General features: G+C 40.7%; 3 protein-coding genes across 3 annotated transcripts in view; all 3 read right to left on the bottom strand.

Moving 5' to 3' along the window:
- DRGX (dorsal root ganglia homeobox) overlaps positions 1-3141 on the bottom strand; it is a 24149-nt gene extending 21008 nt beyond the window's left edge. The window contains exon 1 of the mRNA XM_067538897.1: positions 3108-3141. Within this exon, the coding sequence (XP_067394998.1) occupies positions 3108-3141 (34 nt within the window). The remainder of the gene's footprint in view (positions 1-3107) is intronic.
- Positions 3142-29490: 26349 nt separating this feature from the next.
- LOC137141718 (bone morphogenetic protein 2-like) lies at positions 29491-37765 on the bottom strand. The gene is made up of 5 exons (XM_067530816.1): positions 37474-37765; positions 36710-36849; positions 35651-35767; positions 33524-33725; positions 29491-30196 (listed from the first exon to the last, which is right to left on the bottom strand). Exons 1-5 carry the CDS (start codon positions 37763-37765, stop codon positions 29745-29747), a joined length of 1203 nt encoding a protein of 400 aa, XP_067386917.1. The 3' UTR covers positions 29491-29744.
- An 8123-nt stretch (positions 37766-45888) lies between these two features.
- ERCC6 (ERCC excision repair 6, chromatin remodeling factor) lies at positions 45889-118352 on the bottom strand. Its single transcript, XM_067538865.1, has 20 exons — positions 117783-118352; positions 109880-110000; positions 107841-107949; positions 104256-104991; positions 90880-91008; positions 84645-84803; positions 77012-77147; positions 68011-68181; positions 67247-67423; positions 65763-65879; positions 63913-64008; positions 60867-61085; positions 57732-57842; positions 55900-56019; positions 54468-54562; positions 51991-52136; positions 51167-51892; positions 50340-50541; positions 48940-49018; positions 45889-48457 (listed from the first exon to the last, which is right to left on the bottom strand). Exons 1-20 carry the CDS (start codon positions 118166-118168, stop codon positions 48026-48028), a joined length of 4467 nt encoding a protein of 1488 aa, XP_067394966.1. The 5' UTR covers positions 118169-118352; the 3' UTR covers positions 45889-48025.
- Positions 118353-144179: the final 25827 nt, after the last annotated feature.

Raw genomic sequence — 144179 nt, 5'->3', positions numbered from 1 at the left:
TCAGTTTAATTATGATTAAATTAACTTCTAACTTTATCAAATGCATATTATTTACCTCAAAGGCCAGCCTGGCATATAAATGTGCATTCATTTCCTGATTAACCACAATGGCTATGATCTATAGTGTAAATAGAAGTAACCACTTATAGTATGAATCTGAATTAACAAGTGAACTTTTCACCTGATGGGCTGAATTCATTTCCTTCGATAATTGATGCTAGTGATTCAGTGGTATGTGTTTCTAAAAGACCAGGGGAAACAGTTGCATACGTGCATAGCAACTACCTCGTAAATAATCACATTCTGTCCATTTACATTTTAAAAAGAAGAAAACAAGCGCCTGATCCAGACATTATGGATAAATGGATTCCACAGTTACCTTTTAAAAACAAACCGGGCATTTTTAAAAGTAGAATGGCATTTGAAAAGTCCCAAATCAGTGCATTTCTATGTCTGTAACAAGAAAATGTATTTTGTTTGAACGTTGACACCCACCTACCTACACGCACGCGAAGTAACACTAGCAAGTGCTAATGCTTTGCATGCTAACCTTTACCCTGAACGCCGAATGATGTGTCCTTGAACACAAGACTTTATGGTTGTACAGAGCCTAGCACAATACAGCCCTGGTCCACCATCTAGACTACTAGGTGCTACCGCACTAGAAATAAATGATAAGAATGGGAATCCCAGCAGTCTACAGAAAATCTGAAGAGCGTTAGAAGAAAATGCACCCTTTACTGACTGTGTGATACTGATCTTAGATATATTTTGTATTATGGCAATATGTATTACTGTAAAATCAACTCCTGTCCATTCTTGTACAAGGATTTTCTAACAGAAGCAGTGATGGCCCATAGCCCTTTCATGTTTCAGATCAAACCCGGGTGGTAAACTGAGGAAATGGAACACTTGAAATTCTCCTTTTGTTGAGGGCTGGAGGCAGGGAGACAAACAGTCTAGATTTAAAATAAAGCAGTCGCCTTCACTTAGAATATAACCTTTTTGGTTTGTACGGCCCACAGTCAGTATTATTTAAATCTAGCTTTTATACTTATTTGCCTTTCCCTTTAGTAGCAACAAAGGAATAATCAAAAGTTATTTGATCAGATGGCCCGTTTCCCAGCTCAATGCTTTTTTCTGCTCTTTTGTGCATATTCTACACTTGATAGTGTTCAGAATGGTCCCTGTTCAAAATTCAGTAAACAATTTTTTAAAAAACAACACGACTAATTAGTTGAATGTGCATGTTGGTATTATATGCGCTACATGCAATGTGTTATATGTTGAATACCTGTACCCGGTGTGCATTTAAGGTTCTGTTTTATATGTAATTTGGCACGTGTTAATTGAGAAGGAGCCGTTATAATCTGCCATAAAGAGGTGGTTTCATCTACAGTGGGCATATAGATTATCTTGCATGAGTGCTAATTTTGGAAATAAGAATTAATTCATATAAATTTAGTTACTTATAGAAAGTGGACTCTGACCCCTTGGAATGCTCTATTTAAAAAAAAATCCATAGATTAATAACCTGGGGCATCGCGTCAGTTTCTCTACTGCACATATGGACCGAATCTGCATGTCAGAAAATCACGATGAATCTTTCATGGAAAGTTTTTCACTCTGCATGCACCGTGGCTAATAATTTAGTATGTCAGCCAGTTTCCTAAGCACAGATACTAAGAAGAGAAAAGTGAGTTTATTCACTAATCGATTGTCATTTAAAACAAAACCAGTTATGCCACTTTTGCGTGGAGGGGGGGACACTAGAAGAGCATTTTGCACTTTAAAAACAAGAGTGTTGAACTTAAATTGCCAAGATATTTTTTTGGTTTAAAAAAAAATCATAACATGGGAAAACTCCGGAAGAAAGAATGTATTTTTGAGGCTGAGTTCTGCCGTGGAAGTGCTGAAAGCCTTCACCCCAGGAGCAGGAAGGAAGGCTGAGAGGCAGCCCATCTGCCAAGCTTCTGCTTCCTCGTCTCAAATGAAAACAACTTTCAGTAGGTAAGTGACATTTTCAGGAAGGGTATTTACAAAACCGGCGTCAGGCTGGTCTCTGAACACAGCAGGGCCGCCCGCTGTAAAAAAATTACAGCTGATCTGTTTTTGAGCTACCTGTACAAAATTGTCCGGCAATGGGAGTTTTGGGGAAGCCCTGCATAAAGCAGCTGGCTGACGCTGCTCCGGTTTAATAGCTGGGGATATCGGGGAGGCAGACTCAGGATTAACCGAAAATCCGGTGAAGAGATCAGGAATTTTCTGTCCTGATGCTCGGTGTATAGTTCGCAGCGGGCTACTTCTATGAGTAGTTGAAAGGGAGAAAAATCCCCTGGGCTGGGTGGAAATACTGCAGCTCCCCTCAGGAACACACTCAAAGGACAAGGGGGGAATCAGCCCCACACGGGTTTTCCGATCCCACAATGAACTTTAAATTAGTTGGACCTGTCCCCCCTCGACATCTGACCAGGCGCTCCTTCTGGGGTGACGGGCCAATCTGATACCGGGGTTACAGCGGAATCGCAATGGCTGCAAATACTGCTACTACCCAAAAATAAAACCCCGGAAAGTCCTTTCCTTTCTAGCCCCTCCGCAGAACGTTTGTAAAATAGCATCAAAGATTTATGCAGCCCCCTTCGGCTACAGCGGGGGAGGGGTCCTGAGAGTGTCCCGATTACAGCCGTGAAACCAACATCTGTGCTGGGGGGGAGGGAAGCATTTCCTTCGTAGCCTGGGGCTGATCTGTGGGCTCTCTATCCACAGAGGGGAGGCAGGTGGCAAAATGTCATGGGGGGGGGGGGGAACACAACAAAAACAAGGCACTTCCAACATAAATCAAATGAAAAAATATATCCCCCCCCACCAGCACCCCGCCCTCCGTGCTGAGACTGGAGGGGAAACACCGGGGGGCGCGACTCTACGTCCCCTTCGGAAAATGAGGCGCTTTTCTGCTGTTTCCTGATTAAAGGGGAAATAAAGGGAAAAATGGCAGGATCTGCCGGGCTAATGGGAGTGGAGACGCAGGGAACTGTCCAGCCACCAGACCCCCACCCCGCCCAAAGGCAAACCCCGGTACTTACACGGATTTGTGCGACAACACTCACCCTCTAACTGCGGGGGACAGTGGAAGTAAAACATGGCCAAGAACCAGGCAAAGGCCGGCTGCTGTCCAGAGCTGCGGAGCAAACACCAAAAGAGTTAATTCTCCTGAGCGAAATACGGAGGGACTTGTGTTTTGGTTTTAAATTCAGCTCACACCCTCTCAACCCCCCAGTCCCACAAAACAACAACAAACCCTCAGCGGCGAGAGTTCATCTGACGGCAAATAATTGTTAATGACTAGGTAATAAACGCAGAGCTATGGAAATTTAGTGAGGATGATTCCTCATCCCATCTGAACGTGAACCAGAACATAATCCTCTCTAATACTGCATGCAGCGATCTTAAAGAGGAACATAAAAGATCCCATTGCTCGTGGACAGCACTGAAAACCAACAAAAGTTTTTAAATACTGTCTATCTATCTATCCATCCACAGATCAAACACAGATTTAAAGGAGAAATACCTAGAGCAGCCGAATGGATTGATTTTTTAAAAGAAGTTATTTTCCCATCTAAAGTATTCGGACCCAAGTAATAGCAGCAAAACCTTTCATTGCTCTAAAGGCTGTCTTCATTTCAAAGGATCCAACTCACTGGCGGCTGCCTTCAGTTTGGGAACCAGTTTCCTTGCAAGCAAATAACTGTTAAAATGTATATAGCGGGACATCCAAAATCCAGAAGGTAAATAATAAGAATTAAAAAAAAAAAATCCATACCTAAACCAAAGAGAAGTCAAATTCACCAGTAAGAGTTGGGGTGTTTTTAATTGGAACAGGATGCTGTGAGTTGTTGGCTGCAGAGACAGAAGGGCTCTGTGGAGTTCTGGAAGTGGCCAGATGTCTTTATATCTGTCTACAGCATGCTCTGCCTCTCAGCACTTGCCTTTATAATCTCACGCATAATTGGCCTTAATCTGATTATTTCCAGCGCTGTCTACAGTGAGTAACTTGGATAGGTCTATTGGGCCCTACAAATGGCCCACGTGGTGTGTGGAGGAGGAAAAAAAAAAGCGTCATTTCTCAGCAAACATCAGGAATGTGAACAAAAAAAAAAATCCCATTATTTTATAAGCATTTCGCTTTCACAGAGCTCCCCAGCCCCTCTGTACATCCCCTCTGGGTTGCCACTTTATTGATGGGAGTGACTCTTAGTACTTGTGCAAGGCTCGATCACACCCGATCCCCGATGCGGAGTCTGACAAAGCGCTTGTTAATTGCCCGCCGGGTGGGTTGTTTTTGGGGCCCCGCTTTGCACACGTCTTGTCTTTCCAAGCGATCGTAGCAAAGCAAAGTTTGATTTTGTTCACAGCGAGGGGTCCCTGGATTTATGCTCGCTTTCCGTCTGCGGCGGGACCTTTCGCAATTACTTTTAAAATGCATCCGAGACGTAGGCTCAGCGGAGAGAGATAGCCCTTCCCTCAGCCCGGGTGAAAATTAGACTTTAAAGTACCCAGATGAAATTTTCAAGTCAGGGACGCGGGATTGGATCAAATCACATAAACTGCAAAAAAAAGCAAGTATAATGGCGCATAATTGGTTCTGTAATAGCATTACACAAGGATAATAGCCTGTTATGGCCCCCTGCACTATTAAGTGCTTCCCTGGCGTAAAGCCTTTATGATATTAAAGGGGGAATATAATGATATTTTGGTTATTAAATGCGTGTAATTAATTTATGCACCACTGAAAATAAAGTTGGTATTATGACCCACTCAAGATGCATCAGAAGATGCAAGTCAGACAACTGTTGATAAGTTCTGGTGTCTATGTTCCGTCTAGACTACTGATTTTATTTTGGAACAATTGCTTCTTGGGCAGACTACACGGATTTAATATTTTATAAACATTGTAATGTTCTGTGCAGGAACAGCAGTAAGGGCGAGCAACCCTACATAAGCTCTCTCAGACCCGATGGGAGCTTAAAGACACAGCACATTTAAAAACAGGCGAAGGAGAGGGCTGTAGATTGCACAGATGCAAAAGCAGATATAGATCTAAAACGAAGAGGTCTTTAGGTAGTTATTCCACATAATAATTCCATATAATTTCGTTAAATAAACACTAATAAGCCTTTGAAAATTGGTCTATATATATCTGCTTTAAACAAGACATGGATTTGGAAATTTTCCGAAAGTATAAACAAACTAAAAGTCTGTTACAGACTCCTAAACTTTTGTGTGTAAAGCAGAACTAAAACAGATTGGATATGGAATCTGTCTATCATGATCATGATATATTTAGAAGGTGCACGTGTTTTATATCCCAAATCACCCTCTGACAACAGATAACACTGTTGACTTACCATCCGGGCAAGTCTCTACAGAAAACTGTCTATGAATTCGAGCTGGTTATTACAGGACCATGCACCAACTCCTGCAATGTTTCCATTCCGGCCTGATCCTCAAAATAGCTGCAGAGGGTCATTTTTACCTTTACAAAAAAAAAAAAAAAAAAAAGAAGAAGAAGAAGAAGAAGACGACGAACAAAAGCCAGAAGTCAAAGGTGGATCTCCCATCTGTAGCCCCTACATCCACTGCTTTCAAATCCAAAGGCAGAACTGGCCTGGCAGATCCTTTTGTATGTAGACAGATGTGCCTTTTCCTTTCTCTCTGACGTCGTGGAGGGTGGGGGAGGCCGAGGAAGAAAGAGAGAGTGTTTTATCATAAGAACTCCTAATAAAATAATAATAACTTCATTCTGGCGCTTTCAGGCCTTGCTCTTGTCAAGGGATGTATTGCTGTTTTGGCTCCAAGTCTCACTTTCCCCAGCGGTTTAAAGTCTGCAAATTCAGCGTATTGCAGGAGGCAGAGCTGATCAAATGGAGCAAGGGTAAGTGCTCTAAGTTGTTTTCTTTTTTCAATAGAACCAGAAGGATCTCTCACTAAGCTCCCACTTCATAACCGGGGGGAGGCTGCATATTCTCCAAGAAGCAGCCGTTGCAAAAACAAGCAAGATGACTAAGCAGTATATAATTCTCCCACCCCTTGCCTGTTTAATTTTAATGCACAAAACGTATATTCGGCGTAATGAAAAGTTATCTGATTGGAGTCTTTTTCTCCAGGGGTCGAAGTCATAAAGCAGATTCAATTGGAACGATTTATTTCAGCACCTGGGACAGCGCCTTTGGTATCGCACACTCTGTATTGTCCTCCAACACAGCTCCAGTTGTAGCTCCAAACATTCCCTCTTCCTCTTCTTCATTAAGATCCCTTCACTGGTGCTTCGATTTAACACGATCAGGGATAACTGCTGGAAAGACTAAAACTCCGCATTATACTTTGATAGTTCTCGTGGTTTTCCTCCCACGCTGGAAAACATCTAGGAAGTGTCACCTTCTAAATATCAAAGACCAAATCTGAAAAAAAAAAAAAAAAAAATACAAAAATCTAACTTTGAACCAACATCTTACTGCCCTAAATATATTACAGCCCAGCTCACCTTTTCAGGAAAGTCGCTAAAACATAATATTTGTGGTTAGACTTTTTCTTTTGCCGCTTGTGTTTGAATCTTTTAGCAAAATTGTATTTGTGCTGCACACACACACACACGCACGCATGCACTCTCTTACTTAGTCTTTACAATAAATCCTAGCCACTGATTGAATGGAGAGAAAAAAATTGTGCGTGGAGAAAACGTTTCCTTTGGAGTTTCAAGCTTTGATTTGGCAAAACTTAAGAAACTCGGAGTGACCAAAGTTTGATGAAGCAAATGCTGGCCTCTTGCTTCACAAAGCTGTGTAGGTGATGCTGAATACCTGGCCACACACAAAAAAAGGCTAGTAACTAAAATTAATTCATGTGCAGTAAAATGTATTTTCCAATTATCCAAATTTGCCGATTTGTCCCGCTTGGACACTCTTATAATTTATAATGTAAAAGTGTTCTTTCTTTAGCTAAAGACCAAGGTGACTGCTTTTAATTTTCTGTAACCTCTTTACACTTGATGTTCACCAGACTCATCATGTTAATTGGCTTCATATACGGATCATCAGTTTAATGAAGGAATAAATCCTATGTTGCTTTATGTCCCTCTGTTTTAACAGTGATTGCTTTAATGAAGAATGTGACGTGTTCAACATCAAAGCTGCAGGAGACATTAGAGCCTTTTTTATTTTGACTGAAATGCTTATTTAGAGCTAAAACCAGGATGATGCTATATTTCTAAAGGTTTTATTTAAATCACTTCCCATGGAAAATCCCCTCGGGTTCTCCGACAAAGAAAAGTTTATGTTTCCTGCAGCAATCAGAGACTAAAAGTAACACAGGTTGATTACATATACACAGCCTAGTTAGGTTGTTAACAATATTTCTGGTCTGAATGTATACCGTTGCAGTCCTCACTCAGTGAGTTCAAAGGGAGTTTTGCTTGGGAAAGGGTTACTCACAGGTGGGAAATACCTCTCCAAGTCATCCTGTTACTATTTCATTGTTCAGATTTCCTCCAAGGAGAGGATCAAGGAACAGATATCTCAACTCCCATAAAAACTCTCCACATTGCTAGAGTCCCCTTCTCCCAGACAGGGATCTGAGAATTGGGGGAGGGAGGGATAAGTCTAATGAAACATGAGCTAATAAGGAAGACTGCAAATCAAAGGGAGAACCTGGGAAGCATCAATAAGGCCAAGCAGTATATCTGGATGACACACGTGATAGCAGGTTTAAAATGTACAGACTAAATGCACTCTGCTAATAGTATTTTTATGTCCACTGACTGTGGAAGGAAAGCGTGCTTTCACTAATGTAAGGAGCATCGTTTGGAGTGAAAATATTTGCCCCACAGCTAAGAGAGCAGGCAAAATACAAGGGAAAAGTTACTGTTTCCGACCCTGAGCCATAACACATCCCCAAGCAGACTCCCCTGCCTGCCCCCCACAGGTATTCAGAGAGCCCCAGATAGCTCCTGAGGAGCCTTGTGTCTGAGGGAGCTGTTTGCTTCCCCATGGAGTGAGCAGGAAGCATTGTTCCTAGATGCTCCTGGGAATGCTCAGTGCAGAGTCCACAGCCTTCCATTCCATGTTCTCAGATCCTCAGAGAAAGCAGGCACATGCTGTAGCATCTCTAGAGGGTTGGGACCCTAGGGAAGAGAGTTAGCTCCATCTCTCTGTGGCAACACTGGAACCCTGTCTTTACCCTTCTCTACCTAACCCCTCTGAGTAGGTGTGACAGCAGAGATCAAGGATCCACTGGAACTAATGGTGACAGAGTCAGCATAACTACCAGGGGGCATGTCTGTGTGGCTTTGCTATGGCTGACTACATACAAAGCACCTCTCTATTGGTCATGTTCTCAGCCCACCCAGCTATGTCCCAAAGCAGGGTTAATGAGGAATGGGTTCCATATGGTCAGTAAGGGTGAGAAGTATCCATGTATCCTCTGCTCTCCATTACCATAGTATCGGAGCACCTCAGAGGCTTTAATGTATTGCTTCTCAGAGCACTCCTATGAGGCTGGGAAGGGCTATTTTCCCCATTGTACAGATAGGGAATGGAGGCACAGAGTTGCTATGCAACCCAGCCAGGGTCACACAGAGACTCAGTGGCAGAGCACAGAACTGAACGCAGGTCTTCCTAGTTAGCACCCTAACTGCTGGGCCATCCTTCATCGAGGTGCTGCTAAGTAGGCTCCCCTGACACCAACAGATTAGTGGCAACTTTAGCTGGCTTCCCCCTATTTTACTCTCCTTTGCCCCTGATGGCAGAAGGTGTCATTGTTTGCTTTAGATGTATTTCAGCATTTCTCTGTAACCATTTATGGCCTAAACCCTAAAATATGCCCTGAGCAATTAGAAAACTGAGAGCTGCAGTGCTGACGGTGACAGATCACCAGAGGCTTGAGTATTGAAAGACTGGTCAGTTTTACAGATTCAGGGCCAGATGCTGCAACTCATTTCTCACATGAGTAGTCCTTATTCAGACATATAGTCCCATTAACTTCAGGGGAATCACTCTGCTGACTCTTCCCAACAATCAGGCATAGTGGCCAATCAAGGAGCCTCTTGCAGGCCATTTGAGCTCATTAGTTTGCTTGGAGACTGGATCTGCTACAGGTCCTGATTCCTGACACACTTGTGTAGCTAGAGTTTGCAGGGCGAGGGCCATAGAATTGACACCAGTTGTATTATAATTTGCTGTTTGACATATGTAGTACTTAGAGGGAGTGATCATTGAAGCAGATATTTTCAAACCTGAAGGCCTAATGTTAGCAGGTGCCTATTTCTATATTTAGGCTCCTAAATAAGTAGCGTGCTTTTCAGAGATGCTGAGTGTTCTCAGTGCCCACTGAAGTACTGGAGAGCTCTTATCAGCTCTGAAAAATAGGGTACTTATTTAGGCATCCAACTATCAGCAGCTGAATTTGGAAAAATTTAGCCTTGCTGTTTATTTTTAAATCTTACCAACACACAAAAATTAGACACCAGAAAGACAAAACTATTTTTTTAATTATGAGAAAGAAGTCCATGAATATTTTATAGTTCACAGAACCTCTCATGCTTTGTATTTGCATATGGGATCTAACACAGAGAATTCTTATGATTTATGGTTAGGATAATGTCTGTATTTCTCTTTTCTGTTACATTAGCAAAAATAATCAAAGTGGTCTCCAGAAGTATAAACCAAATAAGGCTGAAAACCAGAAAGTTAGATGCAGATATTTTTGTGTCATCAAGTTAGATCTCTGATTTAAGGATATTTTCTTTTTCCGGGTTGAAACATGGAACATAAGAATAAAAGAGAATTAACTGACAGGCTGGCAAAGTTTGCATGAAAAAACAAACCCTGTTAGCAGATGTTGATTCTGCTAGAAAAGGGTTAACCAGGATTTGCTGATCCACCAAAGCAAATGACTTATCACCCAGACGTAAGGAAGGTGGGAGTAAATCTCGAGTGAAGATCTAGGGTGTGAGCTGAGCAGCCCTGAAGGAGGGACCCTAGGAGCAGACAAGCATGGGGAAAAGATTTCCACTGAACTCTATATTGTATTGTTGTTAATTTCTGTGTTGATAAAGCCAAACTGCAGAAAAGTGATGAGTCTGGACACTACACAAAGAACACAGGCGCTGTATACTGTGAGCAGACTGAAAACTGCACCTGCTCACAAGAAATTAATCTGTGTACTGGAAAACCAATAAGATTAGAGAGCATATAATATGATCTCCTACATATACTAGGTCACCCCCTAGATGTGCCTGCAGATTCTCACTATTCCTCTGTGTTGTTTTACTTCATCTATAGCATGTTGTCTAAGGACAGTGTGCTGTGTACTTTTCATATAAATGTCTTTATCTGGATTTTCTTGGTGTGGCATACACAGAGTAGTAGCCTCTACTTTAAGATGTTCCATGTGTACGTATAAGGTTGTAGAAAAATAAGTATACTAAGTTGTGTTATTTTAAATATAGCACGTGCAACTGAAAACTGTGTCTGAAGCATGCAGATAAGAAGGCAGAGTTAGATTGCAAAGGCAGGCCTACTTTTGGCATCTACTTCTTTTTGAGTGTTTAACATTGCATCCTTAACTTTCTTTTAATGAAGGTTGGTGTATGAAATTTAGTTACAGTGCCAAATGATGCTCACTTTTACTCCTGCGCAACTCCAATGAAATTAATGGAGTTACATGGTTATCAGATTTGGCCCAAAAGGCTAAATGCTGCTCTCATATACACCAGTGTAAATAGTACAATTACTACTACTGGCTTACTCCAGATTGATAGCTGGCTAACAGAGAGAAGCATTTGGGCCACAGCATTCATTTTACAGTATGTTCAAGGCCAAAGCACAGTAGAGGAAATTTGAAAATAAAAGTGAATTGTAAATTACTGTCAACTACTGAAAAGGTGGGATAGGTAAAGATATGGCACAGAAAAGCAGAAATTTCACTAGATGCTTGGAAAAAGCAGATGAGTTTAACCAGATGTGCACAGGTGTGCTGCTGTCATGCATACGGCTAAGTAGGTAGCAAATGTGGCTGTTTAATAGAAGTCAGAATATCAAGTGCAAAAGGGGCACAGGGTCCTGTTAATGCACAAACTACATTGTAGGGTGCTCCTCCAAACAATGCACCATTCTCAAAGGTGTAAGGTAGTTTTAAAGTATGTGGATGTTTATGCACAGTACAGGCACCATACAGTTTAGCAGTGTTATCTGGTGTTCTTGTTCACCATTTCATTGGATTCCCCTGTTTACTGTATGCTAAGGTATTGTGGGGAGTTCCCATCATATGAATAAACAGCATGGGCTTGTCCTGCAGATCCTCTGTGCGTGATCCACATCTGAACAGTATGCACCTATCTGGGATAGTACTTTCTGCACTCTTTTGGGCTCCCGTACAAAGTTCTACGCTCACGTGAGCAAAAAACGCCAGCTAAGTCATTGCTGTCTCTCTTGTATTTACACATTGCCTTGTGGGAAAGGTCACAGGCAGTGGCCTATGGGATACTGTCTCCTTCACACCAGGTTGTGAACCTGTCCTTTGTGGTTCTTTGGTGTGTGTCACTGATCATCCCTCTGTTTGAGAAAATGCTACAACTGTGGGAGATATGCTGCAAGTTGTGACCCCACGAATGAAAAACAATATTTCCAACAGCAAGAGCCTATCATGGATGGAAAAGAAGATGGAAGAATTTAAATAGTGTTAGCAGTGCATGCAAGAGGGAAAGGAAGAAATTATTATACACCTCTTGGACTCAGAGGCAAGGGATGAAACCATGAGCTGTCATCTGACAAACAAAATGTGAAGAGGAATGGTGATGGTCTTGCTATTAATCTCTCTGTTTATGCTTTGTGATCCAGTGAGACTGAAATACTCAGTTAGCAGCTTCCAGGTTTGTGTCCATATTTGCAAAGCTGAGACCTTGTTACTTTTGTATTAAGGGGCATATTCTTAGTCAGGCAGATAACATTTGCACTCTCAAAATCTGTGCCCACATTTTACACCTGCATTTGAACAGGTGAACAGGTGATTCCCAGGTGAACAGGTGATTCCCAGGGCGATGCTCTTCTACTCCCCTGGATGGACGGCCTCAGAGATGCCTTTCCTCCCATCCCCCTGCTTCCACAAGTTCTACGAAGATCCATCATGACAGAGCCACCATCAGCCTCCTAGCACCCTTCTGACCCAGACAGTTTTGGTTCCTGGAACTCCTAATGATATCCGCACACCTTCCTATCAGAATCCGCTCATTCCAGGATCTCCTAATCCAGAATGGGGGCAAAAATCAAGCCCCCCAACCTGGGTGCACTCCACCTCACAGCCTGGTGTTTGGATGGGCGTTGGAAATAGAATGCTCATGCTCCGCCCCATCCAGAAAATCCTTAGCCAAAGTAGAAAGGATTCTACTAGACCCTGCTCCCAAGCAAAATGGTAGTCTTTTTTGGCCTGAATACAACACTACCAACATTCGCTTGATACTGTAGACCTTCTAAACATCCTAGACTACCTACTCCGCTTAAAGACTCCAGACCTCCCCCTTAGTTCGCTGCAGGTATACCTAGTAGTGATCAGTGCTTTCCTCCCTCTGGTGCAGGGACATTCTGTCTTTACACACCTGACTGCCGTGTGATTCATGAGGAGCTTGATCAGGATCTTCCCACTAGTTATTAAGCCTATGCTTCAGTGGGACCTTCACCTTGTCCTGTCAATACTCACAGGTCCACCCTTTGAACCTATGGCAACATGTGTCTTAATCCACCTCTCTTTGAAGGTGGCATTCTTAGTGGCCATCACTTTGGCCAGGAGGGCCAGTGAGCTAGGAACCCTGATGGCAGACCCCCCTACACGGTATTCCACATGAGAAGATCTGCCTTAGGTTACACCCCAAATTCCTCCCCAAGATTGTTTCTGAGTTCAACATTGACCGTTCGAGTCGCTTACTTGTATTTTTCCTGAATCCCCATGCTTCTCCGAGAGACAAGAGACTTCACTCCCTCATCATCAGGTGTGCTCTGGCGTTCTCCCTACAAAGAACACCCATTAGAAAATCTCCAAGGCTCTTTGTCACCAGAGAAGAAAGGATGCATGGACAGGCCATATCCTCACAGAGGATCTCAGTGAGTTTCGGAGAGATATGTTAGAATGCTACAAAGCAACTAAGCTCTGCCCTCCTGGGATGTTACAGCTCACTCTACGCAAGCACAAGCAGCCTCCATGGCATCCTTACAGAGTGGCCACGTAGAGCTCTGTCTGCACCTTTGCCTCACACTATGCTGTCACTCAAGCCACAGCCATGGATGCAGCTGTAGAAATGGCAGTACTACAGGCATCTTCATTACCAGCTTCCTCTCTCCCTCCTCCACACTGAGCACCGCTTGCTAATCACCACCTGTGGAAGACACACAGGGACCAGCACTCGAAGAAGTAGTGGAGGCTACTTAAGTAAGTGGAGATTCTTTGAGATGCATGGTCCCTCTCTGGATTCCACTACCCGCCCTTCTTCCCTTCTGCTTTGGATCCCGCTGGATTGTGGTAAGAGGGAACTGGAGAACTCTCAACCCACACCTCCCCTTACAACCTTAATCGGGAGCATGAGGGAAAAGACTGCACATGTGAAGGTCAACGGGCACAACTTTGAAGAATTTCAGGACTCGGGCGCATGGCGCGCATGCACACCCACATGTGGAATACAGATAGGAACCAGACATCTCGAGGAACTTCCAGTTACAGTAAGTAACCTCCTCTTAAGGTACTGTACATGGACTCAGATGATCAATTTCTGGGTTCAGGTACTGGTTCTATGACAGACTTTCTGTCTGACCATGGGCAAGTCACATAGGACCAGATCTTCAAAGTAGGTAGGTGCCTAACTCCCATAGTTAGGCAAGCTAAATACCTTTGATAATCTAGATCTTAGTCTCTGTGTGCCGCAGCTCCCCATCTATACAATGTCTCGTCTATTTAGATTGCAAACTCTTTGAGGCAGGAGCTGTGTCTTACTATGTGTATGTGCAGCATCTAGCACAATGAGGACCTGATCTGGGTAGGGGCCACTAGATATTATGGTAAAATAAACAACAAACTGGGCCTTTTAAAAAAAAAAAAAAAAAAAAAAAAAAACTTGGGCCTTAGCACAACTGGAAATTTACTGCTGAATGTGATTTTGTTTCCATATATGGAAATTGGGGATATGTCAAGTCCATTTTTTAAAATTATTTATTATTTTGAAAGAGGGTTAATAAAAAAACAAATTAAAAACACGATTAGAAAAGGGAGGAGAATATCATAGACTAGCGGAAATAAACCTGACATATTGTACAAGATCATGAAACATCTCAGGATTGATAAACACAACATGTTAATTAGACACTAACTCTTTTTTCCACCAGAAAACTACATAGCAACATCTGGTATAACAATACATAAGGCATATAAAAAGAAATCAACCACTTTCAGATCAGAATGTAGGCAATTACTGAGTCAATAAACTCTGAGGGTGCAACTCCCTTGTAGCCTTCAAAGATACTTTAGTAATTTTATGAGAATTTAACAATGCTTTCATATTGTCATAATTATAGAATAAACATGTGTTTTTCTTGTACCTTTAACAAGACCACGTTTTGTGGGCTAAATGGAAGCTAAATAGCCCAATGTGAAAAATTTAGATTTAGGAAATAGACATTTCTTCCTGCTCAGCTTTTGATAAATCAGGGAAGAGATGTATAGAGCCCCGCATGGATACAACATTTGTATCCATATCCAATCTGCAATCTGCAAACATAGTCCATGGATATAAAGCAGATATCTGCAGATTTGCAGGGCTCTAGATGTACTCTGGTATTCAGCTAAGTAATAATTTCCTCCTCTCATTAAATTTGCTGCGTAATCCTGCTGTGTCTATTGAGGATACAAAAATGCAAAGCAGATGAATAGAAAAATTTCCCAGGAGATTTATTAAGTAACCTGAATAATGTGGATAACCAGAGGGGAGAATCATACACATATAAAGGAATTTTTAAAAACGGAAATATTTTCACAGTTCCTTTCTAAAGTGACTGGAAAAATCCGAGATTGCAAAGTCATTACATGTTTTTCAAGTATCTCTAAATTTTCAAGAAAGTCTGCTTCTGCTCTCAGATTGACAAAATTAGTCATTTAGTTCAAGCAGTAGAAGCTTGTGAACCTATCCAGGTCTTTGCTTCAATCCTATAGGCAGCAGAACTGATCTACCTCAAATTTCTCCCTTTGCTTTTTTGAGTTCATCAACCTTTTTTTTTTTTTTTTCTGTTGATTCTTATTTTTCACCTCTGAAATCTTAACAAAGGACATAATTTAGACTCCAATGCACCAAAACAGAGTTCAAGTCGCTATACGACTAGTATTTATTTATTTATGTTTGGTGTTTGAACATTATCTGAACATCATCATACTGAATGCAAACTCTAATAACGAATAGAGGCATGGGATGCAGCTTCTATTAGCAACAGGAGCACCAGTATGTGAAACGGGCACCAATGGAGAGCTTGCAATTCACTGCAAAAGCTGAAGTCTCCTGTATCTTTGTGATAGCAACTTCATAGGCCTGCAGAGTCCCCCTATGACTTCTCGGTGGGCAGTAATATTTTCCCTTCACTGGGTTTGGATTTTTAATCTTGCTCTGGTGTTTCATCTAAAAAATTACCTATTGCGGGCAATGGGTGTCAGCAAAGGACACGCATGCCTGTGCTCAACTTGGTTTAACTGCAGATTCTGAAAGGGTGTTGAATGTGGTTTGAAAACGCTTGCAGGTAAATTGTATCCAGCTGCATCTGTTGGCAGTAAGAGGCCATTTTCCTAATGCCAACTAAGTGTTAAAGCCCAGATTTGCAGGTGACTTGCTGTTGTTTTTACAGTATAGAAACAGGCTGAGCAAAGGGCGTGACTCTGAAGAGTGCACTAGTTTCTCCATGCACCTGTATCCTCACATGTTCCTGTGGGTTCAGAATCTTCCCATTGTGGTCTTGCATCTTGTAGTAAGGCGAAGGCGGCCCTCCTATCCTGTGAATGGCTTTTAATAACAAGCCTAAGAGGAAGAAAGAAAGAAAACATCAGACAACTGTGGGAAGGCACAGTTGACTCGTTCACTAAACATCAGTTCACACCTGCTAAATACTCTCCCATGGTGGAGCAACAATAACACCAGCAGGGCACTTCAAATGGCCTAGGCGTGACATTTTTATACAGAGCCTTTGAAATGCATCCCACTGGATGCATCGATTGGTAATCTTCCCAATTAACTGTGAGAGCTCCTGTACATTTACACTGAATGGCACTGCCCTGTCAGGGGTGGGGGAGAACTGGATTCCCCATTGGGTCCTGCCAGCTGGGGAGAAGTGGAGGTTTTGAAATTTGGGAAAGGCGCCTGGGACATCTGTTAGGGACTGTGCTCTTCTCCCCGGCCTTCCAAGGAAAGGAGCTCCAGGGCTAGTTCAGTTCTCTCAGCCCTTTCCATAGCTCTATCCTCGGCAGCTGCTGCGGCAGCAGGGCTGTCACATAAGGTATGTGACACTGCAAAAAAAAACAAAAAACCAAGTGTGTTTTTAACTGGGACTAGCTAACCCACATTGACAAACGGGGGTTAACATATCCGGGAAGGCAGGCAGCTCGGATCAGCCCCTTCAACCTCAGGCTGCCCTGAAGGCTTACTCAAGCTGCTAACCTGAGTTTAAAGCCAAGTTGCTGTGTCTTCACTGCTATTGTAATCCGAGCTAAGAATACACCTTATTTTTAATCCAGTGTAGACATACCCGTAGGGAGGACGTCAGTACCCATCTCCTACAAAGAAGTAAATGCCATTCCCATGGTAACTATCCCAGGCAGCCAGACGCACAACTAGGGTTGACTAGGATAAAATGTGGGGGTTTGGGACCCTGTTAGCTAGGACGATCTAACTAGCATGCTATAATTCTCTGGTTTAGATAAGGCAAATTGTATTTCAGCATGTGTAAGCCAGTCAAGCTGAAGTGCAGGCTCTTGTTCTGATCCAACTCGACCAGTTTAGAATGGGTTAAAGGCATCCTACCTTCCCTCATCCACAATCCCAGCCTTCGGCTTGGGAAAAAGGAAATCACCCCTGACTGATTCCCACTGCACACATCCACCTAATCCTTTCCCCTCTCACACACGAACAAAATGGACCCAACCCTTCTCCCTGCAATATGTCCCATCCCCGGATGCACTGTTCTCTTCCCGCACTCTCAGACAGCAGCTCCACCAGGGAAACTCCCCGAACAAAAGAACAGCTGGGAAACATCAGGAGCTGGAGAAGTGGAACACCACCTCCTGCAAGGGACCCAAATGTTCCCCACCCCCACACAAGATCTGTATCCTGAGGGGCTCCCCCTTGCCTCAGGCCTCTGTGAGGTCACTCCCCCACCTTTCACACGCGCTCTCATGTGAGCACTGCACTCCGTCCCTCCTCAGATAATCTGTGTCTTTCCATTGGTCAAAGAGACATGCACTTTGGTCATCAGTTGTTTCAATCTATACAGCTTCTCTTTATCAAACTCAGACAATATTGAGCAGACAACAAAACCAGATTAAGATCCAGAAAGCAGTCTTCCTCAGCCCTGCGCGTCCCAAATGCACTGCTCAAACTATCTTGCTTCGCAGCAGATACTGGATCCCCTCTGCCTTCAACAGCCCATTTTTACTTTGGGGCTTTGCCTGCAAGCCAGAAGCCTCAGCCAAGGCCACAGATTCCATAGTAACAGGCTAAGCATCCATTTCACAGTGAGGCTTAGGCTGTGGTGCCATCTCCCCCTGGTTGTAAAGGGGGCATTAGCCCTCAGAACTAACATCCCCAGAGACAGGTGGACCCCATTGGGCCCCATTCTCTGCCACAGTCGCCTAACCTTGTGCTTCACTTTCAGAAACCCCCACATTTCCAGTCACAGGCTCACCATTCCCAAGGGCAGCTGCTGCTTCTTTGGCATGGATCAACCAAATGGGTCAGACCCCCACCATGAAAACAGGCCATGTTCTCAATGGCAACAAACACAATGTAGCCACGCTCCCCAAATCTGTACTTCAGGGAAACTGTAAACACTTGGGAAGCATTGTTTAGTATCGCATAAATCTGCCAATGAAAGGAGAAGTCATGCTGAACCTCTGGGGCTTTACAGCTCAAAGGAACCCATCTAATAGGGCTAGTGATCTCATCATAACTCGCCAGGTCTCTGGCCAGCTGCTCACTTTTTGAAAAAGGAGGAACGTTAGAGATAGCAACCTTAACAGCAGGCCACTACAAGGACAAACACATCCCACACAACAATCCCCTCCACAGCCACCTGCTCAACAAGGCTAAGCATAGCAACAAACACAACCGCAGCCTTGCTCATGCGGGAGGCATACCTCGCATTTTTAAACCCAGTCAACTTCCCCCCAGCTAGAATAAATGCCTCCACAGAGGCAGAGTCTGGAGGTACAATTTGCAAACCATGGCCATGGGTTAAACCCTCAGAATCCACAACAAGCTGAGGGCTCTGTCCCCGTTGGCTGGTCATGCCAGCCCAGTGGGTAGACAAAAAAAAAGAAATTCTAAAATTAAACCCACCACAACCATAAAATTAAACACACACTAACCATTTCCCCACAGAAAAAAACACACACCCATACCCAAACACTCCCACAATCCTCTGAGAGCGAGGTCCAGTTCCACTGCTCCACAATTTATATGATTTATTTTTATATATCTATTTATATGATAAATATATATAATATGATAATTTATATAATGCTCTTTCACAGTTTATCCACAGTGGAACAGCTTCCACAGGAGAAACGGAGGGAATCTCCGATCAGAATATTGCATATCTCAATGGTTGAAGGAGTCTTTTGAGGTGTGGGAGCCCCCTGTTTAAATACTTTGCTCTCCCCTCAGGCAGGGCAGATGGGGCATTGAATCTGGTCTCTCACATCTTAGGCAAGTGCTCCAAGTACCGGGCTAAAGCACATCAGCTAGATAGCACTGCCACTACCTCCTCTTTTGGCTGTTTCATGTGGATGAGGAAGAAGGCCTTAGTCATTCCCACAAAAACAGCCTAGGCTCCTAAGCCTCATAAAAGTTAGGCACTGTGACACTGAGCATCACACCACTAACTCCCTTTGCAGATCCCACCCTCAATCCCTCTGAATCTATTTAGAAAGTAAATGCTTCAAGGCCAGGACTGTCTCTAACAAGGTGTTTAAACAGAACCCCATTAAGAGTTGGGGCCTCTAGATACCACCGTAATAGAAATGAATCATAATAATAATAGCTATAGATAGTCTCCAAGTGAGTCACGGCCCTTTTCCATACTGTCCACTCTGGAAGAGATCCACATTCCTTTCAAATCTCCTGTCACTTCTTTGATTACATCACCTAACCACCTGCCTGCTTCAAATGTTGCAACTAAACCAATGCGCCAAAGTCCAGCATTTCTTATTCTGGAATTTGGACTTAGCACAGCTATTTCACAACAAGAAATTGCACCATGTTACTAAAAAAATAAAAGCCGACTTGTGTGTGATTGTTATTCTAATTACAAGTCCCGGAGTAGTCCTCATTTTTTCTCTCGGTGTTATTATGAACCTCATTTCCTTACAAAGTCCAGGATAAACAATTCTAATATATTTTATTTTAATTATCAGTGTTTAATAGACTATAATGAGACTATGTTGAGCGGTGCAGAAAAGAATAATTTAAAGTACTGAGTGGCGGTAACTTGACTGTGCATATATCACCTATTGTGGTGCAGAACTGTGTTATCTAGTATTCAGCAATGCCATCACTTACTTATTAATTGTATCTGCTCTTTAATAGAAAACTTTCTTCTTTCTGTCATCTGAATCAAGAGAGGCGCCATAAAAACATCCCAGAGAAAACAGGTGACTCTTTGACGTGTGCATTGAGGGATACTATTGAACTGAAAGTGATCGCATTGGGGGCACATTCAGTGTGTTTGTTGCCTATGTGTCATGGTGGCAATGGGATAATGCATGGACAGCTGTACTGTGCGGGGTGCAGATGTTGCTTTAACTTACGGCTTTCCAGGTTTTTAGTGCTAGCATTACAGTTGGAAGGATTTTCTCACCACAAAAAGCCTTTCTGCCATAAGACTGACACAACACAGCCACCCCCTTACACTGACACTACCCAATAACCCCTACAACTAAAAAAAAGAAGAGGATGTTACAGAGGAATCTCGATTTTACAAACCCCAGTTTTACCAACGACCAGTTATAAAAATCATTTTTTCCAACAGGAAAAAAAATATGTACATAACACAAGTAGTGATGACAAAGAACAAATCAACACCCCTTCACATTCTGATGGCTTTGGTGCATTAGAAATCACTTTGCAGTGGTTTGAAGGACAAGAAGAAAGTGATTCAGTGTACTGCACGGCAACGTATGCCCCAGACCTACTGTCATTTTGAGACGTTAAATTTTGTGAACTTTTTTATTTTTATGAACTCCTCAATCTGCAATTACTTCATACAATAGGGGTTCTATAGTGATAACATCTAGCTCGAAAAGAAAAACCCTACCCCAAACCACGTTTTTATCCAAAAAGGGAGAAGAGGCTGAGACTCCATGAGGTCCTCTAAGGCGGTCACTGTTGGTATTGTCTCTAAGTGGAAGGTGCTCAGATACTATGGTGACGGGCAGTGGTTTAAAACCCTATAAAAGAAATATAAAGAATACACTTCATCACTTTTAAGTTAACAGAGTTTATTGTGTGGGAATATATATATTAGCAGTTATGGTAGATCAATGTAGGTTAGGGAGCTTAACCATCTTGGCGGCTGTTGTCATGAGTCTCAACATTATGTGGTGATGCAGCATTGGACCATCTTGTGGTGATGGGGCACAGGAAGGGGAAGAGAACATTGGCAAGAGAAGAAATGTACAGCATCTAAAAGGAGTTTGGGTTCTCAAGCAGGCACACAACCAGCCAAATTAAATCTAAGCGTCATCAGCAGGGTTTGAAATCGAGACCTCCAGCACCAAACCACATAATTCTCTTAAAAAACGAGGATTCTGTAGCACTTTAAAGAATAACAAATTTAATTTCTGCAGGCATAAGCTTCCGTGGGCTGTAATCCACTTTGTCAGATGTAAGGAATAGAAAGCAGATTGGGGGTATATATACACATCTAAGGTTAAGGAACAACAATGGGGAAGTTAGGTATAAGCAAAGTCCATTCAGTTAGAGTAGTTGAGTCCTATTCACAACCATTGATTAGGAGGTGAGAATGTGTGAACAGTGACAATTACTTCTTGTAATGAGATAACCATTCCAAGTCCCTATTTAGACCCAGTTTGATTGTGTCAGGTTTGCAGATGTGTTCCAATTCTGCAGTTTCTCTTTGAAATCTGTTTTTGAAGTTTTTTTGTAGAAGTATAGCAACTTTCAAATCAGTTACAGAGTGTCCTGGGAGGTTGAAGTTCTCTCCGATTGGTTCATGGATGTTATCATTTTTTATGTCTGATTTGTGTCCCTTTATTGTTTTGCGTAGTGACAGTCCAGTTTGGCCAATGTACATGACAGAGGGGCATTGCTGGCACATGATGGCATATATAGCATTAGTAGATGTGCAGGGGAATGAGCTTCTTATGGTGTGGCTGATGTGGTTAGGACCTGTGATGGTGTCACTAGAGTCAGTGTGGGCAGAGCTGGCAACGGGGTTTGTTGCAGGGGTATGTTCCTGGGTTAGTGATCTTCTTGTAGGGTGTACAGTTGCTGATGAGTATTTGCTTCAGGTTGGGGGGCTGTCTGTAAGCAAGGATAGGTCTGCCTCCTACAGCTTGAGTGAGTGAGGGATCATCTGCTAGGATAGGTTGTAAATCCTTAATGATGTGTTGGAGAGATTTTAGATGGGGGCTGTAGGTGATACCCAGTGATGTTGTTTTCTTTGTTGGGTCTGTCCTGTAGTAGTTGACTTCTGGGTACCCGTCTGACTCTGTCAATTTGTTTCTTCATCTCTCCAGGTGGGTATTGTAGTTTTAAGAATGCTTTATGGAGATCCTGTAAGTGTTTGTCTCTGTCTGAGGGATCAGAGCAAATCCAGTTGTATTTTAAGGCTTGGCTGTAGACAATGCATCGTGTAATGTGTACAGGGTGGAAGCTGGAGGCATGAAGATATATATTGCGGTCAGTTGGTTTTCAGTATAGGGTGGTATTAATGTGACCATCCTTTATTGGTATTGTAGTGTCCAGGAAGTGGATTTCTTGTGTGGACTGGTCCAGGCTGAGGTTGATGGTGGGGTGGAAATCATTGAAATCCTGGTGGAATTCTTCGAGGGACTCTTTCCCATGGGTCCAGATGATGAAAATGTCATCAGTGTAGCATAGGTAAAGGAGAGGTGCTTGGCGACGCGTGTTGATGAAGTGTTGTGCTAAGTCAGCCATAAAAATGTTGGCATACTGTGGGGCCATGCAGGTGCCCATAGCTGTGCCACTGACTTAAAAGTATAGATTGGCTCCAAATCTGAAGTAGTTGTGGGTCAGGACAAAGTCCAGCTACCACGTGTTACTCTTGGTCAGTGGTGTCCAACCTCCACTTCCTTCCAACTCCATTCCTAGTCCCATCTCCACAAACTCCCATTCTCTCGTCTCAGTCCCTGTGAATTCAATCACTGCCCCCCACCATAGGGTGCCTGGAGAAGGACTGAAGTCAATTGGACCATTTTGTTGCCTTCAAAGGAGAAGGGGAACTAGTGGAGGAGTTCTGAGAGAGTGGGGGAACCAGCAAGGGGAAAGACCTTCCTTATGAGAGGTGGTAAACTGGGAACTCCTCGCTGGAACACCTCTTCTTCCCTTGTCAGGAGTATTGCTTCTCCCCCCACTGGCAGGAAGCCTTGAAGCCCTCAGAAACTGCCTACAAGGCACCAGCATCTGCTACGCCCTCTTCAGATTCCCAAGCCTGGTGAGCTGTCAAGTCAAGCGAGGAGGTGGAAGGAGGGAAAGCTCCAAGAGACCTCTGCCCACGCAGTCAGGGACTGGTACGGACGGGGGAGCTCATCCCCTATTTTAACCCCTGGGTACATTCTTTCTGTTTGTTCCTTTTAAACAAAATAAGAAAATAGTGTAATAACATATTTACATATTGAAGTTTATTCCAAGGGATCTCAAAGCACTTTCCAAAGGTTGTATTAATTTATTTAGCTAATTTTATTTAACCAATAAAAAGATGCCTATACAAAATTTTAGGTACTTTATCAAGTAATAATGATATGTACTGCAGTGGTGCTTAGGCGCTTCAGTCACGGCCCAGGCCCACATTGTGCTAGGTGATGTACAAACACAGAACAAACAGACAGCCCTTGCCCTCAAGAGCTTACAGTATAAATAATAAATATAGTTAGGTCCCAGCCATATAAAAAATAACATTCCAAACACTTACGAAAAAGCTTCTTTTTAGAATCATAGAATCATAGAATATTAGTGTTGGAAGGGACCTCAGGAGGTCATCTAGTCCAACCCCCTGCTCAAAGCAGGACTAACCTCAGCTATATCATCCCAACCAGGGCTTTGTCAAGCCTCAGCTTAAAAACCTCTAAGGATGGAGATTCCACCACCTCCCTAGGTAACCCATTCCAATGCTTCACCACCCTCCTAGTAAAAAACTTTTTCCTAATGTCCAACTTAGACCTCCCCCCTGCAACTTGAGACAGTTGCTCCTTGTTCGGTCATCTGCCACCACCGAGAACAGCCTAGCCCCATCCTCCCTGGAACCCCCTTTCAGGTAGTTAAAGGCCGCTATCAAATCCCCCTCACTCTTCTCTTTTGCAGACTAAACAAGCCCAGTTCCCTCAGCCTCTCCTCATAAGTCCTGTGCTCCAGCCCCCTAATCATTTTGGTTGCCCTCCGCTGCACTCTCTCCAACTTGTCCACATCCTTTTTGTAGTGGGGGGCCCAAAACTGGACACAATATTCTAAATGCGGCCTCACCAATGCCGAATAGAGGGGAATAATCACTTCCCGTGACCTGCTGGCAATGCCCCTCCTAATGCAGCCCAATATGCCATTAGCCTTCTTGACAACCAGGGCACACTGCTGACTCATATCCAGCTTTTTATCCACCGTTACCCCCAGGTCCTTTTCTGCAGAGCTGCTGCCCAGCTCGTCGGTCCCCAGTCTATAGCTGTGCATGGGATTCTTCCTTCCTAAGTGGAGGACTCTGCACTTGTCCTTGTTGAACCTCATTAGATTTCTTTTGGCCCAATCCTCCAGTTTGTTTAGGTCACTCTGTATCCTATCCCTACCCTCCAGGGTATCTACCACTCCCCCCAGCTTAGTGTCGTCCGCAAACTTGCTGAGGGTGCAATCTACCCCATCCTCCAGATCATTAATAAAGATGTTGAACAAAACCGGCCCCAGGACCGACCCCTGGGGCACTCCGCTTGTGACCGGTTGCCAGCTAGACATGGAGCCATTGATCACTACTCGTTGAGCCCTATGCTCTAGCCAGTTCTCTATCCATTTTATAGTCCATTCATCCAACCCATACTTCTTTAACTTGCTGATAAGAATACTGTGTGAGACAGTATCAAAAGCTTTGCTAAAGTCAAGGTATATCACATCCACCGCCTTCCCTACATCCACAGAGCCAGTCACCTCATCATAGAAAGCAATCAGGTTGGTCAGGCATGACTTTCCCTTAGTGAATCCATGTTGACTGTTCCTGATCACCTTCCTCTCCTCCAAGTGCCTTAAAATGGATTCCTTAAGGACCTGCTCCATGATTTTTCCAGGGATTGAGGTGAGGCTGACCGGTCTGTAGTTCCCTGGATCCTCTTTCCTCCCTTTTTTGAAGATGGGCACTATATTTGCTTTTTTCCAGTCGTCAGGGACCTCCCCCTGTTCCCACGAGCTTTCAAAGATAATAGCCAACGGCTCTGAAATCACCTCAGCCAACTCCCTCAGCACCCTCGGGTGCATTGCATCCGGCCCCATGGACTTGTGAATGTCCAATCCTTCTAAATAGTCTTGGACCCGTTCCTTCAGCACTGTGGGATGTTCGCCTCCTTCCCATTCTGTGCCACCCAGTGCAGCAGTCTGAGAGCTGATCTTGTCTGTGAAGACAGAGGCAAAAAAGACATTGAGTACCTCAGCTTTCTCCACATCCTCCGTCACTAGGTCGCCTCCCTCATTCTCTAAGGGGCCCACACTTTCTCTAATCTTCCTCTTGTTGGCAACATGCCTGTAGAAACCCTTCTTGTTCCCCTTCACGTCCCTTGCTAGTTGCAACTCCAATTGTGCTTTGGCCTTCCTGATTTCATTCCTGCACGTTCGAGCAGTGTTTATATAATCCTCCCTAGTCATCTGACCAAGCTTCCACTTCTTGTAAGCTTCTTTTTTGCGTTTAAGTTCGCCAAGGACATCTTTGTTAAGCCAAGCTGGACGCCTACCATATTTGCTATTCTTTCTGCACATCGGGATGGTTTGCTCTTGTGCCCTCAATAAGGTCTCTTTAAAATACAGCCAGCTCTCTTGGGTTCCTTTCCCCCTCATATTAGCCTCCCAGGGAATCCTGCCCATCAGTTCCCTGAGGGAGTCAAAGTCCGCTTTTCTGAAGTCCATGGTCCGTATCCTGCTGCTCTCCTTTCTTCCTTTTGTCAGGATCCTAAACTCGACCATCTCATGGTCACTGCTGCCTAGGTTGCCACCCACTTGTACTTCCCCTACCAAATCTTCCCTGTTTGTGAGCAGCAGGTCAAGAAAAGCACGGCCCCTCGTTGGTTGCTCCAGCACTTGCACCAGGAAATTGTCTGCAACACTCTCCAAAAACTTCCTGGATTGTTTGTGCTCTGCTGTATTGCTCTCCCAGCAGATGTCAGGGTGATTGAAGTCTCCCATGAGAATCAGGTCCTGTGAACTGGAAACTTTCCCTAGTTGAGTAAAGAAAGCCTCATCTACCTCGTCCTCCTGGTCTGGTGGTCTGTAACAGACACCCACCAGGACATCACTCTTATTGTTCTTGCTTCTAAGCTTAACCCAGAGACACTCAACTGACTTATCTCCAGCTTCATACTGGAGCACAGAGCAGTCATAGTGCTCTCTTACATACAGTGCAACTCCTCCCCCTTTCGCCCCTGCCTGTCCTTCCTGAACAGTTTATACCCATCCATGACCGCGCTCCAATCATGAGAGTTATTCCACCAAGTCTCAGTTATTCCAATCATGTCGTAGTTTCTTGACTGTGCCAGGACTTCCAGTTCTTCCTGCTTGTTTCCCAGGCTTCTTGCATTTGTGTACAGGCACTTGAGATAAGTAGCCGATTGGCCTACTTTCACAGTATGAATCGGGAGGCCTCCCCTCCTGCACCCTCCTCCTTCTGCTTCCTTGTGGTGTCCCTCTTCCCCACTAACCTTCGGGCTTAGGTCCCCGTCCCCCGTCGAAACTAGTTTAAAGCCCTCCTCACTAGGTTAGCCAGCCTGTCTGCGAAGATACTCTTCCCTGTCTTCGATAGATGAATCCCGTCCCTTCCTAGTAATCCTTCTTCCTGGAACAGCATTCCATGATCGAAGAATCCAAAGCCCTCCCTTCGACACCACCTGCGTAACCACGCATTTACTTCCCCTTTTTTTGCCCTTTTCATTCTGGGAAGCAATCTTCAGCCCTTTCCAAATTACATCTCAAACCGATGTCTTTTGCAGCAAAGGTATCAGGAACCATTTCACCCAACGCTGGAATGCAGCCACCTCTGCAGCCAAACAGAGTAATAGTTTTCTAAGGATGGAGACCTGGGAATGATAACCTTCTGCCTTTGAAAGTGGCCTGTGCCAGGTGCTTCAGAGAAAGGTATAAGATATTCAAAATCAAATTCACTCCTGGTGTAATTACATTTAGGGCCAGATTAGCACCTCTATTCGGCACTGGTGAGGCCACATCTGGAGTATTGTGTACAGTTTTGGACCCCTCACTACAGAAATGATGTGGATAAATTGGAGAGTCCAGCAGAGGGCAATTAAAATGATTAGGGGGCTGGAGCACATGACTTATGAGGAGAGGCTGAAGGAACTGGGCTTCTTTAGTCTGCAGAAGAGAAGAATAAGGGGGGATTTGATTGTAGCCTTTAACTACCTGAAAGGGGTTCCAGAGAGGATGGAGCTAGGCTGTTCTCAGTGGGGGCAGATGACAGAACAAGGAGCAAGGTCTCAAGTTGCAGTGGGGGAGGTCTAGGTTGGATATTAGGAAAACAATTTTCACTAGAAGGGGGGGTGAAGCACTGCAAATGGGTTCCCTAGGGAGGTGGTGGAATCTCCATCCTTAGAGGTTTTTAAGGCCCGACTTGACAAAGCCCTGACTGGGATGGTTTAGTTGGGGTTGGACCCGCTTTGAGCAGGGGTTGGACTAGATGACCTCCTGAGGTCCCTTCCAACCATCATCTTCTATGATTAGCAGAGATATTATTTTCAAAAGTAGCTTATGTGCCTAACTTCCATTGATTTCAATGAATTAGGCATCTCACCTTTGGTCTTTATTGAGGGCAGTGGAGTTACACCAGGGCTGAATTGGCCATCTAATCCACCTAATCATGTGGCACTATACCATATGAGCAGATTCCTTCCTGACCCTGATTGGTGTATGCACTAAAGCACGAGTCTTTGTAATTTTGATCTGTTAAGATAATTGCACTTGCTTCATACAATTCTCTATGTTCATGGGAGTGTGTAATCTAGTAACACAGCTGGTTTTTTGCATTTAGGAAGTTTATATGCCAACAAACGGAAATAGTCTTTATAAATGTGTAGGTTGGGACCCAAATTACTTAGGCACCGGCACAAAAAGTGATTAGGTTTAATCATAATGGATTTAATCTTGCTTTTGTTACTCAGGCAAAAGTCCTAGGAAGCTTCAATGTGAGTGGTATCTGAATAATGACTTCAGGATCAAGCCTGTGGGGATAGATCATTTATTTTGTTTAGTGATTAAATTTTGCCATGGGAGTTTAGGGCCTGATTCACCATCCATTGAAGTCAATGGGAATCTGTCCATTGTTTTCAATGAGCATTGGACCAAGTCTTTCAAGGGAAATGGACCAATAACAAATTGTAGATGCATTTCATTATTTTATTTGAACATGAAATGCACTATATCAAGATTAATTAAAAATAGTCCAAACATTCATTTAATACAGTAAAAAGAGGTGGCAATTTGCTAATTACAGAAGTTGCTATTTACAGAAACAGATATTTACCTACAGTATAAATATTTTCTCCAACTCCCTGCAGTACACAAGTCTCCAGAAAGTTATGGTTGAACTTGAAACTACATTTGCTTAAAAATGTGGTTTGTTATTTCTAATGCCTACATTGCATCGCTGACCTTTATCATATAGAGATCCAGAGCACGCGACTAAGTGGCAAAAGACATCAAGCATGCTTTTGTCATGTACACACAGCAGAAAGAGCCGCTTCTGCACCATGGCCTCCCTCTCGCTGCAGAAAGGGCAGGTGTTGGGGGAGTGTGTGGGCCGTGGTGGATGACTGCCTATCCAGGAGCTGGTGTCCCAGATGGGCATCAGATCAAGGCTAAGGAACGGCTCTGCCACTACATGCCCAGCAAAGTGCTGGGGTGGGACCTTCCCCTTAGCTTGAGGGCTGGCCTATGCAAGTGAACCAATGCCATATTTGATAAATAAAAATCTCTCTCTCCACACCCCCCCAAAGATTCCCTTGCCCCAGCTCCTCCCCTCTCCCTTCCCCCTCCAAGTTCCAGCCCCTTTTTTGACTCTGCCCACAGATGCCCTTGACCATAGAGCTCCTGCCTAGAGCACAATCCTCAATTCCTGCCAGATCTCCTGGCAGGGGGAGAGATGTGCTCTAGCTGGGGTCTTTATGGGTACTGTCCTGGAAGACTTTTGGGGTTCTCTATGGGTTAGTGTCCTAGAGTGGCTGTTGAGGACACTAACTATAGAACACAACCTCGAATGCCCCAGCATCCTGGGAAATGGGCACTAGACAAAGACGCAGGCTGGAAGTTGGCCTGGCTTGGGAACCAGCTGCAGAGGATGCCCCCACTCCAAGCAGGGAATAGAACCCAGGAGTCCTGACTCTCAGCCCCGCTGCTCTAACCAATAGATCCCACACTCTTCCCATAGCTGGGGATAGAACCAAGAGTCCTGGCTCCCCGCCCCCTGCCTCCCAGAGCCTGGATAGATCCCAGGAGCTCCAACAACTAGACTAACTGATCAGAGGTGTTTTCTAACAATCGTTCTGCCTAAAATGCTCAGGGTTGACATTATAGCCCTGATTAATCCAAGTTACGCTATGTCCCACTGGTTTGTATATAGAGAAACACCTCCCACACGTTCCCTGTATTGTCACAACACACCGAGCAGCATGGGACCCTTTGAAAAGTCAGGAGGTCTGTAGAATTGATCAGCATTCTCCTCTGCGCTGCAGTTCCATGGGTGGAACCTGGAGGGGCAGCCTTTTCAAAGCTGACTGGCTGGCTCCCCCATTATCTGACATTTTATTAATCGGAAAGTCTCAAGGGCTGTGCCGAGGTGCTGGAACTAGGGGTGCTGTCACACCCCCTGGCTGGAAGTTGTAATAACCCAAATACATGGTTTCCGGCTTTAGCGCTCTCACTATTAAAATTGTGCCCGCGCCACTGGAGCTGCGGATAACAGGTGAACTGAGTCCAGATGCGAGCCAGTTGCAGACAGAAAGGGCTTTTGTTAGTGACAACCACAGCTTGTGGCCACCATGTCTTTATAGTTCTTAAGGACAACATTCTCGTTGTCATCAAAGTACATAATACTGATGGAATTCAGTTTGTCTGGGACACAGCAGGGCGTACCAATGTCTTTGGACAGTTTAAGCGTATGCACGATGGACTGGACGGTAGCATGGTTGGTAGCTCTTAGACTTTCCCCTAAAGGGAACAGGCAGGCACCTTTGCAATAATAAGCCTTGTATCCACGTGGGAAAATGATCCACCCCGACCAACCAATTTCATGGAAGTCGACAAAGAGATCATTTAGCTGGCATGGCACAATTTGGTCCTTGGGGGAGAAGAATGAGGTATCCCGAATTCTTCTGCTTCTGTTCACTTTGATGCTTGCAAAGACCTCATTTTGGTAAGGTAAGTGTGATGAAGTAGCATCTTCAGCTGAGGATGGCTGGAATTCTGAAAGCAAGAGGACATTACAGGGGTAAGTAATCCTTTGCCATGAAGAACACTATATTTTTGTCTATACATTGGGATGAGTTTGTCACTCAAAAAGGAGATAGTCCCTATAAAACACATAGATTTAAACAAAAATCTCTTGCCTGTGTAACTAAAATGACACTTATGCAACATCTACACTATGAGTTAGTGATGTGATTGCCCCTGTTCGAGTACACACACTAATGCTAGCTTTCATTGAGCTAACACAAATATAAATAGCATCTACCATGAATATAAACTTGCTATTATTTATATTACCTGCAATAGTGCAGGTAGTGGCTGCAGACGCCTGGCTTAGCTGCTGCTGCTCCCCATGGCTTAATCATGCCTCCACTGCACTACCGGAGCTTCTGTAGCTGTGCTATTTATACTTATGCTAACTCAAAGATAGCTCGTGCGAATACACGTACACAAGCAAGGGAATCACACTCCTAGCTTGTAGCATAGACAAAGCCTTAGACAACGACAGTATTATACATCTTAAATGTTCATTCAGCATTTAGGCTGCACCAAATCCTGAGATCCCCTTCACAGAGTCATACATTCCAAGGCCAGAAGAGTCAGTTGTGATCACCTAGTCTGATCTCCTATATAATACTGCCTAAAGAACTCCTCCAAAATAATTCCTTTTGAACTGCAGCCTAAATTAAAAAAAAAAATAAAAAATCCAATATTGATTTAAAAATTGCCAGTGATGGATACTCCATCATTGCTATTGGTAAATTGTTCCAGTGGCTATTTATCCTCACTGTTAAAAATGTATGCCTTATTTCCAGTCTGAATTTGTCTAGCTTCAACTTGGCATACAAGGCCCAAAAAGCAGAGAAAAAAGAAAGCAAAGGGTCAAGAAATAGTGAAACTGTTGGAGACTGCACAGCCCCGTGCACTATGGAGCCAAGTCTGGTTGTCTTTCTATAGGAAAGTGAAGGGGAAACTTAGGGAAACATGGACTGCCCAGATTTATTGACCACAAATAGTAGATGGGGGCAAAGGTTCCCTATGCTGAGAAGCAGGATTCTATCTCCAAGCCAACACAAAGTTCTTTTACTGGACAGGGAGCCAGAATTTCACTGTAAACTTGTAAATGACACCAGGCAGGTTGGTTTTACTTTTGTTTCTAGTCTGTTTCACTGTCTGGTTCTTATGAGCTAGCACAATGTTGTCTTGTTTGGGTCCTTTACAATGTACAAATAAGGCTGGAAAGTTTATTTTTAAGTTTTATTTTCTGCTTTTTTTTGTTTGTTTTGATATATCATGACTGTGAAGTCCGATCTTCATTAATTCCAGTGGAGGAGCAGTGGGAGATAGAGGTAAGGAATGTTTGTTGTAATTTAAGAGGTGAAGTGTTGAACATTCAGCAAAGACTTCCCTTATTCAAAATGCCAATTAGTCATTGAAGTTAAATTGGGTGTTTTAGAAAACAAACCAAAAGGACAAAAAGTCTTAAACTACTCGACTAAAAACCCCTTCCCCTCTGGACAGCTGAAATTTGACTCTGCATTTTGCGATGTCACTATTTGCATAAGCTCTCCAGTCATAATATTGTCTTCCAGCCTAGACAGGACCTGCAAGTCTAATGTAAATAAAGAAGAAGCAGAACCCTTTCCCCATTTTAAACAAACAAAACAAAACAAAACACCCTTTTGGCATTTTTATGTGTCATAAAGAAGCAAAAATAGGTATAAACACAATATTTTTTTCCTTGGCAGGTCACTTTTTTACCTTTTAAAACAAATAAATAACTAAAAGATTTCTACTTCTTTTCCACGCGGAGATAGATTTAAAACTTTAGCTCGGTCCTTAAGGGAAACTTGGTACTGAAAAAAAGAGGGTTTTTTTTTCCCCCATCTAAAGGCTTGCTAGAGGATTACCGAACTTCCTATGTGAGGGGCAGCAAGCCTCCTTAATCTCTCTAAGATTTGTTGCAGACCTCACAAGGTCCATAGGAATGAAGGGATTGCCTTCCTGGTCTTCTGTCCCCCAAACTTAGTGCTCACCAAGTCCCTCCTCTTTGTGGACCTCCTGAGATGATTTGTGTATTCCCCTCTGAGGAACCTCAGGAGGTTTGTCAAGTGGAGAAAACTGATTCTGCATATCTGCATTTGCTAACTGCTTATGGCCCTGTTATGATGTTAGATACATAAAAAGTGACAAATCATCACACTTAGTATCAGAGACATGATTGTAGGAAAAGAAAGACCAAAGCAACATTCTGCCAAGCATGCTTTCGATAGTCTACTAACAAAGAAGAGACGAGAATACCTCTACAGGGGCAGAGTAAAGGTGGTTTGAGTAGTGCAACCTTATCTCTGCATTTCCTAGGTTCTAATTTTTGTTTGTGTTACTATGTTTGTTGTTTACCTGCTTGAAAGGCAATATGCACTGAACCCCGTTATTTTCCTGCAACCTTAACTTTATGGTGACCACATTTTTTGTGGGAGATACACGACAAAGGTTTCCTGTTGATCAATGTAACCCCCCCCCCCCCTTTTTTTTTTTAAACTTACTAAAAAGGGGCACACACACAATCGGGGTGACATTTCCAGCCTGCCTTCACTTCTGGCTTCCTTCTCTCCTTCCTTCCAGTGTCTCCTTTCTCCCCTTCGGCTTGCTACCCTCCCTTTCATTTTGTCTCCTCTTTCCCAGCACTATCCTGCGTCCCTTGAAGTCCTGAACTCCACACATTGGTGGAGCTGACGTTGCACGCCCATAGACAGGGAGTCACTGGTTCTACACCCTTGACTAGAGTGGTGGGCATGAAGAGAAGACACACTGAGGCCAGGTCTGTAGACTGATGACTATAAACTTTTGCTGGCATAGCTGTTTTGGTCAGGGATGCCATGAGTTGTGTTTTGTGACTGACATAGCGGTGCTGGCAAAAGCCCTTAGTGTAGATGTAGTTATATTAGGCAAAACTCACACTTTTGCCAGTATAACTTGTTTCACTCATGGAAGGCTGGAATAAGCTATCCCAGCAAAAGTGCAGTTTTCTGCTCTAAACTGCCTCCAAACTAGGAGTATTTTTGCCGCTATAGTATACTAGTATAATATAGTATAGTATAGCTACACCAGCAAAGTGCTCCTAGTATAGACCTGGCTTAAAATGTCTGGTGACCCACTACAGGAGGCAAATAACAAAATGATTATCTCAAAGCAAACCAGAATCAGTTTCAGTGTCTGAAACTGCATGTGACTAATGAAACTATTGGGATAAAATGCACCAGGAAGTAACAGAGCAAGTTAGATGGAGCTCACATTCAAAGAGTTACTGTTGCATTGTCTTACCTGTAGAAGAGGGTAGGAAGCTGGAAGATCTCTGTCTGTCATTATTGGTGAAAAGGACCAAGAAAGCATTCCTACTGTCCCGCATATTGTGCCGGCTCTTGGCAAACTTGACAAAGTTGGATTCCATTTTGTTTTTATATAGATGAGTTGTAGTGATCAAAAAGCCATGGTTAGTGCTGCTGCTTCTGACCCATTTGGAAACCTTGTTAAACAGAAAGCAATTGGAAAAGAGCATTTGAATGAGCTTCTCGCTTTAGGATTAAGCAATGTTTATATAGGGGAGAAGGAGATAGCATATTGGGCTGCATTAGTAGGAGCATTGCCAGCAGATCGAGAGAAGTGATTATTCCCCTCTATTCAGCACTGGTGAGGCCACATTTGGAGTATTGTGTCCAGTTTTGGGCCCCCCACTGCAGGAAGGATATGGACAAATTGGAGAGAGTCCAGCGGAGGACAACAAACATGATTAGGCGACTGGAGCCCATGACTTATGAGGAGAGGCTGAGGGAACTAGGTTTGTTTAGTCTGCAAAAGAGAAGAATGAAGGAGGATTTGATAGAAGCCTTTAACTACCTGAAGGGAGGGTTCCAGGGAGGATGGAGCTAGGCTGTTCTCAATGGTAGTAGATGACAGAACAAGGAGCAATCGTCTCAAGTTGCAGTGCTGGGGGGGGGGGGGGGGGGGGGTCTAGTTTGGATATTAGGAAAAAGTTTTTCACTAGGAGGGTGGTGAAGCACTGGAATGGGTTATCTAGGGAGGTGGTGGAATCTCCATCTTTAGAGGTTTTTAAGCTGCGGCTTGACAAAGCCCTGGCAGGGGTGATTTAGCTGAGGTTAGTCCTGCTTTGAGCAGGAGGTTGGACTAGATGACCTCCTGAGCTCCCTTCCAACTCTAATGTTCTATCATTCTACGAATAGGCCAAAGGACTGTAAGAACATAGGTAAGTTATTATGAAGGCAATAGTTGTGACTGCTTATTTAAAGTTAAATTGAGTTTTGTACTTAAACCAGGGATTCAACGTCTTTGTTTTGTTTGAAGCATACTGTGCAACTTTCCCAAAACTACAGCACTTCAAAAAAAAAAAAAAAAAAAAAAAAAAAAAAAAAAAAATTCTGTACTCAAAGATTAAGAATTTACAAGTAAAGTCATTGATTAGTCCATGAATTAAAATTAATATCAAAATTGATCCTTGTCAGGAATTTAGAACCTCTTGTCAGACCTTTCTTTTCCCAAGTAATCTTAATAATGGAATAATACAGCCTCTCCAGACTTCCCATATTGTTAAAACTCAGTTTAAATCTCATGCAGAGACTACGCTTGAAGAAATTAGCATTCAAGGGAAGTTATTAACAAATGTCATTATTATGATCGCGGACTAATAGGCAAAGCTAGCTCACTCGCTCAGGCCACTCTCAGCTGAGGTCATTGTGATGTCAGAGGTAATTCAACATGCTTGTGAATCTGATCTTAAAGATAAAATATAATAAAATAATTATATAAGGCTGATATTACAGATTTTCAACTCATTACTGATATCAGATGATTAATTTTTTTACTTTTTTAAGTGAAATTCCCCACACCAAAACAACAGCTTCAGCTGTAGATAAGGTTGAGAACACATATCAATAATTTAACAGTATCTCCAAAACAAGTATTACAAACCAGTGAGATTTAGAGCGAAGGTTATAAGAAGCCAAAGATATTAAGGTATGAAAAATACAAAGTTAAAGCAGCCAAACAACCTTAACTCTGCCCTGTAGTCATGCCGTGAGCATTAAAAAATAAAAAAAAGAAAAAAAGAAAAACCAGTTTCTCCTAAGAAAATTACGCCCTCTACTCTGGGACCGCAAACATTAAAATGCTTTGATCATAATGATGTAGTTATTGCATGCTGTCGCTACAGGCAGAGTTAAGGTCATTTGGCTACCATAGGCTCTACACTGCTACTAGTTAATAAGAGATCCTCTGTTAGCTCAGATTATTGGGTTTGTGGCTTTGGAGCCAGAGAATTTAAGGTTCTCTCTGCGCTAGTGCCCTGAAGCACAGTGGCAACCGTGATGCATGGCCATGAATTTGTTACAATATCTTTAGCATAAAAAACAACAGAAATAAGAATTCTCTGCTTACTGCCTGTGTGACATTGAATACCTCCCAGCCTTCAGTATACAAAGACAATAGTCTTGATGAAATGAGTTTTCTTCTCTGGGGCTTACTTCTGCTGTCCAAAAGCTCATACACATCCACCTTGAATATGATAATACAACAAAACAAAATTAAATGGGGAACAATTGATTCTCTCTAGCGAAGTGGTCAGCATCAAAGAAACACACATTTCCTCCACTTCCAGGATGGATTCACCCTTTCTGTTGACCTGGACTGAAATTAAAAAGTTGCCTCTGGTCAGCTTCCTATAAAAGCAAGAAGTAATGTACATCTACTAGATATCTGTCTATACTCCTAAACCTATACATAGATATATATCCCTAATCCATAGTCATTTGTAGGGGTAAGTAATAAATAAGAACCTGTATATTTGGTAATCATAATGAAAATACACATAATAAAAAATTACAGTACATTGGATAGTATCCAAGTCCTGAGAGAGAATATTCATTATGAGCCACACAAAAAGAAATATCTGCACATGGAAAATCACCTGCCCATCTATTTTCTGTCTCTTTTCTCCACTTGATATAGTCCCAGGTTTCCTGTTGCCCCACATATTTGCCCATTGGGTTTGCAGGCCACCTGATTCTCTAGAGATGGACTCAAGCTGCAGAACTTGGATCTGGATTTCAAATATCTCAAAATCCGGGCTAGCTTGATTATGGTTTGAGCTCATCTTTAGGGATCACAGAACTGTCCTGCTTGCTTTTGCATAGATAAACCTGTAGATGGTTTGACAGCTTGGATGCTTCATTGTAAAAAGCTCAGGGGGGAAAAATGATAGCATAGCAACAAAACAAAAACTTGCTGTATTTCTTTGTTTGTTGAAGTCAGAGAAATAGATAAAACTTCTAAATTGCTGGCGGAAATCACCCACCATAAAACTGTTCCATATTTTATGTGATTTGGTTGCAATCTCATTTCTTTCATGCTTGGTTTTTGTAACTTTGTTATCTTACATACATTATATTATTAACAAAAACAAACAAATAATTAATCGACAGATAATACCCCACTTACTTTGAAAAAATGTTGCCAATAAGATTTTTGAGGCACACGGTTTTTATTTAGCTTGAAAACTCTGAGCTCAGCTTTTAGCATTTCTTCATTCTTCCCAACTGAAGAGATGTTGAAGTAGAAATAAGACTGATCAAAATAATCTGGAAAACAAACAGGAATATTAATATCAACTCCAATATGTAAGACACATTGTGTAATTACAGAAAGAATAATCTAATTTTTCCAGGAAATGGCAATATGAAAAAATTATTCAAATCTCTGTGTTAAAATAGTGGTAGACATAAGACAGAAGTGAAAACACAATTAAAAAATAGATCTTCACAGCAAACCAAAAGCATACATCCATGCAAGAGTCAGTCATCTAATGAAATGGAGCAAATTGCATTTTCTGTGCATGGGATATTTTAAAAGTATTTTATTTTTTAAAAAGATCACACCTGTGCTTATTCTGAATTCAGATTGCACCTTCCCTCCATTCACTAAGTAGCAATGAGCTTGTGTCACAGGGCTACATACAAAAAGTTTAATCTACAGGGGGTCAGGTACACACAAAACACTTTACATCACCCACACACCTTTCACATCCCCCACTTCCACACACGTATACACCTCCACGCGCCTCCCCCACACACAGAAGCCCTGCTCTCCCCCACACCCCCATTCGCTTCAGTGGAGTTACATCAGGATGAATTGACCTCACGAGCTGTACCTTGTCCCACTGATCCTAACCCAGCCTTTCCCCCATCTCCCTCCCTGTGGCTTACCTCGGTCTTCAAGGCTCCTCACCACGTTGCCTTCCAGCAGCCCTGGGGCCTTGGTGACCCCATTGGAATCTGCCACTTTATTGAAAAGATCTACCATGAACTGGGGTGGCTTCCTGTGAGGCAGAACATCATGGGGCAGCTCCTTAATGTCGAAGACCTCCTGCAGTCTCCTCATGGCTTCAGCAAGAATCCCTTTCGTCTGGGTCCAGCTGCGCACTCTGGACAAGTGAGCGGGATCACAGAGCAGCAAGAGCAGCAAGGCAAGATGCCTCCAGGCCTGGGATGCTACCATGTCAAATGGATCCTCTTAGGCTGTTACAGGAGGAAATGAGAAGTGCTGCTGCTGCTGCTGGGCAGATCAGGTATGCTCAGCCTCCCAAATGTGTTCTGAAATCCACCCCACCAGTGTGCAGCCCTCCAGGGAGTGCTGGGGTTTTGCATGACAAATCTGATCACCTGCTTGGTGGGGGTATGGTCAGGGGCGGAGTTCCGGGCAGTGACAAAGTGGACAAGCCGCACAACTAGCTTGATAAGCAGCCTGAATCAACACATCTGATGTACTGCCCTGAGATACTATCCTTCTTTTCAGTCCTTGGCCTTAAACCTGAGAACTGTGCAAAGCATGCACTGCTTTCCCTAATCAAACACCCTGGCCAGCTGGGTTATGCAGGGCTGGTCTTGTAATGAGACCAACACCCCTACCCCCATTATTGAGGCTTAAGGACTGTTAAAGACAAATACAGGGATTCAGCCTCAATTAGGGGCGTGTCATTTCCACTCTTGTAAGCATCAAATGGCCATTTGTTTATAGTTTCCTTCAGTTACACAGGAGAGACCAGTTTCTGTTCCTCCAACATGAGTGACCCCAAACACACACAGCCCATCACTGCAGCACAAACCCCTCACACAAATCAACACAATTCTCCCAGCACAACACAGCCAACCACACAACTGTCCCAGCACAACACACACATTCACCCAACCTCACTCATATTTACCATAAAATCATAAACTTGAGTGGCAGAGCTGTGGGTCCATTGCTAATATGTTATAGAAAATGGGAGAGCACTGTGACAGGGTTGCATCTGAGAAGGTTGCGTATTAATCCACGTTACAGAAACACTGTTCATTAATCCATCACTGCTAATTGTCAGTCACATTAAAACAAAGCAAACAAAGTGAAAATATTGATGAGAACAACATCATCTCACAGTCCCATAGCACCACTCAGGTTGACAGTTTTCAAGGGTGTAAGAAATCATACATGTACAACAGCTCTGAAATGCAGCCACTTCTGGGGTGGAGTTTGGCAGCCAGACAGAGAAGAGCACAGTGTATAACAGTGGTGTGAATAGGAATGATCTTTTTGGTCAAGGATGTAGCGGCAAATCCTTGCTTTTATGAGATAAATCATGGGATCATCAATGTCCATGCTGAAAGAATCTCATTTAAAAGCATGGGTTTTTGGGGGGGGGGGGGGGAGATCCTCCTTTGCATGGTATCACATGCGGTGTATCACTTAGCACATGCCAGCACAAAGTTAGCCCGTATGGTGTGTCCTGCCCAGGCGTCTAACCTCTCAGTCCTTTTGTGTTATTTCTTCACCCTCAATATTGTTTGCAATTTCTCCTGATGTAGTGTCACCTCATTAATCTGCTGCTTTTTGTAATAAACCTCCTGTTCATAGGTATGAAGGAGGTATCTGTGGGAAGAGAGCTCACCTGTAAATTAATACCTCCCTCCCTCAATTAGGGTGATGTGAGTTTTCACTAGGTGATGTAAGTCAAGTACTTTGAGAGTCAGATGAAAGGTGCAATTTAAGTGCATGGTATGATGGTGGGTGGGGTATTTGCCTAGGCATGGCAGGGTGGAGTTTGAGCAGGGAGCTCTATGGGGATTTACTGCCTTTTTTGGTAATTGGAGAATTTTGAGGCCACAAACATGGCTAAAAGCAACTACACATTAGGGAGGTGTAAACCAAATCCCTGGATCAGAAGAGCAGCAAACTACTGAACACAAATCCAGATCTGGTTCCAAATCTCACAGCAGGCTCCTTTTTGGTCTGAACCAACCCACGGGCTCTGAGCACCACTGAATATCGCAGGCTGTAGCATCTGGCTCCAGATCAAAATTTTGCAGCGGGGGCTGGTGTGAGTAAGAGCCAGCTGTGCCCAGTGTACAACCACTTGTGGGACTCCTGCTCCAGGGGAATGCCCAGCTGAAGAGCTCAAGCTGTTTTCTCCACCACTGGCTGGGCTGCAGCGGAGACTCTAGGACCTGGCTATTTAGCTCAACCCGTAGTGACGATTACTTGTTCAATCCCTGGTGTGGGCCAGGATGCTGCTGCCACACCCCTGTAAGAGGTAGTAGCCAAGAAGTTCATACAGGGCAGAGTTAAGGTTGTTTGGGGGCCTTCACTGTGCATTTCCATTCTCCGAGCATGTTTGGATTTCTTGAGTGGCCTGAGTATGCAGTGCTTGGTTTTGGGGGGTAATTGCAACATTTCTGTAATGATTTTTACCCTTGAGTTATTGTTACATACTTTCCACCTCTATTTCATTGTTGTGTGGTGTTTTGTCTAAGAACTAAGAAGGATGCAGTTTGCTGTCCTCTCTCTGGGCCTTCCAGCAGCTTTCTCCAGTCTCCCCTCCGTCTGTGGTCCATCCATAGCCTGGCTCTTAGTTAGCCCATGGTGTGTTCTCCTCTCACCAGGAAGGAGAACAACTGTCTGCTGAGCAGCTCACTTGGCCTCTACTATGGGGACAAGGGGCAGCTTCCCCTGTGGCAGGTGCAGCCAGGGCACGGTGCAAACACCATCACAACTTCCACACCCCAGCTTGACACCTCACCCCAGAGGGAGACAGGAGCTGGCATATGAGGGACTGTCCAAACTGCCTGTCAGGCTCTCTTCGGCCCAACAGCTCCCCCAGCCGGGAGGAGGTTAGACTAGCTCCTCCTCTCTGCTTAATAAAAGCCCCTTGGCTCAGCCAGAATCTTCTGTGACCACAAATCCACAAAGTCAAGGCTGGAGGGACAAGCCCACACGCACCACATCGGCAATTAAGAATGGGGCAGAAGTGCTGACATCACCCCAACCCTGAAGCGGGCAGTAGGTGGAGAGAAGTAGTGAGTTAAGAAGAGTAAATTCAGCATTTAGTTTGAACTAAAGAGAGTAAGAAGCCCTAAATGAGAGAGGGTTTCTACCATGTGTCTGTTACTTAAATGCCCTTCCCTGCGGAGTCTTACTCCCAGCTCTAGGTTTGCCAGCACATCCTGTTTTAACAATTTCATTTTGACAATCTATCAATCCCTTTCATAACTTTCCCCCAGAAGATGCAGCTTTTCTGGATATGTGATGGCTGCCAAGATGTTTTTCTCTCTGAAAGCTTCCTTAAGAGGCATCAGATGTCTCCTGAGAGTCCAATTGAGCAATATACAATATTCTTCTTATGGCAGGGTACTTTGCCTTTGTTTCTTGCAGCTTTCAGGCTCTGCATTTTAAGCCTGTTGGAAAATGTTCACAACATGGTGCTAGCAAGGATTCCTCTATGGCGTTTCCTCACAGATATTTGATAGCATCTCTCACTAAGGAATGGGATTCCTTTATGTTCACTCTCAAGTAAAAGCCAGAAAAAATCTCTCTCCATAAAAAACCTCCCTTACTATAACCCAGAACTGTGTCTTTTCTGATCCCGGCACTGCGGCATATGGGACCATATTTGCTCAATACCAAACTGAATTAGTTGGTAAATATGGAAAACTGATTCCATTGAGTTAATCCAGAATTACACCAGTGTAACTCAGAGCAGTTTCTGACTAAGTTATCTATATAATGCAAATATCAGAGATTGGGTATCAGAAGTAGCCAAAAACCAATGTGTAATAAATTGGACAGTAGAATGAGGATAGTGGTCAATTTCTCCTCTCTTCAAGGTTTCAGAAAGTACATCACAGAAGCTATATATGGAGTCCAGCTGACTAAAAAACCTGACCAGTTCATCCTCTGTATTTAAAAAAAAAAAGAAAAAAGAAAAAAAAAAGCATTTTAATCGACAAGAGAAAACCCGACCGGAAGCAGGCATAAAAGACATTTCCCAAATGCTTAATGAGCCAAAGGGGTCAGTAACACAACTGATTAATTATTTATTCTGTTGGGGGAAGAACCATTAGTCTCTCAGATCCAAAACACACCCATGGAAATTGTTGGACTTGACTGGGACCCTTGTACGTATCTGCGTAAAGAAAGTATCTTGCATGCTTTGGGAAGAGTGAATGCTAATAGCTGACATAGTGGACACCATGGTCCATATCCTCAGGTGGTGTAAACTGGCATAGCTCCATTAACGTCAATAGAACAGTGTTGATTTGCACCAGCTGAAGGTCTGGCCCATTGCATAACAAAATTTGTAGCTGTGATGATTTAGGGGAAGATTGTTCAAAGGTGCCAAAGGGCTTTAGGAGCACAAGTCTTGTTAGATGCTTTTGAAAACCTTCCCCTTTATGCAAGGAACTCCACTACTAAGAAGACTGGTCAAAATCAGTCAAGGCCAAGTAATCTTGGGATTATACCAGTCAAATGGAGATGACCTCTGAGTAAGGCTATGATTTTGTCATCCAAATTTTTAGTTAATTTCACAGCAGAGGTGCAGGGGCAGAAAAACTCACAGTCACTGAAAGTTCCCCCTGCAGCAGCAGCTCCTGACCGATGGGGCTGGGTCTGACATCCTGATCTGGGTGTTGCAACTGTGCACGAGGTCACTGTGCCAGTCAGGTTTGACACATCCACCCCTCCAGCTCCGAACCTGAGTGGTGCTTGTAGCCTTTTTTTTTTTAATTCAGTTTAAATTGAATTTAGTAATTTTGAATTAAACTACCTGGGTTCAGCTTCTGTTGCTACCGTTTCAAGATCAAGAGAGTGAAAATCACCTCTGGTGCTTTTCTCAAATTTGGAGACTCTAGGAACACACGAAGTCCAAGGATAGCGACCACAGATACAATCGTAAGTACAAAGTCTTATATGTATGACAAGTTTTATTAAAGCAGCAAGTAAAGCTACAATTACCCAAGCATACAGAAATCACACAAAAACCCATGCGATAACTAAGACTGTAGTCATACTCACATCCTAAAAGATATTCTAGGGTCTGATGGACCTCTCAATGGACCATCATCAACAGAGGGATGGTTCCTGCTGGGCTTTTCTGTGGGGTCCTCCCACTTTTAGCCAATCAGAAAGCCTCTTCTGACTACACCTAATACTTATGCGTATGCACGAGGGTTTCAACTTTCAACCCTCTTTTCCTCAACTGTAAATTCTACACCCCATCAATGCTGAAGTGCCCTATTTTTCATAGGTTGTTTCTTAGCTCCTCTTGTTCTCATTAGCATCTACTCATAACATATCCTGCGGTCAGGACAGGACATTCCATGATGCTACAATCAGGTGTCTCATGATCTTGGATAACACCTTGCGGTTTATTGCAATCCAATTTTTTTCTAAGATCATCTATTGGTACGTCTTTTACAGTAATCTTGTGATTTTACTGGCATAAGCTTATTCCTAGGTCACCCACTCATATCAAGCCTATGGCCTAGTCTGGCTAAGCTAAAGTTTTACAGACCTCAGCCTGTAGGCCTTGCATTCCAGCCAGGCTTTACTTATGCACAAAATACACACTCATCACCCCTAGATACTTGTCAATCTAATACTTCTACAATCCTGCAACTTAAATCTATTTAGCACACATTGATTATACCTGAAACAACACATGAATTGACCATAAGACAATGAGAAATGGATGATAAACTGAACTAATTGGTTACACGCTGTAACCACATGGTTACAACCAAGTTGTAACACCCAGAGCACAGAGCCTGGCCCAAAGGAGGTGCTGCTTCACAGGGGTCACAGTCTAAATTATTAATATGCACAACTACTGTGAACCTTGTGACCGCGACGTGAAAATCGTAGCCTTACCTGTGACCGTTAGGCCTTGTCTATAGGTCACAATGCCCCATGGATGAGTCATCTGCAAGTACTGAACTTGGATCTAGAAGCATGAAGCTCTCTACTGCTTGAGCTAAATGACACAATTAGTCCAGAGGCTGTCGCAGACTCAAACCTTCACATGGTCTAGCCACAAAGGGTACGTCTACAGAGCCCACAGAAGCAAGCCTCCAAGCCCGGTTCAATGGCAGGGCTCATGCTAGCACTCTAAAAATAATCGTGTAGACAGCACTTTGAAATTCTAGCTCAGGCTCTGAAGCCTGGGGAGAGGTGTGGGTGTCAGAGCCCTACCTTCAGCCTGAAATGCAACTGCAAAGCGCTGTCTACACAGGCTGGGAGGCTTGCTGCCTTGGGCTGTGTAGACACACCTTAAAGGAGACAGAGCTACACTTTATTAGGCTGGTGAACTACAGGTGTTTTCTAAAACTTATTCTCCGTTGTAACACCAACGTGTTAGGCCTGTCTCTGGCTATGTCTACATTGCTGGTGGCACAGCTGGCAGTGCAGGATCAATTTTGCAGGTTCGATTGAGCGACAGTAAAGACTCGCTCAATCGAACCCAGAAGTCAACTCTGTAAATCCACCCCGGCAAGTAGCATAGCACTGCATCAATGGGAGGGCATTTTCTGTTGGCGCAGCACAGTGGAGACGCCACAATAAGTAGACATTAGGAAGTCGACAGGAGATACGCAAGTTACTGTACGTAGCTCGTGTATCTCCTGTCGACTGCCGCCGAAATCTGCGGCCAGTGTAGACCAGGCCTATGTTAGCAACATTGCGCCCTAGTGCAGATGGATTGCTGGCATTTTTACCATCACATCAGGAAATCCTGTTCAGAACAGACCTAATCCCTGGTGTACACAAGACCTTAGATTGAGTCCTTTCTATTTCCAGAACAGAGGACATAAATATTACACGGAGAGTACAACTGAGCATATGCAAAAGCCAGATAGAGGGTGAGATAGCGGTGGGGATCAAAATATCTTATTTAAAAAAAAAAAAAAACAAAAAAACAAGTGGCAAAGCATGAGACTCCCTTTTAATGGAATCTAAGGCCAGAAGGGATCGTGATCATCTAATCTGGGAACTCCTGTGTAACACTAGACAGAATTTCACCCAGTAAATTCTTGCATCAAGCCCCTATTCACCTTCCCTACTTACAGAATAATCTGAATTTGTGCCTTTGTTTTCTGAAAGCCTGTGTTCACAGGGAGCTGTGTGGGTAGTCAGGTCACAAAATATGACTGTGCATGAGATTTGAGCGTAAAAGTTGGATTGGGCCCCTTTTAATATTTTTCTCCCAAGTGAGATTTTAGCAGTTCCTCTTTGTGCAAATGTTTCATATTTTTATTTACTGTTTCAGATTCAAATGGCTTTCACCAGCAAGATAATTGTATGTACCTATTCAGAATCTGAACTTGAAACTAGTCTAAACTTGTGCAATTCTTTATTCTCTTTGCTGGGAAAAAAAAGTGGGGATGACTTTCAGAACCATCGCAGTCTTTAAAAAGTAACGGCCACCATCTGCAGCAAGGAAACAGAAATGTAAATAGAAGCTATTCCGCTTCAAATTCACACCCTAAGAACATAAGAATGACCATCCTGAGTCAGACCAATGGTCCATCTAGCCCAGTATCCGGTCTTCTGACAGTGGCCAGTGTCAGGTGCTTCAGAGGGAATGAACAGAACAGGCAATCATCAAGTGATCCATCCCCCGTCATCCAATCCCAGCTTCTGGCAAACAGAGGCTAGGGACACTTCAGAGCATAGTTTTGCTCTGCCCATCCTGGCTAATAGCTATTGATGGACCTGTCCTCCATGAATGTATCTAGTTCTTTTTTGGACCATTATAGTCTTGGCCTTCACAACAACCTCTGGCAGAATTCCACAGGTTGACTGTGCATTGTGTGAAGAAATACTTCCTTTTGTTCATTTTAAACTTACTGCCTATTAATTTCATTTGGCGACCCCTAGTTTTTGTGTTACGAGGAGTAAATAACACTTCCTTATTTACTTTGTCCACTTCAGTCATGACTTTATAGACCTCTATCACTTCCCCCTAGTCATCTCTTTTCCAGGCTGAAAACTCCTAGTCTTATTTATCTTTCTTCATATGAAAGTTGCTCCATACCCCTAATCATTTTTGTTGCCTTTTTTCTGTACATTTTCCAATTCCAACTGGTGTTCCCATAACTGAAGGGCTTTATGTAATTTGAAAGCTTGTCTCTCTCACCAACAGAAGTTGGTCCAATAAAAGATATTACCTCCCCCCACCTTGTCTCTCTTATTTGAATATAAACACATTATTAACTGTGTGTGTTTTATTCATGAGGACAAACAAGACTTGAAAATATAACTTGACCCCCCAAAAACTGGAAGTAGAGCAGTCTCTTACAAAATGTTTTTCTTTTTACTACTGACATTTTATTAAGTTCATAAAAGTTGAGGAATTATAAAAGCATGTACAGCACCTTTTACATCATGAACAGATCAGAGGAGAGAGTGACAAATTTTCCTCCCTCTTATATAGGAAATATGCTTTTAAGACTGAAAGCAGTATGTGAAACAGGGCACTCTTTGCTAGGCACCAGAGGTAAACACTTAATTCCTGCAGTGTTTCAATCAAAATCTACGTCCAAACAACTTTAAAGTGAACTGCAAAAAATAAGTTTGGTTTTGCCCTTTTGCTGCCCTTTTATGGTGCATGAAGTCAGACTCAACATTTTCTAAACATTTCTGCATTAGGAATATCAGCTCTTTGGTTCCCTCTCTTCACTGGAAGTCCTTGACAAGTTTAAAGACCGTGAATAGTGGATGTCATAATAGGCTGCAATCTGAGCTGCAGCAATCCCTCCTCCAAATTGAGTGTGGAGGAGATGCCAGTTCTTGGCCAGTCGAACTCAGCAGCATTTTTGATTCCTCTGTGTGGGGAGGCATTGCTGTAACTCAAGTTACGGCACAGTGTGGCAGTCCCACTAAGGATCTTTCAGCAAAGACAGGGAAGCAAGAACCCAATATTTCTAGGCTAATTCACAAGCAGAGTTTGGAAAAAAACTCAAGAGCTGTCTTTCTACATCATACTGGAGCGGGAAAGTAAAACACTTTTTATTCCTGCTTCACCATTCACCTTTAAGTTTTGCATGTATTTGCATCTTAATAGTTAGTTAGTAGAAATTGCTTATTATCAATGAACTCAAAGAAAAACATGTAGTTATTCAACTTTGCCCTTCTCCACTGACTACATTTGGTTATTCCGAGTTTAAATTATACAGTAATGTTTTAGTTGTGCTGCAAAGGAATGCCAAGAACATCATTTTCTCATTGAGATGTATCAGTTTTCCATTAAAATCTCTCTATGTAGCATAGTGGCATCTTGCAGGGAGACTCAAGGCGGCAGTGGTGGGAATAAAAGTCAGGGTGACTTCAGTGAATCCAGTTCTTCCTTTAAAGGAAATTCATGTTCATGCAGTGCTGCTTCGGAAGCCATGTAGATTGAAGTTTTCTTTTTATCCACAGAATAGGCACAAAATGGTATGCTTTCCCACACACCACAAATGTGCCTCAATCCTGACCTGAAAGAATGTCTAGCAGTGTGAGGGAAATTCATTCTTCACGGCCAATTCAGTTCTTGATCAAGACTGAAAACACGTCACAACAGAATCAATTGTGGTGAGATTTTTTGTGATGTTCCAGAGGCCATAAAGGGCAACTACCAATCACCCACTACCAGACGTAACTGTTATTATCACATTGGTTTTGGTGGGGCTGTTCATGGTAGTAATCATTACACCAGACAAGTGCTCTGGGACCTGGGCTGGATTTGAATTGGTGATTTCAAGGTAAAAGAATTCTATAACCCATTACCAATTTCCTGAGTCATCCAGATGCTCTGCCTGCTTCTTTATTATTGCAATTAAACCTTCATGGCAGCAGAATTTTTTCCAAGAATTTAGTGACATACATCAATTGCTGGCAAAAAACAACATTAAGAGCAAATATTCAACACTGATGAAAGTATCTCACAATGATTCTTGATACTGTGTCGGTACAAGTTCCCTTTTTATATGCACCTAAATTGTTCATTATTAGCATTTCTGTTCAGTGGTGTAATGTGCATCCCTACCCCATGACCAGTCACGTAGCGTACAGAATATAGACAAAGACTGAACTTGACAGAAACTGGATAAAAATCTGACATGACTCGGCAAAATCCATGGCTCTTATTGCAATAAAACATTACTACACCTGTTCCTCAGCCTGTTTACATTACGTTTTTTTGTTTGGTTTTTTAAAGAAAAGGAGCTGCTATTTTGTATTGTTTCAATTGTGAGGTAGATGGCAGTTTTTATATAAATAGAGTAAATAGGACGTTGATCAGTTATGTCTCCAGTGACATTCACTTAAGTGCCGCACAATGTACAGTACAAGTCAGTAATTAAAATATTAACACAAAATAAAATAGAATTCCCCAGTTTAAAACATGAATAAAGTCTTTTGGAGCAGAATTTTGGCCAAGCGTACACAGATGTGATCCTAATCAAAGGGTCAACAGAATTCTGGCTTTAGTTTCCAGACACCTTCACCATTTGGGGTTCTATGGAAAGTACAAAGATTTCTCAGAAGTTCTCTAAACACACAAGACTGTGCTGCTGATAGCTTGGATTCAAACTTCTGCAGGATCTCCTGAGTACTAGCCTCTCCATCCACACGAGCCTGGAATGCTATAAAGTTTCGTACATCCACTAGCAATTCGTCATGCTCCGTTGAAGTTGGGAGCGGAGCAGAAGCCTGAAGATTGTCATCGCCCTCATTTTCCATCCTTTGCGGTAAAATAAGGTGGTTTCTAGCCCTCATCTTAGCTAACAAAGATGATGAATCTAGTGCACTGGATGATGATTCTGCTGCTTCGATTTTCCCATCAAAATGTACACTGCTAATATTTTTCTTTACTTTCTCTTTCCTTATTATCTCAGCATCCTGCAAATAAACATAGACAATATGGGAAATGTTGGAGTTTGAGATTCTTGGAACCTATTCTTAGTGAATTTGTCTGCCATTTAGGCTTACACAAAAACAAAACAAACCAATCTCAACAAACTGCAGGAGTTAACTATGTGAATTAAAACATGTAAGAGTCAACGTGCCCTCACAATTTGAATACATACTTCAGTAGTTGGGAAGCTAAAAAAAAATCTTTACTCTTGAACCAGAGAGAGCACAGCAAGATGAAATGAAAGACTGGTGCAGCTGATTAAACTTAGTTTGATGATACATCTTGAAAAAGAAAAATCAAATTTGTATGTAATTTAAGGCCTAAACATTTTGGAGTTCTACATACAGAGTACAGTAATTATTTATGAGACATATATCCTAACTAGCAAAAGTTAAGCCAGAATGTTTCAGTTAAATTAGATAATACTCATGGAAAAAATAAAGTAGTACCAGCTCTTGTGCTTTACCTTGCATTTCTTTCCAGAAGATGCAGAGGAGGAATGTGGGACAAGCAAAGTAGGGTTCCTTTTCTGACCAAACCTACTCCTAAAAAGCATGCAAAAAAAGTAACTCATTACAGTCTCTCTCCTAAATATGCATTGTGACACTTTGTAGGATACTTTGATTGTACTACTATTGTAAGAACCCTCTCCAAGTATTGTGAATCTTATCACCCCTTTAGTGATCAATGATAAGAATTTCTTAGAATTTACAGACCAAGGGGTTCTCAGATACAGGATGGAATTGTTGCCATCAGAGGCCCAAGAGCAGTAGGAAGCTGTATGCTAGTATACGAGATGATTTACATTTATATATGGCTTTCATTCCAAAATAGTCCACAAACTTCACCCACCTCTAGCCTAAAATGCAGCAGCAGTTTAACATGGCAACACCACACAACAGGTTGAGACAGGAAGTGAAGACTTACTGTATTCAACTGAAACTGCAAGGGGAATTTTAGATAGCACAATATAATTTGACATTCACACCTGACACCCAGGCTAACATGTGGAACATGACACAGAATCCTGAAGGCTATGAGTGCTCAGGACCTTGGTTTTATGTCCCATCGGAAGATGGTGGGGCAGATTCAGGCACCCTCTCCATGTCCTCTGTGCCATTCTAATGGTGCAAAGGGCACAGGAAACTGAGTTACAAAGTCAGCATCCCCTAAGTTACTTGTACCCGACCCCTCTCCCCACCCCAGTGCAATGAATGTTCTGGAGGCAGGGCATGGCCAGAGCGCACTGCCCCTCCCAGGAATCCCTGAATGGCAGAATGACCCCTAGAAGGCTGCTCCAACTTGCGTTGGTTGCTGAACGTGCTCCATCTATATCTAGGAAAGGTGTTGGAAAGCCACATATGTTCTCCTCAGGTGTGCAGATCTAGCCAAGTCTCACCTAGGGATTTCCTCCAGTAACTCTGATAGCACAGCATTTATTGCAAGTCTCCTTGCAAGTCTCCCATCCAAGTATTGATCCAGCCTGAAACTGGCTTAACTCGAACAATCACAACCCCAATCTGGTACTTGCATTAACATGGACCCCTAATTCATTCTAATTATATCTTCATCTCTTCTCAACTATCTGTGATGAGGGGTAACATTTTCAAAAGTGCCTAAGTGACTTAAGAGCCTAACTCCCATTTTCAAAAATGTTTTGGGCACCTCAGTAAGCTAATGCTGGAAAATGGGATTTAAGTGATTGGAAAATTTTTATCTGAGAGCTCATGTTTCAATACAATTCCTGTAATCAGCCCTGTATCTCATTTATAGTTTTTGAAGTAAATCCAGAGCTAATAACCACCACAAAAAGCAGAATATATTAAAGGCTCCCTCTCCGGAGAAGCCACATGGGTACTATCTTACTTTAGTCCAGATGGTGCACCAGTCAGCCCGCTGTTGCCTGTCCAGGTTGGCACACCAGAAGCTGCTCCTAAACATCGCTGTCGGGAGATCTTTAAGGCTCTCAAGGCATCCTGAGCCACTCGGTTTGCTTCTGCTTCCACTAGCACATAATCAGGGTTGGAAGCCTCCATAATAGCATCATGCTTCATAACACTGTGTACTCCTAGAAGAGTGAGCACAAGGGGGAGGCAGTGAAAAGAATTTGTAAGAATTTAAGCAGTGAACTTTAAAAAAAACCTGAATGTCTTTTTACACTGACAGTGTAAACATTCAGCATTTCAACCCATCCATTTGTAACAGAGATTCCTATTATATCAAGTGAACTGAAGTAATCTAACAATATAATAAACCACTTCTATTGCCATTAGGGTCAAAATTCATTCATTCATACTAGGTCTCCCAGCTGTTAGTGCAAATTAGTAAGGTTCCATTGTAATGCTGGATGTAGGCTAAATCTGGGCATTTCAGCGAAACTCTGTTACCTCCCTTGGCTTCAGTGCTCATCACTATACCGTTATTCTACTTATAATTAAAAAAAAAAAAAAATCCCTCCTTTCTCCAAAGGTTCTACATGTCTCTGAAACATTTGGCCAAACAGACCTGTAGTTGCTTTCATTATTATGAAAATCACAAATATTTTCAACAGATCATTTATATTAAAGAAAATGTTTAAAAGTCATCTGTTGTATCACAGTTGCTAGCAATTACAAGGACGGAAACCAATTTGTGTAGATTTTCTATACTTTCTCCTAGCCTGGCATGGTTGTGAAAATAAGTAAAAAGGTTACCTGATTTTTTGAAAAGTTTCTCCAAGACATAATCATCATTCTTCTTTTGTTCTTCCTCTTCCTCTCGGTTGTCCTTTCTGTATTGCTTTTGTTTCACCAGATATGGGATGCGCTCCCCTTCAAATCTGGCAGCTTTGTGAGATTTTGGCTTTTTAGCTTTACTTTTGCGCCCCTCAAGTGTCAGCATATCAATACTGTGTTTAGTTTTTGAGGTGCGTTTGTGAGGATTGTTACCTAATTGTTCATCTTTAAATTTACCATTCAGTTTCCCCTGGGAGTTGTCTGTCTCACGTCCAAGACTATGTCCGTTCTCAATACTCGCACTAGGCGTCCCATCCATTTCACCAGTTAATGCAGGGTTTGAACTTTCCACATTCTCTGAAGCCCATGTATTTCCTGGCAATGCTTGGAATACAGACCCGTTGGCTGTTTTCAAACTTCTCTCCTCACCTTCAATCAGTGAATCTATGCTGTGAGGAGTTTGTGTACCATCTTTCACAGAATCGTTTTTGCTGAAAGTTTCTGAGTTTCCTTTGGTTTTTCCAACTGGTTCTATCGCTTTAGAAGAATTCACTAAATGGCTCATTGAGCAGGAATTTGATGGCTTGTCATATTTAGCGGAGTTGTGCTCCTTAAGATGCAGACCACCTTTGGAAGCACAATCAGGTGGCTTTTCAAGTTTCCGTTTTAATTGGCGTTTCGGGGCTTGAACATCTGAACCAGTACCTGATATAGATATGACGTTAAATAATAATAAATAATTTGCAGTCTTTTTTACAAAAAAAAATTAGGTTTCACAGTTTAGGTAAAATGATGTCATGTACCTGCAAAAATAGCACTAGTTTCTGTCCCTTGCGACCCATCTGGGCTGGTCAGAGTGAAAAGTTCATAAAGATCATTGGATTTGAAAAAGCGCCTTTGTTTTGGGTCTTTCAACACTCTGTTTGTTAAAAACTGTTTGAAGATTTGTCTGGAAAAAATATAAAATACAACTGTACTGCTTACATGAAATAATGTCTAGCTATGTTTAAGTAATGAATACAGCGCTCAAGAAGAAAACTTTATCGTCATGAATTTTACCCTACAGAACAATTAAGTGGTGGGAAGAAGATGTTTGTTTTACAAAGACAATGTGAGTTAGTAACTTTTAAACAATCCACTAAATTGATAACCATAAGAAAGTATCACATTTCAGCAATTCCATAGCACACCAGGTACCCTCCATCCTGAAGTGTCCTATGAGACTTCATTTATCCTAAGTAGTAAATAACTTCACAGCTAGAGGGGGTTTTTGTACATTAAAACCAAAAACTCTGCATATGTTTACCACACAACCATCAAGAAGCTCTGTGAAAGAAGAGGGCGAGATTGTCAAAGTGATGAAGTTTAAATGGTATGATGTTGGTTAGAGAGGCCACAAATCACACAGGCAGTGCAGCAGCACAGAGCCTGTCTGTCTGCGGGTGTGGGCTGGAGGAAGACCAAGATCCCATTCAGAGAGACTGGAAAGAACAGAGTCTAGGGGAACTAAGCTGCCAGAACTGTCCATTCAGTATTGGCAGATACAGACTTCTGTTCAGCATTAGTCCACCCCTGCAGTTAGGCCCTATCAACACTGTGCAAGGAAACTGTGTTACAGCCCCACTAGTAAAATCGATGTTCAAAGACAGGTCTGACTAACATGGTTTTGAACTATAGCATAATGTAATAATAATAATTCTTCTCATCTATCAGAGGACCTCAAAGGAGTTTACATAAACAAAGCAGCTTCAGAACCCCCCCACGCCCAAAGTTGGTCAGTATTACCTCCATTTCACAGATGAGGAAACTGAGGCCCGAAGAAATAAAGTTGCTTGCTCAAGGTTCAGAGTGAGTCCGTCGCAGTGTTCTGAAAATAACTGAATTTCTGATGGCTATTCTAACCTTAGGTCAGATCCCACTTCCTCTGTGTGGTCAGAACTGTTCAAACTGTGAACCAATATTTGTCAGTGGGAAGTGAGCCAACTAGCAGCGGAAGCCTTGTGTCTATGTGGTGAAGCAAATACTCTCCATAAGTGCTGGTATTGGATTATTTAGAGCTTTTCATTTATCTGCCTTTTGAAAGAGGATGTTCCCACTGTAAAGAGAAACGTACATCCAAGTGACGTCAAAGTATCTAAGTACATTCATTTGGAGTTCATATTAATGGCGCTATTACAATAACTGAATGGCGAAGCAAACTAAAAAATAGGTTTGATTTGGCAGTGTATCCTTTTTAAGGGTTTTGGATGCATTTTAAACATACATCTGAATATTAACCAGTTCTTCATGGGGACTTACTCACTTTAATATTTGGAAAAATATTAATTTGGCGATAGAAGCAAAAGTCTGGTGAGTAACTATTCTGATTTTTTATACTATGTATCAAATACCATGCATAATACTAGAAATCTTGTTAATTTCAATCTATATACTTGCAACAAGACTCCCAAGTAAATATCAGGTTTTGGTAGGTAAGAGTAATGGAAAAGAAAATGATTTAAAATGCATTTATTTTATAACATTAAAACTGTGGTTCTATGCTGACACCTATGCAATGTTCCAGTGCGTTCTATAAACTTGCACTCACGCAATTAACTGACTGCCCTGCAATGGCTATGCACAGCTAAGAGGAATAAAAAAGCAGTAGTCTTTCTTTTGTAGTGAAAGTCATCAGATTTGACTGAATACACCTAGGGAGCAGATCTGTTACGAGATTATTTTTAGTAGCAGTGGGTTATGTTTAAGGTCCATTTCAATTTTTCGACAGCATTCTGCTTGTTAGAACAAGAAAATACTTGTTAAAGTCTTATTTAGAATACCAAATGGTGTAACTTGATATAATTTACTAATATACACAGGGGTTGCTAGAAGGGGCAAAAATTGAGAATAATTTAAGCATGTGCTTAATTTCGCTTACGTGGATAATCCTACATAAATTAATTGGGTAGGCGTGGCCCAGTGCAACATGTCCTGGACCAGGACTCCTGTGTTCTATTACTTGCTCTGCCACTGGTCTTTGGGTGACCCTGGGAAAGTTATTGATCTCTGTTCCTCAGTTTCCCTATCTGTAAAGTGGAGATAATCACACCAACCTCCTTCAAAGCGTTAAGATCTATAGATAAAAATGCTATGGAAAAGCTAGGTATTTTTATTACTATTATTGCTACTTGCTTTAGTAAGATTACAGACATGATTACGTTTTTGCAGGATATGGACAAGTCACTCCAACTTTCCCTTGTCCAGCACAGTTCAGTTGTCCATGAACTCTGATCCTACTGACCTGTGGTAAATCTTCTCTTCAATAGTACCTGCAGTAAGGAGCCTGTAAACCGTCACCTGTTTCTTCTGGCCTATTCTCCAAGCCCGCTCTCGAGCCTAGAACATAAAAATGTGTTTAGCAGACCCCATCCTCTGGAAGCAAAGGGTCGTATTCACAGGGAGCTACGGGCACCACTATATATTTTAGATCTACTCTGGAAATTTAACAAATAGTTCAAGAGATTATAATAATCACATTTCTACATGGATAGGAAATGAAAACAATTCCAAACAGGTCAGCTTCCTAGAAAGACAAGACACTAGTAACCAAATCTATGTAAAATTTCAACAAGAAAGGAACCAGGATGCTATCTAACCATGCTGTACCCAAGAAAAATCCATTTCAGAAATCAATTGTATTTTACACATGTACACCCCTGCAGTTTTTCCCTCCTCCTTGAGTTATCCTGAAACTGGAAGGTCTTACAAAATATTCCCTACCACCCAGAACGGATGTGCAGAGAGTTTCATAGTGCTGTGCTGATGGTCTAATGGAGCCACATTATTTTTTTTCCTTTTTCAGATTGGTAAATCCCTAACTTGCATTTAAAAATATCCACAGAGAAGCTGAATGTATTGCCCCCAAAACACATGAACATGCATGCATTTTGAGAACAAAAGGAGTGCCGAGTAATTTTATTTCGAAAAGTAGCTATTTTACACAAAGCCCAACTCTTTCAGAGGTTGCAGTGTATAAAATACTATCATCTTGGCATCTAATGGCTTTACATAGCTTAATTTACAATAAAATAGGTAACTACCATATTGACAGGGATGATTTTAATGCTGAATTTAGGGAATGCAGGTCACATCTAAACACATGAGAAAGCAGAGGAATTTCAAAATATTTTTGGAAGTGTGGGCTACTTTAATGTTTGGCCAAAAACACATTCAGATTAAAAACAAAAACTGAATTTACCTGTAAAACAATGCTAAAGTCCCTGCAGTTTCATGCATTGAAACAGGACCAGAATTCCCAAAGTCCTACTGCATATCATTAAATACAAGTACTTCATCAGATGTACTGGCAAAATGCCAATTTCCATTGAGAGACCACACCCAACAAGAGAGATTCAGACAACATTCGGTGCTGTTTTGAACATTTATCGTTCATTCATTTTGTTTATTAAATAAACTTCTAAGGTGTTCCAATTAAGTACTGCAGTTTACCTTTAAGGGGAAAAAAGGGACATAGCAGTTGCCCTGCCATGCGAGATTGTGAAAGCTCCAGAAAAAACACTGAAACCTTTCAAACACCAGCAACGCTGAAATAGAAGCAACATAATATTGATCTCTCCCTAGTTATTTAAAATAATTTAAGCAGATTACCTCTGTCAATCCTCATTTTTATTTTAAACCTAGCTATTAAATGACACATTCTGAGCCAAACATACCTGTGTGTCTGTACTGGGATTCCAATCAGGATCGTAGATGATAACTCTGTCAGCTCCTGTTAGGTTGACTCCAATCCCACCTACTCGAGTTGTAAGAAGAAAAACAAAGATGGATGTATCCTGTAACATATACAACACAAGATAGGATTTAGCCAAGACCCCAAACTAGAATTACTAAAGTGCAGTGATGCTCTTGTCACATTATTTTCTTGTATGTATTAAGCACTTTTTTTGTGTAAAGAAAAGGGAGTTAATTTAGTTTTAACAAGTACTGCAGAAGTGAAGACCACCATTAGCCTGCAGTGTAGGAATAATCCAGAGATCCACAATCCAATCACAACAGACAACTTATTCCATAATTGTCCACCACAGGGTTTCTTGCATATTCCTCTGAAGTGGCTAGTGACAGAATATTGGACTAAATTGCTCATGGAGCTGGTCCAGTCTGGCAATTCCTATGTTCCTAAATGAAAGGTGCAATGGAAGCACAAAGTATTCCCTCTCCATGACTTCTGGATCCAGTGTACATGTCAAATTATTATTTTTTCAAATGGTTACCTATCTGTCTTAGGGTGTTATAACATCGCTCATCACCACTGTACCTGAGCATCTTCCATTTAAAGTGGATGGGCAATAGTGAAGTTCCTAGTGGACTTTTCCCCTTTTAGGGTTAAAAATCACAACATCTACTTGCTTTTGTTGTCGGTTGGTTTGTTTCAGGCCTTTTAATTCATTTTTTCTGGTGGGAGGGCAGCTGGAAGGAGGTCTCAGTGTTATGAGTGCCATTCTTGCTAGTGGCAAGAAAAAAGTGGAGGTTTTTTTTTTTTGGAAGGGGAGAAAGGTTTTGCAATGTTTACTAAAGATGGTCATGCTTGGACTGACTGCATGCTCGTTAGTCACCTGACACATACTCAGGGCGGCTAGCTTGTGGTGCTGTGGCTATATTCTATTTTCAGTACGCTAACTCTAACTGAGGTAGTGTGAGTATGCCTCCTCAAGCTGGGAATCACACCTCCAAACTCAAAGTGAGGGATCAAACTGATGCAGAGGCTTCTTCTCACTCTGACAAATGGGAGCTATATGCCTTCAGTAGAATGTGCAGGAACAGTGTTATAGATAGTGAAACATTTCCCTCTTCTAACCAGGATCATTCAGTATTGCCTGGGTTGAGTTTGAGCCAGGTGCTCTTCATCCTGAAATTGATCTCTTGCAGGCATTCTGACAACACTGGTTGCTTCAGTGGAGAATGACATATGTTGGTGTTGCAAACTCCTGGGATCTTAAGACTGAGTTGTGTACTCTCTGCTTCTTCATCCCGAGTAACAGTGATTCTACAATAAGACCATAGCAACACCTTCTGCTGGCAATGCACGAGACAGAACAGAATTTAACTTGATCTTCCATGGCTGTATTGACTCTGCAGTGCTAACAAGAGTGAATGCTTGATTTTGTCAGGTAAATCGGCATATATGACAAAGATGTAGAGGGTGCAGATACTTGGAGTACACTGCCTTGCTTGCTTAGACACTTTTCTGATCATAATCACACTTTAAACTGCCTAAACTTCATTTGTTCTTTTACAATGAAGTGATTTTTCTTGTCCAGTCTTGGGCTCTGCTTTAACAGAGAATCAAACTTCAGTTTGGGAAAAATGGTGATTTCTTTCCCTTCACACCAAGACAAGCAGTTCTGAATCAACTCAAATGCCAAAAGCTTGCTTCCTGAAATGGGAGAGCTATTTTTAAATAGATCAGAGTGAATGCCTAAAATAGAATACTCTGAACTGAGCTCAGGCATCAATATGAATTTATGGACAGGTTGCAATTTCTCACCTCATTGTATCTTGTTATAAGTGGCTGTCTGGATGCAACTGTCGTGGTACCATCCATCTTGAGGTAGGAATAGTTTCTGTTTCTCAGAAACACTTCAAGGATCTTCAGCATCTATTGTGATGGAACAAATGTGAATGAAATCCAGATATGAAGATTAACTGACTATCTGAACAAGTCAAAACTATTTCTGGGATTAACAGCAATTTCAATTAAAGGGACAGATCTTGTTCTCCTGGGTGAGGGACTTCTGAAGGCTAAAGAACAGGAAATTCACAAATTATACTAAACTGCGAAACACATGTGAGGTATTATGCTGTTGGGAAGGAGGGTGTGTGCCCCGACAGAGTGGAGCAAGGGGCATGGCCTCAATAGACCAATTACCAGACAGGGTGTGGAACGCTCCAGGGAACCTGCAGAGGTAAAGTGAAGTCATACATGTGCCACGTATACACTTGCCACGTATACACTTTGAACCTGTGGGATGGAACAGTTTTGTGGGCTCTGCCTCCAGTAGATACTCCACACAGATTACCAAAGCTGCCAGGCAGCCACATAGTGGAGGACAGAAAACATCAACGTCAAATTGTGAGCATTAACGCACACAATTCTTTTCAGCCTATTTCCGCTGCTCTGCAAGGGGAGCATGCCAGAGAATGATTCTTCCCCTAGCTGGCCATATCACATGGAGAGGCTTCCAAGGGATTTTTTGGCCCAGGAGAGAAGATGCTGATAAGGCTCAACTCACCACCTCCCTTGGACAAACAGTTGGCCGACTGGGTGGTTTTGACCACCTCTTTTATCCCCCCTGCACTGAAGAAGGTAGTGACATGTACTGTACATGGCTGGACAAGATTTACAAATGTGTCACTAAAACAGCCATGCTCTACATGCTTTAGCACCCTTTACAATTCAAACATTACTCCTTCCTCCTAAGGAACCCAGTTTCTGCTAAGTATAAGAATAGCAGGCACCACAGCACTTGTTACCATCCAAAGTGAAGGCTAGAGTTTTTTTATTTTAAACTGTTTTCATTTCCACAATAACATACATCTAAAATGGACATATTAATACATTAACAGAGACAACAGGAGGCAGAGATGCCAATATGACATCACCCAAGAGAGAAGCAGGAAAGTAGCCTCTCTCTTTGGAACATTCAGTAAGGAGAACAGAACAAGAAAAATCACTCTGGTTATAACAATGCACCTATACAAGGCAATCTATAATCTTCTTTGCTATTGAGGATTTATAGATTTCAAGGCCAGAAGGAACCATTAAGATCATCTGGTATGATCTCCTAACCACAGCACACAGAACTTCTCCAAAATAATACCTAGAACAGATTTTTTAGAAAAACATCTGATCTTGATTTAAAAATTGTCAGTGATGGAGAATACACCGTGACTCTTGGTAAATTGTTCCAATGGTTAATTACACTCACTGTTATAAATTTATGCCTTATTTCCAGTCTGAATTTGTCTAACTTCAACTTCAAGCCACTGGATCATGTTATACCTTTCTCTAATGGACTGAATAATCCATTATTAAATATTGGCTCCCCAGTTATAGATTGTAATCAAGTCACCCCTTTGTTAAGATAAACAGATTGAGCTCTTTGAGTCTACTGCAATGAGGCATGTTTTCTAATCCTTTAATTATTCTCTTGGCTCTTCTCTGAACCGTCTTCAATTTCTCAACATCCTTTTTGAATTATGGACACCAAAACAGGCGACAGTGTTCCAGCAGCAAAATATAGAGGTAAAATAACCTCTCTACTCCTACTCGAGATTCCTGTTTATACATCCTAGGATTGCATTAGCTCTTTTGGCCATAGTGTCATACTGGAAGCTCATGTTCAGCTGATTATCCACCATGACCTCCAAATGTTTTTCAGAGTCACTACTTCCCAGGATAAAGTATCATCTACATTCTCTGTTCCTTGATGTCTACATTTATATTTAGCTGTATTAAAATGAATACTGTTTGCTTGCACCCACTTTACCAAGTGATCTAGATTGCTCTGAATCAGCGACCTGTCCTCCTTTTTTTATCACTCCCCCAATTTTTGCATCACCTGCAAACTTTATAAGTGATGATTTTATGTTTTCTTCCTGGTTATTGATAAAAATGTTAAATAGCCTAAGTCTAAGAACCAATCCCTAGAGTACTCCACTGGAAATACACTGTCCAGTGATGATTCCCCATTTACAGTTACATTTTGAGACTTATCACAGTTAGTCAGTTTTTTATCCAATTAATGTGTTCCATGTTAACGTTATACAGTTCTAGTTTTTTTAAATCAAAATGTCATGCATTACCAAGTCAAACACTTAATAGAAGTCTAAGTATATTATGTCAACACTATGACCCTTATCAATCAAATTTGTGATCTTGTAAATAAAAATAAGATAGCCTGACACTCTAAATAAGGAACAACTTTATAAAAGAAATGGAAGCTGAAATCTGCATTTACTCCTTTGACCAAAATATGAAGTGCAAAAAAGATATTACTTCAAACTTTCAAACGGAAAGAACTCCCATTGAACAGAAAAGAACTGAGGACAATTCTGAGAGAATTAAAGACATGGCAGGAATAGCCTCATGATGTGTAGCAAACTGTCATTAAATCAGAAATAGACTCATGGCACAGGACACTGTGAAGCCCTATCCTAGACAGTTACTTGTACTGCACTACTGGGCCAAATTCCATTCCCAGTTACACCAGTGTAAATCCAGAGTTACTGCACTGGTTTCAAAAGGACTTATTTTGATTTACACTGACATAAGTGACAGCAATATCTGGCTCTATATATTTTACTTGATATATCGTATCATGCCCACAGAGTTTATGTAACTGAAGTGTATAGAAGTCTGCCCTCCAGTTATTCAACATCTAAAAAACAAAGGAATCTCCCACTTTGACACTTTTCAGGATAATTGGAATTTTTTCCTGAAGAATCCTCAAAATAACCTCGATTCTAGCTATAGTTTTTTAGATCACACACACTCTGTGTGTGTGTGTGTGTGTGTGTGTGTGTGTGTGTGTGTGTGTGTGTGTGTGTGTGTGTGTGTGTGTGTGTGTGTTTTTAACTGCAGTTACTGCATAACTGTAATAAGTTTGTTAGATGTTCTTACCTGTCTCGACTGGGTAAATAGTAGCACTCTATGACACTGCTTGTGCCATATTTTCAGCAAGGACTCTACCACTATCATTTTTCCAGAACGTTTCCAGTATCCAAACTGATCTGCTTCTTCTAACTCATCATCTGGCACACCTTTCAAAATCTTGGGACCACCAGAAAAGAGGTCAGGGTGGTTGCATATTTTTCTCAAGGCTACAAGTCCAGAGAAAACCTACAGAATACAGGAGAGAATTGTCTTTTTCTTGCAAATTTTTCATTCTACCATGGGTAACATTTAAGAAGAAGAGACAATAATGGACTAAATTAATAGTCAAAAAGCAGGTGAATACCGGTGCTTCGGATTTTTACACCAGTAGACTTATGTTCCCATTTCAGTAAAAGGTATTGTACAGTTGACATAATACAGTGGCCAATGAAATACTGAGTTATTTGGGAACCCATTTTGGTGATCATGTTACAAAAATTCTAAAACAGTTTCTACATTCATGTAATCCATAATTAATCATAGTTTTACCAGGGCTTCAGAACCCAAGATGTTCCATCCAGCTGCACATTACATGGTCTTCTAATAAAGGTAATTAAAAATATATCACCTGCTAAAGGCTGCTATACATACAGTTTGACTTGTAAATCAAGTACAAACTGTTTCTGTGCACAGGTTGGATCTTAACTTATTTGTTTACACTAAATGATCCTGAAGTGGAAAAAAAAAAAAAAGAGTATCTCAGGGAGAAAAGTTAAACGTATTATTTTTCTTTAATGATAAAATGAATTTCTCTTCCCCAAAAGTGGTGCAAATTCCTAAATGATGTTATATTTTCAGTAAAAAGACTGTCACGATTTTCCTATTTACAGGAGAAAAATTAAACAAAATCATGAAAATCTGTTTGAGATATAAATGCAAAAGTGCTAGAAGATAATTTGAAGATGAGGAGAAAGTTTCCCATGTTGGCAAGTTCAATCTCTAAAATCCACACTTACTCAAGAGTGGGTTGACTCAACATGTTTGATCAGAACACGTGTATGGTTCTGATAATGATCACTGTTTACATCATTGCATTAGATGGATTCCTTTCAATTATTCATTAGACATTTTAAATACCGTATGTATCTCTCCACACTGAGAAAACTGTAGTTGCAAAAAACAACTACCCCAGCATTGTAGAGTTGAGTGAGTCAGCACACCAAATCGATCTGTTAAAGGCCCAATGCATTGTTAAACACTACATCAATGTGCAAACATTTAGAGAGTAAAGGACAATTTCTAGATAAATATTAATATATGATGTAGGTAAAAACCCACTTATGAATACTTCAGTCATACATATTCTTCTGCCTACTACTCAGTATAACAAAAGCTGCAATTTGAAATAGCTGCCCTCCAAAATAAGGCAATAAGTCAGAAGGAACATAAAGTAAGTAGAGCTGTGAGAAATTTTTCAGATTAAATAGTTTATTTGCAGAAAAACAGTTTCAGGTTGACTGAAACTATTAGTAAATTCACATTTGTCAAATACTTTCAACCAAGCTAAAGAAGTCTAAATGTTTCAGTAGTGTCAAAACAAAATGTTTTCTTTCTACTTAAAAAAATATCATTTAGATTTTCAGGCATTTTGACAAAAGTTATCAAAGAACTCACAAAATGGCCAGAAAAAGCAGAGGTGGTGGTACATCCCTTATAAATAGTGCTTCTGATTTTTAGTTTTAACTGATAAACACTGAAAAACACCCCTGCCACCCACACAAAAGGAGTTTATCAAATAAAACACTGGAAAAAACAGCAGAATTGGTTAATTGTACTTATGGGCTTGTCTACACTGAGCAGTAAGGCAGAGTATGGGAGTGTGATTTCTAAATAGCACTAATGTGTTGTGCATTAATTGGCCCATGTAGGCCCTGCTGGTGTGCACTAAAGCTTTCTCATGAGAAAGGAATTACTCATTACAATTTATACAAAGAGAAAGCCCTGAACCCCCCAAATTTTTGGATCTCTACAGAGAGCTCAGAAATTGTTAAAAATGGAATGAATACATCTCCAAAACCAGAAGCCCTGCATATGAGCTTTAGCCCACAGGTTAATTCACCTGGGATGTGGGAGATTTAGGGTCAACTCCACCAGATGCAGAGAAGCGATTTGGACTTGGATCTCCCCCATTTCAGGAGAGTGCCCTAGCCACTGGGCTATGGGATATTCTGGTGTGAGGCTCTCAATCGCTCCTCTTAAACTGTTTCACTTTTTATAAAATAATTAAAAGTCTTACTACAATAGGGATTTGAACCTGAGTCTCCCACGCCCTAAGTACGTGTACAAACTCCCAGACTGTAGAGTCACACTCACTCTGATTCCCTGGCCCAATAACTATCCATTGTCATTCATAGCAGATATTCATCATCATTCATCATTTTTTTTAATGTATGAAGTATAATCCATAGGCTACCTTCCTTCTGTAGCTACCACTATGCATTATGGGCAGCATTTTCACGTCTAGAATAAAGGGTCACGAGTTGAAAGCTGACAGCAGGACTTAGGCTGTTGACACTTCAACGCATATACTAGGGCAAAAGCTGCAAAGTGAAGAAGTCCGTTTGCCTATGATTGCTCATTGGTTGAAAGATGAAGCTCCTAGTGATTTCTAGAAACGGTAACCCATTGCCCTGGCAAACATTCCCTCTTGCAGTAAAATTGGTTCAAATATCCAGCTGTGTTCATACTATTGTTGAACACATAATGTCTTCCTCAGTCACTCTACTATTAGCCTCTAATTCATTACTATGTAAAGGGCCATGGGACATCTTGGATATAAAGATGCTATGCGAAACCAAACTCCATTCCACTCTATTATTGTCTACTAAGGAGTTTTAAGAAAAATGAGCTAATTTGACCACATGAATGGAACTAAGAACACCACATGGGAGTTTCCCCTTGGAGATCCTGCTCAGAGTCCAGCTAGAAAAAAGATGAAGGGCAGTCAGCACCTTAAACCAAATGGCTACCTTTAAACTCTTACATGTCATCATATATCTTAATTAATGCCAACCTGCATTTCTCCATTGAGAATCTGGTAAACTTCTTTGGAGTCAATGAAGTTTTGGTAGACTTGCCGTTGTTCATCTGTCAAACGGCAAAACAGAACCTAAAAAAAACAATATTGTACATTTATAGAGTTACCGTTCAACTTCATAAGTTATGAAATGTGCAACAAACAAAAAAGAATAAAGCTTCATTGATGAACTCTGAATCCATCAAAAGTGCAAAATTAAGAATAAGGGCCCATCAGAAATTAAAACATTTTTTTAAAAGTACAGTATTTGCAGGAGACAAATGCTATAGCTAAGGATGAGTTTCAGCATCCATTCTGCACCCTTTTTTCAGTTGCTCCTAATTTTCTCCAACTTCTTTTATTTATGCAATCCTCAGTTTCCTATTTCTTGATTTCACCGCTTAACTGTGCAATCTTAACATTCCTTTAATGCTCGGGCTTTTTAAAGTGGAATTTATAAAATGCTAAGTATTGGAAGCACTTTGTACAGTGTATCTGTTATGTCCCTTAAAATCTGCAATCCCTTTGTGACCTCCTGGGTAAACAATAGGTTAGCACATGTAATCTGGGTTGTCATTAATCTTTGAACGTGACCATATAATGATTTTTCAAAATAGCCTGATGGGCTAAAACGAAACAAAATCACTCACTCACATCCTGCAAGGCAACAAACATTATGCAGTAAGTCAAACTCATGTACAGCTCCATAACTGACAAGAAAAATCAAATAATTTTAATCCATTTAGGAATGTGTTCTTTAGGGGGAAGCAGCCTACATTCTTTAAAGTGCACTGAAACCATGTTCAAGAGTTTGACCGAACAGAGAGCATGAGACTTCACAGCAGACACAACTATCTCTCCTGTTAACTCACTGCCCACGCCGTGATACTCTCCCAGTGGGAATCACTAGCATGACTACTTGTCTTAGATGCCTAATGGTAATAGAAATTGAAGGGAAGACCATATCAAGGAGCAGTTGTGAGGGGAGCAAGAAGGGGAGAAGGAAAAAAAAAGGGGTGGGGCAGAGAAAAAAAAAGCCTGAAGCAGGGGAGGAAGTAAACTCTAAGGCAGACTGGAAACAGTGGCTCCTGGGAGTCACAGATGTCTTTTTTTTTTTTTTTAAAATAAACTCAAGAATGGCTGAAGGAATTTAGCTCAAGACCTTTCCAGAAACATTCACCTTCAAGCACAGAACAACCATGGAAAATTTCAGTCCAAAAAGTGAAAATTTTGTAAAGTTATTAGCACGGGCAAATAAGGGGTCAGAATGGAAGCAAGTTTCCAACCTGAACTACTAGTGTCATACTACATATTTCCCTGGTAATAATTTATTAGCCAAATGAGCCTCCTAACAGGAGGAATAACAATTTTAATGCTCCCTCTAATAACGACCATACCACAGGAAGCAGCCCGAAGGCACTGTTCTTACTCAGGGTGCACGTTTGGCCATTGGAGGGCTGCACTGATCACTCTCCAGGAGCCCAAAGGCTGAAACCAATTTGCATAAAATAGAACAGAATGCACCTTATATGTTCTTTGCTTTAACATGGATGCACCGCTGTGTGGAGAATACAAGTTCAAGGTGAAGCCTTGCATATGCTTGATTGTAGAGGAGGCTGTAAAATGTAGTATTTCTGGGGCTACAAAATAAAAAGTACCTCATTTTCCATCATTTTTTTGTGCTCAGATGATATGGTAATCAGATAATACACTCAGTAGATTCAAGCATTTGCTGTTTGGCCACAATGGCTCTCAACAAAGTCAACTGTTGCATTTGGATGTCTCAACAAAGTCAACTATGGATGTCAGGAGGCAAAGGATTAAATACTATATATATTTAAACAAACCTGTTCATTTTTATCTGGCAGTGACAGACTCATTTTCACATCAGCCTTCATTCTCCGCAGTAAATAGGGGTTTATGGTATCCCGTAAAACACATGCACACTTGTAGGCAGTTTTTACCTTTAGAAGGGGGAAAAAACAGCATTTCAGAGAATTCTAGTTTGTTTCTTAATGTAGGGTTTGGGTTTTTTTTATTTAAATGAGATTCATTAACTACAGTGGGAAAAAGTCAAAAAACTAGATGGTACAAACAGACATTATTTATATTTGCCACCCTTGAACGGATATATGAAGTTACAATGAATTTCTTTTAGTGTCCAACATAATGTGATTTTAATGAATCCACGTTAGCCAGCCATTCATTTATTTTGGCTTACTTGGATGGAATTTATTCCATTGAAAGGAGACCAGAAATTATAGATGTATTGGCTAGTAAGAGACACTTCCCCATAGGCAAGTCCCTTTTATCAATGAACCCGTGTGTGTAGTCTTGCATACAATCAAAAGCCACACATAGAACTGCTCATCAGACTGAAGATCAAAACGAAGCCTGCAGCAATGGTGGGTACCAGACAATAAGTGAAGATTAGTGCCCACTTGAGACTATTAAAAAAAATCGGTATAAGAAAATCCCTATGATCACAGAAACTAAAGGTCATTCTGGCCTTAAATGGAGCATATGGTTCTGTAATGGGTAATGGATGTGTGAGATGGGTATTAACTGTACATAATGGCTAAAAATACCCTCAATTCTCTTAAAGCAAAATAAAGAATACAATAAATTATTGATATGTAAAAATCAAATTGGCCATTCAATTTAGTAAATTACCAAGCCTCAGACAAGGGAAGCACTTAAACTCAGAATGAAGATAGAATTGTAGAAAAATGTATGCATAAATCATTACAAGAAATGTTATAGTAGAAATAATTTATATTCTAACAATTTATATAGAACTTTTAATCTTCAGATAACTTTACAAACAATTAATCTAATAACGAATTTAATAAATGCAATGCAGGCAAATGTTTAAAAGTCAGCTAAATAACATACTTACAATATTGAGAACTGCAACAATTGTGACAATTAACATATATACTGGTTTAGAAGAAAAATCCTAGGCAGTTTATGCTCCAAAATTAGATTTAGTTTAAAAATACTTTCACAAAACCTGCTATTCATAGGATGGGAATAGTTTAATTGTTTTTAAATGAAAACTGTTTTCAGTATGGATTTAAACATTCCTCTACAGTGTCTGAAATTCAAATATTACAGTATTTTGTTAATGTATGAAACCCAGACAGTGAAACAAACTCAAAATCAAAGTATAAATGTTATTGAAATTTATGTGTGTGCGCATGTGTGTAAATGTGTTTACTGGATCAGGGCATAAGACATCCAATGTGATAAACATTTTAAGTGAGTTTTAAAATAACAAACTATTTCCTTCAAACCATCAATTACTAAAAGCATTTTGCTGCATCTTTACCTGCACGGGAGAGGCATTGGCATATCCTCCCATGGTTATGGGAACAGAGAACTGCTCCATGAAGACAGGCAGTGTTCCCAATTTCCCTGGGAACACAAAGTCAAAGAGGGACCACAGCTCCTTTAGGTTATTTTGCATGGGGGAGCCAGACAAGATGATTCGATGGGGAGTGCGGAACTATTAATAAAATATAAAAACCAAACAATTTAGTAGTAAGACATTTTCATGAGTTGGCTTGTAATACAGATTCCTGCCACAGAGGCGATCCAATTTCACATCAAGTCATCACATTTTAAAATATATAGCATATTTCCCCTGAAATAAATATAAGCAGCCTGTGAAATGCTACCTACAAAACTGATAGCTCAAACAGGACTTAGCATTAATACTCCACAAAATAAAATGAACCTAACAATCTATTCTGGACATATGTTTTCATATGTTTATGAAATGTTTTCACGTTTTCACATGTTTAACGCTGATTCTAGTAAAACTTTGAATTTATCCTATTATCAGAACGCTATTGATTGTGAGTGCTGTAAACAATTTTAAAAATGCCAAATAAATAAAGTATCCAAACAAGATTTTAAAAGAAAGTCTCATGACATGTGCCTTTATTCTTTGCTAAGATTTAAACCTGTGCTTTCATGAGTCAGCAATCCATGGTTACTAACAGATTCTGAGCTTATTTTTTCTAATAATTTATTTAATTTTTCAAAAAAAATTAAAATAAAAGATATCTGGTTTGTTTTATGGTACTGTACCTGTTTGCATGCAAGTGTAATTGCAGCATTTGGATTCCGGATTTTATGACCCTCATCTAAAATTACATAATGCCAGTCATAGTTGTTGATATTATCCTGCATCAATCGAATGTATGAATAGGAGGTGATTAGAATGCCATGGCACACTGCAATTTCACGAATTAGTTTCACCTGTAATCAGAATGATTGGTTGTCAATAACTTAGCATTAAAGTGTCAAATTAAGACCACCTGAATTGTATATTTGTGATCCTGGTTGTGTTAAAAAAGCATCTGAAAAAACAGGAAGTATTCTTTGTAAATAAAACTAGCATGGCCAAGACTGATACACTTTAATCACAGAAGGGCTAATAAATACATATAAAGGAAAAAAATTTGTTTAGATACAATGATACAATTCCTAAATAACTCCAATGACTTGAGATGGAATTATTCAGCATTAATGTGTAATGCATCAGAATTTGGTCCAATGTCCTTTAGATGAAACACCATTATCTCTTAAATTAAAACGTAAGACCTGTTTGGAACATACTAATGTTAAGTTTTGCTTGGATAACTAGTTTCCCTCAAGCCCTCCTCTCTATACCTCAACCTTAAATTTGGCATTGCAACTAAGATGCAATAATACAAAGGAGGAAAAAATGAGTTAATGAAGAATTATATTTTAAAGTTAACAAAGTCTTTCCATTTGTTTAAATTCCACCCAAAGAATTTTGAAGAAAATGTGGAACTAACATGACATTTGCAAACCACCACACTTCATTCTGCTTGCTTGTAACATCCCTTTCCCCTACCCTGTGTCTTGTCTATTTAGATTGTAAGCTTTTTGTGGCAGAGACTGTCTATCTTACCTTTCTTGGCCATTCTATCTGAGCACCTACACTTTTAGTACATTTATCTTCACAACATCACTGGTGAGGTAGGGCAGTGCTATTATCCCCTTTTTACAGATGCAGAACTGAGGCACAAGGAGACTAATGGCTTGCCCAAATTGATGAAGGAAGTCCAGTGGAGCAAGGAACTGACCTCAGGTCTTCTGAGTGCCAGGCTAGTGGCCTATCTATTCCTTCCTCTATTACTCTATGTCTGTAGTTCCTAGCAAAATAGGGCCTCCTGTCTCAGCTGGCTTTGAGCATTATAATCAAAATAAATAAAATAATAATGTAACAATAATAACAGGAAGAAAAAGAAATCCACCAATAACCATTTTGTTGGATGTTTTAAATATTGAAAGATCAAAGCTTGGCAAATGAAGACTAACAATAAATAAGAAATTCAAGAAAAAAGGTAAGGGGAAAGTTTGAGAAAAGAATTACAAACAGGTAACTAAAACACCTACTCTTTCTCTCAATTTAATCTGCTTTCAGGAAGCCAAGAGAAATTAAACAGATCTGAGCCCCAACCTGCCAGGATCTGAAAAGTTCAGGTGACACATTGACAATCTGTGACAGCATTTGGACAATTATATCTGAACAGTTTTATAAACTGAGTGTCTTTTTATGCATGAGCTGTCTTACTCGCTTGTAGTAACTAATCAACACTATTGCAAGAGCTCTGCACATTCATTGCTGACCTGGGACTTGATCCTACAATAGTGAAATCAATGGGAGTTTTAATAGAAGCAAGATCTGGACACCAGCACAAAAACAGAAAAGGAAAAAGATGACAGTCTTCTGATCTTTTAAATTCCCAAGGATAAAAAACATGAAAATGTTTGCCAAACAATGGCCAGAACTGGTATGTAACAAAAACGATCATGTATCTAAAAGACTTTGAGCTGATAAACAAAAGTGTGATTTTAAAAAATCAGAATCCCTGGAATTTATTTTATTCTTTTAAAAACACATTGCTTTCCTCCCTAATGACTCAGATGAATGAACATCTGATAAACCACCAATCCCTTTTTGTAAAAAAAATTATTTTATAATTGATCACCATATGGCTGAAGACATAACTAAAAAAATCCTACAACTTCTTCCAGTTCAACCTGCTCTAGATTTTCTACTCTTTGAATGTTATCTACTGAAATAAGTGTAACATATGCAATTGTAAAAGTAAAAATTAGCACTTTTACTCCCACAACATGAATTCTTTGTATAACATTCTCACAGAAGCAGCAGTATTCATAGGCAGAAACATACTCACAACTTAACTTCACCTGATTCCTTCCCAGTATTCTGTACCTGTATGTTCTAGATTCTCAGCAATGGCCTATCCCAGAATATTGTAGACATCTCTATCCAAACACTTAAGACAAATCATCTCGGGCGATTTCAAATTAAAAGCTTGTAAAATATGTAGCCTTTCCTAGTTTTTGCAATTAATAGGGTATGTCTGCAATTAGCCTGACTTACAGAATGCCACACTGTTGTCATTAAAAGATGTTTTGTGAAAGTGTTGCTGTTATTATGGAGGCTCAGGAGACCAATCCCTCCTAGAGGGCAAACAGTGGACTGGTAGAAAACAACAGCCATAAATCACATTGTCAGATAGCAGAGAGAACAGGAGTGAAACATAGGCACATGAAGGCCATTCACTGTAAACACAGCACAGCAGATTCCTAGTCAGGATTTACTGAACGTGTAATTAATTAAAATTTCCTTCAAGCTAAATCTTTAATAAACAAGGATTTGTGCTGACAAAGAAGAAAAACACAGCAAACACAATTTTAACAATGCATACTACAACATTTATTACCTATCATTTCAATGTATCCAGTGAATACTTAAGGTTGCGTAGAGTTAGTTACAGCTCTTAAAATAATTTAAAAGGAAGAATATTTTCATAGATTTAAATGTTAAATGTTGATATATCCTGTTCTAATGCTGAAGCATTTTAGAATTCATGCTACTTTATCAGCTGGTGTATTTGTAGTCTTTAGTTTGCAATTTGCACACAATACTCTTTATTTTGCTTAAATTAAGATGTACTTAATAGCGATGTTTGCTTTACCGGGATGTCTCAGGGAACCAATTTAGTCTAATGATAGTGCACAGCAATGACTGCTGCTTAACTGGGACAGCGTTAGAATAAGTTTTGCTTAATGTGGACAAATTCATCTAATGCCAAAGGGTTAAGTGGTGGTTAATTAGGTTTGAAATTCTGAGTTCTGGTCTTAAAAGAGACGGTGACACAGATAAGAAACAATGATGAAACGAGAAAACTTTTTTAAAAAAATCTTGCATTTTTATTCAATATATAGTAGTATTTTCTGCCTTCAAACTTGAAACAAGCATCTTTTTCCCCCCTAAATCAGGGTGAAAGACTGATTATCTAGCGCCCCCCAATTAAGATGATTCTAGTGTCCAAGACAGGACAGCATTTTGACAAGCAGCGACTAATGGTTTTTTTGGCCATATCTTATTTCTGATGATGAGCTCCACAGAAATGCCTCTAACTAAACACATTCTCCTCCTGCTGAATATCTAAGTGTTATATTGTATGGTTTTGCTGGAATACAGCCTATGTTCATGAATGGGAAAAAAAGGAACAAATCTTCACTAAAGCAGACCATGAACAAGCAGTGCTACTATTTCCCCAAGATTCTGATATGTAGTTATAAAACAAATGTGAACCTTCCCGGAAAATAAATATATAATCACTCAACCATATACCATCTGTCAATCAGAACTGCCTTTTCCAGCACTCTTTTCATTAGCTCATAACTAACAATTAAGATAGAGATCAGTAAATTCAACTTATAAAACCTCTTTGCTATGTGCCCCCCAAAACAGTCTAAATGGCACTACGAAAAGGCTTCAATAGGACACAGTCTTTAAATCTAGTAAAAGTTGCAATAAGAATAGTTAGAGAGAGTACTATATATTTAATGAGACACTATTTGCTGTTGCTTGCCATTTAGTTTATTTCCGTATTGAGAAAAGAATTTAGTTCCAGGCCCTGGCTACCTTTGAACCAAGGTTTTCCCTATATTTACAACAGGACAATACCTATGTTACAGTAGTAGTACAAGGCTTAATTGATGTTTGCAAAGCACTTAAAGATTCTCAGGTGGGAAGGTGCTTGTGCAGATTCTATACAGTGCCATGTAAATGGATATTAGATTTTAAACAGGATCTCTAGGGAACCATACCAATGTGTATGGAGCATGGTGGGGAAAAAAGTAATTCTTTTTTTGAAGAGACAAGTCACTTTTTAAAAGAATGAAACTATATTGCAGCTAATCATTTCTATGGATTGGGTCTTTTTTTTTTTTTTTTTTGCAGTGCAAGTTGCCTTTGGCCTGTTTTCTGACGGAATATTTCTTTATAAATTGAGCAACAACTGCCTATGGGTTCACTGCAGAGAGACATTAGCAGTGCTTTGATTTCAGAATCTGGCATTGCATGTTAAGTTGTCAGGTCAGAATCTGCTGGCCTTTCTGTCTTGGGAGTGCATGTAACTATGCTCCTGTGCACTTACGTGTGGGCTATTCTGCTATTCAGTTGCCTCAAACAGGAATGCTGATTAGACTCTGAAACTTTAACATGTTGTGCTCCAACCTGTACTTGGGTGCTCTACTTACTCAGAATTTTATAGGGTGAGGAAGTCTTTCCCACTCTCTCCTTTTCCCAGTGAAGAAGTGCGCTATTGGAAAGCTTTATGCTCCACTTCTTTTACAATGGTGTTGGTGGTTAAGAAAAACCAACGTAACCTCCTATACCCTCAAAACATATATTATCCCTGGATGAGCGGATGAGTATAGCAGATCTGAAAGACTGATTTTGCACAGTTCAAAACTTAGTCGCCAATACTACAGCTTTTTTTCTTTTTTCTGAACTTCAGATTCTGGCCTTGTAACACCATATAAAAATTCTCAATATGAAATTTCTGTTAGGCAGTTTTTAAAGTTAGACTGTTGGAGTAATCTGAATTGGACCATTTTGACTTTTATAGCTTTTTTGGTTATGTAGTAAGAATCTCTATGCTGCAAGATCTCGTTTGTACATTTTAGTGATGTGCTTAGTTAACTAAACTTTCTCTTGCTTTGTCTGTTAAGTCTTGCACATGACTTTGCTCATTTTCCCCCTAAGGCTCCATGTGAGAATGTTCTTTGATGTTAGGTTGTAGCTCATGGGGTTATAAGGAGTACCCAGCATAGATATGTCCAGAACAAATCATGCCAAATAACTTAATTTCCTTCTTTGAGAAAGTTACTGGCCTAGTGGATAAGGGGAAAGCAGTAGATAAGATATATGTTGATATTAGTAATGCTTTTGGCACAATTCCACATGTTATACTCATAAGCAAACATGGTCTAGATGAAATAACTATAAGGTTGAAAAGACTATACTCAGAATAGTTATCAATGGCTCACTGTCAAAATGGGAGGGCGTATCCAGTGGGATCCCACAGGGGATTATTTCTGGGTCTGGTATTTGTCAATATTTTCATTAAATGACTTGGATAATGGAGTGCAGAGTATGCTTATAAAATCTGCAGATGACATAAAGCTGGCAGGGATTGCAAGCACTTTGGAGGACAGGATAAGAATACAGGATGACCTTGACAAACTGGAGAATTGCTCTGAATTCAACGTGGTGAAATTCAATAAACACAAGTGCAAAGAATTTCACTTAAGAAAAAAATCAAATGCACAGCTACAAAATGAGGAATAGCTGGCTAGGTGGTAGTACTGCTGAGGAGGATCTGGTTTCACAGTGGATCATTAATTGAATATGAGTCAACAATGTGATGCAGTTGGGAAAAAGGCTAATATCATTATGGGTTGTAATAACAGGAGTGTCATGGGTAAGACACAGGAGGTAATTCCCACTCTATTCAGGGCTAGTGAAGCCTTAGCAAGAGTACCATGTCTAATTCTGGGTGCCATGCTTTGGAAAAGATGTAGATAAATTGGAAAGAGTCCAAAGGAGAGCAACAAAAATGATAAAAAGTTTAGAGAAAACCTGATCTATGAGGAAACATTGAAAAAACTGGGCATGTTTAGCCTTGAGAAAAGAAGATTGAGGAGGGATCTCATAACAGTCTTAAAGGCTGTTATAAAGAGGATGGTGATCAATTGTTCTCCATGTCCTCTGAAGGAAAGACAGGAAGTAATGGGCTCAAACCTGCAGCAAGGGAGATTTAGATTAGATATTAGGAGAAACTTTCTAACTATAAGGGTATATAAAGCTCTGGAATAGGCTTCCAAGGGAATCCCTATCATTGGAAGTTTTTAAGAACAGGTTGGACAAACACTTGTCAGGGATGGTCCCAGTTTACTTAGTCCTGCCTCAGCCCAGGGGGTTGGGCTTGAGGGCCCCTCCAGCTCTACATTTCTAGGGTTCTATAGGGCTGCAAAGGATTATAAGAGCCTGAGCTGACAGGAGACAGAGCTAATGCGACCAGTATTTTATGTTATTCTCTCCTGTACAAAGCCTTTATTCTACACCATAAATGGAGCATTATTTATGACGTTCAATACTGGGCTTATTTCTTCAGCCTCTTTCATCCTGAAAGATCTCAAAGCACTTTGTGTATCCAGGCATCATTTCACCTATCACTGAAATGAAACTCTTTCTAGGGTTGGACACCACAGAATACACAATATCTAATAGCACATGATAACATTGCATAGATGGGCTGTGCAGGAACATTATATCCAGTTGAAACTGCAGGTTGAATTCAGAGAGGAGGATGTAATTATCAAATTTGATTTTTACTTGGACTCCAAGGTTAACAACCTTTATCATCACAAAATGACCACGGTATTGTCAATGATCATAAATGGGAATTCCTGAGTTTTATATTTCATCCAAATGATCTCAGATTCGCTGCAAACTGTTTGGAAAAACACAGGTTAAATGGTCTTTCCCATTTAACCCAGCTGCTGCTTCTTTCCTCCATGACCCACAATGTTCCTGAACCAAACACTATACAATCTGAACAGATGAATAGCAGACTACATATAAGGTCACAGGTGATCAAGAGATGGAATCACCACATTACTGTTTTGTAAATTTTTATAGGTAATAGATCAGCACTCCCAGGCTTCAGAGATTAAGTGTGTGCTGAGGAGGGATTTGAAATAGGAGAGAACAGGTCTAATGAACTGCTTATTTTACAGTGTCAGATTTCATGATGTTGTAAATTGTATTTGTCTTGCTGAAATGGTAATAGAAACTGTTTCCTTCACTCCAAGCCCACTGAAGGCCAAACAGATTTTACACAGGGATTAATTTCATTACACATACCCAGAGGGTATTTGAACTGTTGATTATTTAGCTGATGGGACAGAATGGGGAGTCCTGAAGTCTTCAGTGTACCCCTCTTCCTGCTTGTGGAAATTCTGTGTAAATTAGACAGGTTCATTAATTAACAAACACACTAAAATAAGTATGCATGATTTAATTTAGGAAGACATGCAAGCACATTATTGTGGTCAGTAGCCTTTTAGGGCTTGAATGAAGACATGCTGAGTTAATTGAACAACTGGAAGCTATTAGCACATTTCTCAGTGTGCTGTTCATTTTTTGCTGTGTTCTGTAATTGTATCGATTATTTCACAATACATTTAATCAAATCCAATTAAGCTCCAGGCCATTTAAATATTATTACAAGAAATTTAATAAATATTTAAAGAGAAATTTAAAAATGGTTTACTGAATTCTGCAAATTCATTTAAGCAGTTGAAACAGAAGCCGAAAACAAAACTCTAATTTTTCCTCTCATTTCCTTTCTGACAAGTACCAAATATTGAAACTTCATATGAAATGGATTTCATCACTTTAAGAAATGGAATAAAATTATATAATATTAAAGTTTACTCCAGAAGGTGACTGAGTAGCAAAGACATTGTCTGATAAAAAAGTTACAGTCATAGCTTTGAAGAAGTAAGACCCGTTGATTTAAACTGAGATAATAACCAAATAAATAATAAAAAAAAAGAACTCTGTGTATGTAGGCAAAATGAATTAAAGATTGGATCAATGCTCTTCTGATGCAAGATAGCTTCATGGAAGAATTCACCAGTACCAGTAGTCTGTACACAAACAGATTCCTAGATACATTGATCAGCTGCAGCAAAGAAGACTAATAATTTCATGTACAGTTTCCTAATTATATACAAGACAAAGGAAACAATTACACCATGGTCTTGCACAATGGGAAGCACTTACTTGAGAGCACTTTACCTCTATGAGAATGTACAGAAAAGAGTTACTCAAATGTTCAAGACTACAATGAACTCAGAGCAGGTTGAGAATACCCAGCATCTTTCTGTGTTGAGCTACACTTTGAAGAAGAGGAATTTATTGTGCTCAGCATGTGCACGTGGACTTGTACTGTGCTATAGAAGTACCTAGAGATGATTGCATTGCTTTGGATAAGGATGTTAGAAGAGATCAAAAGGAAAACATCGACTCCTAGAAATTAAACTAAGCTAAAGAAGTTTAGGTTAAACTCATGCAAGGGCCACTCTCTCCCTCCATCAGAACGTAAGCTGTGTTTGGAAATTTTTTCCTCTGGAGATAGAAGAATTCAATGTGACAAGATTCAAGAAAGACAGTTGAATATTACATGGTCATCACCAATACTTTACTTTACACCAATACTTTAGGGTATAAAGAGCATTATATGACATGCTATGGGAATTCTTCCTCACATGCACATGGTTAAAGGAATCCTCAAATATGACATCAAGAAGGATTTCCTTCCCTCAGGGCATATTGATAGGGGTCTGGGATGGTTTTTAGCATGTCGGAGTATTATGACCAATGGCATGATGCACAATAAATTCTGTCCGAGAGCACTGCTCACTCTGGAAGCACACATTAACATTAAGACCAATACACACATCGTGGTTACATTATGGTTTTGTCATCACTTTTTTTCATTGAGTTTCCCAGAGAATATATGCACATCAGTGAGAACATTTTAAACTTAAAGGATAAAACACAATTTAAAAAAAGATAAGAATCACACAAATCTTCAGAAATAATGGATATACTACCTTATGTACTGATATAACACAAAGTACACACACACTTCTCAAATCTTACTTTTTTGTTGGTGTAAGAGCCAGTTTCATGTAGAACTGCAACTCTAAAGGGGGGCCACCAAGTGTGAAATTCTTTCACCCACTGATGCATCACTGTTGTTGGACACACAATCACCGTTGGGCCCAAACCTTTAAACCTAAAATAAAGCATTCAGGAAGAAAACATTAATGTGAAATAAATGTGCTATATTAAATGACCCTTTAAAATAACCCAACATACACTAAATAGTTCAAGTAGAATATGCGAGCTAAGGAAATTGACTGGCATTTTTTTTTTTTTAAAGCATGATGAAAGGGGTACAGCTACAACAGTTGAACAGTTAATGGATGCATTTATCAATATAAATACAGAAATAGAAAAGCTCCAAACAAAATAGTGAAAGGGTACTGTGGTAATGCAAATCAGATTTAGGATGCATGATGTCTCTTAAGACAGGGGTGGGGAACCTTTTTTATGCCAAGGGCCTGATGGTGGCCCTGGCTTCGGGGGAGAATTCGGCAGCGGCGGGGTTTCACGGCGGCGGCGGGGTTCCGTGGGGGGCGGGGGGCAGTGCCCGCCGCCGAAGTCCCCCCGCCGCCGAAAAGGGGCAAACGGCGGCAGGGTTCCCCACGTTCCCCACCCCTGCTTTAGGAGAACCAACATTATCAACTGCCAATAACATTGTTACTTGCAGGCTGGCTTGGGGGGGGGGGGAGGCGAGGGAGGGTGTTACATTCTCTCAAGCATCTTCTTATACACAGAGTGGGTGAGGTAAGGAGTTTTATTGCACCAAATTCTCCTGGTGTAAGAGACAAGCTTCAAGCGCCACTTAAATGTTCTTCAGGTCTGGGAAGAAGCTAAATACCAGGTGGAACAGATAAGGAGTTAACACATGTTGCAAGAAACCATTCTAGATGAATTGGACAATTCACACCACTGCAGTCATAGGACAAAGGAGGGTTAGTGGGTTACAGATTGTTGGAATGAGATGTAAAAGCAGTATCTCTATTAAGTGCATGATTTTTAGTGTCTAGAAGAGTTATGAATTTAAGCTCCTAGGTTGGTCTTCTGAAGGGATTATGCATGATTTCCTTTCAGGACAAGGACTGAAAGGTCAGATATGAAAGTGATCATTCTGTGAAAAATGTTCATGTGAATTTCAAGAGGTATTAGCTTCCAGAGACTGCAGAGAAATCACAACACACTTCTAGATTACTGATAAACAGCCAGGAAGGAAACAAACTAAGACAGCCACAGACAAAAGATATTGGTCTCAAACAGTACAGTTCCTCAGAAACAGATGACATTTTATGAAGGATTTTGATTATTTAATGTACACGTTTCCAGAATGACAAGAGATGCTGCTCATTTTATACTTCTAGCCTCATTTCTCTACTTCATTCTCTCCCAGCCCCAGCCACTGATACCTCTCTGCATGCAAAAATGTCTGTGCGCTAATAGCCCTTGCTCCCCAACATCAGCTTCCATTCCTGTGATGATTCCTCTTCCTCCTTCCCCACCTCAGTCTATTTAAAAATAAAAAGAATAAATAAGATTCACCTGCTATAATACACTTACTTTAAATTCTTGCACCTCTTCTGCCTACACACTTCCTTTGCTATCTTCAGGCTCTCTCTCTCTCTAATTAATCTGTTTTAGGTACTTTCGTGGTTCCAATCCTGTGGTGTTTGAGCACCTCACAATCGCTAATGTAATTAGCCTCACTACACCCCTGTGAGGTAGGGAAAGGCTATTATTTCCATTGTACAGATGGGGAATTGAGGCACAAAGAGACTAAATGACTTGCCTAAGGTCACACAGGAAGTCTGTGGCCTGAATCCTGCCACCTCCAAGTCCTAACCTAGTGCCTTAATTTAGTGCACTGGGCCATCCTTCTTCAGACTGTAAACTCTTCAGGCAGGGACCACTATTTGTTTATTTTTTTAAACCTGAAAAACTCCATGCAAAGTTAAAGTGATGGGCTATTCAAATGTTTAATCACAAACAGCAGAAGGAACACATGCTCCTCATTATAAACAAGCACTCTCAACAGATTTAGAATAATCTCTAATTATTGTAATTCTCTTGCACTCTATTGCTCAGTCACCACATAATCCATGTCAGATGTTGCTAATCCATCTTTTGTCCCCTCTACACTTGTACTTTAGCAGTTTCTTTATAACCACATGAGGTAAGTGTTTAGTCAACCAGTGTGGATGGGCCCAAATTGCATTTTTAACAATTGAAGTAGACAGACTCGAGCAGCTGAAGTAGTATTTAAAATTGATTCAGAAAACAAGGTACAGCACTTGGGCAGTGTTTACTTAACTCCTCTCTGCCCATGCTACAAACTCAAAACCAAAAATATCCCCAGCTGAGTAAAGCTTGACAGTTTTGGTTTGTACGGGTTTTGATCAATTTTGTTATCTGTTCCACTTCACAGGTGTTTGGGCTGCACCTACTCTCCCTTGGAAGTTCATTTCAAAGTAAAACTCAGCTGGGAAGCTTCTGATGAAAAACCTGTAAAACAATTAGCTGAAACTGAACTCCTCCCTGGAACTCCTGTGAAAAGAGGAGGGTTCATTAAAAAAAATCAGTTTAAGTTTGTTCACAAACCTGGGCAAAGTTTGGAGGTCTAATATAACCCAAACCCAAGAAAGGTTCACCCAATTTTGAGTTTTCAAAAAAAGTTTAAACAGTTTAAAAACAAAAAGAGCTAAAAAAACAATTTAATTTTACTTTGTACACTATGGAAACAAACTGAACCAGAACTCACAAACAGCTTCAATTGAAGGGAGAGGTGTGCAACCCGGCTTGTTCTTTGGCTCTCAAAAGGGGGCAGTTTCAGTGTCAAGAGATACTGTGTTCCTGTGGGCACTTTCATCACAATTGATTTAGTTCTTGGGTTAATATACCAAGCATTCTTTTATTGAAGCCTTTTCCCCACAATATGATATTAATGAGAGATCTCAGCTATAATCCAATATACCATACTCTTTCATTATGGATCACAGGATATGAATATTGATGCTTAATTGATTGAGTCTGCTGCTTATTATTAGCACTTCTGCCGCACTCAAAGGATTCCTACTGAGGGCAGGCAGGTTTTCATTTCTAATCCCAAATTTAAGGGTAGCTTTTTGTTTCCTTAGGCTCAATGTGGCATTCCCCTTTGTAAACTTCAAACAGAAATTAGACTGCTCATCAATGAACTAATGAAATCCTATCATTTTCTGATTTGTTCAACCATAGAATAAAAATCAAGTCTTATAATACAAGTCAAAGGAGTTATCAGAGGCCTACTTAATATAAAACAGACAATTACTGAACATCTTCAGTGCTGTTATGATGCTACCGACAGTGTTGAGAAGACACTTTGCCTTTAAACACCCATACAATATTCAGTGGATTTTCACTCTCTCAAAATTACCACAGCAGCTAATTTCTCATGCTTTGTTTCAATCAAGATAGATTGTTTTGGAGGTTTAGAGAAAATCCATTCTAGCTACCTGAGGAGGTCCGGGGGGAAAAAAAGGAAAAATATTGACCTGTGAATCTTGTACTTAGAGGGTTGTAATTATAATAGATCCCTAACTCCTAAACCCACCTCCCAGGGAATTACTAGCTTTGCAAAGTTTCTCACTTTCTTCACTGGAGGCAGTGGGTGCTCCCACAGAAAATGTACAGAAGCTCCTACTGTCTCTAAGGTTGTCTACACTTTGAGCTAGAGGTGTGATTCCAACGTCAAAAAGACATACCCACACTAGCTTTGTCTGAGCTTGTGTGCTAAAAATAGCATAGCTGTGGCAGTGCCAACCTCTAGCCACCTTGAGTAAACACCCATCTAAGATAATAAACACATCCTCAATGGCTACCCCTTCCACCACCACAGCGACACTCTATGGGCTGGGGTTGCTCTGCACTCTGAAATTGAGGCAATTTCTATTTAGGACATAACCTGAAACACCCAATTTGGAAAATTTTGCTTCTATTGCCTTCATTGTGATGTCCTTCTTTGTGGGTTTCCCCATCCCATGGTGGATGTTTTTATAGTTAAATGGTTGGAAAGAGAGATATCTGAAAGTCCTTTCTGCATTGTAAATTATCCATAGACTTCCTCCAAATAGTGCATTTTAGAGGGAGCCTGTCATATGGATATGGTCAATCTGTCTTGCCTGTGGCCATGGAGCCTCCAGGGTTTACAGAGGCTGTCTCATGTAGAGGTCACATTTACCATGAAAATTGTTCCAGCCATTGTGGTCTTTACTGAAACATGATCTCCCTGTCAAATCCATCATGCAAAGTACTTATAGGATAGGGGACTCTATCCTGGGATACAGTGACTCTGAAAAAGATTTGCAGGTCATGATGGATAATCAGCTAAACATGAGCTTCCAGTGCGATGCTGTGGCCAAAAGGGCTAATAAAATCCTTAGATAAACAAACAGGGAAATCTTGAGTAGGAGCAGAGAGGTTATTTTACCTCTATATTTGGCACTGGTGTGATACTGTCTCCAGTTCTGGCGTCCACAATTCAAGAATATTGATAAATTGGACAGGGTTCAGAGAAAAGCCATTAGAATTATTAAAATATTAAAAAACACACCTGATAGTGAAAGAATGAAGGAGCTCTAACTATTTAGTTTAACAAACAGAAGGATAAGAAGTGACTTGATCACAGTCTGTAAGTACCTACACCGTGAGGAACAAAATTTGAAATCAAAGATGTAACACAATTCAATGGCTAGAAGTTGAAGCCAGACAAATCCAGAAAGGAAATTAGTCATAAATTTTTAATAGTGAGAGTAACCACCGGTACAATTTACCAAGGGTCATGGTGGATTCTCCATCACTAGTCATTTTTTAAATCAAGATTGGGTGTTTTTCTAAAAGATCTGCTCTAGGAATTAATTTGGGGAAATTCTCTGGCCTGTGTTAGGTCAGACTAGATGATCGCAATGGTCCCTTTTAGCCTTGGAATCTGTGATTAAAAGGGAGAAAGGAAGGTTAGGTTATGCCTCCCCGATCTAATGCTCACTGTGTCCTCTTCAAAGTTCTCCTCCAAACCCATTTTGCAAAGCCTATCAACTCCATTTCCACCAATGAAACGAAACACACTTAATTTTCTTTTTAATAAAAGGACAACACTAACGATCAACCTACACTGTCACAGCATCTTTTATAGCTCGCTCTTCTTGAGAAAGGCAGTATCTCCCTCCAACTTCTGTCACCATCCCCCCATCCCTCCATAGCTTCTGCCTAATAATGCCAATTTCAGTGTTTACTTTGTCTTTTGATTTGCCTGTAAAGCACTACTATGCTCACTAATAACTGCAATATAAAACAACAAAGAAGAAAGTAAGGACAAGCAAGGGTGGTGCTGGACTACACTAGCACTCCCTGCATTATTAACTCTACTGCAACTGAACATACTATTAGCAACTGTTAAAAAGCATTTTGCAAAATTACTGTGGGCTGCAAAGTTTAAGTGATTACTCAAGGTGACACAGTGAATAAATAGCATGACTGGGATTATAATTTGAGGCAAGGAATTGTGTGTGATATGGTGAGGGGGGAGCAGGGGGGAGGGGGAGTCAGGGAGGGTTTCCTGACTCCTAGTAGCATGTTTTGACAATAAACATATGTTGATGCTCCAGCAATTATGCTACTTGCAGATCTCTCTCTGCTCCCAACTACCAAGGCCAAAGAGAAAATTCTGGTCAGGTCATCTTTACAGCATCTGAAATGTGATAGCATCTTGAGTACTCCAAGTACTAGCTGAAGGTATCAATCAGTACATTATCAGTACTTACTGCTTAGCAAAGGCAAATTATCTTCAAAAAGAAATTGGGCCACAAACTAAACATCACTGAAGACAATTGGGTAAATATATCTTTGTTCATATAATTATTATTTGGAAACAACTATTTTGTCACATGTAATGAAAAAGCAGCACTATCTCAACATAATTGAATACGTCCATTTACATTATCTGGAAGGGCACAAGAAAAGAACTACAGGCTTCACCAATTGTATGACCTGATGGCAAAGTACCTCTCTGGGGCAGGTGTCTCAATCTCTCCTGTTGAAGCTGTTCCACCTTGTATAAAAGACTTCAATAGTCACTTTGGGGTGGGAATGGGGAGGGAGGAGAGAGAGAGAAAATGACAATAGCCTGGTGGTCAGAACACTCACCTTGGATTTAGCACACCCAAGTTTAAGTCCCTGCTCCAATGAATATTTAATTATTGATACAAAGTAGAATAGTTTCAACAGGAGAGTTGAGAAGATGCCCCACCCCAGAATACCTACACAGAGGTTAGGACAGTCTGCTAGGAGGTGGGAGCCCCAAGCTCAAATCACTGCTCCACATCAGGCAGAGGGAGAATTTGAACTGAAGTCTCCCACATCCCAAGTGAGTGCTCTGCACACTGGGCTATAAAAGGTTATAAAGGAAGACATGGACACTATCACCACCATAACTGACTCCTCCTGTTTTGTCAATCTAAATGCCCAGAAACAAAGCAGTTCAGGTCAAATGACTTGCTTCATTTGAATTAAAATAGATTTTTAATTTGCTGAAATTTACCAGAATTTTTGGCTTCAGTTCTGTTTGTAGTGATTTTTTTTCGTTTTTTTGGAAATGCCAGTTATTAGCTCAGTTCTAAGTAGAGAAAGGTAGCAATGTTTTCTATACTTGTATCTTCTTCTAGCTAGTAAAAACAACAGGAGGGTAAGATCTTTCTAGGAAGATGCTATATTTTGTAAGTCATTTTAACAGTATTTTTATCCATGCTAAATAGTCTTTATACAGGGAAAAGATTTAATTCAGTCTGAAAATCACTCTTCATTATTTTCTAGAGTAAATCCTATTTAGTAATTTGAGATCCTCAGATTGAAGGTGCTATAAAACTGCAAAGTATTAGTACTATTATGCATGCACTTGGTATTCTAGGATTTACATGAAAGTATTTCTTCTGGTAATCCGTTTGATCCACAGATAAGAATAAATTCCTTCTTTAGGTACTACTCAGTGGTACATAGAAGGAGTAATAAGGGGTGTTATATGAAAGATTGGTCAATCTAAAGAATGGCTTTCAGAAGAAAATACAGGTGTGTTGATCTATCTATTCTGGTCTTAAAAAAGATTTTGCAAGGATGCTCCCTTACCCATCAGAAGCTCTGACTTTCATCCTGAATATGCTTGTTATTTCCTGTAAAGCATTCACCTGGTGTCTTGCCAGAACAAATATTTTAATGTAAAATTTAATAAATGGAACTAAAGGTATTACATCTAATTTAAAATTCCATATTGGGTAAACTACTGATATTAACGTAATTGAGTTTGTAAACAATCCATTTGTGTAAGCTAACCTTAGACACGGTATTGACCCAAAATATCTAGTGTGGCTCATCTGCAAAATGAAGCATCAATGCCTGGAATTCATTAAAAGTGTTACATGTTTAATTTTTCCTGCCCTACAGCTCCATTGTCTCGTAAAAAATTTCCTTTGATGTTCCCCACTAAAAGAATTAAAGGAATAATGTAATTGAAATATCATTAATAATTCACAGGACCCTCCTCCACCAGCAATACATCTGATGAAATATTAATTGAGCTCCACAGACTGACAGTCTGCAGAGGAGCACTTGCCTGTAATTTGAACCACGAGTCCTGATCTTGCTGTAGCTCAGACCTGCCAAGAAGGCAATTATCTGGATGGTCTTGCCCAATCCCATCTCATCTCCCAGAATTCCTCCTGCCTGCTGGCAGTGCAATTCCCAGAGCCACCTAACACCTGTCTGTTGGTACCTACAACAACAAGGAAAAAAGATGGCAAATGTTTGATAATACAGATCATAACAGAAAGTACTCATGAATTAATCATTTGGCAAGGTTCTAATACTAGTTACAGTAACATGCTGCATGTGTGTTTTACATGAGTGTTGCATTTACAAGGTCATGCATTTTTGATGCACTTAGACAATATATGTGACAAATTCATTCTTTATGCAATGCTAAAACATTTCTAATTAAACCGATAGACATGGTAATTAGAGGGTACTTTATTTCATGTATTTTTAAAAATATTGTTAGAAGTAACTTGGGAAGGTGCTGTAACATCCAAAGTTTTATCACCCCTTCAGAAAGGGGGGACTTTAACATGTAGGGATCTAGTAAGGTATATCATTTGGACCTTAACTAGAAGGTTACATTCGTAATTGGTGATGAGATTTATGCTCCACTATAAGAGTGGAACAGTTAGGTCTGTTAAAACTTGTTTACTTATATACAACCAGAAATTCATTTAAGAGAATTCAGTCTTTTTCAATAAGGAAAAAGCTGACAGAAGTCAAAAATATTTTGGAGGGTAGAGAACCAAGATCTGTCTCAGTGAATGAGAAGCAGCAGTGTGTTACTAGGAGAGGATACCAGTGTACTTACAATTCAAAGTGAAAGACTGTGAACAGAATGAACAGTAATGTAGAAACATCCCAATTTAAACAAAGATTAACAAAAGACAATTTAAAATAAAAAGCCAAGAAAGAGTTCGGAGGCTAGACTGAGACTGATATTAGGACATGCTTTTTTTTATAATGATATATAATATCATATAATATCAAGCAAGCAGGAATTATACTGAATTAATAGATACAGTTTAAACTGAAAAGACAAGAGGATGAAAGAAATGAAGCAAGATGAACGTAAAACATAAGTGGAAGCACTTCTGTACCAGTAATTCAAGGGAAGACCAACATTACTGATTTTCCCCTCTTGTAACATGCGTATCGAGTGGAGCAGAGGTTGAATACAGAAATGTAGCTACTGATAGAATGGGACAGTTCATAAAGTGCACTCTTACACTATCTTTCATAATTATGTTTTCCTTCCTTGAATGAAGGATGTTTAGGAACACTCTGGTACTGACACTTATGTCTACAAACTCCTTATAAATATATGTCTATAAACTCCTTACTGATCATTACACAAATTTAGGATGTGGTTCTTTCCTTAGGTATTTAGATGGAAGGCTAAATGAGATAAGAATGAAAAAAAAAGGATTTGAGAAGATGAGAGAAGATCAAAGGACCCATCACAAATATGATCCCTTAAATGCTAACATTATAGCACAATGATGCCCCAAACACATTACAACAGGATCACCCTAAACATAACATTTGTAGTGTGAAAGGACCCAACATTTTTCAGGAAGGAAAAAGCTAAAGAAGAAAGAAAGGTTTGCAGAAATACACTATTACAAGTTATAACTGGAGCGTGGAACCTCCCCACTGGCAACAGCAGAGGCATTAAGAACTTACACCTTAATGTGATATGACAGCCATTTAAGATTACTGAAATGCAAACACTGCCAAGGAATGTCAATTCAGAGCATCCCTTTCACTGATTTTAGATCAGAAGTAGTTCTTAACAGTAGTTTTCAATTAAGACTAATTAGCATAACTATTGTTTCCCAAGCATACCTGGAACATTATTCATCATTAAGGAGGTAAAGTATCAATCTGCATGACAACCCCAACATGTGCAGCCATTCCACAGGTAGGAAAGAAAAACACTTCACAATGGTTTCAAAGCCTGTATTTAGATTGGTGCTTTATTTTCTTACACCGACATCCAGGGTATCGATTGCCTTCATGACATCTGAAGTGTGACTACTATCCCAGAATCCTACTGCTAGCCAGTCACAATGTGATTACAACAGAATTCATACCATGTTAAATCTGAACAGTTTAAGATTCCCACTATAAAGACGCAAATATGGTTTCAAAGCCCACAGGGCCTGTCTATATAGTTTTGTAGAATGTTTTATAACATAATCAAGCCCCCTCTATACTGGAGATTGACAACATTACCACTTGTCTAGAAAGTACAATTTTAAAGAATATTTCTTACTAAAATGACCTTAGTGTAGTAGGTGTCCACGCTAAAAAAAATTGTTACAAGCTTTTTTTCATATTTGCTATATACAGGAGAAGAAATGGACTGTGCACAAAGTGCTCTCTTTTTAGTCTGTTATGTAATCTTAGGAATTACTGTAAAAACAGTAAATAAAACATTTCCAGGAATATGAGGTTTTTTAGTTAAAAACATCTCTATCACAGAGAGTTCAAAATGTTTTTCTTCACAAATTATTTTCTACCTTAGCTTGCCAGATTCATGGGCATTGTGGGTTTTGGGTTGTTTTTTTTTTTTTAATATATTGACTCTGTCTGCAGTCAGTGACTGTGACCATACAAATGTTAGTTAAAAAATATTAACTATTCCCAAATGCTCACATATTTTACACCAGTTATTTTGTTACTAGGGAGATACAATCATCCTAACCTAATTTTAATCCCCCACACCCTGACAGCATTCAATACACTAGTTTTCTATGTTCTGGTCTTCACTATGAAAACATGCTGGGGACCCAATTCAAATACTTTTTACTCTTCCCAATATAACTCTGATTGAATTGTGTTTTAACCATATTATGCAAAGCCCTGGAATTTCATGGCTACAGCATGATTCAGTTACACATTTTAGTTTTATCTTCAGTGGTGGGACAGAGGTATATTTTAATTGCACCGGTAAAGAACTCTGTTGTGACTGGGTATCACAACACAGTACTTCTTGCAGTGTAGACAAGACTTCTCTCAGGCTAGAAGCATAGACAGCATAGTAAATGTACAGTTATAGCTTGTGACGAGGCGCACTCACTCCTTGTGAGCACCTCCTTTCACTGGTGCAAACCTACATGCATGAACACTCTCTCTCTCTCTCTCTTTCATGGTGCCCGCTGTTGGCTGTTGCCCTCAGCAGCATGTTCAGTGGTTTAGCCCTCCAGCTAAGTCACACATTCTTTGTTGGACCTTTGTTACCCCGGAACCGGTTCATCCATTTTAGATTATCACTATGCCCTTGTTGGCATTCTGTGGCCCTACCTCTGGGCTCAGTTCTCAGCCTTTTCTGGGCTAGCTTTAAGTCTGTCCCTGCCCTGTTACAGAGCAGTGCCTGGGCTTTCTACCTGGAGACTCTGCCTTTAACAGTTCTGTGGTGCCCCTTCTCTCCAGCCAGGTTACTTCTTCACTTCAGTCCCCTTCTGGGGTAACAAAGTTCAATGAATGGTTGACCCTCTCCAGGATCTTTGGCCCTATTTCTAGGCCTGTTTAAATTCTAACCCCTTTCTCAGGCTTTTAGTATGGAGTCTTATCCCTTCATGGGGCTTAGGCCACTTCCACAGTGGCTGGTGGGGGGGAACCCAGATCTGCCCACTACTCCAAGTCCCAGCCCAGGGACACTATAGACATCAGCCACATACAGCTTTCCGTTACTTGGTTGCTGCTGCTACTCCATGGGTCGCTACCCATTCGGTCCCATCACTTTCACCCATTACTTTATTTTATAGTCCCTGGGTTTTATTCATCTTATTCCCTGTTTGCACAGGGTCTCTCCCAGACCTCCTTGCCTGAAAAGTTTTTCTGTCCTATCACTGCTTGAACAGGTCCTCCCCTAAGCCTCCTTGCCCAGAGATTTTCTCTATCCCCTAGGAATTTCTCTCCCCTTCGGGTCCCAGCCAAGAACTGATTTGCTGCTCAAGCCCTGCAGTTCCTTTTAACTGAGCCTCCTGTGCTCTGATTGGCTGCTTCCCTGCAGCCTTTCTAGAAAGGCCTGGAGGACCCATCTTCACTGTTCCTTTTCAGGGGCAGTATGTGGTAGGACTGCAAGGTCTCCAACAGGGGACCTCAATGGGCCCAGTACACCCTGTCATATGGTTTCTCAAAATTAGGCCTACGAGTCAGTTACAGATTCTGTGATTTTATGACACTACCGCAACTTCCTCAAAATTCCACTAATTCAGCCCTAGGTCGTGGGGCTCAGGCATCTGCCAAAGCTGCCCAGGGCTTCAGCCCGAGCCCTGCCACCAATAACTTAAGTTTCGTGGGGCCTCCCGTGGCATGGGGCTCGGGGCAATTGCCCTGCTTGCTACCTCCTAATGCTGGCCCTGTGTACATTTCTGTGATTTTATTGTTTATTGTCCATGCCCTATCCGTGACTTTTAATAAAAATACCCATGCTAAAAATCTTAGTCTTACTTAAATCAAACCTGCTCACCAGTTTCTGTTTTATTCTTATACTGGCACTCCTAAAACTTGGTTCCATCACTGTATTAAGCAGCAGGAACACATAGTTCATCTAACTGCCCCTTCTAGCCAGTGGACAGGAATAGATGAGGAGGAAACACTATATTGCTTAAACAGTTTACTGAAAAAGTTAAGAGAGCTAATATTTCTAACAGTGAGGGCAAATGTGTTTTGAATTCGATTAAACGGTGCCAGAAAACATCATGTAGAATTTACTACTGTAGGCTTCCTTAGGTCAATATTCAGCCATTTTTGTACTCAAATTTGGTCAGAACTCAAAGTTTAATGCCTATTGACTGTGAGCCTTCATACATTGGAGACTTGAGCATTTAACTTACAAGTCAGACAAATCATTCAACTCAATTGATCTTTTTAACCACTTAGGAAGTTTTGCCAACTGACTCATGCTTTCAGGGATACCCTTCATTAGTGAGGCTTATATCTCTAAGATTAATTTTTGGTTGCCTGCCTCAGTTGGATCATTTTTAGAAGGATTTTTGCAGTATATTTGAATAAAATTGGATGATCATAGAATCATAGAATATTAGAGTTGGAAGGGACCTCAGGAGATCATCTAGTCCAACCCCCTGCTCAAAGCAGTACTAACCTCAGCTATATCATCCCAGCCAGGGTTTTGTAAAGCCTCAGCTTAAAAACCTCTAAGGATGGAGATTCCACCACCTCCCTACGTAATCAGGGTCTTGTCAACCAGGTTATTATTCAAATACTCTTTCAGAGGTGACATTAATTCTGAGTAACTGTGAGACAGAAGTAACAATTTCTTTGAGGTTATAAACCTAAGCGATCCTGATTAAATGGATACTATGCAACGTCTATTACAAACCATAGCCATCTATAGAGCTAATTACTAGAATTTAGAGTTAAATCTTTCAAGAGGGGAGATGATCTTCCCCCTGTGTGGAATACTGCCAACAACAGCTAAACTCGAATCAATAGTGCATGAAAGTCAGAGGGAAGTTACGTTATGAGTTGACTCGTCAACTGCCCTTTTTGGATTGCCTTTTGTAATTGGCTTATTGAGAAGAGCCAAGGCCGAGTGATTTGTAAGCATCTCTCTGCGTTTAAATTCAACATCACAGTATCATAGAAATGAAAGATGAACAGTCATGTCCAGTGGTTATTTAAAATCAGACTGGACAAAATGCTCTAACATACAGCAGGTACTACTAATCATGCAGCAGTTCTCCATCCCATGTTTGATGCAGTACTGCAACCCCCATGTCTGAGGATTTTATCCAGTCTAAATTTAAACTGAAAGGTTTAAATATAACTAACATGAGTTATAAAATAGTTTCTCAAGATGAGACTTGTCCACATATTTTGCAAGATATCTAACTCTCTCTTTCCATCACACACATGCACATTTTCCTAAGTTTTATGCATCACAACTAAAACAGCTACAGCCAAAGTATGCTAATCTTCAAGTAAAAAATAAAATTCCTTCCACTCCATGCCACAGTTGAAAATTAGCATTGCCAAAAACTGAAAGTGTTCTTTATGAACAGAAGTCTTAAATCTTTCTTCTACCACTAAATTAGCTGATATATAGATATTCCCAATATTCACTTAATCATGTATTATCCATAGAAGCCGTAGAAGGGATTACTCATCTGAGTAAGGAGTACACGACACTGAAAACAACAACTATGCAAATAAACATTATTTTATAAACAGTCTGTATGATATTTTAAAAGTATGTACTTAAAAATTTCAATGATACATACTTAAAAAGCTTTCTGAAGAGAAATCCTGGTACTTTGAATCCCTCATCAAACTCAGCATCACTTTCATCAAAATCTTCTTCTGCCATCCGACGTTCCTCTTTGTCCTTCAATCGTTGTTTATGCCATCTCCTATCATGACATTAAGATTCACCATTCAATTATTGTGGTTACAAAATATAATATGAAACTAAATTGATCTATGAAGCTAGTGGAAAACTCAAGATAAATTAGAAAAGAGAAAAAGTTATTTGGTGTTTCTGACCGCAAAAGAAAATACAGCTTTTGTATAGTATCTTTCACACGATCTATATCATGAAAACTCTTTATGGAGTTAAATAATAATCCATCTAAGAGAATGTTAAGATTGCATAGGCTAAGTGCCCAAAAGTTAGGAAATACCAAAAGCTGCATGTGGACATTTTAATTGTCTCCTTGTGTACATGCATTTCAGTATGGCTTTCAATGTTACTGAAGTATTTAAATTACACTCTTCTATAAACTTGGACTCCATTCTATCAATATATTTAAGGGTAAAATTTTCAGAAGAGCATGAGCAATTTAGGAGCCTAAATCTCAGTGAAAGTCAACAGAATTTAGGCACTTCAGAGCCCAAGTCATTTAAAAAGGAAACTTACGTGCTTTTGAAAGTTTTACCCAAAATATTATTTACAGGGCTCCTTTTACCCAGCAAAAGCCCATGGCACACAGCTGTCTTTGGGGTGAAACCCACCCATTAGCTGTTTAACACCTACAGTTTATGGCAGAAAATGATCATAATCATTTGAAATTACAGAGATATTTCAGGTAGGCAGTGTAATTACCCAAGCTAGAACTTGGAGAAGTCAAGGGGTGCTCACTTCATTTTAGAAAAGGAAGAAAAGATCTTTAATACCCAAAGTAGTTAGCATGTTGGGTTTTTGTCTTTTTCAAAATATTTACCTCAAATAGCACTGTGTTCCCCTACCCCCATGCTGGGAGAAACTGATTCAATACTGAATGAGTAGGAAGAGTACTGAATTACTAACACCATTTCACGTAGCAGATAGTACTTGGAAGGGAGGCTTCCAAGGATTATCTATCAGATGTAATTGTGCTAAGCTTGCGCACTCTGACAGAATTTTCACATAAGGTGGGATAGCTATGGGACAGATGGAAAATGTGCTATCACGCTGCTGCTCTGGAGGCACGGCACAAGAGCAGTCATCAATATTTCAGTTAATAAAAGGTTACCACATACTTAAGAACCAGATAATGAGATGAGTATTTCCTTACAGCCTTTTTCAAAAACTGGTTAGCAGGAAAGTCTGTGCCTGCTGAAATTCTGCCACTCCCTTTCCCCGATGAATCTGCAGTGTTCCCCTCTGAAACATGCAAATATTGTAGAGCCCATTTTTACCATATATCACACAGGAAACTATATCACTCACTGCCAAAGCTATTATGAGTTGGAGGGATAGATTCAAATAACCAAATATGTAGGGCTAAATGATAAATTCAGAGAAGGTGGTGGATATAATAGCAGCCTACAAGTATTTGAGAAGCATAAGCAAATAAGGAGAGAAATGAATTGTTGAGGATGGTCCAAAAGGTTGTAAATAGTAGCAACAGGATGAAAATGATCAAAGGAAAAGTTAGGCTGAATACCAGGATAAGCTTCATAACAGTGAGATCTATTATGCTGTGGAACAGTCTCTCCAGTGACGTGCTGGATGCCTCGGCTCTTGAATCATTTAACTCTAGATTGGAGAAAGCACTGGAGAATATACTCTCTAGAACAATTCTACAATGGCACCATAGGGGATGGACAAGATGGGAACCAATAGATCTTTACACCTCCACTTTCTATGACACAAACATTACAGCTGAACAAACAGTGCAATTTCTCTCCCCCTCCCTCCGCTAACATTTGAGCTCTCAAGGTTTACCAGTGGGAATATTCACATGTGAATATTTAGTTAGCTCAGGCTCCCTCTGTTGACTAGACAGCTGTAATAGCAGGAAAAAATTATTGCAGGACAATGGACTAACAGGGTTTATTTATTTTCTTTTTAACTTCTCCACAACAGGGCGATGGATTAAAGAGATATTCATCATCTGAAGGACATTTACACATCTCTCATGAAAACATCCTTCCTTTTTTGCTATAATGCTTAATTTTTCTCTTAAACATTTTATTATAGACTAGAGTATTATGGAGGATGACATGCAAAGTGTTTGCATTTCTAGCGTAAGTGTGACAAAGTAGTATCTTTTATCAGACTAACTTCTATTGGTAAGAGACACAAGCTTTCAAGCTTCTACAGAGCTCTTCTTCAGGTCTGGGAAACTTAGGGTTTTGTCTACATGTGCATTTGAGAACCCTAATAGCAACTATGTGGGTGAAACTTGACAATCACTACGCACTCAAAGAATCTCACACAGGAAAACGATAGAAGACAAAACCACCACATCACCTTGAGTGAACACTTCTCACAAAGCGATCACTCTATACCTGAGCTCTCAATCAACATCCTCAAAGGAAACCTGCACAATATCTCCAAAAGATGAGTCTAGGAGCTTACATTCATAACTTTGCTAGACACTAAAAATCATGGACTGAATAGAGACTTGTGTCTTCTTATAACAAACTACAACCCATTAGCAACCCCTGCCAGTTGCTTCTTCCCTCTCCCCTCCCTATGACTGGAAGGGTGTTGATGGGCCACTTCTCCTTAAATGGTCCCTTGAAATAGGTGCTAAACAATCTGTTCCACCTTATATTTAGCTGTGAGACTCTGATTAAGTTTCCCAGATCTGAAGAAGAGCTCTGTGTGGCTCGAAAGTCTGTCTCTCTCACCAACGGAAGTTGGTCCAATAAAAAATAATACCTCACCCATCTTTTGTCTCTAATATCCTGGGACTGACAGGGCTATTCTGACACTGCATACAGCATAAGGCTATGTCTACACTACAGCCTGTGTCGGCAAAACTTACATTGCTCATGGGTGTGAATATTCTATCCCCGAGTGGCATAAGTTACACCAATATAAGCATTCGTGTGCACAGCTTCTCCCACCGACACAGCTTCTGCCACTCGCCGAAGTGATTTTTTTATGCCGATGGCAAAAAGCTCTCTCGTCATCTTCACCAGACGCGTGACACTGCACATACAGACATACACTAAAGGTAACAGTTTCATAGTTTTTCAAGTTTGGGGCCTGAATTAAATGTGTGTGTTGAGTGACTTAACTTTTCAGTTGGTCATTTTGTTTTATCTATGACTGGAAAAGTGAAAGGAAGTTTCAGAAAAGTCTCTCTTAGGCCCTGTAAATGTTGGGCCAAGGACTGCATTATGGAACCAAGTTTAAACACAGTTTCAGTTATATCAATTTCTATCATGATTTAGCCTGCCAAAGTATATCAGTCTAAGCAGTGGCTTGAAAACTGTCCCCTTAACTAGTCACCTGTCTGGAACTGTATAGTGGCAAATGTGCTAGGTGGTTTACAATCAGACAGATAATCCATAATAGGTTAGAAAATACATTTTAAGAAGTTCTAAAGCCATCTGACCCCACCCATATGATCCAGCCAAATGAGTTAGAAGCTGATTTAGCTGTCACTGTGAGATAGTTCCTTAACAGTTTCAGTCCAGTGCAAATGGTAATTCAATCATTAATGAGTAACTCCACCCCTTATTCTTGAATAGGATATATAACAAATTATAGTTAAAATACATTTACATTTAGAATACGTTAGTAAGAAGAGGCCTTAAAAGTTCTAGTTTTTTCTTCCTTCATTTTTGATTTAATAAGTATATATTTACACTCTGAGGGCAATCACTTTAAACAGTCTGAATTAAAGGACAAAGACATTGCCCAATGGTAGTTTCCCAGCTTGAAAACTGTCAGCTTCCCAGAATTCACTTACAGCCTATTTCTAGGGAACTCGGCAATGAACCCGTAACTTTGACTATGCGGAGCAATAACACAGATGACCAGGGCCATCTATGCTTCAGTGAATTAGCAGAGGAGATGGCTGCACTGTGAAACTGACTAGTGCCACGTGATGCTGGCCAATTTCACTGAGGCCAGTTCCATTAATAAAACACTTTGGCCCCACTGTATAGATGCTATAAGCCTGTAAGAACAAAACTTATGAAGAGACAGACAATAAATAAGAAACAAAGAGGTATTTGCAGAAAAGTGAGAATATGGGGGGAATGAACAGCTGAGGTCTTAACACTAATAAGAACATTTTCTGAACAAAAATTAAGCAGGTTACAAACATTCATAAGCAAGCTTCTAAATTGTCTTATTTGGCCACATTCCATGAAATAAAATGTGTTTACCATGGATTAGTTTAAAAAGCAAGACACAGAAATTACTTAAAAAGTAAGTAACATTCTTTCCCCCTCACTCCTTTAGATATCTTGTACAGCCACAAGCACATATAATTTCCCCCACCCTATCTAAAAATGCAGATGAAATGCTGTATTCCATATGCACACAGTGAATATGTTTGGAGGCTTTTTGTTTCCTACTACAGTGATGAGTTACCAGTCAGAGTTTATGCAATTATCCCAAATTAATGGTTAATTGATGGTACAATTTGATACACGGTGACAAATCATAGAATGCAAGTTTGGAAGGGATCTGTGTCATTGTTGGGAGAGAGAGACATGGGTCACAATTTGTTGATTAGATTAGTCTACCCAGAAAAAATATCACCAAGAAAAGCCAAACCACAGGGAAGGAAGCACTGTCATGATCATAATAAAATCTCAACTGTCACAAATACCTTACATTGCTTCAATACTGATTACAGGGGCACAAACAGAAGGGGAATACATCTCAGTGGCTTTTAAATCAATTTATCATGTAGTTGGCAAACTAGGTAATAGGACTCAAGCTCTAATTTTATCCTTCCAATATGAATCTCCACTAAGGAGTAATGAAAGTTTATTCTCCCTTGGGAAGAAATAGAGCGCCCTCTCATGCATACCGGAGAAAGTGAGCAAGCTGCAGCCATAAGGATACAACATCCAACTGAAGTCAATGAAAGCTGCAGGTGCTCAGCACTTCTGCAAGGAGTCATGTTTGGCCATGAATGTTTGGAACCCAGATGTCTCAGATTATACAAACGTATTTTGTGCAAAGAAGCATGGACTATGTTGGTTAAGTTTGTTAATAAAATTATTTGATACCTAGAAAGCTAAGACAAATAATAATTAGAGTTGGTGCATTATGCAGTTTATTTTTCTTTGGGGATGTTTCTCTTGTGCAAACTTTGTATCTCTTTCTTTATTCAAGTGTTACACTACAAGAAACAACTAGTATTAAATGAATTTAATGCTGCATCTCTTCCACAGGTCACTGTAGCTTTCATTAATATGAAAGAGCATTCATATGAAATGGCTACAATTTGTGATTGTCTCCAATATTATCAACATTTCCAAAGCTTGGTATTATGTTACCATATGTATTAAGAAACCCTGTGAATATAATGGCAAGATATTGTATTAAGGAACATTTGAGATACAATAGTCCATGATACTTTAAAAGTAAAGAATCAAGTTTCGCAGGAATGAAAGGATAGAAATATAAGGTTTTCCATAGTAGCTCAGATGGACCATATAGTCTGTATCCCTCCCCCAGCAGTGACAAATATCTGATGCTTTAGTACAAGACAGAAGCAGCTCGATGCACCTAATCAATTGTACAATGTTGTATATGGGGTGGGAAAATTCCTTACTAACTCCAGGTAAGGCCTTACTAGGATAACTGAGCAATAGAAGAAATACAGAAGTTACTATATCACATAACATGCTGGTTAAAATTCTAGGCAACCTTATTGAGAAATCTCTTTATTTTTCATATTGTCAGCTATCACCCACCCAGGAGAACTCTCAGTCTACAAGAGTAGTAGAAAAACCATACATCATGCAGTTAAATCATTCTAAATATGGGAGTGAATTTAGATAACATTTAGATAGCTCATATTCCATTTATTTCAATACCCAAGAAAGAAATTCCACAACAGAAGCACAGTAATGAGCACAATATGATTTTAAAAAATATATTCAGGAACCACGCTGAGTGTTTAATATAGTTTACATTTTTGTAGCATAATATGTTTTCTATTTTAGACAGCTAAGAATCCCTTACAGATTATTCTAATCTGCTAAACTCAGACATTTGGTGTTACTTTTCTGATCTGACTTTTTATGGTCTATATGAGTGGATTTAATTGGTATGTCCTAGTAGATGAAATACCTGCAGCTAGTAGAACAAACCTTAGAGAGTAAATTAAAACTGATGCAGATATTTATGCACATCGGCTTGGAATGAAAGGTGTAATCAGACAGTAAACCAGAATACATCTTCATCTGCATCTTGGCTTTGTCATTTTAAAGAGCAGTCAGGATGCTCTATCTGAGAGAAGGTCTTCAATGAAAGGTAAAGTTTAATCCTTTTCTTTTTTAATTTACATCTCTGAAATTATGAAGCATTTGAGTCACTCTATCTCCCTGGGTAGAAGAGACATGGTACGCAAAAGCTGATCTGGCCAGGGAAAAAAGCAAGTCAGTCTTCTTGTCTTGATATTTTTGGCTGGATTATTTGGGGCCAAAAGCTATTTGCACTTCCAGAATCAGCTGAGCTCATGAAGTAGGAAAAGCTAGCCTCTGACCCTATGATTTTCCCCAGATATAGACACTATAACAGTGACAAAGTCCATAATGTAAGTGCTTGATAATTTAAATCCAAAAAATGCAAAACAACAAAACATTCCCAAACTATAGTTAAATTCAATTAAAAACACCACCATGCCATTCTGGACTTATTTCTGAAGGGAACCCCATCATAATTAAAATTAAAATTAAAAAAAGTGACTGTTTATTGATGAAAGGTATAGTTTGATTTTGTCAGAAGTTTCAGATTGTTCAGGCGAATGATACAAGAAAACCTGAAGATGTTTACTTGCCAAGAGTTTGATAGATGCAACAAGTTTTGTATATAAATGTATATAAACTTTACAATTAAAAATGCATAGTACTAATATTTGTTTGCATTTGTATCTTCTGAACATATGTAGAGAAAAATCAGCAAAACTTGCAATTTCTAATCATGAACAATAAAATCTTCAAGTTAATCAGCTTTGTCTTCACTCTACAGTTACAAGGAAAGGGAGGTAGTATTTTAGGACTCCACAGGCCTAACTTGAGGTATCTCTGCCTTAAGAGAGCTGTAGTTTAAGTATAATGAACTACAACCACAAAGACACCACCCCATCTGCTAAAAGGGATCAAACCCGGGATCTTCAGCACCAGACCTATGGGCCTCTGCTACATAAACTGACAACTTCTTTAGCCTATAATTATTAGAATGAGGCTCAGTGGGCAATGATAACACATTTATATTTTCACTTAAATAAACCAAACCTACCTCCTAGCTGACCCAGAACTGGGAATTTATACATATTAGCAGCCTCTTATCCTTACTGTCTTATCTTATCCTCTCTCTCTTATTGTTTGTTACTCTTCCTTGTTGTGCCTGGCCTTAAACTGGATTTTAACCTCCTCAGGCAGAGATAATGTTTCCCTATGTGTCTGCACAACAACAGGCCCCAAATCCTGACTGGGGCCTTTGGGTGCTACTGTAAAATAAACTGAAGCGGATGTAGGTTGCAAGCTGTTCTAGTCTCCAATTATAGCCACTAGAGGGGGACATGTTCATATGAACTAAGTCAGTTTCTTACACAAGATAATACAATTAAAGTCACAGAGGCATGCTTGATCAACGCTGTAACTACTCTTCCTCTTTTCTTTGCTACTGATTATATCTTGCTTCATAGGTCTCTTGATCTAGAAGTTCATCACAGTACCACACCTGGCTAATTATCAGACTAACACCTCAATATTTTCACCTTGATGCAGGACAATCCCTTCAATCCTCATTCCTCACAAATTTTTCATGTTTAAGACTTGTTTTCTGCCTTACAAAGCACGAGACTTTAACTCAGCATCTAGCCCAAAACTAATGTTCTGTTAAGTAATCCTAAAGGATTTTTTCCCTCCATTCTCAGGGGTAAAATTTACTGAAATCTCATCTAGTCATTTGTATCCAAAACTAAAAACTGACATGGAAACAGACATAAATGAGAGCAAATAACATTTCTAAGGCATTCTTAATATGCTTCTTAATTCATTGCATTTTATTTTCTAGTAGCATTTCCCATAATGAAGATTACCTGGGGGTATCAACATAAAACCGTCAATATGGACAGCTGCAGTTTAACAGACACAATAATTGTAGCTATGAAATTTTTAAGAGATGTAGTGTTTTGGTGGCAATTACGATTATTGATATTTCTAAAATTCATTTAGGCTTTTATTGTAACTTTAGCAACTGAAAGAAACGTAGTCTATGATATGACTTTGCTAAAGATAAATTGTCACAATCTTAACATTATTAAAAATCTGTTTGAATGAATTTAAACTGTGAATCATATTAAAACTTTCAATCAAAATAAATTACTCTTGATGAAAACACTGAATTAAAAAATATTTAATATTGACCTAATTTAATGGAAAGAGTACAGCTTCATTCAACAAAGTAGTAAATATTTTACTGATTAATACATTTATTAATACTTTAGCACAGCCTACAAAAAAACCTGTCTTTGAACCTATGGACATTGCTGAGATTAATCCCCCACTGAAATCCCCATACAGAAGAATTACATAACTTTAACAGGTGGTTTTACTTTGAAAAGTGACATCATGGGATTCCATGTCTATTGTCTCGTCAGCTCCAGTTCTGCACCCTCAGGCTGGGATCTGAAAGTAAAGCTGAGTTCTTTCTAGCCGAGGCAACACCACCAATAATAGGGATTCTGCAATTGGAACCCGAGTTAATAACCATTTTTACCTATGCTGTCTGGGACTAACATCTTCCCTCATGGCAGCTAGGCTTCATGGCAGAGAGTTAGTGCATGGCAAGCTGTAGTGTAAAGTTTGCAGCAGGCTAGAGCATTATAGATAACTGGCCTTGTGAATCCTGCTACCAGATACTAAAGGTTACCTAGTGTGCTTTGACCTACTGCTACTTACAGCAACTATCTAAATAACCAGGTCACATACTGTAGTCATAAATTACAGATCAGCCCTCTGCCCTTCACAGTAGCCAATTTAAAGAGGACATCTTTACTAAGGGTATTTTTAACCTCACTTCCATTGAGAACAATGGGAGCTAGCCATCATTCTCAAAGAAGGCAGTTCACAATGGAATTCTCTTTAGTATAAGAAACATTCAGTTAAGAAAAATAATGGCAAAAATTACCATTAATCTTAAAAAAAAGTCTTCTAATGTATCCTATACACAAGATTTCAATGAGCTAGCTATATGGGAAGACTGAAACATCTGTCTTATTCCATTATCTACTACAGACCACCTAACCAGGAAGAAGAGGTGGATGAGGCTTTTTTTTAAAAAAAAACTAACAAAAGCATCCAAAGCACAGGACTTGGTGGTGATGGGGGACTTCAGACATCTGCTGGGAAAAAATGCAGCAGGGCACAGATTATCCAATAAATCCTTGGAATGCATGGGAGGCAATTTTTTATTTCAGAAGGTGGAGAAAGCTACTGGGGAGTGGCTGTTCTAGATTTGATTTTGACAAATATGGAGGAACCGGTTGAGAATTTAAAAGTGGAAGGCAGCTTGGGTGAGTGATCATAAATGACAGAGTTCATAATTCTAAGGAATTGTAAGAGGGAACAGCACAATAAAGATAACAGATTCCAAGAAGGCAAATATCAGCAAATTCGGGGGGGGTAGGGGCGGGGGGAGAGAGTAAGTAAGACAGACCCTGTGGGAAACAAGTCTAAGGAGAAAAACAGTTCAAGTGAGTTGCCAATTTTTCCAAGGAGTCATTATTAAGGGCACAAGAGCAAACAATCCCACTGCGTAGGAAAGATAAGAAGTATGGCAGAAGACCATGTTGGCTTAACCAGGAGACCATCAATGATCTGAAAATGAAAAAGAAGTCCTACAAAAAGTGGAAACTAGGTTAAATTACAAAGGATGAATACAAACAGACACAAGCATCTAGGAATAAAATTAGAAAAGCCAAGGGACAAAACGAGACTAAACTAGCTAAAGACAAAGGATAACAAGAAAAATTCTACAAATACATTAAAAACAAGAGGAAGATCAATAACAGGGTACTTAATGAGGAGGGAAAAACAATAACAGAAAATGTGGAAATGACAGAAGTGCTAAATGACTTTTTTGTTTCAGTTTTCACCAAAAGTTTATTAGCTATTAGCCTGTGAACGCCAGTGAAAATGAGACAGTATTTGAAGCTAAAATAGGGAAAGAACAAACTAAAAATTAATTAGACAAGTTAGATGTCTTCAAATCACTAGGGCCTGATGAAATACATCCTAGAAAACAAAAGGAGCTAACTGAGGAGATATCTGAAACATTAATGATTATCTTCAAAAAGTTGTGGAAGATGGGAGAGATTCCAAAGGACTGGAAAAGGGCAAATATAATGCCAATCTTTAAAAAGAGGAATAAGAACAACCCAAGGAATTAAAGACCAATCATCTTAACTTCAGTACCTGCAAAGACAATGGAGCAAATAACTAAGCAATCAATTTGCAAACATTTAGAAGATAATAAGACATTAAGTAAAAGTCAGCATGAATTTTTCAAGAACAAATAGTGTCAAACCAACCTAATAGCTTTCTTTAAAAGGGTATGAAGCATCGTGGATAGGGGGAAGCAGTAGATATAGTATATCTTGACTTTAGTAAGGTTTTTGATACTGTCTCACATGACCTTCTGATAAACAACTAGGGAAATATAATCTAGATAGAGCTACTATAGGGTGGGTGCACAACTGGTTGGAAAACAGTTCCCAGAATAGTTATCAGTGGTTCGCAGTCAAGTAGGAAAGGCATATCAAGTGGGGTCCTGCAGGGATGGATTATGGTTCTGGTTCTGCTCAATATCTTCATCAGTGATTTAGATAATGGCCTAGAGAATACACTTACAAAGTTTGCAGACAGTCATAGAATCACAGAAGATTAGAGTTGGAAGAGACCTCAGGAGATCATCTAGTCCAACCCTCTGCTCAAAGCAGGACCAATTAGCGAGAAGGGGCTAAAAGTGCTTTAGAGGATAAGATTAAAATTCAAAATGAACTGGACAAACTGAGAAACGGTCTGACGTAAACAGGATGAAATTCAATATGGACAAATGCAAAGTACTCCGCTTAGGAAGGAACAGTCAATTGCACACACACAAAATGGGAAATGACTGCCTAGGAAGGAGTACTGCGGAAAGGGATATGGGGGTCATACTGCATCACAAGCTAAATATGAGACAAGAATGTAACACCATTGCAAAAAAAGCAAATATTCTACGATGTATTAACAGGAATGCTGTAAGCAAGACATGAGAAGTAATTCTTCCACTATACTCCTCACTGATATGGCTTCAAAAGGAGTTGCACCCAGTTCTGGGTGCTAAATTCCAGGAAAGACGTGGACAAATTGGAGAAAGTCCAGAGGTGAGCAACAAAAATTATTAAAGGCCTAGAAAACATGACCTAAGAGGAAAGATTGAAAAAACTAGGTTTGTTTAGTCAGGAGAAGAGAAGACTGTGGGGGACAGAGGGTAAGAGAGTGCATGATAAGAGGTTTCAAGTAAATAAAAGGTTGTTACAAAGAGGAGAAAAATTATTTTCCTTAACCTCTGAGGCTAGGACAAGAAGCAATGGGCTTAAATTACAGCAAGGGAGGTTTAGGTTGGACATCAGGAAACGCTTCCTGTCAGGGTAGTTAAGCACTATAATAAATTGCCTAGGGAGTTTGTGGGATCTCCATCGCTGGAGATTTTTAAAAGCAGGTTAGATAAACACTTGTCAGGGATGATCTAGATAATATTTAGTCCTGCCTTGGGTGCAGGGGACTGAACTAAGAGACCTCTCAACATCCCTTCCAGTCCTATGATTAAGATAATTCAGGCCCAAAAAAGGTGATCTGACACAGGGTGCTAAATAATCAATTTAATTAATTTTAACTCAAACTAACTGAACAATTTACTTGTAACTTCTCAGAAAATTCATTCTGTACTCAAAGAGCCAGTGCTATAAGTCTGGGAAGGATACTCTATTCTGATTTAACGAAACGATTGAATCTCTTCTTAATGTGCAAAATTCAACTGAACCTTACTCAGAATCACAACCAGCATTTCCAAAACAATTCTGGTGTTGATACATGAGCCAGATTAGAATCCAGTTTCCAGTCTCAAAGTTGTGCTGATAACAGGACTAAAATATATTTTAGTCACTGAAGCAAGCAGGTAAGATCCTGAATACACACAAGGAGCAGATATGCAAGACAGTATAAAAAGCCTTACTAAAGTCAAATCAGTGGTTTCATTTTAACATAGGTATCTTTATGACCACAATAACAGCATTCTTAAAACACAAAAATCAAAATTTCAATGATCAATAGTGATCATATATTATAAAGTGTTTGCATATTTATTTGAAACAGTGTTAGGTAAAAAAGCATGCAGATTTGACGCAAGGAATACCTGTACACAAAAAATTAAGGTTATTCACCTGTATCTGGGTTTGTTCAAGATAAGCTCTGCATATTCACACCATGAATGTGAAGAGGCCACTCAAAGAAAAACAGGATCTAAAACTAACTTTCATTTAGTGCCAATGGGAACTCTGCTACAGACAGACATCAGAACTTCCTGTTGAAAGTCTTCCAATCATTCAACAGGCGACATAAAAATACTAACAAAACTACCCCTAATTCAAGAGTTATTTCTTCTTGGGCAGCACAATCAAGTGGTTAAAGCAGAAGACTAGGACTCAGAACTCCTGGTTTTTATTCCCAGGTCTGTCAGCGATGATGTGCACGAGACATTGGGCAAGTTACAATCTCCCTGTACTTGAGCATTCTTATCTGTACAATACGAGGAATGATACTTACACGTCTTTGTAAAGCATACAAAATGCTTTAAAAGATGCTATAGAAGTAAACAGAATTATTACTTAGTAATACCACACAATCCCGCAATCTGCCTTATTTTTCATATACTGATTTTTGGACACACTGAAAAACAATGCAGAAAATGTTTATTTCACAAAGCAGGCTCTTTCCCAGTAGGTAATCAGATACTGTTTATGGAGTATTCCCAATATCATAGCAGCCTTTTAGAAGTCTGCATGTCGATATTTTTATTGGCTCAACATATGTTTAATTTCACAACCTTCTCCCTTCATCTGAATTCTTGGAAGTATATTTCAACTATTGTCTGTGTGTGATATGATCTATAAAAGTAACTAATATAAAGCCTTCTTGGACCTACCTTAGCCTTTGTTTATAATAATCTTCATCACCATCGTCTCTCCATCTCTTTACTCTACGATTTCCTGCCGTATTCTCTTCCTCTTCCTCAGAGCTCGGGAAGAAGTCTTCATCCTCCTCAGCTTCTTTCTTAAGGTCTCTCTTCCCTGAATGTTTTCTTCTTCCTGGCAGAGTCTTCAGTTCATAATCAGAATTATCATCAGCATGAAAAAATGCTTCCTCCTCTTCCTCCTCTTCTGGATTAAAAAGCTCCTCATCAGGCATATATTCTGACTCTTCACTGTCATCCCCTTTCTCACCTCTCAGTTTCTCCTTGATCTCAGGAAGTCTCTTTTCCTTTGGCATTCCTATCTTAAATTGGATCTGAAGAGCGTGATTCTGAAGTTTCTTCATGTGCTTTTTCAGGCGCTTGTCCGTTTTTGACAGGGTTCTGTTTTTACCCCTCTTTCCCTTTATGACTAATGTGGGAGTTGCACACTGAATGCTCTTGGCCTGTGCTTTCTTCTCTGCTCTCTTCTGAAGGGATGATCTCTTCCTTTCAGATGACAGCTGAGCTTGATCTGCCAAATACTTCTCAAAATCAGATGCTTCATTTAACATTATCCTGCGTGGCTTCTTTTCTATCTTCTGAGGGACTTTAGTTCCAAAAGGGGTCATCTGACCAGTACGAATGAGTTCCTCCCATTCTGTTTCCTGGACTGGCATGAGCATGCTGCCAAGAGACGACGGACCAGGCTCTGCAAAGAGACTCAGAACATTCATTTCTCATCTGCAGACTCATGAATATGCTCTTAGTAAAATGCCACAGTTCAAACAGATAAGCAGGTTTGTTTTAATTTTTAAATGTATTCATTTTAATAACATATAAGCAACAATCCCAAAATTAGCACTTTACCTCGGACACTGTTCAGAACAAACCAAAATTATATCCAACTAATTCAGTGGTTAGAGAAACCAACCATACAAACTAAACTGGGGGGCAAGGAGGACAGAGGGCAAAGGGGTTCCAAAAAGGAAGAGAATGAAACAGAAGGCCAAAATAGTCTATTTTACATGTACAGTATATAGCACCTTTTATCTCAAAGTACTTCTCAAACTATATTCATGAAACAATCACTTCACCCACCACTGAAATGCAGCCAGTTCTGACATGAAGCATATCTGCAAAGATAATAATAAATTAAGACAATATCCATATCATCAATCTCCAAACATTAACCCACTGCCATCATAACACCAACACACTAATATCTTCTCTGACATACTGACTTTCATATATAGATATATCCAATATAGATGAGTCCAAAAACTGAAAATCCCACACACTACCTTAACTTTGACCTTCCAACACTACAATAAATAATTTAATGTCTATTATATACTCTTAAACTTGTAGTCTCAGCATTTCTACACACCATACATCAGAGAAGGGTCACAAAGCTGATTACACACTCAAAGTTTCTAACATTATCAAATACTCTACCAAACATCTACTATAGATCACTGGCATCTACCTTCTGATTATTTTTTTAAGTCATAGCAACTACACAGAACACAATACAAAACAAAACCGTACACACAAGTTATTGAAATGTTCATATTCCACATACACTGTGCTAAATGTATACACATTTGCAACAAGATGTATAAACAAAACAAATTTGGTAGGTGCACTTGGGGGGGGGTGTAGCATCTGAAACCACTTTTAACTCATTTTTTAAAACTGAGTGGTTATCAAGATGCTGATATCTCTAAACTCCATTTCTTCGATTCAGTGCCCTATTTACGACCTTACCAGAATTTCCCAGATACCCACACTGCATCCACAAGCTCACTTCATCCAGATTCCTCTTTATTAAAGTTTCTTTGTAAGACTACACTTAATATTTCCACAACACAACTCTTCCTCAGCTTTCCCACTAGAAGGACAGAAACTAAAACTACAAGCCTGTAAGGTACTTAAGGGTATGCCTAGACCAGACTGCAGGACTGGGGCCTCTGGCCCTGATCTAGCACAGTACTTACTTAATCATGTGCTTAACTTTAGGCACCAGTAGTCCCACTAAACTCAGTGAGATTACAAATATACTTACATACCTTCCTGAATCAGGGCCCATGTTAGCATATGCCAAATATAGAATTTAGATGATTTGTGTAGTCAATTAAATATGTTTTTAAGGTTGTGCCATATTCCAAAACAATTCATATAAGAACAAACAAAACAACTGCACACTTACTTATCCCACTCAAGGGGAAACTAATTTAAAATTAATGCATAATTTAAGAAAAATGCTATTTATTTAAATAATACAGCCTGAGTGTGATGAGCACGTGTACATATCTTGAGTTTAATGTGCTTTGAACAGATATGATTGCTCTTCAACCCTGCTATACCTTTACGTAAACTTTTTTACGTTTGTATATTATATCTAGGTATTTATAAGATAATCACCACAGTATCAAAACACTATTTCCTTCCAAATATTTATGTACAAAAACAGTAATCACATATGTAGTTATTTCCCTAGGCTCATTACTTTACCAGATTCAGTAATTCTAAGCTTTCAGAAATAAGAGAACACAGATCAGGCATAAAGACCTCATCATGACTAAGCTACATTTCCTCATACCAATTGCCTGAGTTCAGTGCATAGAGTGTAAAAGTAAGGACCTTATGATGTATTTCTACTCACAAAAGTGACAGTCAAAGTGGCACCTTCTTATTCCACAGATCTTTTCCAACTCAAATCTACCACCTCTACTGAAACATAAAAATCTTTACTGCTTTTTACTCCTGTAAAACCTGCATATCCAACACAGATATGAGTGTGAGAGCTGGAACCTATTCATCTCGTGTCAGAACAGTATTCTAAATTTCAATCAGCTACACCTGTGCAAACTAACTGAAAACTGATGCGGTTGCATAGATATCAATGGGTACCTACTTAGAATTTTTATTACAAGCGATGATGCACAAGACAAAAAGCTATCAGCTTGACTCTAAGAACTCATGCTGAGTTTGCAGAGGACAGTAAGGGAAAGAAAAAAAAACCACATCCTCAGTTACATTTGATCTTTGAAACACTGAGACAATTATCATAATATTCTGTAAGAAACTATTATTCTTACACTGTACAGATCACACAACACAAACATTTTTTCATTTCTAACAACTATTCACTACCAAAATATGAAAAACCAATTTTGTGAGTACTGATTGATGGATGATTATAAAATGTAATTCAATAATTACATTAGTCAGCTTTATCACATTAGTTGTGAAAAATGTTAAGATTTCCAATTTATTAAGCCCAATACTCTAATGTGCATCCGCCATCCCTACTGAACTAAGCACATATCTACTTTCAGTCTTTAAAAATCCCCACATGGATACTCTGAGATTTGCAATTCTGCAGGTGCAGAGAGTTAAGTGTTCCTAAAATCACTCTTTGAAAATAAACCACTGAAATGTATTTACTCATGTTCACTGGCAAAGATCTTGACAATTAGCTTCAAACAAAAAAAGGCATTACACAGAAATAACAGAAATGCAGAAAAAAAGATTTGCTGTGGCATTTTCCCTCACCTTCATCATCCTGAAATTCAACATCACTTGTTCCAATGAGAGTCTCTGCTCCACCAAAAACTGCTTGAAGACGCTTTTGTTTTGCTTTGATCTTTTTTAACTGTTGCTCCTTGAATGACAAGAGTGTATACATTTAAAACTCTGATTAGCAAACTTGCTTTTCTCACATACAACAAGGTTCAAGCTGTTATAAATGTTAAGTAAAAGGTTAGCACTATGCATCTGAAACACTTTCAAATTTTGATATGGTTCCATGTGATAAAAATGCATGTGGAAGGTGTCATCCCAGTACCTGGTGGATATTTATCTATATAACACACACATCCACACTCCCACTTTGGCACAGTTCATCATGACTAGAGCCCAAATTTTTAAAAGTGCACTAATTCAGGTGTACATGTACAGCATATACATGTAAATCACCAGATGTTGTGCACACAACAAATCTCAGACTTCCACAAATACATCAGACATACAACTTGGGTATGCATTTTTAAACTTGGGTTTAGGATCCAGTGAAGAAAAGCCCCATATATAGAATATGAAATTGCACTAAGCATATATTTGAGCTCAGTCAGTACTAACCTTTCACTTTCATATGTGCTAAATACAACCATAAAATTAAGTATGAATCCTCTCTCCAACACATCCATTTTGAGATGTGTTGCCACAAAGAAACTGAAAGAACTCAAAACCACTCAATGTTATTCTTCATGCATGAACAGGCAACTAATTAATTTGCTAAAAAACTCTAACATCACAGTGCTTATAAACATACAAGAGTGAGGAAATTCAAAACTATGGGTCCTGTACACTTCTTTCACAACTTTTGCTCCACTTTTATTGTCCTCATAAATGTTACAATGTAGCAAAGTTACAATTTCTAGGGTGACCACAAGGTTATGGACTGTGTTATACAGGAGGTCAGACCAGATAATCATAATGGCCTTATCTGGCTTTGGAATCTATGAATTTCCTGATTTGTAAATAAACTGATCAAATTGTGAAACAAAGAAGTACACGCTTTCATTTCTTATAAACTTTATTCTTTCTAAATCTTTCCTTCTCCCCCCAAAGGCACAAGATTTGAGGATCAAGTTATGGCAAGTTTTAGGGTGTTTTTTTAAATTTAGCAAATTGCCCCAAAGAGTTGTTTGTCTCCTTAGAGGAATGTCATTTGTTGAAAATCCTCCAGTGCGCCTGTGTGCAGTTACAAAAGATACTTACACAAGCACTCACATGCCTGCTATCCTAATACCCATATTATAAAACACTTATCACACGTCAGCACTAAGCTATCAAGGAGATAATTTCACAGCTTAGCAGTTTATAAGGCAACTAACATTTCTAGCTCACTATCAAAAAAGTTAGCTTTCACCTACTAAGAACTTTTTTTAACTACTCAAAAGGGCAAAATATTTTTAAAAACATTGAATTCCTGCAAATGGCAGCACAAATAGGGTGCAACTTGTAATTTACAGCCTGAATCTGCAAACACTATACACATCTAACTTCATGCATTTCACTAGTCTCTTAAGATCAATAGGACTACTCATATAAATAAAATTGCTCAGGTTTTTCTATACAGTGATTTCTATACAGTGCTCACTTCAGCAGTTTTAGAGATGGCTAATGATGGATACCTCATTCAAACTAGATATTACCCTGCAACAGGTTGTTCATTAATTCATTTTCAGATAACATGGATACATGTGGTGAAAGATTCAAACAACTTTGCTAAGAGTCCAAAACTCCACCATGAAGCCTTCCCGGAATTTAATTACAATCATTTATCCAAACAAGTTCTGAAACAATAAAAGATTGATCCAAAGACCATCAATGGAACTCCCACTGAGACGTCAGAGGGCTTTGGATCAGGTTCTGATAGCCTTTGATTTAAAAAAAAACAAAAACTGTTGAAATGATGAAGGAACAGCAAGTTTAGCTTCTGACCCTTTATCAGGATTCTCAAATGTGAAGCCTAACACAGGATCAGTGCCTTAAGCAATCCAAAGCACAAGTTAAGTTTTTCCAGTTACCTTGTTATACTTTTGCCGTTTTACAGAGTCTAGTTTTCTGTTTATATCTTTGCTGGTGGCAGCTTGAGGAGTTAGTTGCTCTATAATTGTATTGATTTGTTTCAGAGATGTCATACATGACCTGAAAAATAAAAAGATGTTAATTTACTATTCAGTTATAATAATGAGAAGAAAAGTACATGACATTTTCAACTTAGATAGTTTAATCTAAAAATCATAGCCAAGGTTTTAATGAACAGAAGTCTAAAGTTGGATTTCTAAATAAGTATTTTGATTTTCCTGGCCTTTGAATTTTACAAAGGCTAGTTTTTAAAATGAATTTAGCATTAGTAGAAAAGGTTTCATGATTTTTAAAAAATGTTAAACTGTTTTGTTCAAATACAAACAACCCACTGCAGTATTTGGAACTCAATAATTACAACTCTGGTAATGAATGACTAGCAGGAAGTGAAACTAGCCAATCTACTTTCATTATCCAGGTAAGAGAACTGCAAGAAATAAGCATAAATAGTGAAAGAGTTGGGTTTCCTTTTTACATTTGTTTTAATATTCTGTAGTAAGAAATTATATTGGTATGGGCATTTATTTTAAGTATTATTTTAACTTTAGTGTCCCTTTAACATAACATATAAATTATTTTACAGCAAAATACAAAAATAATTTTAAGAAGGGTGAGCACATAACTCAGAGTTTGGTACAGTGATACTGAACCTTTCATGGCTAGACCATGCTATTTATTCAAGTTTTTATATATAACCTGCCACTGACTCACATAAAGCCTAGGTGGATAGTAACCAAAAAGTGTTGCCATCTAATGACTGTTGCATGATCTGTTCAATTAATGGGGGGGGAGGAGGGGATATGACAGCAAGAGCCTACTGAACTGATTTTTCTACCCATGAGAGGTAAAACTAACATTTTTTAATATAAGATATTGAATTCTTCTTTACTCCATTGTGTATAATATCAGTACATGACGCCTCTGATACCTGCGGGCCAACTGCAGCATGTGATAATACATCACCATTCAAATTAACAATTAGAAATGCAAAGGAAAACATGTCAGACCAAACATAAATAACGGTGGGGAGTGAGAGAGTGGATTTTCAAATATACATTAAAGAAGTAGGCTTCTCTTTCTACCTATCTCTATTAACACACTGGTTAGTAACTTGCTGCATGACTAGTCTGCCAGCTAGTTCATTTATGTAACAATGCAAGACAGAGTGATATCTGTAGCTGCTGCTACCAGGTGAAACAGAAATCAAACTCTCAGATGCTGAAATCACATGAAACAAATATGCACATAGAGATGAAGAACGAGTCTCACATTGTTTGAGGCCCCACTAACTAAACAGCAAGGGGCCAGAAGATCTTCTTTGAGGACATACACAAGTGTTGATAAATTCACATTTACTCTTGCAAAGTGGCTCGGTTGAGCAAAATAAATACTAAAATGTATTTTTTTAAAAGAATCAGTCACTGTTGCCATCCACAATGTGTGCAGTAAATGAATTGTGAACTGCCATGCTTTTTCCATCACATTTTCTGCTATTACTTAGTTTTGGGGTAGAACATATGCTGAAAACATCTTCATGAATGTCTCCTCCCACTGGCTGTGCCTCCCATGTCCAACCTTATGAGGGGGTCCTGTATAGACCTCAGTCACATTTGCAAGTTCTAGAGGGAGAATAAATACATCATCCCAATGCACAGCTATGCAACTAAAAAGCACTATGTAAATGTGAAATAGTTCAGCTTCAACACTTGTGACCTGTAAGATGTTCACCTATAAAATGAGGATAATGGCTAAGCACACTGTACTCTTTCCTATTCTCAGAACCAACACATCTTCAACCACATCGCCTTTCCCTTTCACCTCCAAAATCATCAAGAGAGCAGTTTACAATACTACTTTGAATTCCTCTCCTCCAAAGCCATCCCTGCTCCCCTCTAATTTATTATTTTGCGGAAGTTATATGCATATATCAGACTCAATGATCACAATGGTCCCTTCTGGCCTTGGAATCTATTAACCTAATCTAGAGTCCAACGTTCTCATCCTCATCGTCCTTGACCTCTCTCCTGTTTTCAACTCTTTTGCTCATACCTTCCCATTTCATCATTTAGTCCTTCTATTGATTTTGTGACAGTCCTTTCCTCGTTTTCCTCCTATCTTTTTGGCCATTCCTTCAAGGTCAGTTTACAGATCTTTCTGCTTCCCTCTCTCATTTCTGTAGGGTTCTACAGAACTATAACCTTGGCCACTTCTCCTTCTACACCTTTTTCTTTGTGCAATCTCATCTGATCACATTCAATTAGCTGCAACTTCAAATTACTGACAACTCAAACATCTGCCTCTTACTCCTGACTTGTCTGACACCATCCAATCACTCACTTCATCCTCTTTCTTTGACATCTCCTGGATATCTTTTCTATCACTTTTGACTTTAAAACTTAACACGGTGAGAACTGAACTCTGTCTTTTATCAAAACTCTCTCCACTTCCCCTCTTCTGTTACTGTTCAACACACCATTATCCACTCCACAACTAAGGTCTGTAACCTAGGTGTCATCTTTGACTCTGTCCTATCCACAGCCCCATAAATCTAGGCTAGTGGTTCTCAAACTTTTTGTATTGATGACCCCTTTCACACAGCAAGCCTCTGAGTGCGACCTCCCCCTTAGAAATTAAAAACACATTTTTTATATTTAACACTATGTTAAATGCTAAACTTAAACCCCATTATTTAAAATGAATTTACCCTCTCACTGCATTTAAATTAAAATTAAAACACATTTTTACAAATTATTGTTATAAGCACAAAATATTTTTAAGTAGAATTTTATTTTAATACTTGACACCAATTAATCACCAGAAGCAGTCAAAAATCACTGAGATGGATGATGCTGTTTGACACAAGAAGTTTTATTCTTGGCATTGTTTTAGAAAGGGCTTCACATCAAGCTGGTTTTGAGATTTCATCTTTATTGTGAGAAGGCTGGAGAATCCACTTTTGCATTTGTAGGTAATGGGAAACAGCAGGAGGACTCTCAGAGCCATTTCAGACGACAGTGGGTATTCACTTACAATTGAGCATCAGAACTGTTTTGGAGGCAGCTGTGTGAATTTTGCTTTCACTTCATCACTGATCATGTCGACAAACTGTTCCTATGCCTGAATATGCTCAGTAGGTAACCGCTCAGCCGTCCCATTGAAAGGGTTCTTCACAAGGGAATGAAGTGCTTCTGGTAGGGCAGGGAATTAGTACGAGAACTCTTCGTGAAGGGTTCTCAGATGTTCACTGACAGCTGACTTGAGTGTACTATCAATGTTGACTTCCTCCTCCTTGCTGAACGAGGAAAGGGTCGGAAACATGCCATATCTTCCGTGTCCAGCTTCCTGCACCACAGATCCAACTTCGTCTGGAAGGCTCTGATTTTATTAGTCAGGTTTATTAATGTTGAACATTTTCCCTGAAGCGACAAACTGAAGTCATTAAGGCTATCAAAGATATCAGCTAGGTATAGCAAGCAGAGAAGCCGTTTTCTTGCCACTGAATGTTTTGTTCAGCTCATTTCTCTTTTTGCAGGAAAAGCTCTGCCATCTCTTCACAAAGTATAAAAATGTGCTTTAATGTGCGTCCCCTAGAAAGCCATCATTCTTGAATGTGGAAAAGCAGAACTTCATATTCACCACTCACTTCATTACAGAGCTCTCGAAAGAGACAACTATTCAGAGCATGCTCTTTAATGTAGTTCACTGCTGGTATAACAACATCCATCACTTAAGGCACATTGGCAATGTCTCTGCAGCTAGGACTTTACGATGGAGTACACGAGTGACAATCATATTATGTGACAGGCACTCCACCTTCTGCTGAAAGCCAAACTATAGCTGGAGCACCATTGGTACAGATACCACAAAGATTTTTCCATTCAATGCCATTGCTTTCAAAAAAGGCATTCACCGTTTTGAAAATGGCCTATGCTGTTGTGGCTGTTTCAAGTTGCTCACAGAGTAAGAACTTATCCTTAAGATCCCCGGCATTAACATACCACACGAAAGCTATCAATTGTGCAGGTTAGTAACATCAGTAGTTTCATCAAGTTACAGGCTGGACACAAAAAGCAAAATGTTTAATTTCGTGCACAACTTGTTTTTTGATATCTTCAGATATCTCATATATTCTGTTTCACAGTATCATTTGACACGGAAAGTATATTAAGCTTTTTGACAGTATCATTGCCAATCATAAGAGACACAATATCTTTGCCCGCTGGCAGAACAAGCTCCTCACCTATCAATCGTGTGCGGAATTTTGGTACAGGTGATTCGTAGACACACAGCATAACAGCCCTCCACAGCTGAGGATGTTTGCTGTCGGAAACTTCCATCTACATCTGGCTTTTATTGTTGCTTCTTCTCGGCATTTGAAAAAAATCTATGTTTTCATTTTTATGCTCAGGATGTCTAGTTTCAAGATATCATTGCAGTTTGCATGGTTTCATCAATGCACCAGTCAAAATTTTGCAGAAAATGACGCATTGCGGTAATGATGCTGGTAAAACTGTGTTTAATGTAAGCCTCAAGATACTTTCTCCTGAAAATAATGATCACCTCTACTGCTAAAATTGATAAAAATGAAAGTATGTGCCTGTGTCTTTGACTGTCACATAATAAAGTACTTTATCTTCTGAACAATCAAGCCTTCTAATGTTGTCACAGTCCCAGGCTGCCGACAGGAAAAATTGTGCCCTGGGCAAACTTCTATTCAGCACCCTTTCTTTGAAGGCAGAGCAGGGCTGGAGGTGGAATGGAATTGAGGATGGAGCTGGGCTGGAGGGCTTGGGGCTCCTTGCATAGTGGGAGTCGGGGCTTACAACTCCCCAGGTGGCAGGGCTGATTCACAGCCCCGCGGCCGGCTGGGGTTGCTCATGGGCCTGCGAGTGGTGGGGCTCTGGGCTGCTCAAAGCTGTGTCCCCGACATCTGGCCATCACACACACCCCTACCCACCAGTTCAAGAACCCATGACCTAGGCCATCTCCAAATCTTACTGCTACTTCCTCCGTAACATCACTTAAATCCCCCTTTTCTCTCTGTCCACACAACAGGAACTCTCTTTGAGGCCGTGGTCATTTCCCATCTTGTTTATGAGAACCTCCTCTTATGCTCCTGACATCCACATCATCCCATTCTAGTCCATGCAAAAATGCAGCTACTAAGATCATCCCTTGGGTTCTGTCATTCTGATCCTGTTACCTTGCTGTTTGAATCTTTCACTCACTCCTCTCCACCACCACCACATCAAGTTTAACATTTATTTTCTGACTCTCCAGGACCATGACCAACTCTGTCCCTCTCTGCTTACATGCCTCATTATCCCTGTCCCTTCCAGTCTGCCAGTGATACTAGACTTCATATCCCATTTGCTTAATTTTTCCACAACCATCTCCACAGTCTTGCAAGTGGCTTCATACCCATAAACCACACTTTGTTAACTTGTCTGAAAAGACTACTCACCTTCCTTCATTTTAATCTCTAGCTCAGACCTTTTCTTCTGTGACACAAACATGCAACTAAGAAAAAATAGTGGATCACAAACTGAATGAGCCAACAATGTGATGCAATTGCAAACCAGGCTGATATTCTGGGGTGTAGCAGGAGGGTCATATGTAAGACAAGAGAGATGACTGTCCCGCTCTACTCAGCATTGATGAGGCCTCAATGGAGTATTATGTGCAGTTCTGGACAACATACTTTAAGAAATATGTGGACAAATTGAAGAAAGTCTGAAGGACAACAACAAAAATGGTAAAAGGATTAGAAAACCTGACCTATGAAGAAAATTTTTAAAAAACTAGGCATGTTTAGTCTTGAGAAAAGCAGATCGAGGGGGGGACCCTGATAACCCTCATCAAATATATTAAGGTCTGTTTTAAAGAGGACAGTGATCAATGGTTCTCCATGTCCACTGAAGGTAGGGCATGATGTAATGGTCTTAATCTGCAGCAATGGAGATTATGGTTAGATATTAGGAAAAACTTTGTAACTATGAGGAAACAAACACTGAAATAGGCTTCCAAGGAAGATTTTGAAATCCTCATCTTTGTAGGTTTTTAAGAACAAGTTAAACAAACACTTGTCAGGGATGGTCTAGATATACTAGGTCCTGCCACGCAGCACAGGGGACTGGATTATGTGACCTTGTGAGTTTCTTGCAGCCCTACATTTCTATGACTCTATGAAAACTTTATTCCCCGATGCTGTACACCAGCCTTGAAAGAGTAAATGCATAATCTTATTAATGTTGCCCCATTCTTCCTCTGTCAACCTTTGTGTGCTCACTACAACCTTTTGCTCCATCACTGAAAAATTAGGTCTTAATTTCAGACAACTCTTATGCACCCTCTTAACTTCATTTATGAGTAGACTCACTGAAGTCAAAAGGATTAATTAGATGCATAAAGTTTTATAAGCTCTTTGAGGGCTGTCTTACATGTATTATGAGGCACTGTAAAGCAACAATAATGCAAAAATAGAGAAACAAGAATGGAGAGAGAAAATGAGGTGCCCAAGATCACTCAGCAATTCAATGGTTGAGCTGGACACTGTAAGACAGGATTAAAGTTCAGAAATTCATGACACTTAGGGTATGTCTACACTTCTGGAGCTGCATGGATCGATGCAGTGAGATCGACTGAGTGGGCTGTGGAGACCCGTTCAATCGATCCCGGAAGTGCTCTCCAGTCAACGCAATAAATCCACTCCCCATGAAAAGAGTAAGGCTGCGTTGACCAGAGGCCACCTCCCATCAGTGCAGCACAGTGAAGACACTGCGGTATGGCAATGTAAGTAAATTGACAGGAGATACACAAGCTACAGTATGTCAACTGCCGGCGTCAGTGTAGGCCAGGCCTTAGTCCCATTCCACCAGACATCATTGTCTACATGCCACTTTAACATTTGGTTTTTACAGGGAGGATTTCCTGAATAGTCTTACAAGAGCATGTGACAGGATGCTTAGTTCTGTGATCCATGAATCGCACGATCAGATAGACCATGTGAAGAACATAACATGCACCTATTTTTATAGGGTCACTTCTCCAAGCATAACGCCACTTGGATTTACAATACACTTTGCAATATATTGCATAGGGAAATCCTGCACTGGCCAGACAGAAGATAGACAGAAGGTGACTTTGTGGGAACAGTACAGACTAGCAGACAAGATATCAGACTTGAAGTCAGGAAACCTGGTTCTATTCCACAGACTAGCTGGGTGACCTCAGGTAAGTCATTTAACATACAGTAGAACCTCAGAGTTACAAACACCAGAGTTACGTACTGACCAGTCAACCGCACGCCTCATCTGAAACCAGAAATACGCAATCAGGCAACAGCAGAGACCAAAAAATAAAAGAAAAAGCAAACGCAGTAGAGTACTGCGTTAAACGTAAATTACTAGAAAAATAAAGGGAAAGTTTAAAAAAATTGACAAGGTAAAGAAATGGTTTCTGTGCTTGTTGCATTTAAGTTATTAAGTGATTAAAAGCAGCATTTTTCTTTTGCATAATGTTTCAAAGCTGTATTCAGTCAGTGTTCAGCTGTAAACTTCTGAAAGAACAATCAGGTTTTGTTCAGCGTTAGGAACATTTCAGATATACCAACAACCTCAATTCGCCAGCTGTTCATAAGGCTGAGGTTCTCCTGTATATGTGCTTCGCTTCCCTCGCCTGTAGAATAGGGATAAGGATACGTACCTCGCTTTTTCAATGGTTTTGAGATCTGACAGTGAAGTCAGAAAGTCATCTCCTTCTCTTACATCCATGATTCAACCCACTTTTAAACTCACGGAGAGCCCAGCTATAGAAGCAGTAAGAGCTTGCCCACAAATTTACCTTAAGTCATCCAGCACCGATTGGTATTCCGCCTCTGCACTGGCCCGCTGGGCGTCCTGAATGGCATGATCTACCTGCTGAAGGACTCCTTGCTCCAGCACATCCTGGTCGTACACGTCAACTCCCAGAGCCTGGAGCTCAGCAGCCCGCGCACCGTCCGCCACAGCCTGGATCCGCTGCCGGTCGATGTGCACCAGCGGCTGTCCCGGCCGGGGGGCCTCCCTCGAAGGCGGCCCAGAGGAGCCGCAGGGGCCGTTCTCGGAGGCTGGAGATCCGCCGCTGTCCCACGGGCCCGTCCCCGCCGCGGTCCCCGCTTCCCCAGCACGGCTCGGGCTCGGGCCCCGGCCGTCCGGCCCGCCTGGCGAGCGGGCGGGCTCCGTGGGCATCCCGGGCACGAACACGGCCCCGACCCGGCGGGACGACGGGCGGGCCGGGGTCCAGCGGGAGCCGAGTTCTCACAGGCGGGGCGCCAGGCCAGGCCAGGCCAGGCCCCGCTGGGGGTCCGCGCCGCAGTGACACGGCGAGGGCGGAGGCAGCCGGGTCCGGGGTGTCCGCTCCCCCTCAGCTCCGACAAGCCCGGTCAGCTCCCAGGAGCCGCGCCGCCGCTGTGCGAGAGAGGGACGTAGTGTGGCACACTGCGCACGCGCCAGCTGCGCAGACACAACCGTGCCCGTCCACGCATCCACCCCGGGCACGGAGAGCGCGCATGCGCCATTGCCTCGCACCCCTCCCTCCCGCACACGGACACAAGAACGCATGCGCTGGCTTCCCCTGGCTCTCCCCAACAGAACCACGGGGAGCGGGCTGCGCGCATGCGCCTCCCTCCCTGTTTAAAAACTGGTTAGAGACAGTCTCTGAGGTCTCTTGTCCTGGTCCTTACTGGATGGGTGGGTGGGTGGCTGTAGGACAGTGGCTGTCAACTTTCCTAGACTGCTGTACTCTTCAAAGGCGTCTGATTTCTCTTGTGTGCCCTCAAGTGTCACCTCACTGTAAAACGACTTGCTCCCAAAATCAGGCATAAAAACAAAGAAGTGTCGCAGCACACCAGTGCCGGAAAATAGCGGACTCTCACATTTTACCGTATAATTACAAAATAAATCTATTGGAATATAAATATTGTACTCACATTTCAGTGTATAGTATATAGAGCCCTATAAGCACGTCGTTGTATGAAATCTTAGTTCATGCTGACTTCGATAGTGCTTTTTATGTAGCCAGTTGCAAACCTAGGCAAATATCTAGCTGTATCCCCTGCAACCACTGCTGTCAGGTGGTCTGTGCCATATGCCCAGGCTGTAGCATTGGGAGTCTGCTTTTCCCCAAGCTGCCACGTGTACCCCAGAGAGCTGAGCAGACAGTGGATTTCTGTCCCAAGAAAATGGTGAGATTTTTTCAAATAAAATTCATCTGGGATCGGGACCAAAAAGCCACAATTTAAAAAAAAGAAATGGTGTGACATGAAATTCCCTTCCAAAAATGAGCTTCAGGGCAATGGACATGTTTTGTTTTCATTTCAATTTAAAAAAAAATTATATATAAACATCTTTTAGGTAACACTTTGTAATGCTCCTTTTTGGGGAGGCACAGAGTGTTGCATACACTGTATAGGCAATGGCTGCTGCTGCTGTGGAGGGCACCTGCCCACTGGCACAGAGAACACCACCCTAGGCCTCAGAGGAGGGAATTGTAGACTAAGAACCATTGGGTGAAAGCCGACTCTTGCAAAAAGTGTCACGGGATTTTTGTTGGCCACTTGGAGTAATGAGAGAATTGCTTCGAAGGGTCATTTGAGAGCCACCATACATGGAACTCAGGCCTGAGCTGGTCTACACTAGAAAGTTAGAATGGCTTAACTGCATCGCTCAGAGCTGTGAAAAATGTCATGTCCTGTGTGATATAATTACGCCAACCTAAGCCCCAGTGAAGACACAGCTAGATTGACAGAAGAATTCTTTCATTGACCTAGCTACTGCCTCTTGGGGAGGTGTGTTTACTAGAGCAACAGAAGAACCCATTCTGTCACCGCAGAAAGTGTCCACACTACAGTGCTAAAGCTGCTGCTGTGCCATTGTAGCATTTCTATTGTAGACATACCCTCAGTGTATCTACTTCTGAAAGACATAGGGTTGAGAAGAAAGACTTCCCAATGCTTAGGGCACTGGACTTGAGAAATCTGTTCTAGTTCCCACTTGTGCCACAGACTTCCTGTGTGACCTAGGGTAAGTCCCTTAGCCATCTGTACAATGGGGATAATAGGGCTATCCTACCGCAGGGGTGTCGTGAGGATAAATACAGTAAAGATTGGGAGATGCCCAGACACTACAATGAGGGGGCTATCTTAGATAGATGGTTTTGAACCTTTGGTTCTAGGGAGTTTGTGTATTTCAGGCCAGAAGTTAAGACCATAGAGTTGTTTCTGTGTAGAACAGACTTTTAGCTGCGATGCTGCATGTATCGTCATCTCTATTCCATGGGTGTTTTGAGAATAGCTGCAGATTTTAAAAATGGGTTATTTAAAATCATTTTATTTACCAGTGAGGATCACCGAAAATAAAGTAAATATAACAAGGTAACAATATCTCAGTGTCCAACAGTTTACTTCAGCAAAGTGCCACAGACACAGATTGGACAAGCTGCATACATGTAAGCAAGGTCTGAGTGACCCTCCCCTACTTTGCCAGCTGAAAGGGGGGCCACTTTATTTGCATGGGCTTTGTATTTGCATGAGTACAATTAGATGCTCAGCATGATTGCACTGTATCTGCATAGCACACCTAGGTGCTGAGCATAACGGGAAATGGTCAGTTCTTTAACTCTCACTGGGGAAGGCTTCTGTGAATAGCTCTGAAAACTATGAGGATTGCGCTTATTCTGATCAATAACCAACAGCCTCCTGCAGAGAACACTCTTACCCCCGCTCCTCACAAGTCTCAAGTCCACCTGGCTTCTTGCCCTTTAAGGGCCTCAAAAATCAGCAACTTGAGGTACATCCAAAATTGGCTGTGGTATCAGGGCAATGTGTATAGCATCTGTGTGATGTACTCTTGCCTGTCTTTCTTGCTCAAAAGGTGGGCTACTCTTGCAAATATCTTTTGCTTCATGACTAGGATGAAGGTGCTTACTTTTAACCTATGTTGCCATCTTCTAAGTACAAGGAATGAAGCTTTGTAATTGCTACAGCAAATCTGAAGTATGGCGCACACGGCCTTTGAGCAGCGTGAGAGAGAGAGTGACCAGGGAGCGTTTAAGGACAGAGCAACATGAAGCTGTTGTCAAAACTAAACTGCTGCATGGAGAGGCTGTCTCTGTTTTCCAGAAGCTGATTAATGAGGAGCAAAACTATAAACAAAGACTGGCCTGGAAAGAAACATTCAGAGCTTTGCACCAGTTGCGAAAAGAGGAGCTTTCAAATGAAAAGTTCCTTCCTTCCCAAGCTTGAGAAGGAAATGAACTAATGGGGGGCTTTCCATTGGAAAGATGGTCAGATGTCTGTCCAAGAGTAAGAGGCCATAGCCCACATTAAATACTATTACTACTAAGGCAAGTAAAAATCAATGTAGCTCCACTGAAATATATTGCAGATAGATTATAAAAAAAAAAAAAAAACCCACACACCCCGCAGCCCAAAGCTCGTTCACGGGTGGTCCATCTGCAATACATAAGTCCCAGCCTTGTCCAGGGGAGAGTTTACAACATAGTTATCCTCAGCAGGTTTAAAACATGGTTCTGTCTTGTAAATAGCTGGAACCTAATCATAGTTTAAACATGCTCCCAGAGCATGATACAGTTGTGGACTGCACATTTCAGAGACTGTAGAAATACCGTTAGCTATTGTCTACCCTGGAAAATCAGAATCAATTTGAAGCTGCATCCCCAGTGTGGTGGTTTTCACAGGATAGACTGATATCCTTCACTCTCCTCCCAGATCTAAAGATGTAGAGGCATTAGGGCCAAATTCTGCTCTCGGTAACTATCACAGAGTGGCATTCTGGGGAAGTGGAGCCTAAGACCACTTGTGACAGGATCAGCTCACCTCAGTAATGAAGTAATGAGATCATGTGATTAATTCACACCAGGCAGCGAGGAGGGAGATAAGGGAGGAAAGCACAGCCCCTTGGGGAAGAGACCAGACTTCACCGAAAGAGGTTTAGGAGTGCCACGTAGGACAGAAGACTGAGAAGATACAGCTGTGCTGAGGAAGCAACTTCATGTAAATGCTGTAGGATGCAAGATTGGCTCCTGCTGCAAGGAAGGGAACTGAGCCCAGTTGTGGCAGGGGAATTGAGATGAGAGTGGTTGAACTCGAAAGGGAAGAGAAATCCTTAAGAAAGAGTGGCTGTGCCCAGCTTGGCAGTGGGGTGGAGACTGTTGCTTGTGTTCTGTTTCTGAAAGACTTTGGGTAAATTTTGATTAACTGCCCCCCCTCCTCCCGGGGAATGTTTTAAGTATTTGGACTGTGGTGGGCTGCTTTTAAGGGCCCTGAGTGGAGGAGGAAACTGAGGCAGGTGCTGCAGAGATCTCTAGGCTCTGAGGGGATGCTTCAGAGATGCCTGTTACAATGGCATTCAGGCAATTTCTTTGGAGCCAATGGTGGTGTTACATGGGTGTAACTGATGGTATTCTATCCCTGGAGGATAGGGACACTGTGTTTACCTTCATTTTCTATCTTAGCTGTCTGTACATTTATGGCGAGTTGGCAAGGCTGCCTCCAGTGTGTTTAGATTATTAAATCAGAGAAAGATTAGTTTTCTGGACCGGGTGGCTTTGGCTTGTGTCTTTTATTTCTGTCTTTTCAATGTAGCCATAGTGTTCTCCCCAGGGCTCGCCTTAATCTGTGAGCATTAAAGATGACACTTCATCCTTGCTGGAGACGACCCAGGCATCTTTTGAGATAAAGTAATTATGCTCTTTGATTGGAATGAATGATACTGGGCAATTAAATTCTGGGGGCCTCCTCCCATTCCCTCTTCCTGGAGGATTGACTGGCAAAGAACCTGGCCGGTTGTCTAAAGCAACAACTTGGAGCTCAGTTATGTGCTCCAGATGGCTGTGGAGACACTATTCAAACAGAGGTCTAGGAGGAAGCTCAAAATAGGATAACAACTTGGAAAGGAAATAATTTGACACTTTGCCCCTGAAATCCATAATGAAAAGGCAGGCACTATATTTCACAGACAGTGACAAGACTTAAAGGGACAGCAGCCTCTCTCTAGTCTGTTTCCTACAATAAAATGTTATCCTTAAAACTGAGACCTAGGATAAGGTGTGAGAGACAAAGAAGGGGGTCCCATCCATGAATACTATGGAATCATGCCCTAAGAAAATGGCTTTGAGAGTAACAATCCTCTGTCTAAGGAACAGCTATTATTTATATAGCACTCTCAATAGATGCAACACTTTACTAAATATTTAAAGATATTCCTTGCCCCAAGGAGCTTGGGCAAAGATTTTCATTTATTCATAGCTTAAGATCATATAGTCTGACCTCCTGCCTAGCACAGGCCAGAGAATCTCTCTGAGTCCCTGCATCAAGCTCAAATCTTGTGGTTGTGCTAGAGCCTCTTTTTTTAGAAACGTCTCCCATTTTGACTTAAAGATCTCAAGTGATGGAGAACTTCCCTTGGTAAATTTTTCCAGTAGTTAACTACCCTCATTGTGAAAAATCTGTGCCTTTTCTCTAGCCTGAATGTATCTAGCTTTCCAAAAACAGGAGCCTAAAGTTAGGGTATTAAATCCATATTTAGACATGGAAATAAGTGGCTTGACTTTTGAGAAATCCTCAGTACCCAATAGTCCACCAGAGCTGGGCAGAAGGAATTTCAGTTTAAGGAATTATAGCATCTCTAGCTTTCACAATCCTTTTCTGGTGCAGTATCAGCATTAGGTCTGAGCTTATTGAAGCACTGGGAGCCTCCTGGCCCAGCAGTAAGAGTGCTATCCACTGAGCCATACTGACACTTTTAAAACAAAGCACCAGAACTAGAGAGCTATGATGAAAATAGATAAATGATTCAGGGACTGACTGGTACATTATTTCTCAAGAGGGCATAGAATGCTGGCACCATTGACAGAAATGGGAATTCTATCCATGGTAATAAGGCATCTGAATGTCACTGTACCAGGAAGTCAAGTGGCAAGTAGCGCTCAGAGCCATGCCAGCGTAATCAGTCTAAAAGAGATGCTAAATTATGTGAAAACAATTTGTATAGTTGGCAGGAGGCAGTACCTCTTACTCCAGATACTGCTGAAGAATAGAATTGTTTCCCCTGCCACGATACTTCTAAGAAATTAAATGCAAAAATCAAGTGCTACTGCAACATTAAGTGTGGAAGACCAAGGATTTAAATGTGAGCAAATTCCAGAAGCTAAGATTTCTCCCACACTAACTTGACTATATTACATATCCCCTCTCTCTCTCTCTCTATATATATATATATACATACACAGTATTGCATGTTTGTCACAATTCAGGGTAGCTGCATGTGTATTTCCCCTCAGTGGTTCAGCAACAGCACCCACTCTTGGCTTCCAGCTCCGCAGCCTTTTGTGGTTTGAGACCTGCGTCTCATTCCCTGCTGACCAGGGTATGTATGTCCAGGCTAAATAGTTGCCTGCCTTCACTGTGTTTACTCTCTCTTCAGAGACTGATAAGAGTGACTGCTTCAGATGTGAGTTACCACACAGTTCCACCAAAGCAAGCCTACTTTATTCTTAAGGTAAAAAACATTACAGAGAAAATATGTTATAAATAAATACAAGAACCTACATGCATGCTAATAAGCTTACCAGAGTTCGTCCCAGCTCTACCATGGGCTATGGCAAGAGCAGTCGTTCAACACTGTACCATAGGTGTTTCGTTGTGGTTACAAATTCATAGAATAATAAAATGTAGGACTGGAAGGAACCTCTATAGGTCATCTAGTCCAGTCCCCTGCACACAGGAAGGATTAAGCATTATCTAAATCATCCCTTTTCATCACCGCTTCAGCTCAGGACAAGCACTTCCATGACAAATGTAGTCCACCCTCTTTATACAGATGAAGCATCTTTGGTCTGGAGTTTCCACAAGCAGATTATTAGTATACAATGGGTCACACCTTCAGGAGAGAATCTTCAAAAGCGTGGCTTGGGAGAGGAGAACTTGCATTCTCCTCACCCCAAGTTATTTCCTAGGAAATCTACTTCACACATGGTTCCCAAATGACCTTTGAAGTTCCTCCTGCCTTCCGGCGATAGTATTAATCTTGTCTTCCTGCTAAAGAGGTTCCATACAATCTCAGGATAATGTATTTCTAACGCAATCTACCCAAAAGGTATTAACCATAACTTTAACTTTTATTGACAATATCCTGAATGAACTTAATTCAATCTGTCAAAATGCTAACAGAAAACACCCTAAGTCTTATGACATTCCAGCTCAAAACCCTTTACAAAGGAGGTGAGCATCATTATCTCCAGTTCACAGATGGAGAAACTGAGGCACTGAGGTGAAGTGACTTATTTGGCAGGCCTGACCTGGCAGAGCCAGGAATAGAACTCAGGTATCTTGAGTCCTTGTCCAGTGAATGAGCTTCTAGATCATGTTACTATGTCCCAGATTTTGTAGAAAGTTCCACATTTGAATTGAATCATTCAAGTAACTGATTCCCTAGGCCAATGTTCTGGTGTCTAGGAGAATGTTGGCTGAACTTGGATCGTCAGTTCTGGTCTGTCCTGCTGCGTGCATGTCAGTGCATTTCATAGCCCTTATCACATACCAAGGCCTCAGACTTAGAAAGCTGTCAAATATGAACCTATTTTCCAAATATGTTGACATAGAGGTTGTGCAAGGTCACTTCAGGTCATGGTGGGAGCAGACTGAACAAACTCCTGGTATGTTCAGGAGACTCCTGTTGGTAACCAAAAAAATTCCCAACTCTTGGTACAATAAGTCTCCCACACAAAAATATCACTACGTGAGACTTGGTCAGTCTGCCTGGTGCATGGGGCCACAGCACTCTTGAGATCTGAACTGGCTGCTCCTCTATCTGACCAGCTTGGGCTCCTTCTCACACTGTGATACTGTGACAAGCCACAAACCCTGCCAGGTACTGCACTTACACAGCCCTCCACAGGCAGGGACCACACCCAGTTCAGGTCAATGAACGCTTTCCAGCCATTCACGAACCAACAACAAACAAACTCCAGCTAGCTCCTCAGGTTCGGATCACAGGACTACACTGTCTAGCCTGGTCAAAAAGACTGACCAGTGAAGACTATTATCCAGTCCGCCCTTCCCTCAAAGTGGAGGAATGTGCACCAGCTATTGTTATGGAGCAGAGTGTGTCTAAACACTACACTCAAAAACACACTGGTTAAGATAAAACATTAAACAAGTTTATAAACTACAGAAAAATAAATATAAAGTGATTATAAGTGGCAAGAGTAAAGTGAATAAAAGTAGTTAAACTAAATAAACATAAAGTCGCAGTCTAAATTCTACACACTAACAAGATTTTGAATTAGCAATGTCTCACCCTTGTTAGCTGGTACAAGCATTTTCTTAAATGCAGGCTGGTCAACCTTCCCTGCCTGGGACTCACCCGCCCCCGTTTCAAAGTCCTTTTGTCTTCCAGACGGCCCTTCAGGTGTTCAGTTGAAAGGGAGTGGAGCCACGCAATGATGTCACGCTCCCCTTTTATAACGTGTTTCAACTTGCTAGAACAATTGGGCTTGTGACCTGTGGGATCTTCCTCATTGGTCAGTCCAGCCCCATTGCAAACGTGCTTCCTACAGAGAAGCTTTTACTGTATACAGTTCCTATTAGCAGAATCTGTTCTTGAATGGGTGAGAGATAGCCATTAAGGCTGTCTGGCCACTCCATTGTCATGCCTGAAAGGCTGTTTGTGGGAGTTTTCCACCCTCCAGCATGTTCTAATAGCAACAATGTTTCATAACTTCACATACGATGGTAGGACATACAATCCAACAAAGATGTTAACGTTTAGCAGATCAAGACTTTTAAAATAATACCACTCAAGGCATATCTTGTACAAATCATATCATAATTACATGACATTGGTGAATATGGGGTTTTGGGGTGTTGTTTTCAGACACAGGATATCAAAATCCCCATTTTACAAAAAAGTTGACTTGCCCAAAGTCATGAAGAAAGTCTCTGGCAGGATAGTGACTTTAATCCACATTTCACAAGTGCTAAAATAGTGCCGGAGTCACTGGACCATTCTTCCTTTCTAAAGCACCGCTATTCAAGACTTGCTGATGACTGGGGTTGTTGGGCTAGGAGGATTATATTGTATCAGATGATTGTTTTTTCCACACAATAAGAACTTTGACATATTTTTAAACTGTAAAACGGGGGACTTGGATCAGCATTCATGTCACACTCCCTGCCAATACCTAGCCAAAGCCAGGGAAGATAATGGGCCAACCAGTGGACCAAATTCATTGATGAATCTTGTCATGTACCACCTGAGGCATGTTGTGCATACGGTAAGACTGTAAAACCTATTGTGACCTGTCCGTGTCTAGGGTAGTCACCTGAAAATGCCAAGGTCAGAGCAGGCTGCAAAAGGGAGAGCAGATTCTCCCTAACTGGTGGCTAACACTGCAGTAAATTCACCAACCAGTCACAAACAGTGCTTCTGATCCCCCACACTGGTTACCAGGAAGCTAAAATGAAAAAAAAAATATGCAGCCCCCTTTACTGCATTTTAGTCTCAGGCTCTCAATCAGCCACTAGGTCTAGTAAAGGAATAAGTTATTAAAACTCTATTCCCGTTACTAAAAAGGTTCTCCTGATCCCCAAAGGGTCAGCCACATTGCCAGATCAATATAAGTTTGGATCTTACCCAAAATACCACGCTGCCAGCCAATCCTTTAGTAACTAAAACTAAAGGTTTATTATGAAAGGAAAGAAACAAACACGGTGAGAGATGTTAAATAGTCAAAGCAATCAGATACAGACAAACGATTTGAAAGTCCATATATATCAGGTTCTCAGTAGAATTATGGAGTGTGCAGACTTGTACAGTCCCTCTGGGGTACATCCAGTACCTGATTGGCTCTCAGTCCTTTGTTTCACAGCTTCAGTTGCAGATGAATTAACTGGTCAAGAGGTAAGAAGCAGGAATGAAGACAAGGTAGGATGGAGCAGCTGCCTTTTATGTCCCTTTGCCATGTGGCTTGTACAAATGTACAGAAACACGATGGAGTACAGGGTTACCTGGTCAAGTCCTGGTTACTCAGAAGGTGTAGCCCCTGGGTTCTTTCCCTAGGTTTATTGTACCTTTGAATTCCCTTAATGGGCCATTAAGCAGGCTTATTGCTGAAGTCATACTGTCTGGGGGAGTCCCCCAAAATCACAGCATAAATCGAAGTACAGATATGCCATACATAATTATAATTTTCAGTACCAAGATGATACATACACATAAATATGATCATATTCAGCAAATTGTAACCTTTCTAATGGTACGAATCCCATATGAATTATTGTAATTTTGCAATACTGATATTAAATAATATTCTAAAAGGTCACACCCCTAATCCAGACAGCGTCATACCTATGTTAAGCAATCTGTCAATTATGGTTCAACATGAAACAAAATACAGTGTTCCACTTGACAATTGTCTGCCACACTTTGACTGCTGCTGTCTCACGCAGGCAGGCTTTAAGATTTGAGGTACAGACTCACAGAAATGTAGGCCTTGAATAGACTGCTAGAGCATGGGTTCCCAAGCTTTTACTTTCTGAGGCCCTGCCCAACACACTACAAAAGCTCCATGGCCCACCTGTGCCACAACAACTGTTTTTATGCATATCCACTAGTTTAAACGCTGCGTTCAATTGATAGTTACAGAGTTAATATAAAAGTATAATATAGGTACAAAATAAACTGAATATTATGTTTGTTTTACTTAGTGTGAAACTTGTTGCTGGTGCTGCCACACAGGCTGGGTGGGCCGCTGAGGTGAGTCTGGGGGTGGACCCCCAACGCCCAAGGCTAAAGCACATGCCCCACTGCCCGTGGCTGAAGCCTGGTTTATTTTGGGGGACCGACCCCCTGAAACCTGCTCATAGCCCCTGATGGGGGTCATGGACACCCCCATTGAGAACTACTGCTCTAGAGGTCAAGTAATCCCCCTGTGTTGAGGTAGGATCAAGTAAACCTAGACCATCCCTGACAGATTCTTGTCCAACATGTACTAACTTGACGGGGTTTCCACAATCTCTCTTGGAAGCCTAGTCCAGAACTTACTCACTCTTACAGTTGGAAAGCTTTTCCTACTATCTAACCTAGATCTCCCTTGCTGCAGGTAAAGCCCATTACTACTTGCCCTAGCTTTAGTGGGCATGGAGAACAATTGATCATAATCCTCTTTATAACATATTTAAGACTATTATCAAGTGCGTCCCCCCAACCCCACACAGAAGTCTTCTTTTCTCAAGACTAAAAATGCCCAATTTTTAACCTTTCTTACAAGGTTTAGAAAACCTGACCTATGATCACTTTTGTTGCTCTCTTCTGGACTCTCCCTCCAGTTTATCCACACCTTGCCTATAGCTGGCGTCCAGCACTTGCACGCTATACTCCATCTGAGGCCTCACCAATGCTGAGTAGAGCTGTGTCTTACATACAGCACTCCTCTTAATACACCCCAGAATATCAGGCTTTTTCACAACTGCATCATGCTGATTCATATTCAGTTTGTGATCCACTATAATCCCCAGATCCTCTTCAGCAGAACCCCCACCTCGCCAGGCATTCCCCATTTTGGAGCTGTGCATTTGGTTTCTTTTTTTTTCCCCTTCTAAAAGTAGTACTTTGCACTTGTCTTTAATGACTTTCGTCTTGTTTATTTCAGACCAATTCTCCAATTTGTCAAGCTCACTTGGAATTCTGATTCTGACCTCCAAAGTGCTTGCCACCCCTCCCAGCTTGGTGTCCTCTGCAAATCTTCCAAGAGTCCATTCTAAGAATGGAAAATACAGTTGCAATGCAGGCAAGCTAACTCTGATGGAGCAGCCTTAACTTTGGGATTCTTTGAGTGCTAGATTAGTTACATAACATTGCATTAATGACCACATTTTACTTTCTCTGGACTGTTAAACATTTATTTTTCCATTTTTTTATGGTTTTAAGCTGTCATACCAAGCACCTTAGTTATTATTCATTGTTTAAAAATACATTTCTAGGTGCCCATCTAGTGCTTTTATAACCTCTGCAGCAATCCCCCCCTGCTGCTTATCAGAGATCACAAGATAAACAGGGCTAGACATGCCCTGCATTTGCATGAGACAGCCAATGAAAGCCTGGAGGACTACAAGGAAAGATACTGAAGATTCACTGGGAATCACTCTTCCCTCTGGGTCAATAGTGATCGTGCAGCTTAGCAAGTGCTGTGCTGCTACAAGTTCCATCTTTCAGGTGAGATACAAAATCAAGGCCTTGTTTTCTTGATCATTATTTGTACTGCAGCAGTTAATGATCCCCCAGCACTTGTTTACAAGAATACAACTACTAACTTCTGGCCTCCTAGTCAAATTCCAGCTCCAATACTCTCTGCCCACCTAAATGCTTTCTGCACTTAAAATTTGAAATAGCAAAATTTGTTCACCTACACTGTGTTGCTAGGAGCTACCTTGTTCCCCTCTAGAGGTGGCTGCATTCAAATGATCCCTGCATATACTGTATAATGTTACCTTTGTTTCTCTAATTTCCATGGAGCACACTTTGAGGTGCCTCAGGCATGGAAATGAGGCAAGACTCAGTCCAGTTTAGCAGCAAGAGAAGGAACCTGCTGAATTGGGAGGAGGGGACAGGAGGATCGCCTACCCATCATTCAACCCCTCCTCTTCTCACAAACCTTAAGGATTTTCTGGACATGGAGATGGAAGCATGAAAACACTGTTCAATCTTACACTACTTGGCTTCATAGTTGTGGGTGTTTTTTTCCTTTTAAACCAAATTACTTTAGTGTCCCTCTAATTTTCATCCCGTTGCTCTTTCCTAGGACTACAACTCAGGAAAGCACTTAAGCACGTGCTTGAAGCTACGTGATTAAGTCCTATTGACTTCAAAGCTAACCCCATCCTTAAGCATTGTCTTGAAGAGGAGTGCTTTCCTGGATCGGAGCCTTAATCCTTATGCCATGCTAAAATCCCTCTGCCTCCTTGGTGTGTACAATCTCTAACTATTAATTTTAATATAGCAGTTTTACATTAAGATTCTACAGAACGTGATGATGGAAAGCAGCTCATAAATACAGCGCTCAGGAAACTGGGACTGCTGCCGCAGAAGATTAGTCACAATCAAACCAGTTTGTTACATTTCTTTCCCTGGCTTTGGAAATGGATCGTTCTGTACACGAGGGAGGGAGTTGGCTCAACTTTGTCATGTACTTTCCTATGTAGGCCCAATTCTATGAGGTGCTGGCAGCCGCTCAGGGGCTCAGCAGCTTGCAAGGTTTGGCCCTGTGTTTGGTTTAACACTCAGCAAAGAAGAAGGAAAATAAAACGTTGCTTATGGTTTGTTACCCACAGCACCAGGGCACAGCATGCGAGCATGACTTAGGCTAGAGTTTCTCAGCTCCACACTATGTAACATGGACTCCCCTTGATGTAAATCAAGGAGTCAGTGAGTATGTCTACACTTAGTTAAAAACCAGCAGCTGGCCTGTGCCAGCTGACTTAGGCTAAGGGGCTGTTCAATTGCAGTGTAGACATTTGGGCTCCATCCTGAGCCTGAACATCTACGCTGCAATTAAAAGCCTCTTGGCCGGAGCCGTGTGAGCCTGAGTCAGCTGGCATGGGCTAGCCGTGGGTTTTTAATTGCAGGGTAGACATACCGTAAGCTTCCCACTTCCAAAAGAATAGGCTACTCTGATATCTGCCATCAATCTGCACTAACACTAGAGGGCGTCATTGTCCAAAAGAAATCAAAGGCCTATGAAGTAGCACCATTTAAAACTGGAATCTATCTGGGAAGAGAATGAAACACTAACTTCTTTTTAAAGCCTTTGTTTTGAAGCCTTTGTTTTTATGTATGTTTTGGAGGCCTCATTTGTGATAGGCACCTGGAGAAACACTTGGACTAAAGTGTAAGTTACACAGCCTTACTTCAAAAGCTGGCAGGTGTTGCAAGAAATTAATAAGAAAGATTGAATGTCTACCACAACTTAGACCCTGTCCCGAGTCACTGAAACTCCAATCTGACTTTAGCCCCTAATGTGCCCAGTAGTGCCCAGTCTTTTTGGCAACACTGGAATGTCCTGTGGTGCCTTTGCTAACATGGGACTTTCCCTGCTGTCCCTTATATATCAGACGGTTCCCGCTCAATCATATACTCCTTCTAATGAAAGAACTTTCACAGTGTCTGTCTGCAGTTTAATTCCGTTGCGTCCTTGGGATGCCTCATCATGCCTGACTCTCATCTAAGGCTTTCGAAATGTGTTTTGTTAAAAGAAAATTGCATTGGGGAAGCTGCTGATGTGGTTCCTTTAGCATTTTGGTCTGTATTCCTGCAGATCTGTGGTTATTACAGCACATCTCTCTCTGTTTAGAGCAAAGAAGATTTCTCAAGGTGCTGTTTAAGACTTCCTGGTTCGTGCTGGCAAATTGTTAATCAGTCCATGACAGCATAAATAAAATTAAAGGGTTTAATTAAAACTAATGAATGAGTGAATGGAGAATACACAGCATGTTCCACTTGCAAAGCCCTGGTGCTCTGAATAATTAAAATGTCACAAAGTAGGAGACATCTTAGCAGAAGTGCCAGTGCTGCAAAAAACAAAGGCCCCTGAACTTCTGCAGTTTGAGAGTGGATTTTTTTTTTTTTTTTTTAAATCAGGGTTTTGTGAACCAGAATGAAGACACAAACTTATTTTTAGGTTTCATTAGACAGCAGTTAAAATCAGATCCTCAGTGCCAAAGCATTTTGGATCAGGGTTCAAATGTTTCTCCAGATTTAAACCTACCCATACAGATTTGGTTTTGGTCGGATCCAAATCAAGAAGGGGCCCATTTTCTGAGTCTGGTTCAGATGTGGCTGCAGTCTTGCAAGAACGGCTTGTTGTATTTCAGTGCTGTTGAATCTGATCTAAACTCCAGCCCTGGTTTAGACTTGAAACCACAGGCTGATCCTGAACTGAACCTGATGTTTTGGCTCAGGCTGCAGGGGGTGACATGCTCGAATGACGAGACAGGAAAATGATTGTTGCAGCATTGTTTTGCATAGACCACCTGAGATGCATGAGGTAGGGTTCGGGAAGATCATGTCACCAGAGAGCAACTAGATGGACGATCCAAGATTATAGGATGGGCATGACATAGCAGCTTTATAAATAATGGGTGAGCGGCATCCTCTACTTTATTTCTCTATGGCCACTTTCCTAGCTCTTCTCTCTGTGATGTAACCTGGATTACTCCTCTGTGGTCCTTTCTATGACACCCTTCATGCTCCCACTCAGCTCTGGGCTTCTCCCTGCTCCCTCTCTAGAGCTATGAGACCAGGGAAGCATGAAATAGGATCTGGGGAACAATAAGTGTCCTGGCTTCTGACCTCATTGATGACCTAACCATGCTCTGAGGCAGCCCCTCCACAGCACAATGAGCCAAGTTGATCCCTGGGGTGCGGCCACCCAACTCAAGACAGCTGCACCTGGGATGAACCTAACCCTGCATGTTAGGTCAGGTGGTCTGTAAGGTTAATGCCTCCAGTAAGCTTCCACTAGAGGCTGTGTTCTACCATCAGGCCGTTCGTGGTGCAGGTGGGAGATAGGGATTCTCCGAAAGGTAAATGCCTACTTTGTTTTGTAAATTACTACCTTTGTATAACTTCCCAATCCATCTGAATGAGCTGACTTACCCTGAAAAGTTCTGTCAATTTGGGTTAGTTGGCTCTCCAACAAAAGATACCCACAGAGTAAACTGCTTGGCCCTCAGTTTATGGGAAAGGTGACTAGAAAAACCTAATGAGACTTGGCAGAATTTTGTTTCTGTCTCTTATAATTTTAATGGGTATTGATGGGTTTTTTCTTAAGATTTGTATCAATTTAAATTTTCACAGTTGCAAGGAATTATGTGGGGATACCAGACCATTATTTAATGACCATAGACACTGAGCTTCAAAGATAAAGCTTTATAACTGTTAAACACAAATTGTCAGCCTCTTATGTCAAAATATACTTAATTTAACAAATCAGACTTGTTTTTACTATTCATTCGCTAGTCCATTTGTAACAAGACTAATACAAAAGTTTAAATCACTGGATTTTGACTCAAGTTCTCAGATAGCATTTTTCTTCCTTTGCTTATCTGTAAACTTTAATTATCAGTGGTAATATCTCTTTGTTGGCTTGTGTGCATGGTGAAATCAACATTTACCGATAATTTAATCCTTCCAAGCCTAAACATAATGGTCCCTTAAATGATCTTTAAAAAATCTATATGAAAGGATGAGTGGATTTTGCTAGGAACAGAACTTGTGTCAAGTGATTCTAGTGTCTGGTGGGATAAAATTGTATTTTTTTTGTGATTATTTCCACCATTTCCTTTTGCATATAGTCACACTTCTGTAGCAACAAAAAGAATACACTTAGCAATGGGTCCCATTCTATAAGGGGAAGAAAGGGTTACATTTTTCCACACAGTCACTAAAATGGGACCAATTCAGAATCTGCAAAGAAAGGTGAAAATTCTTCACTGTTGAGCATTTTAAATGTTGAGAATATCTTGCACATCTCTAGTCTAGGTTTTTCAAACCAAACGTACTTAATTGTAGTAAAATATGTGGCTACAACAATAAATGTCACTTAGTGCTATGCAAAATAATAGTTAAAAGGAAGACATGGATCTAAAACATTCATCAAATGCATAATGCTTTGGCATTTTGACTAGAACTGGCTGAAAAATTTGTATTAAAATGTCTCCAACAGAAAATGGCCTTTCTGAGGCAATGTCCACATCTTGTTTCCATTTTCATATAACATATTTGGGGGTTTTGTTGCAAACCCCAAATTTTGAAGAAAATAAAATTTCATTTTTGTTGAAATTGTTCATGGAGTTGGTAGGAAAATGTTTTTATTCCCCTACCAATCCCAGTTTTAAACCTGTTTGAAGGGCTGTGAATTTACATGCAGGAAATTGTGGGCTGTTTCATCAGCTACAATTGATAAGAACCTAAAGGCAGTTTACCAAAGCAGTCTAGAATTTCTGGCTTGCCCTATAACAGAGGCTTTAGTTATCCAGGAAAAATAATCACCAAATAGAGCTAATTAGTTAGGGTCATTTCTCATGTCAATTATGCCAATTTATGTGAATTCTTGGACTTTGATACATTTGTAATTGACTATAAATTAAAAATCGTCAAGTACAAATGGGAAAGCATATTCTGATTCGCTGCTTTGTGATTTGGTTTCAGTTACAGGGTTCGGTATGCCATTTCAAGAACCCGTGCACTTCAGACTGCTCTCAGTTACGGCAGCAAAAATCTGGAGTAACTCAAGTGGAGTCACTGGAATTACTCTAAATTTACAGAGATCTAAACGGGAGCAAAATTGGCCCTTTAGACTAAACCCTCTCTTCAGAGTGAATCCCCTGTGATAACGGATCCCCTGATTTCAAGTTCAGCCTGGACAAAGCATCACTTGGCTTTAATGGGGTACTCATGTGAATCAGTCATTTTGGGCTTGGCCTGCTGTCCTTGAAGTCCATGAGAAACCTTCCATTTAAAAGCTGGCCCATACACAAAGAGGTTTTCAGTGTGGCAAACAGAGACAGAGAATTATGGCTGTAAAGACTGTTCAGCTTCCTGAGTATGGGGACTGGCTGAAATGTGGACTATTTAGAGACAAGCCCTGAACAGAAGGACAGAACAGAACAGAAGTCCCACTGAAGGTTCAGCAGATAACCCTGTGTCGCATTGTGGTGTTCTGTTCCTGATGGCTTTTGGATCATCGCACCCCGGAAGGGGTAGGATTGAAGCATCCCTTGGCTAAGAGCTAAAGCAGCATTCCTCAGACCTCGCAAGAGATGACGACTTACCAGCAGAAACCGGCTGCTGGGTGACTGATGCCTGGATGGGCCAGAGGGGCGCACAATGGAGTCATTCACAGGGAGGGTTCTGGGGGAGCCCAGAATGTTGGAGCAATGCAGATTTTTCACCAAAAAAGTTCCAAGAATGGGATGATGCTCCCACCGTCAGGGCATCAGTCCATTCTCTCTCCTGCATGTATTCCCAACTGTGGGCATGGGGTTTCCAGTTAAACAACAGATGCAAATCCAAGGACTGCTCAGGCCCTCAGGGAGTAGTCCGAGGCTTATAGCTGGGAGTAATGGAATGAAATTAATGGCCATTAGTTTTGTTCCAATGGGAGCAGAGCAGTGCCCCACGAGCTCCCCTTTTAACTCATGAAAATGACGCTAAGGCTAGTGTAGCTGATTTAAATATAAGCTTCTAGTATAAAGGTACAGGCAGGATGGTTCTGCGAGACCAGCACTAGACAGACTCGGGAGATCTATGTTCTGTTCATGTCTGTGCTTCACTGAATGACCTTGGGTGAGTCCCTTGATGCTTCAGTGTCCCAGATGCACGGGTATAATATTCTTTCCCATCCCACGGAGGTGTTGGGGGCACATTATGAATGTTTGTGAGCTACTTGGGTTCTACGGTAGTGAATGCCAAAGAAAAGCCCATGAATACATTAAAAAATACATCCTTACAATTTCTCACATGTATAAGTTATTCTGCTCCATTGAGCCATGCTCTTTAAAAGGAAGCAAATGACTCTCTGGAATTATAGAAATATAGGTTGCACAATTCAGAGGTACTCCGATCACCACTGTGTAGTGCTTTGCCCCTCCTGTTGGTGGCCGGACCACAAAGAGGAGCCTGATACAGCGCTGGGTGTCCTACCTCAAGTAGTGTGGGAGGGCATGCAGCTAAGATGCAGAGGTCCCAGGTTCAATCTCTGCTACTACTAACCAACCCAGGGGCATAGCATTAACCTGGTAACAGATAAGAGCCCCTATATGTTCTAGTAGAACAGGATGTATGGAAGGGATTATTCTACTTTCCTCAGAGCCAGATTTAGAGGGGGTTCCATGTCCTAGCCCATTGATAGGAGAATCAATGCTGTATTTAAAGCATCTCTACGAATTCCTTCAGGTGTTTGGTACACCTCTCTCCCATCCCCAATGATGGGTTATAGCCAGGTAACCCAGCACCACACTGCTATTAGGATTTTTCAATGCACATACACTTAGTCTATAAGAGATCCATGCACAACTTCTTTGGGAATCTTTTTTTCTTTGCTTGGCCCGAGTAATCCTGGGTGTACACTTGGAATCACCCAGGGTACATATTAGATTTGCGGGTTACCCAAGAGTCCCCTGAATTCTTTGGCAAAGATAGAGAAAGGGCTGGTGTATTGATTGAGCTAGCAAAATACTTGCAGAGAAATGTGGTGGCCCCAAGTTCCTTACCGGGGGCATTAGGACAACATCAAGTAAAACGAAAAAGGTAGACTGAAGGTCAAAAACTTCCTGACAACAAGACTTATTAGACATTGTCATCAGCCAAGGGAAATGGCAGAAGCTCTATTTCTTGGATCATGTACAATTATACTAGTCCCAAGCATTAGTGAATACACTGTAAGAAGTAATCTTATACTGATCATCCTGTATGATGGATAGGATGAGCAAATAGGGCTTTGCCTTCTCTAATTTTGATTAACCTGCTGCTTCTCCCTTTGTTTTCTCATGTCCAGATAATGCCCTGCTTCTGACAAGCATTCAACACTTCGTCTCAGTGGTCCCCTAGATACAGGTAAGGCTACTTTGTGACTTTAAGGCCAAAACCCTCAGTAGACATTTTCTTTCGATGACGAGAGACTGGGCCCATGTGATGCAATAGAGATATGTATGTAAACTTTAACACTGCAGACTTTGTTCAAACAATGGGCCCGCTTCACCACTGTTTTATGCCATTTGTACCAGTAAAACATTGGAGTAACACGTAAATGAATTAAGCCCGGTCACAAATAGGATCAATAGCTTACTGGGTCTGTAAAGAGATTCTCTTGGAAGGGGTGAAAGAGAATGACACCTGCATGAATATAGCAGTGTGGTCTGCCCTCTCACCCAACATGTACGAAAAAAGGGTAGGCATCACTGAGACAATTCACACAGCAGAAAAAACACAAACCTCAGCAAGTATAGAAAGTGAAAGCAATTTTGGAGTGAGTGTGGTGGAGCAATTCCCTCCACAACAGGTCGACGCAACCCCAGACTGATGCTTTGACAACAATTTTAGCTTTTATTTATAACCAATTGTGTACAAAGCAATAGTGTAAACTTAACATATTGGCCCCTTGGTGTCATTTGAAGAAAATTAATGTAGAGGGCCAAAGAGATAGAGTCTGCAATTTGTAATGCTCAGGAGACCTGCCTGCGATTTTGTTCCTGGTGTAGCAAAAATAAATGCTCTTGGCAAGTCATAAGGGAGAAATAATGACATGTGCACAAGTAAGATTAATCAGTAAAGCCAGAGTCTATCTCATGAGTCATCTTTGACATCATAAAACCTCAAATAGACAAGGTTGTTGCATGTCAAATTTGTGCTACCACAGGAAAAGGAGAGGTTCTTCCTTCCCCGCCAGCCGCAGTGCACAGCAGTTTTTGAATCTGCCAGTGTGAGAAAGATGGGGAGTGGGAGTGGGGAGAAGAGCTCTTTTTTTTTCATTTTCTTTTATGGGGAAGTCCAGGAGTGAAATCCTGGCCCCATCAGAATCAATGACAAAACTCCTACTGACTTCAGTGGGGTCGCTATTTCACCCTAGCTGTGCACACGCCCTGTTGTGGAAGGGCCAGATACTGAGATTCACTTAGTCCTTACTGGGGCAAGCTCACAACCAACTTAGTAAGGGTAAAAAATAAAAACGAGAAGGGCCTTAGGATTTTGACTGACAACTTGTGTGACCAATTGCTCTGAACTCCAAGTGATTAAATACATTAAAGCACAAAGATGGATTGAAACAGAGCTGTGGTCCGTGTTGTCTCCTGGAGATCTATGGAAGGAGGGCTTTGTGTATGTGCAGAGGTACCCCTTTCCATGAAGAAGGGGAAGGAGTGCTGCTCTGCTTCCCCACAGTTCATCACAAAGAGGCTTTGTAGGAGCTGCCTGGAGAAAAGGCTCTGCAGATGTCTGTAGGCTCAAGGAGGGGACGCTTTTTGCAGCACCACTTCCTGCTTTGCTCCCAGGTTTTCAGGCTGTTGGTGCTTGGAACTGTATTTATTCAGCAGCCTGGCCAATGCCAATGCAGTGTCAACAGGAAGATTGCCATCTGTTTCTTGGGGGGTGGGGAGTGGCAGATTTTCCTCTTCTGACTGTGGGGGACAAGCAGAAGGAGAAAAGAGGGAAGCTGATCAAAATGTAATTGTTTTTCAACCCCCCTCGTCCTCCTCCTCCCCCCCCCCCGAAAAAACCCCAAAACAATCCTGCACACTGCAGTTCAAAAGGGAACAAAACAGACCTTTTTTTCAGGTGGAAAAGTTTTAGCTGAAACCAAGCTTTTTCAACTGAAAAATATTTTCTGTTGAAAAACCTCAACCTGCTGGAAGTTCTTAGTCTGGGGTTGGTCCCCCTGAGCCTCGCCAGGGCAATTGGTTTCCATTCTGCACTGGATGTAATGCATCACCTCCTCCTCCAACATCTCTCATCCTTCGGTGTATTCGCCCTATAATAATACACCCTCTCTCTCCCATTCAAGCGCTGCTGGGATCTGCTGTTTGCAGTTACTGCAGTTAGTTATAAAATGCCTTCACTGTATATTTGTGAAGTGTTTCTATAATTCCATGGTGTGTGTGTGTGCTGGGTGCTGTATGGCCATGTCTCTCTCTTTCTGTACCTATTACCCTGCTGGGGTGTCTAAAGGTATGTGCTTTCCAGACAGGGGTGTGTGTGAGGAACTATACAACCTGGCTCTTGTTCAGGTGGGGGGTTTTTGGTAGGGTGGGAATGGCAGAAACAAGGAGCTTTCCATCCTCTTGTGCCCTCCAGGTACAATCCAGTCCCTGCTTTCAGAGAGTACAGGGGCCACTCTCCTCGAGGGCGCAAGCCAGGGAAAGGGTTTAAGGAACGTTGCAATTGATTTGCAATCCTACCCAGAACTCCTCTTGGGGAGGGGCAGTTATGTACTGCCTCCAGCACAGTCCTGGGCCTTCAAGGCACCCGCTGGTCTTCAGCATTTGGTTGACATCTACTATTTTGGCTTGCCCAGTAGGGCTTGAATCGAAGGCCTCCAGCGTGGAAAGCAGGAGTTGCTACAGCTTGAGCTCAGGAGCCTGTAGCTGTGACCTGTGTCTGAGGCGGGACCTCTCACACACACTGACCAGTAGGCTACACGAACACAGCACTGTGAAAGGTGCTAAGGCAGATCAGGGGCTCTGCTTTTCCAAACCAGGTGCTGCAATGCGGTCAAAGCCTTCACAGCCGAGGTCATAAGGGTGGGGGAGTGGCACTCTATGTGAGAGAAAGCATAACGTCAGTAATAGAGTAAAAATCTTAAATGCATCGAACTGTACCATAGACGCTCAATTCCCTGCTTGAGTAATAAGACAACAGTTATAGGAATACGCTACTGACCAGGATGATGACAGTGACTGTGAAGTGTTCAGGGTGTGACGGGGTCCTCCAGGGTGCAACCTGAAAACTGTGCCCTCTTGACTCTCCAGCCTGGGCTGTCCCTTGCAATGTCTTGCTAGTGACAAGCAGCAACTGAACCCCACCTCCGGGCGCTGTTATCACCTAGCCCAAGGGCATGCAGAGCACCACATCCAGTCAGGCCGCATGAATGTTAACCTGGGTTGCCTCTCACTTTGTGATGCTGTCAGCAAGCTACATTTACACAGCCATCTACAGGCAGAGACACACCCAACTTAGATATGAGTGCCTTAGCCACTCACAAACCAGCAATAGAGAGGCACCAGCCAATTACAAGTCTTTCCCTCTCCCCCGCCCCCTCGTTTGTAAGAACTGCACCAAAAGGAGGTTATCCACAAAAGTATATTAATAACTTCGCTCCACCCCACCATTGCGGGGAAGATGTGCAACAGCTTTTGTTACTGAGCTAAGATTTCTAGACACTCCAATTCAAGACCACGCTGATTGAGATATAATTGCCTAAAATCTATTTTTCTATAGTTAATAAACTTGTTTAATGTTTTAAGTGGCAAATGTAAAGAGATTAAAAGTAGTTACCAAATGAAATAAACATAAAATCGTAGTCTAAGTTGTAGACTACCAATTGTAGACACTACCAATATTTGAATTAGCAATGTCTCACCCTTGTTAGCTGGTACAAGCAGTTTCCTAAACACAAGCTGGGCAATCTTGGATGCAAAGCAGTCTCTGATGATCTCTGTCCAACATTAGGTTCTGAGCCAAGAGAAACTTAGATGGGACCAGAAACTTAGATGAGAGAAAAGATCACTCCATAAATCTTTATTTAGAGAAAACCCACTCAGAACCGACTCCCGGAGCAATAGAGTAAGTAAAAAAAACACTCCCCCCCAAATATCCCCTCCCCCTTTTTCTGTGCCTGTTGTCAAAGATCTTTCCAGCTGGGGGAGCTGAACTACCTTTCTTGTCCAGCCACTGTTTCCGAGGTTTCCATGTTCGGCTCAGAGAGAAGAAAACACAAAAAAACACATCCCCCACCCCTTCTTCACCAAAGGATGGGCGATCTCCTGCCTCTCTCTAATTTGCTCTCCTTGGTTTCCTACTGTACATATGTTAATACATTCTGGATTCAATACTTGGTGCTAGACAGCACATTTTTATAAATGTCATTAAACTTTCATTTTAAAACCTCCCCTCCCTGCCTTTCAAAGTTCTTTTGTCTTCCCGATGATCCTTCAGGTGTTGAGTTGGGGAGAGAGAGAAGCCAAGTGATAATGTCACATTCCCCCTTTTATAATCCATTTCAGCTTACTAGAACTGTCCATGCATGTGACATGGCTGCTGCTTCACATTTGTCAAGCAACCCCATTGCAAACATGCTTCCTACAGTGACGTCTTCACCGTAAACAATTCCTGTTAGCGGAATCTATTTTTGAATGTGTGAGAGACAGCCAACTTCCCACCTTGCAACATGTTCTAGTAGCATTTACAACGATATTTGATAACTTCACATACGATGGTAGCACGTACAATCCGACAGAATGTCAATGTTCAGCAGATCAAGACTTTGGTATTATTTTAAAACAAGGCATACTTTGAACAGAAGATATCATCATTATATGACATTGGGGTTTTTCGGATGCTCTTTTCAGACACAGGCTGACCAGATGTCCCGATCTTATATGGACAGTCCTGATATTAGGGGCTTTTTCTTATATAGGCACCTATTACCTCCTACCCCTGTCCCAATTTTTCACACTTGCTATCTGGTCACCCTACACACAGGGAGATTAGACAGGTTATAAAAATAGAGAACTCAATAATGATGGGGGATTTCAACTATCACCATATTGACTGGGAACACATCACTTTAGGATGGGATGCAGACATAACGTTTCTAGACACTGTTAATGACTGCTTCTTGGAGCAGTTAGTCCTGGAACCCACAAGGGGAGAGGTAATTCTTGATTTTAGTCCTAAGTGGAGCACAGGATCTGGTCCAAGAGGTGAATATAGCTGAACCCCTTGGAAAAAGTGACAATAAAATGATTAAATTTAACACCCTTTCAGGGGGTGGGGGAAACACCAAAGAAGCCTCCCACAGTAGCATTTAACTTTAGAAAGGGGAACTATATACAAAAATGAGCAAGCTAATTAAAGGGAAATTAAAAGGAACAGTCACAAAAGCAAAGTGCCTGCAAGTTGCATGGAAACATTTTAAAAACACCATAAGAGAGACTCAAATCAAATGTTTACATAGTAAAAGGGCCCCCTAAAAGTGCCACCAGGGCTAAACAACAAAGTAAAAGAAGCAGTTAGAGACAAAAGGGCATCCTTTAAAAACTGGAAGTCAAATCCTACTGAGGAAAATAGAAGGGAGCATAAACTCTGGCAAATCATGTGTAAAAGTATAATTAGACTGCACAAAAAAGAATGCCAAGAGGAACTAGCAAAAGACACAAAAACTAACAGCAATTTTTTTTTTTTTTAAATACATCAGAAACAGGAGGCTGGCCAAACAATCAGTGGGACCATTGGACGATCGTGGTGCTAAAGGAGCACTCAAGGAAGACAAGGCCCACGCAGAGAAGCTAAATAAATTCTTTTCATCAGTCTTCACTGTGGAGGGTGAGAGGGAGGTTCCCACACCTGAGCCATTCTTTTTGGGTGACAAATTTGAGGAACTGTCCTTGACTGAAGTTTTGGAACAAATTGATAAATTAAGCAGTAGTAAGTCACCAGGACCAGATGGTATCCACCCAAGAGTTCTGAAGGAACTCAAATATGCAATTGCAGAATTACTAATTGTGGTATGCAACCTATAATTTAAATCCACTGCTGTACCAGATGACTGGAGGCTAGCTAATGTAACGTCCATTTTTAAAAGAGGCTCCAGAGTTGATCCTGGAAATTATAGGCCAGTAAGCCTAACTTCAGTACTAGGCAAATTGGTTCAAACTATAGTAAAGAAGAGAATTGTCAGACACATGGATGAACATGATTTGTTGGATAAGAGTCAACCTGACTTTTGTAAAGGGAAATCATGCCCCATCAATTTACTAAAATTCTTTGAGCGGGGTCAACAAATATGTGGATGAGGGTGATCCAGTGGACTCAGTGTACTTGGACTTTCAGAGAGCCTTTGACAAGGTCCATCACTAAAGGGTCCTAAGTAAAGTAATCAGTCATGGGATAAACGGGAAAGTTCTTTCATGGATCAGTAACTGGTTAAGAGACAGGAAAGAAAGCGTAAGAATAAATGTTCAGTTTTCACAGTGCAGAGAGGTAAATAGAGGTGTCCCCCAGGAATCTGTACTGGGATCAGTGCTGTTCAATATATTCATAAATGATCTGTAAAAAAGGGTAAACAGTGAGGTGGCAAAATTTGCAGATGATACAAAATTACTCAAGATAATTAAGTCCAAAGCAAACTGCGAAGAGTTACAAAGAGTTCTCACAAAACTGGGTGACTGGACAACAAAATGGCAGATGAAATTCAATGTTGATAAATACAAAGTAATGCAGATTGGAAAACATAATCCCAACGATACACAAAACATGATGGGATCTAAATTAACTGTTACCACTCAAGAAAGAGATCGTGGAGTCATTGTGGATCATTTTCTGAAAACATCCATTCAGTGTGCAAGTGGCAGTCAAAAAAGCTAAGAGAATGCTGGGAACCATTAGGAACGGGATAGATAATCAGAAAAAA

This window comes from Emydura macquarii, unplaced genomic scaffold (assembly GCF_026122565.2).
Source record: "Emydura macquarii macquarii isolate MOO-44397 ecotype Brisbane River unplaced genomic scaffold, CSIRO-AGI_Emac_v2 contig_67, whole genome shotgun sequence".
Taxonomy (NCBI): domain Eukaryota; kingdom Metazoa; phylum Chordata; order Testudines; family Chelidae; genus Emydura; species Emydura macquarii.
Note: the sequence above shows the minus strand (reverse complement) of the source record. Positions and strands in the feature narration are given on the sequence as shown.

Excerpts from the sequence above, each read along its gene's own strand:
- LOC137141718 (XM_067530816.1), bottom strand. The coding sequence starts at position 37,765 with ATGGTAGCATCCCAGGCCTGGAGGCATCTTGCCTTGCTGCTCTTGCTG. Across the intron at positions 36,850-37,473 it reads GAGGAGCCTTGAAGACCGAG|ATTATTTTGATCAGTCTTAT; the intron begins GTAAGCCACAGG and ends TTTGTTTTCCAG. Across the intron at positions 33,726-35,650 it reads TATTCAATGTCACACAGGCA|GTTTCCAAATGGGTCAGAAG; the intron begins GTAAGCAGAGAA and ends CTGTTTAACAAG.
- ERCC6 (XM_067538865.1), bottom strand. The coding sequence starts at position 118,168 with ATGCCCACGGAGCCCGCCCGCTCGCCAGGCGGGCCGGACGGCCGGGGC. Across the intron at positions 77,148-84,644 it reads ACTCGTGGTTCAAATTACAG|GTTTAAAGGTTTGGGCCCAA; the intron begins GCAAGTGCTCCT and ends GCTTTATTTTAG. Across the intron at positions 54,563-55,899 it reads ATCCCAGTACAGACACACAG|GCTCGAGAGCGGGCTTGGAG; the intron begins GTATGTTTGGCT and ends TTTATGTTCTAG.